Raw genomic sequence first — 143,424 nt, forward strand, 5'->3', positions numbered from 1 at the left:
GGAGTGTCAGCCTAGCTTTATGTGCTCAAGTCCCTGGAGTGGGATTTGAACCCACAACCTTCTGACTCAGAGGCGAGTGTGCTCCCAGCTGACACGGTACACAAGACAGTAAATGATATGAAAATGGTAAATCAAGGAAGATTAAAATTAGCCGGTGCTCTTGCTCCCGGTGACTACTGGAAGGTTTATGTGTGCGTCAGTGTCGGGTGAGGACAGGATCAAACTTGAATGCGAAGCACCCCGTAGTCAAATAGCCGACCAACACTTGCTGCCCAAACTGATGTAGGAGGAGTGGCCATTTGGGCAAGGGTCACCAGTGCAGATACAGACATACGTACCCCAGGGAGAAACAGGAGAGGAGGGGAGGACACAAAAAGTATTCATCAAGTGGCATTACTGGCGGTACAAGTGGCAATTTAAAAATAAGAATTTTGAAAGAAAAGAAACACATCTGAATTGTTTAAAACATGTACGAGATTGAGCTGATCACACTGTGACAGTGTCAGTCTCTTGACTATGGCCTGTCAGCAGGCTGGTAAAAGAACCTGCATTTATCTACAAATAAAGGAAACACCATATAGTAGTCCAAAGGCATGTCTATCTCCAACCCTTCCCCATCTAGACCCGAGTACGTCGCTGACTGTCTTGTGTGCTCTATTCTGCACGCCCTGTTCTGCAGGTTTTGAGTTGATCATTCTTACCTAGTTTTTTAGTCACTCACATGTTGATACTCACACATGCAGTCAGTGCATTCCACAGAACCTTGTAGTGAGTCACGTATTGATAAACATGCAATCAGTGCATTCCACAGAACCTTGCAGTCAGTCACGTGTTGATACTCACACCTCCATTTAAGCAAACTTTCAAATGGTTGGGCGATGTAGCAGAGAAAAGCATCCCAAGGTATTTCACACAGGCACACTCAAAAAAGTGGATGCGGAACTGAACCAAAGGAGGAGATTTTAGAAGGGGGCAACCAAAAGCCTGGTCAAAGAGGTGGGTTTCAAGGAGGATCTCAAAAGGAGGAGAGTGAGGTGGAGGGATTTGGGGTGGAAAGTCCATAGTGTGGGACCTAGATGGCTGAAGGCATGGCTGCCAAAGGTGGGGTGAAGAGAGGGGTGGCAGGGGGGGATGGAATTGCATAATTGGCCAGAGTCAGAGGAATGGGGAGTTTGCGTGGGCATGTAGAGCTGGTGGTGGGCTACAGAGAGGGGGAGAGACAAAGCCATGAAGGGATTTAAACACAAGGATGCGAACTTTAAATTTGAGGCATTTGGTGGACTGGGAGCCAACATAGACCCAGGGGGTGATGAAATCAAAACTAATCTGCAACCAAAGAGAGCCCATGAGTTGAAATCACACGGTGTGATCTCGCTAACAAGTTAATGCATGGCTGTGAAATCCATTTGTCTGCCATTTCAGAGAACACATCCACGCAGTTAAAATAGGCAGGTTTTTTTCGTAAAAATGGCGTATGACGGAGTTTTCATGCAGATGCAGCATTGTGTCCATTACGACTGCCACACACCAAGCTTTCAGCCCCACCCCGTAGCTTCCTGGAAGTTGCTGCCAGCTCTGAAATGGAGGCAGGAGAAGTCGGGCGGTAGAAGAAAGCAGGTGACTGAAAGATTGTACGGTTGGAAAATTTAGATTGCGCTGAATAAAATAGGTATCAAAAAAATGAAAACCCAGAGAAATAAAAACTGTACAGACAGAGAATGGGAAGGGAGAGGGAATGAGAGGCAAGTGGGTCAGGGCTGAAAATGTTTTATTAATTTACAGGTTTGTTTTAGCGAGTTGGGGTTCATCTTATAGCAAGAAAGCCACTTCTGATATTTGAGGAGCTCGGGAAAGGAAGGAAGACAATCGGACATAAAAATAAAATTATTGTCTCAAACTACTTAAAAGTTTCTCTTTTTTTAAAAACTTTTTTTTGCTGATCCCTAAACATTGAGACATTTATAGGGAAAGATTTTCCTGTTGCTGGGACAATGGGATCACTTGAAAGCAGTGAAAACCGGATAATTGGGCTGGGAGGAGTGCACACACCCATAACTGAGCCAGCCTGATTTATTTGTTAATTTAAATGAATGAATGTAAAAATAGGGTGAGATTTTTTTTTGGAGGGGGGCGTGTGTGTGGGACTGATTTTCCTGTACTCGTTGCATCCAGGTGCTAAAACAAGTTATCTTCCCCTCTGAGATTTTGTCTTTTGTTAATTTGTCAAACAGCCAATAACTAGAAATGCGCAACCCATTTTTGAATGTAGAGAATCGAAATATTAACCTGCAGGCATTACCAGTGATAATACTGCCCCAATGCACAGAACACCTGTGTCTGTGTGTGTGTGTCTGTATATATGTGTCTGTTAGCATTAAAATGGACAGCGAATATAGATTCTGCCTCTGTATTACATAGATACAACACCAATAACATAGGAAAACATCGCAGGGCACTTACAGAGGGAACATAAAAACAATGCTTGGCAAGGGTATTAAGGGTTACGGAACCAAGGCGGGTAACTGGATTTGAGATACAGATCAACCATGATCTAATTGAATGGTGGAACATGCTCGAGGGGCTGAATGGCCTACTCACGCTCCTATGTAGACAGTTTTAAGGTGGGCTTTTAAAGGCAGGGAGAGAAGTAGAGAGGTGGAGGGGGTTTAAGGAGGAATATCCAGAGTAGAATTATACAGCACAGAGGGAGGCCATTCGGCCCATCATGCCTGTGCTTTGAAAGCACTATCCAATTAGTTCTGCTACCCTGCTTTTTCCCCATAGCCCTGCAAATGTTTCCTTTTCAAGTATATATCCAATTCCCTTTTGAAAGTCGAGCTAAAGCAGTTGAAGGCTCTGGTTGCGGTGGTGGGTGAAGGGAGGACGATGGCCGGGGGCGGGGGGGAAATGCACAGATGCCACAATTCAAGGACTGAAGGGTTGTAATGACAACTAAGGTTGATGGAAGGTATAACGTTAGGGTGCAGCAGTCTGTGGAAGGATTTGAAGATGAGGATAATTAATTGAACTCCAATACATTGAGGTACAGGGAGCCAATGTAGACCAGTGTGGACATGGGGCAATGGTTGATTGAGACATAAGGGGTATAGTGCGGGATACGATACGAGCAACTGAGTTTTAAACGAGGGAGGGGGTTAGGAGGCTAACAAAGAGGGATTTGAAGGATTCAAGTCCAGAGGAAGAAGAGAGAGATGTACGACATCCCAAAGTGTTTCACAACCAATGGAGTACTTTTGAAGTGTAGTCACTGTTGTAATGTAGCGAAACGCGGCAGCCAATTTGCACACAGCAAGCTCCCACAAACAGCAATGAGATAATGCCCAGATCATACATTTTAGTGATGTTGGTTGAGGGATAAATATTGGTCCAGGACACCGTGGAGATCTCCACTGCTCTCCTTCGAAATGGTGCCATGGGATCTTTCATATCCACCTGAGAGAGTAGACGGGGCCTCGGTTTAAGATGTCATCTGAAAGACGACACCTCTGACAGTGCAGCGCTCCCTCAGTACTGGCACTGGGAATGTCAGCCTAGATTTTGTGCTCAAGTCTCAGGAGTCATAGACTCATAACGGCACAGAAGGAGGCCATTCGGCCCATCGAGTCCGTGTCGGCTTTCTGTAGAGCAATCCAGTCAGTCCCATTCCCCCGCTCTATCCCCATAGCCCTGCAAGTTTATTTCCCTCAAGTGCCTATCCAGTCTCCCCTTGAAAACATTGAGTGTCTCCGCTTCCACCACTTCCGTCGGCAGCGAGTTCCAGGTCCTCGCCACTCGCTGCATAAAAATGTTTTTCCTCACGTCCCCCCTGTATCTCTTGCCCAAAACCTTAAATTTGTGTCCCCTAGTCCTTGTACCATCAACTAGTGGGAACAGCCTTTCCCCATCTAGCCTATCCAAACCCGTCATAATCTTGTACACCTCTATCAAATCATCCCTCAACATCCTTTGCTCTAATGAAAACAAATCCAGCTTCTCCAACCTGTACTTGTAGCTAAGATCCCCCATCCCCAGAACCATTCTGGTAAATCTCCTCTGCACCCTCTCAAGGGCCTTCACATCCTTCCTAAAGTGTGGTGACCAGAACTAGATGCAATACTCCAGTTGTGGCCTAACCAGCGCTTTACAAAGGTTCAGCATAACTTCTCTACTTCTGTACTCAATACCTCTATTTATGAAGCCCAAGATCCCATATGCTTTGTTAACCACTCTCTCAATATGTCCCGCCACCTTCAGGGACCTATGCACATTAACTCCCAGGTCCCTCTGTCGCTGCACACTCTTTAAAACTGTGCCATTAACTGTATATTGCCTCTCCCTGTTCCTTCTGCCAAAATACATCACCTCACACTTCTCTGTATTAAATTCCATCTGCCACTTGTCTGCCCATTCTGCTAGCCTTTCTATGTCCTGTTGCAGTCGATTGGTATTATCCTCACTGTTTGCCACACCCCCAAGTTTGGTGTCATCGGCAAATTTAGAAATTCTACTTTGTATTCCAATATCCAGGTCATTTATATATATCAGTGGCCCCAGCACTGACCCTTGGGAAACACCACTGTCTACCATCCTCCAGTCTGAAAAACACCCATTTACCACAACTCGCTGTTTTCTGTCCTTAAGCCAATTCCTTATCCAAGCTGCCACTGACCCCCTATTCCGTGAGCCTCAATTTTGTTAACCAGCCTTCTATGTGGTACTTTGTCAAATGTCTTCCTAAAATTCATGTAGACAACATCCATTGCATTTCCTGCATCAATCCTCTGTTACTTCATCAAAAAATTTCAATTAGTCAAACATGATCTGCCTTTTACAAATCCATGTAGGCTCTCCTTAATTAGCTTAAACCTCTCCAAATGCCCGTTAATTTTTTCCTTGATTATTGTTTCTAAAACTTTACCCACCACTGATGATAAACTGACTGGCCTGTAGTTACTAGGGTTGTCCTTACACACTTTCTTGAGCAATGGTGAACCTGTGACTCAGAGGCGAGAGTGCTACCAACTGGGCAACGGCTGACACCAAAAGCACGAATAAGAGTTATGGCGGCGGTGGGGCTGAGTTAGTGTGGAGGCAGGCGAGGTTGCAGAAGTGGAAGTAGTCATGGTGATGGACAGACTGCGGGATCTGAAAATCAGTTCTGGGTTGAACAGGACACTAAAGGTTTCACAAATTCTAACTCAGCCTGAGTAAGTGACTGGGAGGAGGGGGATGGAAAGGATGGCGATTATGGTCAAGGGTCACTGGGCTTTGGACTTCCTGTTCCTCAGTTACAGTAAATTCTCACTCATCCATGACGTGATTTCAGTCAGATAGATGACTGAACAGATAAAGACTTACATTTCTCTAGCGGCTTTCACGACCTCAGGCTGTCCCAAAGCACTTTACAGCCAAATGAAGTACTTTTTTGAAGTGCAGTCACTGTTGTGATGCAGGAAACACCACAGCTAATTTGGGCACAGCAAGATCCCACAAACAGCAACGTGCTCGCTGACCTACATTGGCTCCCGGTTAAGCAGCGCCTCGATTTCAAAATTCTCATTCTTGTTTTCAAATCCCTCCATGGCCTCGACCCTTCCTACCTCTGTAATCTCCTTCAGCCCCACAACCCCCCCCCCCGCCCCACGGAGATATCTGCACTCATCTAATTCTGCCCTCTTGAGTATCCCTGACTATAATCGCTCAACCTTTGGTGGCTGTGCCTTCTGTTGCCAAGGCCCTAAGCTCTGGAATTCCCTGCCTAAACCTGTCCGCCTCGCTACCTCTCTTTCCTCCTTTAAGACGCTCCTTAAAACCTACCTCTTTGACCAAGCCTTTGGTCATCTACCCTAATTTATCCTTATGTGGATCGGTGTCAAATTTTTTGTCTTAGAATACTCCTGTGCAGCGCCTTGAGATGTTTTACTACAGTAAAGGCGCTATATAAATACAAGTTGTTGTTGTAATTATGACCAGATAATGTGTTATTAGTGATGTTGGTTGAGGGATAAATATTGGCCAGGACACCGGGGATAACTCCCCTGCTCTTTTCCGAAGTAGTGCCATGGGATCTTTTACGTCCAGCTGAGAGAGCAGATGGGGCCTCGGTTTAATGTCTCATCCGAAAGACGGCACCTCCGACAGTGCAGCACTCCCTCAGTACTGCACTGGAGTGTCAGCCTGGAGGGCAGGAGAAACCTCTTCGCACAGAGTAGCGAGGCTGTTGATCTGATGCCTCTTGCTCATCCCCGATTTCAATCGCTCCACCATTGGCAGCCGTGCCTTCAGCCGTCGAGGCCCTAAGCTCTGGAATTCCCTTCCTATACTTCTCCGCCTCTCTACCTCTCTTTCCTCCCTTAAGGTGCTCCTTAAAACCTACCTCTTTGACCAAGCTTTTAGTCAGCTGTCTGAATATCTCATGTGGCTCGGTGTCAAATTTTGTTTGATAGTCGCTCCTGTGAAACCCCGTGGGACGTTTTACGATGGTAAAGGCCGCTGTATAAATACAAGTTGTTGTTGGGATAGGTGGATGAAGTAAAAGGGGTTGAAGGGAAATGGGAACAGGGTGGGTAAATGTGATGAGAACTATTTGATCACTGTAGTGTATGTACCTTTGAGAGAAAACTACTTTTACAGCTCCTGTATACTGTAGTACCGGCAGTGACCACACCTGTATATAAGCCTTGAGCATGCCTCTGTACCCCAGTCTTGAGATTACCCTACTCCAGTAAATACCTGTTGATTGTTAAGTTACAGCATCCGTGTGGTTATTGAAAAACATCATACTCTCAGAATCACGGATCTAACAGTGGCGACGAGTGTCGATTCGAATCTACCTGCAACTCTGCATTTCCCTTCGAGGATTCGCTCCGGGAGGGCGGTGGAAGAAAGTCGAGGCCAGAAACACGGGCGTCGACCACGAGCAACCACCCAGTCGTCCGGCAGAGAGTGAACATCGCAAGGGAGGCTGTGGAGAGCCGGGCTTGGTTCCCCAGCCACGACGATCAGCAATAGACTGACGACAGGTACAGCGCAGACCCTTCCCGGACAGCGGCGGCTGGAGCCGACCGACGGCAGAGAGAAAGCCGAGCAGCGTCGACAGGGTAAGACAGAGGGTGAAGCGCACAGGGCGCAGCCGAGGGTTGAAATCTGAGCGGCGTCGAGGAAAAACACGACGGAGAGAGAGAGGGTAAAGCAACAGCCGAGTTCAGGACCGAGCGGCGGAAACGGGAAAGGTGCACAAAAAAAAGAACGCGCAGAGCACAGCCAGGGCTCAAGGGCTGAACAGTGTCCGCGGGGAGAAGAAGGGAGAGCGCAGGAGATGCCATAGAGCCGCGGAGAAGGAAGAGCGCAGGAGACGCCATTTTTAGAATCCGCAGCGGAGAAGGGCGAGCGCGGGAAGGAAGGAAAGCACGGGAGACGCCATTTTGTGCCAGCGGAGAAGAAGGGGAAGCGCGGGAGACGCCATTTTTGACAGTTAAATCACACCCAGGGATGCCGAAGAGTGGCAGTATCTCTACGTTCGACAATGAAGTCGAAGATTGGGCGACATATGTGGAACGTATTGAGGTGTACTGCAGGGCGAATGAAGTGCCAGATGCTAGGAAAGCACTGGTTTTGTTAAATTCCATGGGTGCAAAAACTTATGGGTTACTGCGAAACCTAATAACCCCAGAGAAGCCTGTGAACAAGAATTTCGAAAGCATAGTAGAAATCCTACAGGACCACTTAAACCCCACACCGCTGCTGATAGCAGAATGATTTAAGTTCCATAAAAGGAACCAACACAAAGACGAAAGCAATGCTGAGTACCTAATGGAACTGCGCAAGCTATCGAAACACTGCCAGTTTGGAGCGGGACTAGCAGATACGTTAAGGGACAAGTTTGTGTGTGGGCTGCAAAGTGAAGGAACCCAGAAACGACTTCTATCAGAAAAGGATCTTACGCTGGACAAGGCTTTCAGTATGGCAGTATCACACGAAGCAGCCGCAAGGGGCGCTGCAGAGATACAACGGAGACCGCAAGAATATGGCACCAATGAAATGTCCTATGGAACAGGGAAGTGCTATTGCTGCGGCAGAACAACACATGACCAGAAGGATTGTTGGTTCAAGGACCAAGTGTGCAGACAGTGTGGAAAAGCAGGACACATAGCAAGAGTCTGCAGGTCTGGGAAGAAAACCAACAGCAAGAAATCTCCACAGGAGAAGTACAAAAAGGTACACCAGGTGATGGACAGTAGTTCAGACGAACAGAAAAGTGACACAGACTCCGGAAGCAAGGAGCTGGGTTGTCTAAACTACATAAGGTAACCAAAATGGAGGGTCACCAGACTATCTGGGTTACACTCAAGATAGACGGAGTCCAAGTGAAAATGGAATTGGACACAGGATCAGCCCTAACAGTCATAAACCAAAGGGACTACAAGCGGCTATTTTCACATATACCCTTGAAAGCTACAGAGATTGTCTTGAAGACGTACACGGGGCAAAAAGTCTACCCCAAAGGAAAAATAAGGGTGAAAGTGATATATAAAGGCCAGGAAATACCTAAAATGGATATATATGTATTGCCAGATGGATGACCACCACTGCTAGGACGTGAATGGATCCGGAAGATACAATTAGATTGGCATTCCATACAGGCACTGAAGGTTGAGGTCAAAAAGGATGACGACGTCACACCTGGACGACTGTCAAAAATGCTGACGCAAAAGAAGTGTTCCAGGAGGGACTCGGAACACTAAAAGGCATAACAGCAATGATTAAAATAGAGGAAAATGCAAGCCCAAAGTTTCTTAAGGCCAGACCAGTGCCTTATGCGATCAGACCAGCTGTCGTAGCAGAGCTGGAAGGATTGGAACGTTCAGGAGTACTGTCCAAAGTAGACTGGAGCGAGTGGGCTACACCCATCATTCCTGTAATGAAGAGGTCGTTGAGTAATACGCCTGGGGAACCAAAGAAGGTCCGCATCTGTGGGGATTTTAAGGTGACAGTGAACCCAGTCCTTCACACGGTACAATATCCGCTTCCACGAATTGAGGATATTTTCGCCTCGCTATCTGGAGGTAAACGCTTCACCAAAATTGATCTAGCCCAGGCGTACTTGCAAATGGAGGTAGAAGAAGCCTCGAAACAATACCTTACGATTAACACTCATAAAGGTCTTTATCAATACAACCGGCTGGTGTTCGGGGTAGCATCGGCTCCGGCTATTTAGCAAAGGGCGATGGATCAAGTCCTGCAAGGGATTCCAGGGACCCAGTGTTATTTGGACGACATCCTGGTCACGGGCGAAAATGACAGTGATCACCTCGCCAACTTGGAGAAGGTGCTCACCAGATTAAAGGAATATGGGCTACGAGCTAATCGCCACAAGTGCGAGTTTTTCCAGAAGCAGATCTTGTATTGTGGCCACGTCATCGATGAAGAGGGGTTACATAAGTCCCCTGAAAAGATTGAGGCAGTAGTCAAGGCTCCAGCACCGGAAAATGTGTCACAACTGAGGTCGTTCCTCGGGCTGGTAAACTACTACCATAAGTTCTTACCAAATTTGTCCATGGTATTACACCCACTGAACACCCCACTGCAAACAGGGGTACCATGGAAGTGGAATGACTAACGTAGACGAGCTTTCCAGAAGTGTAAAGAATTGATCACATCAAAAGAGGTGTTGGCCCATTTCAACCCAGCACTACCAATTCGTTTGGCATGTGATGCATCACCCTATGGTATTGGAGCGGTGCTGTCGCACAAATTCCCAGATGGGTTGGAGAGGCCAGTAGCCTTTGCGTCTCGGTCACTAACCTCAGCCGAGCGCAACTACGCCCAGATTGACAGGGAGGCCCTCAGCCTAGTATGGGGAGTAAAAAAATTCAACCACTATCTGCATGGGCAGAAGTTCACCTTGCTGACTGACCACCAACCACTTGTCTCCATCTTTAATCCTAAGAAGGGCGTTCCAGTGATGACGGCATAACGGTTACAAAAATGGTCCCTGTTTCTAGGGGCGAATCAGTATGAAATAGAATATAAAGGCACGAAACAGCATGGAAACGCTGATGGGTTTTCGCGCCTGCCACTGCCTACTGTGGAGGAAGCACCAGCAGTGGACCCTATCGAGATATTTTATTCGTCAATAATTGAACGATTGCCAATAACGAACGCGGATATAGAGAAGGAGACCTGCAATGATCCGACGCTGTCTCGGGTATATGATTTGACGGTGAGGGGATGGCCAACACATGGCGACTCACTGTTGCCAGCATTCTCATCCAGAAGAGAACAGCTGTCAGTATGCCAGGGGACAGTGATGTGTGGATCCAGAGTGGTGTTTCCACCCAAGTTAAGGGAGAGAGTGCTAAATGAGCTACATGAAGGTCATCTGGGGGGAGTGAAAATGAAAAGCCTTGCTAGGGCTTATGTGTGGTGGCCAGGAATCGATCAACAAATCGAAGACCTAACCAAGAGCTGCTCAGGATGCCAGAAGGTCCAAAATGCACCACCACATGCCCCTCTACACCCATGGGAGTGGCCCTCCTCTCCATGGCAACAGGTGCATATTGATTTTGCTGGTCCATTCATGGACTCAATGTTCTTAATAGCAGCGGATGCTCATTCGAAGTGGCCTGAGGTGATAAAAATGTCCTCAACCACTACAGAGAAAACGATTGCAGTCCTTCGGACCATATTTGCCAGAAACGGCTTGCCAGAGCAGATTTGCTCTGATAATGGACCACAGTTTGTGTCCGAAGAGTTTCGAAAATTTATGAGAAGGAATGGGGTAAGGCATTACACATCCGCCCCGTATCATCCAGCCACAAATGGATTGGCTGAGAGGTTCGTACAAACCTTTAAGAAGGCGATAAAGGCCATGTGCGACGATGAAATTCCACTACAGCATAAGGTGGACAATTTCTTATTAGCCTACCGAAACGCGACACATGCAGTTACCAACCAGACCCCGGCCATGATGTTCTTTAACCGAAGGTTGCGATCTCGTCTGGACTTGCTTAGACCAAATGTGCGAAGAAATGTTGAGGATAAACAATTCCAGCACATCAATGAGAAGCCGACAAGGAACTTCAATGTAGGACAACCAGTCTTGGCCCGTGACTACCGAACAGAGAAATGGCAACCCGGAACGATATGCACACGGCAGGAGCCATTAATGTACACAGTGGATGTCGGGGTGAACATTGTGAGACGCCACGTTGATCAGATCTTAGCATCACAGGAACGAGTCAACCCCATGTCTTGCGTACCTGGGGATGAACCCGACATACTGGTAGCATCTACCTCAGAACCAGTAGCAGTGGAACCCGATGAACTAACCGATGAAAAGGGTCCAGAATCGCCTCCGCACCAAGAACAAGAACCTCAGGAAAGGCGCTATCCCGAAAGGACCAGGAAGCCGCTCCAAGACTGAATCTATAAATGGACCATTGTTGTTTAATGTACATGTTAAAGTGTTAATTGTTATTTGAATATTATGGGTACTACTAATCTAAAAGGGGAGGAATTGTAGTGTATGTTCCTTTAAGAGAGAACTACTTTTACAGCTCCTGTATACTGTAGTACCGGCAGTGACCACACCTGTATATAAGCCTTGAGCATGCCTCTGTACCCGAGTCTTGAGATTACCCTACTCCAGTAAATACCTGTTGATTGTTAAGTTACAGCATCCGTGTGATTATTGAAAAACATCATACTCTCAGAATCACGGATCTAACAATCACAAAGGGTAAACGCCCACATGAACCCGGTTGGGCCGAAGGGCTTGTTTCCGAGTTGGAATTTCAATGTATTTCGACCAGCCCCATCTCCAGTTTCTGCTCCTTGCCCGGCCGCTGTGGACCGTTATACAAGTTACGAAATATCCAAATTCTCAGCACAGAAAAACGGCGAGTTTCCGGAAACTTGTAAAATAAAACCCTCACTTGCTGGAATGTTTAACTTGCGTTGAATTATTGGCAAGGAAACAGGAGTCCGTCCTACCGGTTGTGACTTCTGATATAAGGTGGTTTTTGGACCATTTGACGAGGACTTTGGAGGTCCGGATCCAGCTATAAGGGCCGGGGGCTGGTGTACAGAGGCTGCTTCGCAAACACTCCTGGCTGGGCTGCAATGTAGCGGCGAGTGATTTCCTCGGGTTTAGCGCACTGTTGCATTGTTGCTCGCATGCTGCAAGGGCTAAAAGTTGGGAAAGAGGAAGGTGCAGCCTTCACACCATGGCCAGTCCGGTGCCTTCCTCCTCGGCTGCCGCGGCGGTGGTGAGATGTCGCCGGCACTTGCTGAGCGCCAGCAAGCCTCCAGCAGTGGGCGGCCAGCCGAGCTCCAGGAGACACCCAAGTTCACCAAGGTCCTACTTCAGGGCATGGCCCCTGTCCTGGGGCTGGAGCAAGAGGAGGGCAGAGCCAGAGCTGGGCAGGAGAAGAAGCAGGGCAGCTTTTGGTGGCCGCTCGAGTGGGCAGTCGCCAAATCTGGGAGGCAGCGAGGGGAAGATGAAGAGCGAGAACTTCCAACAACGTGGACTCAAGTCAACTGCTCGCTGCTGCACCGGCCAGTATAGCCGGCGGGGAGATGCCGCAACGATAACCGAGGCTGGACCCAAACTCTGGCTTGCCGAACGACCTTCCTCCCCGGTCAAGAAACACATCCCCTGCGTTGAAAGGGGTCTTCAAGAAAGATCTGCCGTCCTCCGACCGGGGCGGGGGGTCATAATCAGATGGAGAATGGGACAGAGCTTGCAAAATGTTAGCAACCTTACAATTGGACCTGCTGCTGGTTTTTCTCTTGCAGTAGGTGCAAGCCCAAGGATTGCCAACTTGGACATCCTACTTACAGTGGGGCGACTGAGATCCGCAGGGAGCGGGGTCGGTCTTTGCCCAGTGCCTGTTTGAAGCGGAGCCCATGGGGCTCTCCCACGGTCAAACGGGCCCTGGGTCTCCTCCCTGCTGCCTGGTCCCAAATGCCCCTTGCTCAGGCTGCCTGGTTCCAGCCTTGGCACCGCCGGTCTCAGCCCCTCAACCCCTGGCATCGAGTGCTGCCAGCTGGGAAACGAGACACAACAAGTTTTGAAGAAGGAAGAGGCAAGGGAACAACTGGAAGAGGCTGTAAGTGATGCCAGGGAATAGCAAGCCATTGATATTTAAATTCTCATCCTGGTTTTCAAATCCCGCCATAGCTGCACCCTTCCTTATCTCTGTAATCTGCTCCAGCCCTACAACCCTCCGCGATATCTGCTCCTCCAATTCTGGGCTTTTGAGCATCCCCGATTTTAATTGCTCCATCATTGATGGCTATGCCTTCAGCTGCCAAGGCCCTAAGGTCTGGAAATCCCTCCCTAAAGAGAAAAGGATAGACCGAGTAATAACAGGCCAGTCAGTCTAACCTCAGTGGTGGGAAAGCTATTGGAAAAAATTCTGAGGGACAGGATAAATCTTCATTTAGAAAGACCTGGATTAATCAGGGACAGTCAGCATGGATTTGTTAAGGGAAGGTCGTGTCCAACTAACTTGATTGCATTTTTTGCGGTAACAAGGAGGGTCGATGAGGGTAGTGCATTTGATGTAGTCTATATGGATTTTAACAAGGCTTTTGATAAGGTCCCGCATGGCAGACTGGTCACGAAAGTAAAAGCCCATGGGATCCAAAACAAAGTGGCAAGTTGGATCCAAAATTGGCTCAGAGGCAGGAAACAAAGGGTAATGGTCGAAGGGTGTTTTTGTGACTGGAAGGCCGTTTCCAGTGGGGTTCCGCAGGGGTCAGTACTGGGCTCCCTGCTTTTTGTGGTACATATCAATGATTTGGACTTGAACATAGGAAGTATGATTAAGAAGTTTGCAGATGATACAAAAATTGGCCGTGTGGTTGATAATGAAGAAGAAAGCTGTAGACTGCAGGAAGATGTCAATGGACTGGTCAGGTGGGCAGAACAGTGGCAAATGGAATTCAATCTGGAGAAGTGTGAGGTAATGCATTTGGGGAGGGCCAACAAGGCAGGGAATACACATTAAATGGTAGGACACTGAGAAGTGCAGAAGATCAGAGGGACTTTGGAGTGTATGCCCACAGATCCCTGAAGGTAGCAGGACAGGTAGATAAGGCGGTTAAGAAGGCATTCGGCATACTTGCCTTTATTAGCTGAGGCATAGAATATAAGAGCAGGGAGGTTATGCTTGAACTGTATAAAACACTAGTTAGGCCACAGCTAGAATACTGCATGCAGTTCTGGTCATCTGACCTATCTCATATGGATCATCACTCCTGTGAAGCACCTTGGGACGTTTAACTACATTAAAGGCGCTATATAAATACAGTTGTTGTTGCGTATGTCGTAGAGGAATAACGGATTTCAATAGCGGACACTTTATATGTTATAAACGTTTATATTGTGTCAGCTGTGGCTCAGTGGGTAGCACACCCGCCTGAGTCAGAAGGTTGTGGATTCAGGTCCCACTCCAGGAACTTGAGCACATAAATCTAGGCTGACACTCCAGTGCAGTGCTGAGGGAGCGCTGCACTGTCAGAAGTGCCGTCTTTCGGATGAGATGTTAAACTCTGCTCGCTCAGGTGGACGTAAAAGATCCCAAGGCACAATTCTGAAGAGCAGGGGGAGCTATCCCTGGTGTCCTCGGCCAATATTGATGCCTCAATCAACATAACAAAAACAGTTTATCTGGTCATTAAACATTGCTGTTTCTGGGAGCTTGCTGGGTGCAAATTGGCTGCCGCGTTTCCTACATTACAACAGTGACTACACTCCAAAAGTACTTCATTGGCTGTAAAGCACTGAGACGTCTGGTGGTCGTGAAAGGCGCTGTAGAAATGCAAGTCTTTTTCTTTATTGCAGACACATAAGAACATAAGAAATAGGAGCAGGAGTAGGCCAATCGGCCCCTCGAGCCTGCTCCGCCATTCAATAAGATCATGGCTGATCTCATCCTAACCGCCAATCGACTATCACAGAACCATCTCCTGAATCTAACAGAATTAGACACACGAAATAGGAGCAGGATCAGGCTACACGGCCCCTGAGCCCACTCCGCTACCCACAGGGCCATGACCGATCCGAACCTAGACTCATGTCCAAATTCCTGCCCGCTCCCCGTAACCCTTTACTTCTAGGAAGTACTGTTGCCTCACAGCGCCAGGGACCCGGGTTTGAATCCGGCCTCGGGTGACTGTCTGTGTGGAGTTTGCACATTCTCCCCGTGTTTGCGTGGGTTTCCTCCGGGTGCTCCGGTTTCCTCCCACAGTCCAAAGATGTGCGGGTTAGGTTGATTGGCTATGATAAATTGACCCTTAGTGTTAGGGGGATTAAATACGTGGGGTTACGGGGATAGGGTGGGATATGTGTTGGTGTAGGGGTTACGGGGTTCGGGTGGGATATGTGTCGGTGCAGGCTCGATGGGCCGAAATGGCCTCTATCTGCACTGTGGGGTTTCTGTGATTCTGTGTGAAACTGTCTATTTCTGTTTTAAATTTATGTAATGTAGCTTCTACAGCTTTTTGGGGCAGCATATTCCATGGACCTACCACCCTCTGAGTGAAGTAGTTCCGCCTCATCTCAGTTTTGAAAGAGCAGCCCCTTATTCTAAGACTATGCCCCCTAGTTCTAGTTTCACCCATCATCGGGAACATCCTCCCCGCATCCACCCCCTTCACAATCTTATATGTTTCAATAAGATCGCCTCTCATTCTTCTGAACTCCAATGAGTAGAGTCCCAATCTACTCAACCTCTCCTCATATGTCCATCCCCTCATCCCCGGGATTAACCGAGTGAACCTTCTTTGTACTGACTCGAGAGCAAGTATGTCTTTTCTTAAGTATGGACACCAAAACTGTATGCAGTATTCCAGGTGCGGTCTCACCAATACCTTGTACAACTGAAGCAATACCTCCCTATTTTTATATTCTATCCCCCTAGCAATGAAAGCCAACATTCCATTGGCCTTCTTAATCACTTGCTGCACCTGCATACTAACCTTTTGAGTTTCGTGCACCAGGGCCCCCAGATCCCTTTGTACTTCAGTACTTTCCAGTTTCTTGCCATTAAGATAATAACTTGCTCTACGGTTTTTCCTGCCAAAGTGCATAACCTCACACTTTCCAGTATTGTATTCCATCTGCCAAATCTCTGCCCACTTACTTAGCCTGTCTATGTCCCCTTGCAGGTTTTTTATGTCCTCCTCACTCACTACTTTCCCTCCCATCTTAGTATCATCTGCAAACATGTTACACTCAGTCCCCTCCTCCAAATCATTAATATAGATTGTAAAGAGTTGGGGACCCAGCACTGACCCCTGTGGAACACCACTGGTTACTGATTGCCAGTCCGAGAATGAACCATTTATCCCAACTCTCTGCCTTCTGTTAGATAGCCAATCCTCTATCCATGCCAGAATATTACCCCCAATCCCGTGATTTTTTATCTTAAGCAATAATCTTTTGTGTGGCACCTTGTCAAATGCCTTTTGGAAGTCTAAATACACTACGTCCACTGGTTCCCCTTTATCCACCCTATATGTTACTTCCTCAAAGAACTCCAGCAAATTTGTCAAACATGACTTCCCCTTCATAAAACCATGCTGACTTTGTCCTATTAAATTATGATTATCCAAATGTCCTGTTACTGTCTCCTTAATAATGGACTCCAATATTTTACCTACCACAGATGTTAGGCTAACCGGTCTATAGTTTCCAGCCTTCTGTCTACTGCCCTTTTTAAATAAGGGCGTTACATTAGCAGTTTTCCAGTCTGCCGGGACCTTTGCTGAGTCCAGGGAGTTTTGGAAAATTATTACCAATGCATCCACAATCCCTACCGCCACTTCCCTCAAGACCCTAGGATGTAAGCCATCAGGTCCAGGTGATTTATCCGCCATGAGTCCCATTATTTTACCGAGTACCACTTCCTTAGTGATTTTGATCGTGTTTAGCTCCTCCCCCCCATAGCCCCCTGTTTGTCCAGTGTTGGGATATTCTTAGTGTCTTCTACTGTAAAGACTGATACAAAATATTCATTCAGTGTTTTTGCCATCTCCATATTTCCCACCATTAATTTCCCGGTCTCATCCTCTAAGGGACCAACATTTACTTTAGCCACCCTTTTTCTTTTTATATAACTATAAAAACTCTTACTATCTGTTTTTATATTTTTTGCTAATTTACTTTCATAATCTACCTTCCCTTTCTTAATCAATCTTTTTGTTATTTTTTGCTGTCTTTTAAAGTTTTCCCAATCCTCTATCCTCCCACTAGATTTGGCTACCTTATATGCCCTTGTTTTTAGTCGAATACTATCCTTAATTTCTTTACTTAGCCACGGATGGCTGTCTTTTCTTTCACACCCTTTTCTTCTCAGTGGAATATTTTTTTTTTTGGAAGTTGTAAAATAACTCCTTAAATGTACACCACTGATCATGTATCGTCTTACCCTTTAATCTATTTTCCCAATCCACTCTACTCAATTCCGCTCTCATACCTTCATAGTCTCCTTTATTCAAGCTTAGCACGCTTGTTTGAGATCCAACCTTCTCACCCTCTAATTGAATATGGAATTCAACCATGTTATGGTCACTCATTCCAAGGGGATCCTTTACTAGGACATTTTAAATTAATCCTGTCTCGTTACACAGGACCAGCTCTAAGGTTGCTTGCCCCCTGGTCGGTTCAGTTACATACTGCTCAAGAAACCCATCCCTAATATACTCAATGAACTCATCCTCAAGGCAGCCCTGCCCAATTTGATTTGTCCAATTAATATGATAGTTAAAATCCCCCATAATTATAGATGTTCCCTTATTACAAGCCTCAACTATTTCCTGATTGATACTCCGTCCAACAGAGTTGCCACTGTTCGGAGGCCTATAGACTACGCCCACTAGTGTTTTTTTCCCCTTATTATTCCTTACCTCCACCCAAACTGTTTCATTATCCTGACCTTTTGACCCAATATCATTTCTCTGTATTACAGTGATTCCTTCCTTTATTAACATAGCCACCCCACCTCCCCTTCCTTCCTGCCTGTCCTTCCTGATCGTTAAATAACCTGGTATGTTTCATTCCCAGGCATTGTCACCCTGCAGCCATGTTTCTGTAATGGCCACAAGATCATACCCATATGTAGTTATTTGTGCCAGTAACTCGTCCATTTTGTTACGAATGCTACGTGCATTCAGATAGAGAACTTTCAAATATGTTTTGTGACACTTAGTTCCTGCTTTTCCCCTTTTTATTACTTTACCTTTTACTCCATACCTTCTGCTCCTTGCTGACACGCTCTGGTTTTTAATTTCCCCACTGCTACCTAAGTCTATGACCTTCTCTGTTGTCATTTTTATTATTTGCTCTCTAGGAACCTCCCCCGCACTAGTTAGTTTAAAGCCCTCTCTACAGCCCTAGTTATATGATCCGCCAGGACTCTAGTCCCAGCACTGGCCAAGTGAAGCCCGTCCCAACGGAACAGCTCCCTCCTGCCCCAGTACTGGTGCCAGTGTCCCAGGAAGCAAAACCCATTTCTCCCACACCAGTCTTTGAGCCACGCATTTAACTCTCTAATTTTATTTGTCCTAGCCAAATTCGCTCGTGACTCAGGTAATAATCCAGAGATTATTACCCTTGAGGTTCTGTTTTTTAATTTGACCCCTAGCTGCTCATACTCCTTTAACAGAACCGGCTTCCTAGTCCTATCTACGTCGTTTGTACCAACATGGACCACGACAACTGGATCCATCCCCTCCCACTGCAAGTTTCTTTCCAGCCCAGAGGAGATGTCCTTAACCCCGGCACCGGGTAGGCAACACAGCCTTGGGGACTCTCGCTCTTGGCTGCAGAGAACTCTATCTATCCCCCTAATAATACTATCCCCTACCACTACAACATTTCTATTTACTCCCCGCTCTTGAATGGCCCCCTGTTCCACGGTGCTGTGGCCAGGTTGCTCATCCTCCCTGCAGTCCCTGCTCCTGTCCCCACAGGGAGTAAGAACCTCGAACCTGTTGGACAAGAGCAAGGACTGCGGCTCCTCCAGCTCTACCTCCTGGATCCCCGTACCTGCCTCACTCGTAGTCACACCGTCCTGACCCTGACCATGGGCTACGTCTGAATTAATTAACTTCATAGGTGTGACCACCTCCTGATACACAGAGTCCAGGTACTTCTCCCCCTCCCTGATGCGTCGCAGTGTCTGAAGCTCAGACTCCAGCTCATCAACACGGAGCTGGAGTTCCTGTAGCAGCAGACACTTGTCACAGACGTAATCACCGTGAGCCTCAATGAGGTTCACCAGCTCCCACATCTCGCAACAGTAACACATCACCTGCTCCATTCTATGTAATTAATTACATTTTTTATTGTTAGTTATGGACACCCTCTGCCCGATTTTAGATGCTAGTATCCCCTTTAATTAATTGGATTTAAATTAAATCAATCCCTCTAGTTACACCAGTTAAATGGTTTACCAACAGTCACTCTGCACCAGAAAGGCCTTATTAACTACAACCCACAGAGTTAAAGTTTGAAAAGAGCACCTAACACCCCACTTACCCTATCTCACACTTACCCAAACTCACAGCACTCTTTGATGACTCGCACTCAGTGCTTGCTCGCACTAGGACGGTTGCCAACTCTGGTTGGACGTATTCCTGGAGGTCCCATCACATGACCTCCGGCTTCCAACCACCCCGCCCAGTCAAACAGCCTTCTCTCCCCCCCATTTCCAATATTTTTATAACTAATAAAAGGTGACTTCAAAGAAAATGAAGAAAAATTACAAATGTTTTTAATGCCCTTATTATGTTTTTCCTGGGTTGCTTGCAGCAGTGGCCAAGAGGTTAACGTTTACTTCCTGCAGGTTCCAGGACATTCCTGGAGTGTTGGCATCCCTAATTGCAGAGTCTGGCTGGCCACGTGTATAATATAGAGGAATAATGGACCCTGTGATTCTTATAAAGAGGAAGTATACCTTAAGTGGCAAAATATTGGACCAGCCACATAAATACTGTGGCAACAAGAGCAGGTCAGAGGCAGGGTATTCTGCAATGGGTGTCTCACCTCCCGACTCTCCAAAGCCTTTCCAACATCTACAAGGCACAAGTCAGGAGTGTGATGGAATACTCTCCACTTGCCTGGATGAGTGCAGCTCCAACAACACTCAAGAAGCTCGACACCATCCAGGACAAAGCAGCCCGTTTGATTGGCATCCCATCCACCACCTTAAACATTCACTCCCTCCACCACCGGCGTACCGTGGCTGCAGTGTGTACCATTTACAAGATGCACTGCAGCAACTTGCCAAGGCTTCTTCGGCAGCACCTCCCAAACCCGCGACCTCTACCACCTAGAAGGACAAGGGCAGCAGGCGCATGGGAACACCACCACCTCCAAGTTCCCCTCCAAGTCAAGCACCATCCTGACTTGGAAATATATCGCCAATCCTCCATCGTCGCTGGGTCAAAATCCTGGAACTCCCTCCCTAACAGCACTGTGGGAGTACCTTCACCACACGGACCGCATTGGGTCAAGGCGGCAGCTCACCACCACCTTCTCGGGGCAATTAGGGATGGGCAATAAATGCTGGCCTTGCCACATCCCACAAACAAATTTAAAAAATGGGCCCTGTGATTCTTATAAAGAGGAAGTACACCTTAAGTGCAAGATGTTAAATGGAAGAGATGACCATTGGGTCTTTGATGCGCAGAAACACAGGTCATTTAAGGTGGTAGTACAAGTATGTAGAATCACGGAATCTTACAGCACAGGAGGCGGCCATTCGGCCCATCATGCCTGTGCCGGCTCTTTGAAAGAGTTGTCCAATTAGTCCCACTCTCCCAGCACCCCACCCTTTCCCCATAGCCCTGCAAATTCCTCCTTTTCAAGTATTTATCCAATTCCCTTTTGAATGTTATTATTGAATCTGCTTCCACCGCCCTTTCAAACAGCACATTGCAGATCATAACAACTCCTGGCCTATAAAAAAAAAATTCTCAACTTTAAGGCATCTGGTGTCAGAATTAAGTACATCAGCTGAGGTATCGAGGTTATATACACAGCAAGGTCCCCTGTGCACTGCCCCAGAAATGTGTCTCAGCCCCAACCTCAGAAAAGTGAGACTTTTCCCACATCCACTTTCCAGTGGCCTCTCTGAGCGAGATTGACAAAGTGGTGCCAATCAGTGCTGATTAAGAGGGGTGGGCGGGGGGCAGTTTTGAGTTGTGGCTCCAAACGCACTGGGAGCAGGATCAAGACTGCCCCAAGCTCACGTCATGTTAGGGTGCTGTTTTTCCAATATGAGCCCGAGAAACCTCAGCATTTATTCCCACTTTCTACCTACATAAATCACCGCCCTCCAAAAGCAATTCACTGTGTGAAGTACTGCGTGCGACAATGTGATGAGGCTCTATACAATTGTGAGTCTTTTTTATTGGCTGCCGCACTGTTTGTAGTTTGCCTTCCTTTAAATGTGCTACAGAGCTGTTCGACTCTGACTTCTAACCTCGCCACAGAATTTTACATTCGGGCCATTGTTGTCGTGCCAGATCTCTGAAAGGACAATCCACTCAGTCCCCTTGCCTTGCCCCGTACCCCTATTTTTAATATATTAATGCAATTCCTTTTTGGAAAACCTGCACTGTAGAGCGAATTGTTGTAATTGGGTATAGCTTGGGCATGGTGAGCTCAAAATAGCAGAATTCTGATTGCTAACTTTCTCCAAAATATTCACAAGGGAAGACATGAGAAATATGTTTGATAGGGTAGACGTAGAGATGTTTCCTCTCGTTGGGGGTGGGGGTGGTGGGGGGGGCGGGAGACCAAAACTAGGGTCCATAAATATAAGAGAGTCACCAATAAATCCAATAGGGAATTCAGGAGTGTTGTGTATTTTGAATGTGTATTAGAATTGTCCCACATGGGATACCGTAGTGGTGATTTACAATGCACTGTGGGAAATGTAGTGCATTGAGTGAAGAAGCACATTGTAAATAAAATGGCCGTTAACTAAACTCTCCACCCCGGAGTCCTTCTTATAATTATTATATAGGGAAGGGTATAAAACCCCTTGAGACACAACAAAACTGGCGACGAGGACGACGGACTTGCGCATCACTTTGCACTGGAATCGGCCATGTTTAAAGTAAGAAGTTCCTGTCTTGTCTTAATGGTGCGCCCGCAGTTTAGTGCTGATGCAATCGCCTCGTAAAGGTGGCAGTTCGTGTGTTACACAAATAAGAAGGGGGAGAGTAACGATACAGTGAAACGAAGTGGAGGAAAAGGACTGTAAAAATAAAAAAAAGAGGAAAAGGACTGTAAAGATTAAAAAAAAAATAACAAGATGACTATGCTAACCGGAGCGTTTGGACCATTTGATGAAACGGCGGAGCAATGTGTTGTGTATGTAATGGGTATGTTACTTTAAACCTATGGCCAGGGCAGCACTACTTTGTAGGGCGTAGTGATACCATAGTACCACTCCTGGCCATAGGGGTATAAATAGTACTGTGGGTACTGATCTCCCCTCAGTTTCCCGCCTATTGGTATTAAGTAAAGACCTACGTTGAATCTTCCAAGCTGTCTCGTCATTATTGCATTAAGTATAGACACATACTTTATACTGGCGACGAGTAAGGTTCGAACTCACCAGTACACGGTGCAACAAAGGAACGGTAGCAGTACGGAGAGAGAAGGAGAGAGGCTTCTTACCAGCCAGCCTGCAGAGTCCAGCGTCGACCGAAGGAGGCCGCCCAGCACTCCGGGTTCAGGAGGAGCGGCAGCAACGGAGCAAGAGAGAGGTTTCCAGCGGAGGCTGCGGCAGCTGAGAGAAGAGGCTGAACGGGCGCTCCAGCCACGGGGCAAAAGTCCACCCAGGGCCAGGTAAACTGAAATCCTTCCCGGGGAACGGGAGCTGCAAGGGCCAAAAATAACGACGTGGAGAGAGGTCGTTGACAGCAGAGGGAGAAAAGGCGGGAAAAACGCCATCTAGTGGAGAAAGCGGGAAAAGTTTTTTTTTTCTCTTCAAACGTTTAAAATGGCTAAAGAAGGTTGTTTGTCAGCATTTGTTGAGGACACAGAAGAGTGGGATGCCTATATCGAAAGGCATGAACTTTATTGCATAGTAAACAAGGTGGAAGATGACCAAAAGGTAGCAACCTTATTAAATTTTATGGGGGCAAAAACATACAGTCTGCTGAGGAATCTTCTTACTCCAGAAAAGCCAGCAGACAAAACATACGCCCAAATTGTTGATACGTTAAGGGAACATTTAAACCCTAAGCCACCATTTATAGCGGAAAGGTACCGCTTCTACAGACGCGACCAAAGGAATGATGAGTCGCAGGCAGCCTATTTAGCTGAGCTCAGAAGGTTGTCCAAACATTGCCAGTTTGGAGCCATATTGGCGGACGCGATCAGCGACAGATTTGTCTGTGGCATGTTAAATGAGAATACACGTAAACGGTTGCTAGCCAAGAAACAGCTCAGCCTAGATCAGGCGATTGAAATAGCATCGAACCACGAAGCAGCAGCACAGGGTGCTGCTCAAATACGACAAAACACAACCGGCTATGACACCCATGAGGTAACATTTCACAAAGGTAAATGCTACCGTTGTGGCAAAACCACCCACGACCAAAGTAATTGTTGGTTTCGTGATAAAATATGCCGGCAGTGTGGGAAAAAGGGGCATATAGCGAAAGTTTGTCGGTTTGGTATGAAACCCAATCGTGGGGGCAATCCGAGCAGTACCAAGGCAAGGATAAAAATACATAAGATGTCTGACAGTAGCTCAGACGAGTCACAGGAAGGCACAAAAGCAGAGCCTAAAGGTCTGGGATGTCTCAAGTTATATGGTGTCGACAAAACGGAGGACCACAGCACAATGTGGGTTAAAATGAAGGTAGCAGGCGTCGAAGTTAATATGGAGCTGGACACGGGTTCAGCCCTATCAGTAATTAATGAACAAGATTATAACAGGCTGTTCAAACGCATTCCCTTAAAGGATACGGAAATTAAATTAAAAACATATACGGGACAAAAAGTTTACCTGAAGGGAAAAATGCAAGTAACAGTTAAATACAACGGCAGAAAAGTGCCAGGACTTTATTTATACGTCCTACCAAACGGTGGACCACCACTTTTGGGTAGGGAATGGATAAGAAAAATCCATTTCGACTGGAAGTCGATACACGAGTTAAAAGTAGAGACCACCACGGATGATACAACCATTACAAGCAGGCTGTCAAAACTATTGGCAAAAACGCCAGAGGTGTTCCAACAAGGGCTGGGGACCTTAAAGGACATTAGAGCAAAAATAACTATTGCTCAAGACGCAAACCCCAAGTTTTGTAAGGCCAGACCGGTGCCTTATGCCATTCGGCCAGCGGTGGAAGCAGAACTGGATGCCTTAGAGAGTGCAGGTGCCCTTACAAAGATTGAGTGGAGCGAGTGGGCCACGCCCATCGTCCCAGTTATAAAGAAATCTGCAAATAACACACCGGGGGAACCAAAGAAGGTTCGCATTTGCGGGGATTTTAAGATAACTATTAACCCAGTCCTGCACACGGTACAGTATCCGCTGCCGCGGATAGAGGACATATTCGCATCGTTAGCTGGGGGTAGACGCTTTACGAAGATTGACCTTTGTCAAGCTTATTTACAGATGGAGGTGGAGCAGGACTCGAAAAAGCTCCTAACGATTAACACACACAAGGGATTGTACCAGTACAATCGCCTGGTATTTGGTGTGGCGTCCGCCCCGGCAATATGGCAGAGGACCATGGAACAGGTCCTACAGGGCATTCCAGGAACGCAATGCTACCTGGATGACATCCTGGTGACAGGACAAACGGATAACGACCACCTCGCTAACCTGGAGCGAGTACTTCTGCGGTTACAACAATACGGACTCAGGGCGAACAAGCAGAAATGTGAGTTTTTCCAGGAACGTATCTCATACTGTGGTCACATTATAGATAAGGAAGGCCTGCATAAGTCCCCGGAAAAGATCGAGGCAGTAGTGAAGGCCCCGCCCACTGAGAATGTATCTCAGTTACGATCATTCTTAGGCCTTATAAACTATTACCATAAGTTCCTCCCGAACTTATCGTCCATTTTACATCCACTAAATTCATTGCTGCAAAAGGGAGTCTCCTGGAATTGGGACGAAGCGTGTGAGGCTGCTTTTAAAAAGGGTAAACAACTCATTACATCAAAGGAAGTGCTCGCACACTTTGACCCAAAAATGCCAATGAGGTTGGCATGTGACGCCTCCCCGTACGGTATAGGGGCAGTGTTGTCACACAAATTTCCCAACGGGATGGAGAGGCCAATAGCATTTGCCTCAAGGTCGTTGACTACAGCCGAAAGAAACTATGCGCAAATCGACAGGGAGGCAGGCCCTCAGTCTGGTGTGGGGTGTAAAAAAATTCCACCACTACCTGCATGGGCAACGTTTCACACTACTGACGGATCATCAACCGTTGGTGTCGATATTTAATCCAACAAAAGGGGTGCCCCTCCTGACGGCCCAAAGGCTACAGAGATGGTCACTGTTCTTAGGAGCACACCAGTACCTTATCGAATATAAGGGTACCAAACAGCATGGCAATGCGGATGGCCTGTCGCGGCTACCCTTGCCTGCCGAGATCGAAGAGATAGTACAGGACCCCGTGGAAATATATCATACGGCTGTTATGGAACACTTGCCCATCACCAGCCAATGTATCGAGCGGGAAACACGGAACGACCCGACATTGGCAAGGGTTTACGAATTAACCATGAAAGGCTGGCCGGCGCAGGGTGACGCATCATTGCCGGCGTTTTCGGCAAGGAAGGACCAGTTGTCCGTCTGCCGGGGCACATTGATGTGCGGAGCCAGGGTGGTGGTCCCTCAAAAATTACAACATAAAGTGTTGCAGGACTTACACGAAGGTCATCTGGGGGGTGTCAAAATGAAAAGCCTCGCCAGAGCCTACGTCTGGTGGCCCGGCATTGACAGGGACATTGAGGAAGTAGCAAAAGCGTGCCAAGGGTGCCAGATAGTACAGAACGTACCACCACAAGCCCCACTACATCCATGGGAGTGGCCCTCAACGCCGTGGCAAAGGATCCACGTGGACTTCGCTGGCCCCTTCCTGGATGCGATGTTCCTTATTGTAGTGGACGCCCATTCAAAATGGCCGGAGGTCATAAAGATGTCATCAACGACAGCCAAAAAGACGGTCGCAGTCTTAAGGACCATTTTTGCCCGAAACGGGGTGCCCGAGCAAGTCTGTTCGGACAATGGGCCACAATTTGTGGCAGAAGAATTCAAGCATTCCTAAAAAGGAATGGAGTGCGACATTATACGTCCGCACCATATCATCCGGCTACAAATGGGCTGGCAGAGCGATTTATACAGACTTTTAAAAAGGCCATCAAGGCGATGGGGGAGGAAAGGTTGCCACTACAACACAAGGTGGACAACTTCCTATTCGCATACCGTAATGCTGCACATACGGTGACCAACCAGGCCCCCACCGTCATGTTCTTTAATAGAAGGTTAAGGTCTCGCCTTGAATTGCTCAGACCAAACATTCGGAGAGATGTGGAAAACCGAGTATTTCGTAGGGCTCCTGACAGACACGGAGCTTCGAGGTGGGGCAGCAAGTGTTGGCCCGTGATTATAGGAATGAAAAGTGGCGGTCTGGTACGATAAAGGCCCGCCAGGGACCCTTGATGTACACAGTTGAGACAGGGGAAGGCATAATCAGACGACATGCTGATCAACTTGTGGAGTCCAGAAACCCAACTGATTCACTACCTCAAATGTCTCAGCACATTGTTACAGCGGAATCACGGCCCAGCTCGTCGTTACAGAGGTCTCAGGATTGCGAGGAGTTCAGCACTCCAGTGATCTCCACGGCACAGGATGTGCCAACAGACGCCGACGAGTCCAGCGATGAAGGGGTGACGGAAGTACCGCCGCCTTCACCGAGACCGACTAGAGAAAGACGTTATCCTAGTCGAGACAGGAGGCTTCCTCAGAGACTGAATCTATAACATGTTTCTGTTTATATATAAGTAGACAACTCTTGATGTAAATATGTTATGTATATTGTTACCAAATGTTATTAGCCCTAGTTATGGGGCATCTATTGACTTAATTGCACGGGTACATTTTAATTAAAAGGGGAGGAATGTTGTGTATGTAATAGGTGTGTTACTTTAAACCTATGGCCAGGGCAGCACTACTTTGTAGGGCGTAGTGATACCGTAGTACCACTCCTGGCCATAGGGGTATAAATAGTACTGTGGGTACTGATCTCCCCTCAGTTTCCCGCCTGTTGGTATTAAGTAAAGACCTACGTTGAATCTTCCAAGCTGTCTCGTCATTATTGCATTAAGTATAGACACATACTTTATACAATGGAGTGCTTATACAGAGCGTTTTGGATTTTTCGTGACTGCAAATCACCACTATGGTATCCCATGTGAGACAATTCTAATACACATTCAAAATACACAACAAATATCATGGCTGATCTTCTACCTCAACTCCACTTTCCCGCCCGATCCCCATATCCCTTAGTGTCCAAATACCTATCGATCTCAGCCTTGAATATACTCAATGACTGAACATCAACAGCCCTCTGGGGCAGAGAATTCCAAAGATTTGCAACCCGCTGAGTGAAGAAATTCCTCCTCATCTCAGTCCTAAATGTCCGACCTCTTAATCCAATACTATGGCCCCCTAGTTCTAGACTCTCCACAACTGTTTCTCTATCTTGGTCGCAGGAAGAATTCTTGGGAACTGTATACTTCAGCCAGGACATGGAGGAAGCTGAGAGTTTGGTTGAGGATGTGGTTGGTCTGTCAGAGAGGCCAGGCAAGGCAGATCATGGAGCATAAATTGGAAGAACTCAAATAAAGAGATAGCCGAGCAGAAAAATCTCTCCAGCACTGAGGGAAAGAAAGAAAATCCTATTCTGCAATGGATGCACTGCCATGGTTTCCTTATAATCCGCTGGATGGGATTGACCGCGCGCAGCTTTAAAGGCACATGTCGAGGCAGAGTTCAGTTCAAATCTGCTCCACTGAAACAAGCCTGATTCACATGCGAGACAGCATGAGGCAGTAGGCTATTCGTGCATCGGGGGGGGGGGGGGGGAGATATGGGGAGGTGATGACGACACACCGCAGCCCAGCCAGATTCTGTCCCTCACTCTACACCCACACTCACCCTTCCAGCCGGGTTCACCGGATAGAGCGGAAGCTCTGGCTTATCTTTAACTCAATGAAAGTTGCACAATTGGAATGAATCATTGGCCTTAAACTATTTTCCTTTGAAAACACTTCCTTTTGTAGAGAGAAAGGGATGTTGTTGCTAAGAAGCAGAGGGGCAGGGTTTTTGCCAGGTAGCCGATCGTAGCACCATTCTCACCGAGCCATAGGATGAGAGCACAGATCGGGGGCATGGGCCTGGGATTTGCTGGCGGGCGTGGCAGTGTGTTACATAGAAACATAGAAGATAGGAGCAGGAGTTGGCCATTCAGCCCCTCGAGCCTGCTCCGCCATTCAATGAGATCATGGCTGATCATCCAATTTCAGTACCCGGTCCCTGCCTTCTCTCCATATCCCTTGATCCCTTTAGCCTCAAGAAATATATCCAACTCCTTCTTGAATATATTTAATGAATTGGCCTCAACTGCCCTGTGTGGCAGAGAATTCCACAGGTTCACCACTCTCTGGGTGAAGAAATTCCTCATTTCTGTCCTAAATGGCTTACCCCTTATCCTTAGACTGTGACCCCTGGTTCTGGGCTCCCCCACTATCGGGAACATCCTTCCTGCATCTAGTCTGTCTAGTCCTGTTAGAATTTTATAAGTTTCAATGAGATCCCCTCTCATTCTTCTAAACTCCAGTGAGTATAAGCCCAATCGACCCAATCTCTCCTCATTCGTCATTCCTGCCATCCCAGGTATCAGTCTCGACGAGAATGGTGCTACGATTGGTTACCTTGCCAAAAACCCTGCCCCTCTGCTTCTTACCCACTGAGACTATGGGGGGGGGGGGGCGAGGGGGGAACTGTTCAACCTATTTTACAGCATGTTGCAATATGGTGGAGTCATTGGGAGAGAAAATAACCCGTCGTGCCAAAGTCCCAACGCAACAACAATTTGTATTTATATTGCGCCTTTAACATAGTAAAACGTCCCGAAGCAGCGTTCCCACTAAGCTGTGTGGCTGTGCAGCGGTCTGGTGGGCCCGCGCAGGCCGCTCATTGGCTTTTAGATGGGAGAAACTGCACAAGCGCAAAAATTTGAACGGGCCATGCAGCCACGTAAACGGACCACGCACCAAAAAAAACTAAGAAGGAACATTGGTTCCAAGGCGCTTCACAGGAGCAATTATCAAACAAAATTTGACACCGAGCCACATATAAGGAGATATTAGGGCAGATGACCAAAAGCTTAGTCAAAGAGGTAGGTTTTAAGGAGCGTCCTAAAGGAGGAAAGAGAGGTAGCGAGGCGGAGAGGGTTAGGGAGGGAATTCCAGAGCTTAGGGCCCAGGCAGCCGAAGGCACGGCCGCCAATGGTAGAGCGATTGAAATCGGGATGTTCAAGAGAGCAGAATTGGACCAGCGCAGATCTCTCGGGGGGTTGTAGGACTGGAGGAGGTTACAGAGATAGAGAGGGTGAGGCCATGGAGGGTTTTGAAAACAAGGATGAGAATTTTAAATCAAGGCGTTGCTTAACCAGTGTAGGTCAGCGAGCACAGGGGTGATGGGTGAACGGGACTAGGTGCGAGTTAGGACACGGGCAGCAGAATTTTGGATGACCTCAAGTTTACCCAGACACAACTCCGAATCCCAAACCCAGACTATTCACAAAATCAGTACGGATGAGAAACGGCATCTTACCTCATCCACCTAGAAAAACCTACATACCACCGCCCCCTTCACATAACCCAGCCACCTTTTTAAATGGCACCAAGACTTTTGTTTCCATTAAATGCTTTTTCTAAAAAAATGTATTCACGGGATGTGGGCGTCGCTGGCAAGGCCAGCATTTATTGCCCATCCCTAATTGCCCTTGAGAAGGTGGTGGTGAACCGCTGCAGTCCGTGTGGTGAAGGTACTCCCACAGTGCTGTTAGAGAGGGAGTTCCAGGATTTTGACCCAGCGACGATGAAGAATCAGCGACATACTTCTAAGTCAGGATGGTGTGTGACTTCAAAGGGAAATTGGAGGTGGCGGTGTTCCCATGCTGCTCTTGTCCTTCTAGGTGGTAGCGGTCGCAGGTTTGGGAGGTGCTGCCGAAGAAGCCTTGGTGAGTTGCTGCGGTGCATCTTGTAGATGGTACACACTGCAGACACGGTGCACCAGTGGTGGAAGGAGTGAATGTTTAAGGTGGTGGATGGGGTGCCAATCAAGTGGGCTGCTTTGTCCTGGATGGTGTTGACTTGTGCCTTGTAGGTGGTGGAAAGGCTTTGGGGAGTCAGGAGGTGAGACACTCGCTGCAGAATACCCAGCCTCTGACCTGTTCCTGTAGCCACAGTATTTATGTGGTTGCTGCCTGCAGGCCTCAGGCCTCGGCTTCTCCTCGCCAGCCACGCCCGAGCTAGGCACCGCCCGTCCCGCTGGGCCCGATTCCAAACCAGCGGCCCGCGATCGCCGCCATCTTGGTAAAGGCGGGCAGGACGGAGCAGACCACAGCCACCGTCGCCATCTTGGTAAAGGCGGACGGGACGGAGCCAACGGAGCCATTTTGGTAAAGGTTGGCGGGGCGGAACGGAGCCACCGCCGCCATCTTGGTAATGGCTGGCGGGGCGGAGCCGAGCGGAAGCTGGCGTCACCGGGGCGACGGATTCGGCCGGAAGGGATGTCACGCACACACGGGACAGGCACAGGGTGCGCGCGCAGCAGGCGACACACCCCGTCACCAAGAATGAGACCAGCCCAAGGCAGTGCCGCACAAGAGGGCGCCTGACCAAGCACACCAAGTTTGTCAGAGATCTGATCCGTGAGGTATGTGGTTTTGCCCCCTATGAAAGGCGTGCAATGGAATTGCTGAAGGTCTCTCATCAAAAAGCGAGTTGGTACCCACATCGGTGCCAAGAGGAAGAGAGAAGAACTCAGCAATGTGCTGGCAGCAATGAGAAAGACAGCTGCAAAGAAAGATTAATCTGTACAAATTTGCTACCATTAAAGTTATTTCAAAGATTTAAAAAAAAAAAAATTAGACACGGGAGAGTAACAGCTAATAATCCAGTGTGCTAAGCTCTTTTTTTTCTTTTGGTAAGTGCAAATAGGACTTTCCAGGTGGTGGGTGTGTAGGAGTTCAAGCCTGCAACTCGAGCCCCGAGCCCGTGAGCCCGGCCAGATCGCTCGCCGCTATCTTTGATCATGGCAGCAATTCAATGTGGGGAAACAACAGTGCCATGTTAGCACTGTTGCCTCACAGCGCCAGGGACCCGGGTTCGAATCCTGCCTCGGGTGACTGTCTGTGTGGAGTTTGCACATTCTCCCCGTGTTTGCGTGAGTTTTCTCCGGGTGCTCCGGTTTCCTCCCACAGTCCAAAGATGTGCGGGTTAGGTTGATTGGCTATGATAAATTGACCCTTAGTGTTAGGGGGATTAAATACGTGGGGTTACGGGGATAGGGTGGGATATGTGTTGGTGTAGGGGTTACGGGGATCGGGTGGGATATGTGTCAGTGCAGGCTCGATGGGCCGAAACGGCCTCTATCTGCACTGTGGGGTTTCTGTGATTCTGTGATCCTGGCGGCACGACAATTTCCTCGTGACACCATCTTTGATCATGGCGGCACTTCAATGTGGGCCCCAACAACGCCATCTCTCTCTCTCTCCTTCCCCCTCTCTCTCTCCTTCACAGACACATTTATATATATATAAAAATTATTTTGTCTTTTTTCATTACAGCATGCCCCCAAGAAAACATAGCAGAGTTGGCCGCAGCACTTCTGATGCATACCGAAAAAAGGCTCGCAGAGCCTCAAAGACTCCTGACCAGACTCGGGCACGTCAAGCTGCTGACCAGGCGAGACATAACCAAGCCAGAGCCTCAGAGACTCCTGACCACACTCAGGCACGTCAAGCTGCTGAGCAGGCGAGACATGCCCAAGCCAGAGCCTCAGAGACTACTGACCAAACTCAGGCACGTCAAGCTGCTGACCAGGCGAGACATACCCAAGCCAGAGCCTCAGAGACTACTGACCAAACTCAGGCACGTCAAGCTGCTGAGCAGGCGAGACATGCCCAAGCCAGAGCCTCAGAGACTCCTGGCCACACTCAGGGGCGTCAAGCTGCTGAGCAGGCGAGACATACCCAAGCCAGAGCCTCAGAGACTCCTGACCAGACTCAGCCACGTCGCCAGGCCGCCAATAGACGCAGGGGCATTGCCAGAGCTGACATTTGGAGTCATTGGCTCGGAGCAGCCTTCTCCTATAGACCCACCATCACATATGAAGCCGACCCCAGTCATCATTGGCAAGATGACCATCATTTGCCCTCACTGTGGCGCTCTGAAGTGGGAAGGGGAAATTGCTGGGATATGCTGCAATGGAGGAAAGGTTAAACTTCCAACACTAACAGCCCCACCTGAACCCCTACACTCACTTCTGTTTGGCCAAACTCCAGCTTCAACACATTTCCTCACTCACATCAGAAAGTACAACAACTGCTTTGCAATGACCTCTTTCGATGCAAACAGAGTGCGTGAATCAGGATTTTGCCCAACTTTTAAAGTTCATGGACAGGTGTACCATACAGCTGGCTCCCTACTTCCTCTATCAAACAAAAGACCTCAGTTTCTTCAAATCTACTTCTTGGGCGATGACGAGCAGCAAGCCAATCGCCGCAGGGAAGCTGCCGTTCTCCCCGCACAACACCACCAAATCAAGATTCAAACTTTGCTTGGGTTACAGGAGATGCTTCATCAGCAAAACCCATATGTAAAGAGTTTGAAAACAACCATCGAAAAAACTACAAATGAAGACCTCAAAGTTGTCATCAAAGCTGACAAGACTCCTGCAGGTGAACATGAGCGACGTTTCAATGCTCCGACCACCAATGAAGTTGCCATTGTCATTGTGGGCCAAGAATTTGAACAACGGGACATTGTCTTGCATCTGAGAGGTGGTCCACTCAAAAGAATTTCTGAGCTTCACAGGTCATATGATCCTCTGCAATACCCGCTTTTGTTTTGCCATGGGGAAGATGGATACGATGCCTATAACAAGATCCCACATGTTGACCCCGAAACTGGTGTGCCACCTACAGCCCAAAGGCAAAAGATGGTTTCTGCCATGGAATTCTATGCATATAGGCTGATGGAACGACAAACTGCTTCAAACCACCTGCTTCAGTGTGGAGGACTTCTCCACCAGTTCCTCACTGACATGTATGCAAAAATGGAAGGAGAGCGGCTTAATTGGTTCCGGCATAACCAAAATCAGTTGAGAGTCACAGACTACATACACTTGCGAGATGCTGTGGCCAATGATGGCAACACTGAGGACATTGGTCAAATGGTCATCCTGCCATCCACCTTTGTTGGAGGTCCTAGGTACATGCATGAGCACACGCAAGATGCCATGACCTATGTCAGAAACTATGGAAGACCTGACCTCCATCACCATGACTTGCAATCCCCAATGGCAGGAGTTCCCACCCAAAGCTGGTACTGAAAGGCATGACCTCATAGCACGGGTCTTCAACCTCAAAGTTAAAAAACTGATCAAACTCCTGACTGTGGGCAGACTTTTTAGTGCACACCATTGCTACATGTACAGCATTGAGTGGCAGAGGAGAGAACTTCCTCATGTTCATCTTTTACTCTGGCTTCAGGCAAAGATTCACCCCAATCAAGTTGATTCCTTCATCTCTGCAGAGCTACCCGATAAGGACACAGATCCAATCCTCTTTGATGTTGTTGTAAAGAATATGATTCATGGTCCTTGTGGGCGACACAACCCTTCTTCTCCCTGCATGAAAAAGAATGCCTGTACAAAAGGGTACCCAAAGCCACTCTGCGAAGAAACTCAGCATGGGGATGATGGCTATCCTTTGTACAGGAGAAGTGGCAAAGAGAGTGGAGGTTTCTGCACTGAAATACGAATGCGGAATCAGCAATCTAGCGACTCTGGTCAACCTGGTCAGTCAAATCAGACAAGACAGCAAAGACAGACATTGGAAGTTGACAACTGTTGGATTGTTCCTTATTGTCCACTCCTATCCAGGCTCTTCAAATGTCACATCAATGTGGAGTACTGCCACTCAGTTAAGTCTATCAAATATGTGTGCAAGTACATCCATAAGGGCAGTGACCAAGCTGTCTTTGATCTTCAACAGGCTGGAGAGCAGAATAAAAATGATGAGATCACCACACATCTGATGGGCCGTTACATCTGCAGCAATGAGGCAGCCTGGTGAACTTTTGGATTTGACATCCACAAGCATTACCCCACTGTCACTAAATTGGATGTTCACTTGAAAAATGGAGAAAGGGTTTTATTCCGACCAGGACATGCCAGCCAATGTGCCGAGGAACCTCCAAGGACAAAACTTACAGCATTCTTTGAGTTGTGCCAAACGAATGACTTTGCCAAGACACTTCTGTATCATCAGGTGCCCAAGTACTACACCTGGCAGCCAAACAAGACATGGCGGGCTCGGCGCCCTGGACCCGGTCAGAAGGAAGTTCCTGGTCATACAGGGGTGTACTCATCAGATGCACTTGGCAGAGTCTACACGGTCCATCCAAACAACACACAGTGCTTTCACCTTCGTCTACTCCTCCATGACTTTGCTGGCCCTACATCTTTTTAATGACCTCAAGACTGAAACTGGCCATCTCTGTGACTCCTTTCAAGAAGCTTGCCGCAGGAGAGGACTCATTGAGGATGACATTCATTGGCATGCAACGATGACAGAAGCAGCTCTGTCTTACTCCACCAATAGGCTACGAAATCTCTTTGCCATTATAATTGCGCTCTGCAGCCCTTCCAACCCGATGCAGTTGTGGGAAGATCACAAAGACAGCCTCACAGAAGGCATCTTACACCAACTCAGGACAGCCAACCCCACCATGGAGCTGAACTTCACTGATGCAATGTTCAGTCAGGTATTGATCCTTTTGGAGGACAAGACTTTGGCATTGGCTGGCAAGTCTGTGACTCAGTTGAACCTTCCATCTCCCAATAGGATTGATTCTCCAGGTCTCAGCAGAGGGGTCCTCAGGGAAACCACCTACAATGTTGAGGAACTGACCACCTTTGCCACCGTCACTGAACCAAAATTGGTTCCAGACCAGAAAGAGACATACAGGTTGGTTGTGGATATGGTGGAAAACAATGCAGGTGGCATTATCTTCCTCGATGCACCTGGTGGAACAGGAAAGACATTCCTGATCAATCTTTTACTGGCCATGGTTCGCTCTAAGGGATACATTGCACTGGCTGTTGCCTCATCAGGAATCGCTACAACTCTTCTGCAAGGAGGTCGCACTGCCCACTCAACCTTTGTTCTCCCTCTGGATCTGACAACACAAGAACAACCAGTGTGTAACATTAGCAAAGGAACTGCTGCTGCTGAGTTGCTTCAAAAGTGTAGACTCATTGTGTGGGATGAGTGTACAATGGCCCACAAGAGGGCACTTGAAGCACTCAACAGAACTCTTCAAGATCTGAGAGGCAACGATATCCTGATGGGTGGCATCACCCTGTTGCTGGCAGGTGAATTCCGCCAAATCCTGCCAGTTGTCCCCAGAGGAACTCCAGCAGATGAACTCAAGGCATGTCTCAAGGCATCCCATCTGTGGCCACATGTGCAAACAGTCCATTTGACCACAAACATGCGTGTTCTTATGCATGGTGACGAGATGTCAGAATCCTTTGCGCAACTTTTGCTACAATTGGGAGAAGGGAAGTTGCCCATTGACAGCAGTGGACAAATCACAATTCCTCCAGGCTTTGGCAGTCAAGTAAAAACAGTTGATGACTTGATCTCAAACGTGTATCCAAACCTCCTGAATCACTTCAAAGATCTCAAGTGGCTGTGTGAACGGTCAATACTTGCACCCAGGAATGATACTGTCAAAAACATAAACATGCTACTTCTTCAAAAACTCCCTGGCCAAGAGCAAATTTATAAAAGCGTTGATACTGTTTGTGACAGTGCTGATGCGGTACATTACCCCACTGAGTTCCTCAACTCATTGCAGCCTTCAGGAACGCCTCCTCACAAACTGGTACTGAAGGAAGGCACCCCCATCATGCTCCTAAGAAACATATCTCCACCAAAGTTGTGCAATGGAACCAGACTGACAGTCAAAAAGCTCATGCCAAATCTCATTGAGGCTACCATCATCTCAGGCTGCGCCAGAGGGGAGGATGTTCTCATTCCTCGAATTCCAATGATACCAACTGACTTGTCATTTCAATTCAAAAGGCAACAGTTTCCTGTGACAATTTCTTTTGCAATGTCAATCAACAAGGCACAGGGGCAGACTTTGAAGGTTGCTGGCATCAACTTACTCACGCCCTGTTTTTCACATGGCCAGTTGTATGTGGCATGTTCAAGAGTTGGTGCGTCAAGAAATCTGTTTATTTTAACACTCAGGAAAAACAGAAAATGTTGTCTATCAACGGGCTCTCCAATAACGCAGAGTGCTTTCACCTTCGTCTACTCCTCTGAGGTTGCTGGCCCAACATCATTTAATCACCTCAAAACTCTCACTGGCCATCTCTGTACCTCCTTTATAAAAGCTTGCCGCAGGAGAGGACTCATTCAGGATGACATTCATTGGCATGCAATGATGACAGAAGCTGCTCTGTTTTACTCCCCCAAAAGGCTACGAAATCTCTTTGTGGCCATCCTTCGCTCTAAGAGATTCATTGCACTGGCTGTTGCCTCATCAGGAATCGCTGCAACTCTTCTCCAAGGAGGTTGCACTGCCCACTCAACCTTTGCTCTCCCTCTGGATCTGACAAGACAACAACACCCAGTGTGTCACATTACCAAAGGAACTGCTGCTGCTGAGCTGCTTCAAAAGTCTAAACTCATTGTGTGGGATGAGTGTACAAAGGCCCACAAGAGGGCACTTGAAGCACTCAACAGCACTCTCCAAGATCTGAGAGGCTGCATACCTACTACAAGATTACACATATAACAGTGTAATGTTGAATACATTTATTGATTACAAAATCACTCTGTACAATACCAACCCTATTGGGTTTGCAAACCTTTACCAGAGGGAGTATTCACTCAGTCTTTGGTTGTAACTCCAGCATATTGTCAAATGTTCTATTGTTCTACATTATTGGAATATAAATGTTCACTGTTGATTTCTAAACTGACCTCTAAATGCCTCAGATAGAATCTTTTATTTCCCTATTCAACTCATACACTGAAACTTTGTGAATAATGTAATATCACTCCTGGGTGCTTAGGAAGAGTTCTTCAATCCCAACAGTTTAAAAAACAGTTTTATAAACATGCCACAGGGTTCTTGAGTTCCCTCGGCACCGCCGGGCACTCCAGCTAGTTATTCTATAAACCACCTGAACCCCTCGATCAGCTTGCAGCCTGTAACTCAACCCAAGGTATCCATTATTCTATATATAAGCTATCTGAACCCTTCGATTAGATTCCAGCCTGTAACTCACTCCCAGGTATCCATTATTTTATACGTAAACCATCTGAACCATCGATTAGATACCAGTCTGCAACTCACTCCCAGGTATCCATTATTCTATATATAAACCATCTGAACCTCTCAATTAGATTCCAGCCTGTAACTCACTCCTGGGTATACATTATTATTCTATATATAAACCATCTGAACCACTCGATCAGGTTGCAGCCTGTAACTCACTCCCAGGTATCCATTATTCTATATATAAACCATCTGAACCCCTTGATTAGATTCCAGCCTGTAACTCACTCCCAGGTTTCCATTATTCTATATAATATAAACCATCTGAACCCATCGATTAGATTCCAGCCTGTGACTCACTCCCAGGTATCCATTATTCTACATATAAACCATCTGAACCCCTCAATTAGATTCCAGCCTGTAACTCACTCCCGGGTATCCATTATTCTACAATATAAACCACCTGACCCCCTCGCTTAGATTCCAACCTGTAACTCAGTCCTGGGAATCCATTGCTGTATATAAAACACAATCTGACGCCCCCAATTAGATTCCAGCCGATAACTCATTCTCAGGTGTGTGATATATGCACACACACACTCGCCAATTTTCTGTAGCATTGCACAAATCAAGTGAGACAATATGGTCTGGTACCTGTCTCTGTATTGCTGTATTATTTCCTCCTCTTCCGTCTCTCAGTGGGGAGTAACATCGGGACGGAGATGTAAAACGAGCGTCCCGCGCCCGATCCCGTCAGCTTCCCTCTGGGTGGATTAGGTTACAATGAACCGCCTTAGTTGAATTCAGCCACGGCAGTGAGCAGTTAGGGGGCTCCAACTGGCCTTAGCAAGGCTGGGTCCGAAAAGGGAGCAAAAAAAAAAAAAAAAAAAAAAAAATCGGCCAGGACGCTCGCTCCTGACCCCTGCTGGGAAGTGCGCGGGTGGATGCGGGTTGAGGGAGCAGAATCACGGGTGGCTACGATTCCCTCCGCACTCGAGTAGCCAGCAGACACGCACGGTTTCAGTACGCACACGGAGAAGGGGCGGGCCTGTGGAAACTACACCTCGGCATCGCGTCAACCATTTCAGGAGAGGGTGGGCGGGGGAAGGAAACAGAAGACTGACAACGTACGCAGCTCCCGGTACCAAGGACTGATTTTTTTTTTTTAATTAGAATCATCATTGGAACACATTCTCTACTCAAATACACTGTACCAGGTGGGGGGGGGGGGGGGGGCTGGCGTTGTGGGATTGCAACAATCATAATATCCATGCAAACACAGTTCACCAAAGATAAAGGAAAGAGGAAAATAATTCTAAAAATTGTCTATATAACGGAATAGTGTCACTTGCTGTCAAGCGCAGCAAAACGCCTGGTATTTACATTCAGCCATTTCCACTGTCAATGCCGGTGAGTGTGCATCAATGTAAAATGGTGCTGTCCGCAGAGTCGGGACTTGAGGGGGGCGTCATCAATCGACGGGAATAAAAGCTTGACATGTCGTCCTCGGTCTATCTGCTCTGTTCAACTGGAACACGAGAGAGAGAGAGAATGAGAATTAAATACAGTTTGATATTCAACACACTTTGTGCACACACTGTATTTTCACCCCTCCCTTCTCTCCCCCAAACGCTACCTGAGCTGAGGTCGGCTAACACCATGGACCGGGTATCGAGCCTCAAACTTTCTGGTCTCAGTAAGAGAGCATAAGATGCTATGACCTGTTAGGCCTTCAGGCAAACTCACGAGGGTGTCTCCAAACATAAAAGGAGGAACGCCCATTTATACCGCGCCTTTCGCCAGCTCAGGACGTCCCAAAGCGCTTTACAGCCAATTATATCTCAATACCATATTCCTGCTCGCTCCCCATACTCCTTGATGCCTTTTTTGTTTAGAAATCTATCTATCTCCTTCTTAAATATATTCAGTGACTTGGCCTCCACAGCCTTCTGTGGTAGAGAATTCCACAGGTTCACCACCCTCTGAGTGGAGAAATTTCTCCTCATCTCAGTCCTAAATGTCCCACCCCGTATCCTGAGACTGTGACCCCTCGTTCTAGACACCACCCCCCCCAAAGCCAGGGGAAACATCCTCCCTGCATCCAGTCTGTCTAGCTCTGTCAGAATCTTATACGTTTCAATGAGATCCCCCCTCATTCTTCTAAACTCTAGTGAATACAGGCCTAGTCGACCCAATCTCTCCTCATAAGACAGTCCTGCCATCCCAGGAATCAGTCTGGTGAATCTTCGCTGCACTCCCTCTATGGCAAGTATATCCTTTCTTAGGTAAGGAGACCAAAACTGCACACAATACTCCAGGTGCGGTCTCACCAAGGCCTGGTGCAACTGTAGTAAGACATCCTTGCTCCTGTACTCAAATCCTCTTGCAATGAAGGCCAGCATACCATTTGCCCTCCTAACTGCTTGCTGCACCTGCATGTTTGCTTTCAGTGACTGGTGTACAAGGACACCCAGGTCCCTTTGTACATCAGCATTTCCCAATCTATCACCATTTAAATAATACTCTACCTTTCTGTTTTTCCTACCGAAGTGGATAACTTCACATTTATCCACGTTATACTGCATCTGCCATGTATTTGCCCACTCACTCAACTTGTCTAAATCGACTTGAAGCCTCTTTGCATCCTCCTCACAACCCCACCTAGTTTTGTGTCGTCAGCAAACTTGGAAATATTACATTTGGTTCCCTCATCCAAATCATTGATATACATTGTGAATAGCTGAGGCCCAAGCACTGATCTCTGCGGTACCCCGCTAGCCACCCCGAAAAAGACCCATTTATTCCTACTCTCTGTTTCCTGTCTGTTAACCAATTTTCAATCCATGCCAGTATATTACCCCCAATCCCATGTGCTTTAATTTTGCACACTAACCTCTTATGTGGGACTTTATCAAAAGCCTTCCGAAAATCCAAATACACCACATACATCCACTGGTTCTCCCTTATCTATTCTACCAGTTACATCCTCAAAAAACTCCAGTAGGTTTGTCAAACACGATTTCCCTTTCATAAATCCATGTTGACTTTGTCTAATCCCGTTGATATTTTCTAAGTGTCTTGTTATCACATCCTTTATAATAGACTAGTATTTTCCCTGCTACTGATGTTAGGCTAACCGGTCTGTAGTTCACTGTTTTCTCTCTCCCTCCTTTTTTAAATAGTGTGGTTACATTTGCCATCCTCCAATCTGCAGGAACTGTTCCATAATCTATAGAATTTTGGATGATGACAACCAATGCATCCACTATTTCCATGGCTACCTCTTTTAGTACTCTGGGATGTAGATTATCAGGCCCTGGGGATTTATCAGCTTTCAGTCCCATTAATTTCTCCAGCACTATTTTTTTACTAATACTAATTTCCTTTAATTCCTCCTTCTCACTAGATCCTTGGTTCCCTAGCATTTCTGGGAAGTTATTTGTGTCCTCTTCCGTGAAGACAGAACCAAAGTATTTGTTTAATTACTTTGCCATTTCCTTATTCCCCATTATAAATTCTCCCGTTTCTGACTGTAAGGGACCTACATTTGTCTTCACTAATCTTTTTCTTTTTACATACTTGTAGAAGCTTTTACAATCCGCTTTTATGTTCCTTGCAAGTTTACTCTCATATTCTATTTTTCCTCTCAATTAATCTCTTGGTCCTCTTTTGCTGAACTCTAAACTGATCCCAATCCTCAGGCTTGCTACTTTTTCTGGCAACTTTATATGACTCCTCTTTGGATCGAATACTATCCTTAATTTCTTTTGTTAGCCATGGTTGGGCCACTTTTACTTTTGTGTTTTTGCGCCAGAAAGGAATGTACAACTGTTGCAATTCAGGCATTTGTTCCTTAAATGTTAACCATTGCCTATCCACCGTCATGCCTTTTAATGAAGCTCCCCAATCTATCATAGCCAACTCACTCCTCATACCATCGTAGTTTCCTTTGTTTAGATTTAGGACCCTAGTTTCGGATTGGACTTCTTCACTTTCCATCTTAATGAAGAATTTTATCATGTTATGGTCGCTCTTCCCTAAAGGATCCCGCACAACAAGATTATTAATTAACCCCTTCTCATTGCACAATACACAATCTAGGATAGCCTGTTCATGAGTTGGCTCCTCAACGTACTGCTCTAAAAACCATCTCGTACACACTCCAGGAATTCATCCTCCACAGTATTATTGCTAATTTGGTTTGGCCAGTCTATATGTAGATTAAAGTCACCCATGATTACTGTAATACCCTTGTTACTTGCATCTCTGATTTCCTAAAATAACAACAGAAAAGGCTGGAAATACTCAGCAGGCCAGGCAGCATCCGTGGAGAGAGAAACAGAGTTAACGTTTCAGGTCTGGGACCCTTCATCAGAACTGGAAAAAGCTGGAAATGTAACAGATATTAAGCAGGTGCAGAGACGTGGGGGGGGGGGGGGCGTTAGGAGGGGAGGAAGGAATTGAAAGAACATACTGTGAAAATGTTGCAAATGGAAATGGCAAAATCATACAGCATGAAAAATGGGGGCAGGGATTATTATCTGAAATTGTTGAACTCGATATTGAGTCCGGAAGGCTGCAAAGTGCCTAATCGAAAGATGAGGTGTCGTTCCTCGAGCTTACGTTGAGCTTCATTGGAACAATGCAATAGCCCGAGGACAGAGAGATCAGAGTGGGAGTGAAGCAGAGAATTAAAGTGACAGGCGACCGGAAGCTCGGGGTCACCCTTACAGACTGAACGGAGGTGTTCCAGAAAGCGGTCGCCCAATCTGCGTTTGGTCTCCCCAATGTAGAGGAGACCACATCGTGAGCAGCGAATACAGTATATTAAATTCCAAGAAGTACAAGTAAATCGCTGTTTCACCTGGAAGGGGTGTTTGGGGCCCTGGACAGTGGGAAGGGAGGAGGTAAAAGGGCATGTGTTGCACCTCCTGCGCTTGCACGGGAAGGTGCCAGGTGAAGGAGCAGGGTTGTTGGGGGTGATTGAGGAGTGGACCAGGGAGCGGTCCCTTCGGAATGCTGAAAGGGGAAGTGAGGGGAAGATGTGTTTAGTGGTGGAATCACGTTGGAAGTGGCGGAAATGGCAGAGGATGATCCGTTGAATGTGGAGGCTGGTGGGGTGAAAGGTGAGGACAAGGGGAATACTATCGTGGTTCTGGGAGGGAGGGGAAGGGGTGAGAGCAGAAGTGCAGGAAATGGAACGGACACGGTCAAGGGCCGTGTCAACCACGGTAGAGGGGAATCCTCGGGTGAGGAAAAAGGAAGACATGTCGGAAGCACTGGTATGGAAGGTGGCATCGTCACAACATACGCGGCGGAGACGGAGCAACTGGGAGAATGGAATAGAGTCCTTACAGGAAGCGGGGTGGGAAGAAGTGTAGTCCAGGTAGCTGTGGGAGTCAGTGGGCTTGTAGTGGATGTTTGTCGAAAGCCGATCGCCAGAAATGAAGACGGAGAAGTCAAGGAAGGGAAGGGTCGGAGATGGACCATGTGAAGGTGAGGGAAGGGTGGAAATTGGAAATAAAGTGAATGAACTTATCTAGTTCAGGGCGAGAGCAGGAAACGGCACCAATACAGTCATCAATGTATCGGAAAAAGAGGTGAGGGATGGGACCTGAGTAGGACTGGAAAAAGAATGTTCCACATATCCCACGAAAAGGCAGGCATAGCTAGGGCCCATGCGGGTTCCCATAGCAACACCTTTAATTTGAAGGAAGTGAGTGGAGTCAGAGGAGAAGTTGTTCAAGGTGAGAACAAGTTCAGCCAGGCGGAGGAGGGTGGTGGTGGATGGGGACTGGTTGGGCCTCTGTTCAAGGAAGAAACGGAGTGCCCTCAGGCCATCCTGGTGGGGGATGGAGGTGTAGAGGGATTGGACGTCCACAGTGAAAAGGATATGGTTGGGGCCAGGAAACTGTTAAAGTAACGGAGGGCGTCAGAAGAGTAGCGAATGTAGGTGGGAAGAGACTGGACAAGGGGAGAAAAAATAGAGTCGAGACAGGAAGAGATAAGTTCCATGGGGCAAGAACAGGCTGAAACGATGGGTCTATCAGGGCAGTCCTGTTTGTGGATCTTGGGAAGGAGGTAGAAGTGGGCTGTGCGGGGTTGGGGGACTATGAGGTTGGCGGCCATGGAGGGAAGATCTCCAGAGGAGATGAGGTCAGTGACAGTCTTGGAAACAATGGCTTGATGTTTGCTAGTGGGGTCATCGTCCAGGCGGAGGTAGGAGGTGGTGTTGGAGAGTTGGCGTTCAGCTTCCGCACGGTAGAGGTCGGTTCGCCAAACAACAACAGCACCACCCTTATCAGCAGGTTTAATGATAATGTTGGGGTTGGATTGGAGAGAACGGAGTGCTGCAAGTTCTGATTTCCTGTTTGATGCCATCCCCTACATTACCACTACTGTTTGGAGGCCTATAGACAACCCCCACCAATGTTTTCTGCCCCTTGGTGCTTCTTAGCTCACCCAGACTGATTCTACATCTTGATTTTCTGAGCCAATATCCTTCCTCACTATTACTCTGATTTCATCCTTTACGAACAAGGCCACCCCACCTCCTTTTCCTTTTTGCCTGTCCTTCCTAAATATCGAATATCCTTGGATATTCAGCTCCCAGCCTTGGTCACCCTGCAGCCATGTCTCCGTAAACGCAATTATATCGTATCCATTTACATCTATTTGTGCTGTTAATTCGTCTACCTTATTACAAATGCTTCGTGCATTCAGATAGTGCCTTTAGATTTGTCTTTTTAACATTTTTAGACATCTTAAACTTTTTTTGTACTATGGCCCTATTTGCCTTATTACCATTTTTTTCTTTCCCAGACCCTATTTGTTAGTGCACCCTTTTGTTTGTACGCCCTGTCCCTTCCTGACACAACCTGGTTCTCCTTACCCCAATCACTTTCCTGCACTGCTTCCTGTCTTTTCTCTTTAGCATTCTAGATTTCTCTCCACCGGGACCCGCCACTGCTCTTCTTCGAAACAGTGGCATGGGATCTTTTACGTCCATCTGAGAGATCAGATGGGGCCTCGGTTTCACGTCTTATCCGAAAGCCGGCATCTCCGACAGGGCAGCACTCCCTCAGCACTTCACTGGGCGAGTCAGTCTGGATTTTGTGCTCAAGCCCCTGACTCAAAATAAAAAGAATTGTAAAAGCCACAGATCCACAAATCGGTTCCGCTACAATGGTCATGGACTGGCTATGGTGTTGGACTAGCAACTCGACATCGTGAGTTCAAATCCCATCAAGCTGCAAAATTGATTCTACAACTATGTGGAGAGACTAGAGAAGCTGCGATTGTTCTCCTTAGAGCTGAAAAGGTTAAGAGGAGAATGGAGGTGTTCAAAATTATGAAGGGTTTTGATAGAGTAAATAAGGAGAAACTGTTTCCATTGGCAGGTAAAGTAATTGGTCGGAGGTTTAGAGGGGATTTGAGGGGAAATTTCTTCACCCAGAGGGTGGTGGGGGTCTGGAACTCACTGCCTGAAAGGGTGGTAGAGGCAGAAACCCTCACCACATTTAAAAAGTGCTTGGATGTGCACTTGAAGTGCTGTAACCTACAAGGCTACGGATCAAGAGCTGGAAAGTGGGATTAGACTGGATAGCTCTTTGTCGGCCGGCACGGACAGGATGGGCCGAAATGGCCTCCCTTCCGTGCTGTAAATTTCTATGATAGGAGAGTCGGTAAGCAGAGGACACCGATTTAGAGTAAACATCTTTACCCAGAGTGAATAGATGGTGATCGCTACCCACATGGAGTAGTTGAGGTGAAGAGCATAGATCGATTTAAGGGGAAGCTTGATAAGCACGAGGGGAAAAAAAGGATATGTTGATGGGGTGAGATGAAAAGGGTGGGAGGAGGCTCGTGTGGAGCACAAACACTGGCACGGACCAGTTGGGCCGAATGGCCTGTTTCTGTGCTGTGATTCTGTGCAGCCAGAGGTTCGATGGCCATCAAACTGAGCCAACTGACATCCTATGGGGGCGATTTCGCCAGCCCTGGGGAGGCGGGTCTGCCGGGAAAATGGCAGAATTTGGGGGCGGGTGCCCAGCCCGCCTCCATGCCATCTTCCTAGGAGGCAGGTAGCCGTCCCGCGTCGGGTCCCATCTCCTTGGAGGCGGGAAGGGATTAAAGCCTATTAACTGCCTGTTAACAGGCAGAAAATAGGATTATCCCCTTTTTGCCCTCACAAGTGTGGGCTTCCCAAAGGCTCCGAAACCCGCCAGGTCAGCGAGGCGAGTACTGGGTCTGCGGGGGTTGGGAGGGTGCAAAAGTGTGGAGTGAAGGTAAGTTATGTGTGCAAGAGTGTAGCGGTGAGTATCTGAGGTAAGTGCATAGTGTTATTAAAAGTGTACTTACCTTTGTTTCTTCCTGCAGGCTTCAGTTGGTGGGTATGCGGAGAGTCTTGGACCTCCGCGTTGGGAATGACAGACGGCCGTTGCATTCACAGATGCAATGGCCATCTCATTTCTGTTAAAGAAAGAAGTTTGATGAGGTCTTGTATTCAAGACCTCATCAAACTGCAGAGAATGTCACTGTTTGACAGCTTCACAGAGCTGTCAAACGATGACAATTCATCTGTCAAAAAATTTTGACAGATGAAACGTCATACATTGACGTGCTCTGCAACCGGCTTTCCCTTAATTGGCCTGCTAATCCCACTGGGCGGGGCTTAACAAAGTCAATCAAGGGAAAATAGCGTGGGTTGGCCAGAAATTGTTGGAGGCGGGACTAAAACCCGACAAGTGGGGGTCCCGCCTCCAAAAGCTCCCCATTGGCAAAATCACCCCAAAGTATTTGCTCAACACCAAAGCCCGAACAATATGAAAAATTCTGCTGGAATAAACCCGTGTGTTGTTTTAATCCTTCTGACAGTTTGGAGGGGAGGGGAAGGGAATGTGCCATTAACAGAGGTGACAGGCGCCACTTACTGTATGAAGAAATGTCGATCTCGTCAGGCAGCTCACTGATGTTCACTTCAAACCGGTCCTGCACGTCGTTTAGGATCTTGGCGTCATTCTCATCCGACACAAACGTGATGGCCAGTCCCTTGGTGCCAAACCGGCCCGCTCTGGCCACCTGCGACGCAAAGAGCCAGTCGTTAGGACTATCCGGGGATGCGCGACCCGAGCAGCAGTCAGGAGTCAGGCCCTAGCCGGTTCTCCCCCCCACCCCTCGCCATCCCAGAGCTCTCGAGGCCTGCGGTTGCGCCCACAGCACTGCCTCAGCCGAGAGCGGCCAACTCTGGCACCATCCCCGGACCGGCCCTGGGGTCTCCGTGCCAGCACCGCTCGTCGCATTGACCTGCAGGTGGAAGCTGAAACCCACTGAAATCAGCCTGTGCGCATTCTAACACAATGAAGCGGCGAGGACTCCCGGTTTAAACCCTGGGTGAATTCCCCTTCAGGTATGGACATTAGGTTTACACTTGCGTTGGCAGTTTCCCTCGCGTCGGTGACATTCAGGCCAGCTGGGTGTCTGACACCATGCAAAAAAGCCCGTCACAAAAGTATCCAAGCGACCAGTGATGTCCACATGATCGGAGTTTCCGTTTTGACCGAGAGTGAATGCATACACTCTCCATTCGGACACACCTCATTCACCTAATCCCAGACAGCCTCGGTGTTGCTTGGCAAGAGCCAGGTTTTATCAATGCTAGATTGTTCAGAGGGCACTGCTGGATTTCAACTAGATTTTTAAAAACCTGCAATTTACCAGCAGGGAGCTTCCCATGTCTTGTATGGTTATCTAAGAAATCATGAATTGGAAGAAATAACTTGAGACAAAAAAGTCTCTTTAGACTGGTGTTAGAATAACTGGCTTGACGCTTAGAATTTGCTTATGTTCTTGGTTCCCTGCGGATGTTATAACATTCTGCACTGTCAGAGTTAAACAGCACAGAAAGAGGCTCTTCGGCCCATCGTGTCCGCGCCGGCCATCAAGCCCTGTCTATTCTAATCCCATTTTCCAGCACTTAGTGCGTAGCCTTGTATGCTATGGCGTTTCAAGTGCTCATCTAAATGCTTCTTGAATGTTGTGAGGGTTCCTGCCTCTACCACCCTTTCAGGCAGTGAGTTCCAGATTCCAACCACCCTCTGGGTGAAAAAGTTTTTCCTCAAATCCCCTCGAAACCTCCTGCCCCTTACCTTGAAACTATGCCCCCTGGTTATTGATCCCTCTACTAAGGGGAAAAGTTCCTTTCTATCTACCCTATCTATGCCCCTCATAATTTTGTACACCTCAATCAGGCCCCCCCCCTCAGCCTTCTCTGCTCTAAGGAAAACAACCCCAGCCTGTCCAGTCTCTCTTCATAGCTGAAGCGCTCCAGCCCAGGTAACATCCTGGTGAATCTCCTCTGAACCCTCTGCAATGCAATCACATCCCTCCTATAGTGTGGCGACCAGAACTGCACACAGTATTCCAGCTGTGGCCTAACTAGTGTTTTGTACAGCTCCATCATAACCTCCTTGCTCTTATATTCTATGCCTTGGCTAATGAAGGCAAGTATCCCATATGCCTTTTTAACCACCTTATCTACCTGTCCTGCTGCCTTCAGGGATCTATGTACATGCACACCAAAGTCCCTCTGATCCTCTGTCCTTCCTAGGGTCCTACCATTCATTGTGTATTCCCTTGCCTTGTTAGTCCTCCCAAAATGCATCACCTCACACTTTTCAGGGTTAAATTCCATTTGCCACTGTTCTGCCCATCTGACCAACCCGTCTATATCATCCTGTAGCCTGAGGCTACCCTCCTCGCTATTTACCACTCCACCAATTTTCGTGTCATCTGCAAACTTACTGATCATGCCTCCTACATTCATATCTAAATCATTAATGTACACTACAAACAGCAAGGAACCCAGCACCGATCCCTGCGGGTACACCACTGGACACAGGCTTCCAGTCACAAAAACAACCTTCAACCATCACCCTCTGCCTCCTGCCACTAAGCCAATTTTGGATCCAATATGCCAAATTGCCCTGGATCCCATGGGCTCTTACCTTCTTGACCAGTCTCCCATGTGGGACTTTGTCAAAAGCCTTATTGAAGTCCATGTAGACTACATCAACTGCACTACCCTCATCCACACATCTAGTCAACCCCTCGAAAAATTCAATCAAATTGGTCAGACATGATCTCCCCCTGACAAAGCCATGCTGACTATCCTTGATTAATCCTTGCCTCTCCAAGTGGCGACTAATTCTGTCCCTCAGAATTTTTTCCAATAATTTCCCTACCACTGATGTTAGGCTCACTGGCCTGTAATTCTCTGGTTTATCCCTATTACCCTTCTTGAATAATGGTACTACGTTAGCTGTCCTCCAGTCCTCTGGCACCTCCCCTGTGGCCAGAGACGTTCCGAAAATTTGTGTCAAGAGCCCCTGCAATCTCCTCCCTTGCCTCACACAGCAGCCTGGGATACATCTCGTCTGGGCCTGGGGATTTATCCACTTTTAAGCCCGTTAATACCGCCTCCCTCTCAATGCTAATTTGTTCAAGTATATCACAATCCCCCTGCCTGATTTCTATGCCTACATCGTCCTTCTCCATAGTGAACAAAGATGCAAAATATTAATTTAAAACATCATCTACATCTTCCGGCTCTACACACAGATTGCCACTTTGGTCCCTACTCTTTCCCTGGTTATGCTCTTGCCCTTAATATACTTATAAAACACCTTGGGATTTTCCTTTATTTTACCCGTGGCAGTGACCTTGTTTCCAGCTGTCTGCTGTTTGTGTGCTGGAAAGGTTGTTGACTGTATCTTTGATAATCTACCCTAGGCCCACCCCTAAAAAGAGTGTAAAAGAGATATCTAAAGAGCTTTTTAGCACAGACGGTGAAGGGAAGGGAAGAATTGTTCGCGCACTCCAGCCGTCTGTCCAATCGGGACCGATACCAGCTGCTTGTCACGGTCGTATGTCTACTATGTCTATCTTGATTGCGTGTTATACTTAACTTAAACTGCCGCTAAGAGCCTTACAACTCCTAAGACCCTTTGGGTAATGTGTGTGTGACCTGTGATCTAAATCTCAGTTAGGACCACTCTACCAGTTAGGGCCCCGCTTTGTAGAGGGTGAAGCATCCTAGTCCCCAGTGACTGGTCCAATCAGCGTACCAGGCTAGCTGGTCAATCAACAACAGGGCCGCAGAACACTGCAAACCTCCTAAGCTCAGGTAACGAGTCTTCCACGGGCGACTGAGTTACTTCCAATCTCCCATCGCCAGGCATGGCATCTTGGAGCTAACTTGGCTCCAGAGACCCAGCTTACCTCTCTCTCTCTCCCTCAAGTAGCATGGCGTGTCATAGACAACCGACAAGCTTGGGCTAGAAGGCCTGTGTACAGTCGGTGGGGATATTCAAGACTGAGATCGATAGATTTTTGGACTTATGGGGAATCAGGGGATATGGGGTATCAGTCCTGTCTTGAGTTTTGACCTGAAACGTCAACTCTATTTCTCTCTCCACGGATGTTGCCTGGCCTGCTGAGTTTTTCCAGCATTTTCTGTTGTTACAAGGGGTATGGGGATTGGGCGGGAAAGTGGGGCTGAGGTCGAAGATCAGCCATGATATTATTGAATGGCGGAGCAGGCTCAAGGGGCTGTATGGCTGACTCTTGCTCCTAATTCTTATGCTGGCACATCAGTGTGGACCCACACATATCCAGTAGAGAGGCAATGTGACTATTTACTCTGAACTGGGGAGGTGGGGGGAGAGAATGTGGTTCGTGACAGAGTTGAAGTAATAAATTTCTGCTGTCAGTCAGGGATAAAATCTGACCAAGTCCTGAATGCAGAGTAAGGCAGAGTCAGGTATAGGCTGGAACTGCTGTTTGCTTCATCTTAATACTCTGCTATCCAGCTTTTTGGTCAGACTGCGTCCCAATAGCGCTCAATCGGTGTACTGTTCCAGTGGGAGAGTAATGTGAAATCCAGGGGATCATCCATGGAAACAGTGTTAAGGATACTACCCACCACCTTCACGCTTGATGCCAACACTGGAGCCTAGAAATAACTGTTGATGATGATAGTGGTTTGACCACGCTCGATCAGCTCTGATGGATGGGCCACATCGACCGCATGCCCGATATGAGACTCCCAAAACAAGCGCTCTACTCGGAGCTCCAACACGGCAAGAGAGCCCCAGGTGGGCAGAGGAAACGCTTCAAGGACACCCTCAAAGCCTCCTTGAAAAAAGTGCAACATCCCCACCGACACCTGGGAATCCCTGGCCCAAGACCGCACAAAGTGGAGGAGAAGCATCCGGGAAGGCGCCAAACACCTCGAGTTTCTTCGCCGGGAGCAAGCGGAAGCCAAGCGCAAGCAGCGCACATCAACCCAAGCACCCCACCCACCCTCCCCTTCAACCACCGTCTGCCCCGCCTGTGACAGAGTGTAGGTCCCGCATTGGACTCATCAGTCACCTGAGAACTCATTTTTAGTGTGGAAGCAAGTCATCCTCAGCTCTAAGGGACTGCCTAAGACGAAGAGTGCATTCATACGACAAGACTTAATGTTTGCTATTTTAATGGAGATGTTAAGTTAATTTGATTATCTTTTTACTTAAATTTTGTGCTCAAAGTGAGGGACGCTAGTGTTGGGGACTGGAACTCTTCCCATTTAAGGCACCCAGTATCAGCATCAAGGACTCGCTGGTCAGAGAAAGCACAGCCCAGTGAAGAAAGAAGCCCCTTAACTCTGCCCCAACCACATGCTCCAGCCCCAATCGCAGAAGAGCATGCCCCCGCACCCCACCCGATTACTTTTTCTACCATTTCCCACGCAGCCACCTTGTGGCCTTTCTGAGCGAGATTGCCAACTCGAGCTGGACAAGGTTGAGTTTGGGACCGTCGGGCCCTGTACAATCAGAGCTGGGTTGAGGTAGCCCAAAGCTTCTTTCATACAGGAGCCCCTTACAGCCAGCAGAGGGAAGCTTGCATTCCATCAGTCCAGCAATGGATTTAAACCCATGTCTCAGAGGTGAAAGACCAGTGGCATTAATTTGCTTGTTTGATATCACTACAACAACTTACATTCACACCGCCCCTTTAGCATAGGAAAACGTCCCAAGACGCTTCACAGGAGCGATTATTAAACAAAGTTTGACACCGAGCCATGTAAGGAGATATTAGCACAGGTGATCAAAAAGCTTGGTCAAAGAGGTCGGTTTTAAGGAGCGTCTTAAAGGAGGAGAGAGAGTTGGAGAGGCAGAGAGGCTTAGGGAGGGAATTCCAGAGCTTAGGTGCAAGGCAGCTGAAGGCACGGCCACCAACGGTGGAGGGATGAAAATCGGAGATGTGCAAGAGGCCAGAATTGGAGAATAAATCTCGAGGCTCGAGTGTCTGAAAGTGAAAGATGTTAAGTCACTGAGTTGCAACACGACGAGCACAAAGTTCACAACAGTAAAGGAAACACATCAAAGGGCACTGTACCCTGTGTAAGTAGGTGTCGGAGTCCTCGGGCATGTCGTAGTTAAATACAATGTTGACTCGCTCGATGTCCATCCCGCGACCGAACAAATTGGTGGCGACCAGAATCCGCCGCTGGAAATCCTTGAACTGCTGGTACCGGGATAATCTGGGGAAATAAAACGCTCGACAAATTCACTGAGTTTTTTAAATTTGGTCTTGGGAGGGGGGGGGGCGGGGGCGGGGTCGGGGAAGTGAATTTTAAAAAAAAGCACGGTGATTCATGCAACAAGTCCCTTAAGTTAGCTGATCACAGCTCAGGTGGAAGTAGGCACGTTACAATTGGGTTCAGTGCATCTAAGTTAGGGAGGGGGAACAAGAGTCAGTCAAGGGCTCCTACTTCTGGTCATTAATAGGTAAACTCTTTGCTGGAAAGTGTGCATGTGCGGGACATCACGTGAGGTCAGGATCGGGCGTGGCTGTGAAGCCCTCAGCAGTTGGATGGCCCGCCAATGCTCAGCGTCCACATTCACATTATAATGGCTGCTGGACGAAGTTGGGGAAGACGATGGAACCCAGGAGAACTTAGCCCATTGAGGTAGTAAATCGCTTTAGAAGAGGAAGGAGTGGGAGAAAATTGGAGAGGAGGGTGGTTATATGCAAATGCTCAGAGTCACGGAGCAGGGTCTGAGCTCCTGATCTCGTGGCGCTCCACCAAGGCCTGTTGCAGCATGGAGTGAGGGGCGGGGGGTGAAGCCCGAAGAGGGAGGTCCCTGTAATCTTCCAGCAACTATTTTCAGGAAGAGGCCTAGGCTGAAGATTGCAGAGGCCTTTCTCGCACTCTTCCCACTGCTCTGTATGGCTGAGTAGAGAAGCTGGGGTTGGTCTCTCAGAGCAGTGAAGGTTAAGGGGAGATTTGATAGAGCTGTTCAAAATTATGAAGGGTTTTGATAAGAAAAGACTTGCATTTCTATAGCGCCTTTCACGACCACCGGATGTCTCAAAGTGCTTTACAGTCAATTAAGTACTTTTGAAGTGTAGTCACTGTTGTAATGTGGGAAACGCAGCAGCCAATTTGCACCCAGCAAGGCCCCACAAACAGCAATGTAATAATGACCGGATACTGTTTTTGTTATGTTGGTTGAGGGATAAATATTGGCCAGGACACTGGGGAGAACTCCTCTGCTCTTCTTCGAAATAGTGCCATGGGATCTTTTATGTCCACCTGAGAGAGCAGACGGGGCCTCAGTTTAACGTCTCATCCAAAAGACGGCACCTCTGACAGTGCAGCGCTCCCTCAGCACTGCCCTGGGAGTGTCAGCCTAGCTTTATGTGCTCAAGTCCCTGGAGTGGGACTTGAACCCACGACCTCCTGACTCAGAGGCGAGTGTGCTACCCACTGAGCCACAGCTGACACAGGAGTAAATAAGGAGAAACTGTTTCCAGTGGCAGGAGGGTCAGTAACCAGAGGACACAGATTGAAGATAATTGGCAAAAGAACCAGAGGCGGAGATGAGGAAAAAGATTTTTTACGCAGCGAGTTGTTGTGATCGGGAATGCGCTGCCTGAAAGGTCGGTGGAATCAGATTCACTAGTAACTTTCAAAAGGAAATCGGATAAATACTTGAAAAGAAAACTTTTGCAGGGCTATGGGGAGAGAGCAGGGGATTGGGACTAACAGGACAGCTCTTTGAAAGAGCCAGCACAGGCACGATGGGTCGAATGGCCTGCTGCTGCACTGTGTGGTTCTAGGAGTTCCAAACTCCGTTCTCTTACTAACTGAGCCATGGTGTAAGACCACTCTCCTCTGACCATCTAAGTCACTGAACGTGGCTGCACTGACCTCTCCTCCTGCGGCATGCCTCGGTGAATGGCTATAGCGGGGAAGTTCTGCTCCACCAAGAGCTGTGCCAAAGCGATGCATCTCTGCACCGACTTTACGAAGATCACCACCTGCAGGGAAACAGAATGCGGTGACGGTAGAACATCGCAACACTGCTCACCATCTACACGAGTTCCGGCCAAATATTCCTACCGACAAGGACTTCACTAATCCGTACAAATGCATCCCCGCAGAAATGCGGCAAGCTATTTTCCAACCTTGGGACATAAACTTTCAATACACATGTCGCCCAGTGTTGTCTGAGTGTACTAATGGCTCTACTGCTGTTTTATAAAAGGAGAGTTAGATTTTGCCATACACAATATATTTTGAGCTGTGGCGAACCTAACGTCTCAATTTAAGGCCAAGCTACTACTCGTGAGGAAGCGGTCCTAAAAAAAATCAATTAGCGGTTAAGAACATAAGAAATAGGAGCAGGAGTGGGCCACACAGCCCCTTGAGCCTGCTCCGCCATTCAATAAGATCATGGCTGATCATCGACTTCAACTCCACTTTCCCGCCCGATCTCCATATCTTTTGATTCCCCTGGAGTCTAAAAATCTATCGATCTCAGCCTTGAATATACTCAAAGACTCAGCATTCACAGCCCTCTGAGGCAGAGAATTCCAGAGATTCACAACCCTCTGAGTGAAGAAATTCCTCCTCATCTCAGTCTTAAATGGCCCACCCCTTATCCTGAGACTATGCCCCCTAGTTCTAGACACTCCAGCCAGGGGAAACAACCTCTCAGCATCTACCCTGTCAATCCCCTTCAGAATCTTGTATGTTTCAATGAGATCACCTCTCATTCTTCTAAACTCCAGAGAGTAAAAGCCCATTCTGCACAATCTCTCATCATAGGACAGCCATCTCATCCCACAAATCAGTCTAGTGAACCTTTGTTGCACCGCCTCCAAGGCAAGTATATGCTTCCTTAGATGAGGAGACCAGAACTGTGCACAGTACTCCAGGTGCGGTCTCACTAAGGCCCTGTACAATTGTAGCAAGGCTTCCTTACTCTTATACTCCAACCCTCTTGCCATTTGCCTTCCTTATTGCTTGTTGTACCTGCATGCTAGATTTCTGTGTTTCTTGCACGAGGACACCCAAATCTCTCTGAACACCAACATTTAAAAGTTTCTCACCATTTAAAAATATTCTGTTTTTCTATTCTTCCTACCAAAGTGAATAACCTCACATTTCCCTACATTATACTCCATCGCTTCCTTACTGCCCACTCACTTAGTCTATCCATGTCCCTTTGCAAATTCTTTGGGGGAAAAATTCAGTTGCTTTGCGCCGAAGTGAAGCAACTAGCGCCCAGGCGCGTCGCTGCAAACGCCTCCCACGAAATTCAGCGGGAGGTTAGCGGCGCCGGTAACGGTTAGTGCCATGCGTAGCGCCCCTGGCTGCGATCTTCGGTAGTGCCCCCTGACTTACCGCCGGACGCTATTTCCGACGGGGTCAGGGGGACCTACCTGCGGCCGGGGCGGCGCTATTTAAAGGCGAGGTGCCGGGCAGCCATTTTTGTTACTGGCTGCCTGCCAGCACCAGCCTCCGCTGCCATCCCCGGCCTCCTGAACCGCCCCCCCCCCCCCACCCCCGCGAAGTGCCGACTGCGCTCCATGAGCCCGGCACTTCTCTTGAGCGCCGGGCTCTTTTGCCGGCACTCCGATCCCCAGTGGCCCAGCTGGGCCCCGGATCGCGCTGCGCAAGGCTCCTCCCTTTAAGAATATTCCCTTGCAGCGCCCCAAGAGGGAGGCGGGGTGCTTCCAGTAGCGCCCCGCTTCCCTCTTGGGGCGCTATCACTCAATATCGGCCGCGGGGGCACAAATTTTTCTGGGGCGCTAAAAGTAGCACCCCGGCCCCAAAGGGGACGCGACTCAATTTTTTTCCCCTTTGTGTTCTCCTCACACATTAATAATTTCTCTAGAATGGCCGCTGCTCGACTCCTTGTGTTACCTCTGCACCTCTCCAGTTTATCCCAAGGTCACAAAAGAAAACAAGTTACTGGATTTAATTTCTCCTGCAGTTTAAAAAAAAATGCTCAGCAAAAATTTATTGTTGCTTTATACAAAGTTGCAACATCTAGAGCATAATGGGCGCTCAAAATCTTATACAAGATATCGATAGGTGCCAATAGCTATAGAGAGAGAAAAATAAATCACACTCGAGTCATTACACTGTCGTGTTGTGCAATGCTCTGAGTTCATCAGGTCAGACTACATCCATCATTAGTGACAGGCCTGTAACCATCAGGTCACCCGAGTGATTTACACCTCAAAGTGCTCTCCCCAGACGCAGCCCAACTTTGGGCGGACAGAATCGATAATTGTAGTGCTGGATGGTTTTCCACAGCTCAAGTGGACGGTGTATGAGAATTTCAGGTGCTCACCCATTACACTTCAACAACAACAACTCGCATTTATATAGCGCCTTTAACGTAGTGAAACGTCCCCAAGGCGATTCACTGGAGCGACTATCAAACAAAATTTGACATCAAGCCACCGTGAGGAGGTATTAGGACAGGCGACCAAAAGCTAGGTTTTAAGGAGCATCTTAAAGGAGGCGAGATAGGCAGAGAGGTTTAGTAGGAAGGGAAATCCAGAGGCAGCTGAAGACGTGGCCACCAATGGTGGAGCGATGAAAATCAGGGACGCGAGGTTTAGTAGGAAGGGAAATCCAGAGGCAGCTGAAGACGTGGCCACCAATGGTGGAGCGATGAAAATCAGGGACGCGCAAGAGGCCAGAATTGGAGGAGTGCAGAGATCTCGGAGGGTTTCCGTCAAATCCCAGCAACAGCGCTGAATTGCATTTTAATGCAGATCTCCAGGCCCTCTAAATGTGGGAGCACCTTCACACCGACTGTAGCAGTTCAAGAAGGTGGCCCACCACCACCTTCTCAAAGGCAACTACAGATAGGGCAATAAATGGCAGTCTTGCCAGTGACGCCCAGATCCCCAGATTGAGTATTTAAAAATATATATAATTTATATATGATTCAACTTTTTCATTTTCTTCATAATTTTAGTTTCCTACTCCTTCAGATGTTAATGCATCCATTGAATAAGTGAAAACACTCTACCAGTTTGCTCCATTCCTCTCCTTCTGCTGGGCTATGGTTCCACAAGCACTGGCAAGCCCTCTGCTACCTCAACGTGAGCGGACGTCCTTCACCCGCGAGTCTGGACAGTGGGCATCAGCAAGTTCTTCACCCGTAGGGGCAGCATAGTCAAGCTCTAACCTCGCCAGATGTGCATACACTTGCACTTCCTCCTGGGGTCATTGGCTAGGTTCTGGCATAGAAAACCCTCACCAACTTGCCTTGATGCCAACTGTAGCGCCCCAGCGAAGACCAGGGACCCAATTTGATATCCCCTTGGTCTGTACCCACTAGCCTACCAGGGGAAGATTTTGATATCGTTTATCAATACTTTCAATAAACCCCAATTTTAAAAATGCACTTGCAACCGAGGGGGTCAGTTTGAACCTAACCCTCCCGTCGGGATACTGATGGGATCGGGACCAACACTAGTTTTAACTCCCTGTCCCGATTTTACTCCCCGTTATAAAGTCAATATTGGGCGGGGGAGGGGTGTAAAACCAGCGTGCCACCCGATCCTGTGGGACTCCCGCCCAGCGAGTTAGATTAAAATTGCCCCCCACAAAATGTTTCGCAAGTCGATCATCTTTTCAATTCAAATAAAAGCAAAGAAAATGCTGGTTATACATCTGATAAAAGGGGACATGCCCAAAAGGCCATAATCAGTATTCTCGCTTATTGAGATGTTGGGGTTGATCCGCCGTGTATTTCCGGCAGTATTTTAAAAAATTCATTCATGGGATGTGGGCGTCACTGGCAAGGCCAGCATTTATTGCCCATCCTTAATTGCCCTTGAGAAGATGCTGGTGACAGCTGGAGTGGCTTGCTAGGCCATTTCAGAAGGCAGTTATGAGTCATTGCTGTGGCTCTGGAGTCCCATATAGGCCAGACCGAGTAAGGGCAGCAGATTTCCTTCCCTAAAAGGACATTAGTGAACCAGATGGGTTTTTACGATAATCTAGTAGTTTCATGGCCACCATTACTGATACTAGCCTTTTTTTTTAAATTCCAGATTAATTTAATAAATTGAATTTAAATTCCCCAGCTGCTGCGGTGGGATTTGGACTCACATCATTAATCCAGGCCTCCGGATTACTAGCCCAGTCACATAACCACAATGCCACCGTACCCTTATTGCTGTTTCTAGTTCCCCCTCCCCGCCACCCCCCGAGAGTTTGGGACGTGGGCGGGAGGTGTGGCTACCTGGTTGAATTCCAGAACATCCAGCAGATCAAAGAGTTTGCGGTTCTTCTCATTGTCTTTCAGTTTCACATAGTACTGCTGCAGGCCGTGCAGGGTGAGCTTCGTCTCGTCGTCCACAAAGATCTCCATCGGCTGCGAAGCAAATTACCCGATCGTTAAATCCGCACCCCCCTCCAAGCAGCCTCCAAGGCCCCAGCCCGAGAAAATCCCCCCCCACCCCCCACATCATTGCAAAACGCAGCAAGGACGGCAGTCTTGCACTAATGTTATGCTGAGCGGTGCCAACAGGAAGGTCACCAACCCTTTGAGAAATGAACGCCTGCAGTTTAATGTCAAGTCTGAGGTTACATCAGTCCTTAATCCTCTCCCGCATCCCAACAAAAAGAGACTTTTCACTCCAAATGCGCTGACTAGGCTTGTGTACCCTTGAGTATAGAAGATTAAGGAGCGATCTAATCGAAGTGTTTAAGGTGATCAAAGGACTCGATAGGGTTGAGAGAAACTAGTTCCTCTGGTTTGGGGGGGGGGGGGGGGGGGGGGAGTTAGAAGTCTCTTCTGTCCCCTTTTCTCAGTCTCTTAGTAGCAATTAGAAATTAAATGACCTCTGGTCATAGAACTAGGGGAGCATTACCTTAAAATTAGAGCTAGGGCGATCAGGGGTGAAACACACAAAAAGGGTAGTGTAAAACTGGACCGCTCTCCCCCCAAAAAGCTGTTGAGGCTGGGGGTCAATTGAAAATTTCAAGACTGAGATTGATAGGTTTTTGTTAGGCAAGGGTATTAAGGGTTACGGAATGAAGGCGGGTAGGCGGAGTTAAGATACAGATCAGCCGTGATCTAACGGAATGGCGGCACAGGCTCAAGGGGCTGAATGGCCTCCTCCTGTTCCTGGGTTCCAAATATCCCAGAATTTGACTTATTCAGTCACCATAAATCAATGGCCCTGGTGATGACCTGTGAGCAAGACTGAAGTCATTAACATGTAGCACCTTTCCAGGTACGACATGTGGTATAAATGCTGCACAAGGGGACTGTAAATTCATTTCGCAAGCACCTATGGACAAAAAATTCAACTCAAACGCTGTAATCATGACCTCCGCCTTCTCTGCTCTTAAAACTCCCTACGTACAAAGCTGGACTCTTTTGACCTGACAGCGTACAATCCTCAAAGGTCAATGACCACAGTGGCTGCCTTACGGTGGAACGGACCACTCTGCACTTGGCCAAATTGGATGTAAAAACAAAAAGGAAACGAAGACCTTGGGTCACCACGTTGCCAGGGTAACCTTTCAAATGGGTACTTTCTCATCAAGTTCATCCCAGTGTGCAGTTGGGTCATGCAAAGCAAAGACATTTGTTTCTGGTCTGTGGCGAGTTGTTTGATCTCACCGGAGACAGATGTGGTGGGCAGGGCTACAATTAACTTCAGTGCCACAGAGTTAGAACAGAGGCATAGAATATAAGAGCAGGGAGGTTATGATGGAGCTGTACAAAACACTAGTTAGGCCACAGCTGGAATACTGTGTGTAGTTCTGGTCGCCACACTATAGGAAGGATGTGATTGCATTGGAGAGGGTGCAGAGGAGATTCACCAGGATGTTACCTGGGCTGGAGCACTTCAGCTATGAGGAGAGACTGGACAGGCTGGGGTTGTTTTCCTTAGAGCAGAGAAGGCTGAGGGGGGACCTGATTGAGGTGTACAAAATTATGAGGGGCATAGATAGGGTAGATAGAAAGGAACTTTTCCCCTTAGTAGAGGGGTCAATAACCAGGGGGCATAGATTCAAGGTAAGGGGCAGGAGGTTTAGAGGGGATTTGAGGAAAAACTTTTTCACCCAGAGGGTGGTTGGAATCTGGAACTCACTGCCTGAAAGGGTGGTAGAGGCAGGAACCCTCACAACATTCAAGAAGCATTTGGATGAGCACTTGAAACGCCATAGCATACAAGGCTACGGACCAAGTGCTGGAAAATGGGATTAGAATAGACAGGGCTTGATGGCCGGCACGGACACGATGGGCCGAAGGGGCTCTTTCTGTGCTGTATAACTATGAACTCTAGAATAAATGGGAGCAGGAGTAGGCCATAAGGCCCCTGAAGCCTGCTCCACCATTCAATGAAGATCATGGCAGATCTTCTACCTCAACTCCACTTTCCTGCCCCATCCCCATAGACCTTGATTCACTTAGTGTCCAAAAATCTACCGATCTCAGTCTTGAACGACTGAGCCTCCACAGCCCTCTGGGGTAGAGAATTCCAAAGATTCACCGCCCTCTGAGGGAAGAAATTCCTCCTCATCTCAGTTCTAAATGGCCGACCCCTTATCCTGAGACTATGACCCCTAGTTCTAGACTCCTTCTGCGCTCTATCATTCTATGATTCTATGAAATACCCAGGAAGGTCACAACCTGGACAGAGGTGGCACCAATAACCATTTTGAGACTGGGGTCTGGTCCAATGTCCGAAAATCGCCCCAGACAGTTAAGGAGATTAAAGAACTCAGAAAATGATGGTTTCAGCCCCACTATTTAAATAGGGGGATAAACCAGAAACAAAACTAAACATACTTAGTTCAGAAATAGCAATTTACAAAATAATAAATTCTTTTAAAAGGAAAGGTATTCTTTAAAGGGGCTGGGCCACTGGCAGGTTCAACAACTTTACACCGAATTTACAGCACAGAAACAGGCCATTCGGCCCAACTGGTCCGTGCCGGTGTTTATGCTCCACATGAGCCTCCTCCCACCCCCTCTTCATCTCACCCCATCAACATATCATTTTATTCCTTTTTCCCCTCGTGTGTTACATCTCTTCTTGGTTCAATGAACATCTCTCGAATGTGGAAAACAATGGTGGAAAAGGGGAGGAAATGGGGAGCATAAACCCGGGAGGAAGGGGGCTGTCAAAAGCAAGGTCAAAGAGGAGGGTCTTTGGGTGGCTTTGGAAAGCAGGGCAAAAAAGTTGCAACAGCGGGATTTAGGGAGGCACTTTAGGGTGCTGTGGCTGAAGGAATCACCATTGGTGGTGGGAATGAGGGGTGACCAAGGAGCTGGGGGGGGGGGGGTTTCATGCTAGCGAGCCAGAATTTCCCATTTAAACCAACACACGGAGCAAACCAGCGACCGCACTGTGAGCGTCGCTAAAGTGGCCTGTCTGTGTTACGCCTCTCGCAATTTAAAATTTTTAAATGCAAGCAGAAAATGCTGCGAGCAGATTTAGGAGGGTGCGCAAGGCCGCAATGTCGGCCTCACGTGTGCGTCGCTGCAAGGGTAAACTTAGGTCAAGACCAACGCACCTCTCCCTGCAACATGACGCAGCCCCTTTAAAGTGCTGCACTGAGTAAATGCTCGCACTGGTACCTACTTAATGATCAAAGTCAAACAAATCCATTTAAGGGGAAGCTAGACAAGCACATGAGGGAGAAAGGAATAGAAGGATATGCTGATAATGAAGTAGGGTGGGAGGAGGCTCGTGTGGAGCATAAACACCAGCACAGGCCAGTTGGGCTGAATGGCCTGTCTCTGTGCTGTACACTCGATGTAAAACGCAGCATTAAAAAAAAAATCTATAGCAAGTCCCCGTCTCCAGAAACATTAGTACAAGACTGTCAGATCTATAGAGGAGCCTAAAGGATCAGACACTGATGGGAGGGGCTGGAACGCCTCCTCGCGCATCGCAAACAGGAAATGGGATTTGAAAAAGTATTGACGGGATGAATTTCATCCCCACGCAGGGCGCAAGGAAAAGAATACAATTTTCACTGGGGAAAACCAAACAGTCTGTCGTGGCTGCTACAAAGAAAACAAATCCGAGAAACGCTGGAAATACGCAGCGGCTAATGGTTTCTTATTTAAAAAAGCCATTAAATTCAGTGGGGCAGATAACCCTGTTCCTGGGCGGTCGGATTACCTGGACGCAATGAATATCGGAGCATCACACTGAACGCACCGGATTTCCCTTCCATTAAGTGGATAGAAAATCAGGTGGGTCCACCGACAGTCGTACCTTCACTCCCTCCCAATCTTCCTGTCTGTGCTGTGTCCGGGCAATCCAGGAGCCCAGGAATGGGAAACCCTGCCCCGTAACTATCTGTGGCAAAAGTCAACATGCCATGACTCTCTCACTTCTACCCCTTGCACTCCCTCCACCCCACACACCCATTTAGTTCAGTCCAATTAAAAAGGTTTCACTTATCTTGCAGCTTTCAGTTCGGATGAAAAAGAAACAACCCTTCTTTTCCTTTTACAGGCCTATTGCATATTTCCAGCATTTCTTTTTGTTTTGTTTTTAATCCATCTATCGTAGCTGCTGCAATCTAAAGACTCAATTTCAAATGGAACATGAGAATATTTAAATTTTTAAAAATATATAAATATTATTGAGGCAAAATAATGGGGATGGATCATACAACTTTAAAGAAAGGGCCGTTAGCGCTTATAACCAACATGGAAGGCCTGGGGGGGGTTTTAATGTGCATTTCATATTGGTATTTGTTATTCCCATATAAATTCAGATGGAAAATTTGACAGATCCGGGACACTTATTTTGAGAGTTTTAAACCTCCCGACAGTCTCAGTGTATTTATATAGAGTCTTGAATGGAGTAAAACCTCCAAGGCGCTTCACAGGAGCGATTACCAAACAAAATTTGACACCAAGTCACATAAGGAGATATTAGGACAGGCTTGGTAAAAGAGGTAGGTTTTAAGGAGCATTTTAAAAGGAGGAGAGAGAGGTAGAGGGGCGGAGGGGCGTAGGGAGAGAATTCCAGAGCCTAGGGCCCAGGCAGAAGGCACGGCTGCCAATGGGGTCAGCGATTAAAATCTGGGATGCGCAAGAGATCAGAATTGGAGGAGCAGAGATCTCGGAGCATTGTAAGGCTGGAGCTGGTTAGAGGAGGTTACAGAGATAGGGAGGGGGCGAGGCCATGGAGGGATTTGAAAACAAGGATGAGAATTTTAAATTCGAGGTGTTGCCAGACAACGTAGGTCAGCGAGCACAGGGGGTGATGGGTGAACAGGACTTGGTGCGAGTTAGGATACAGGTGGCCGAGTTTTGGATGAGCTCAAGTTTCTGTAGGGTGGAAGATGGGAAGTTGGCCAGGAGAGCATTGGAATAGTCAAGTCTAGAGGTAACAAAGGCATGGATGAGGGTTTCAGCAGCAGAAATAGTGGAAAAGGAACTATCTCCATCTGGTTTCGGAGAGAGCAGTCTGCTTTCTTTTATGATTGGGCTGCCCAGAGTGTTAAAATGGAAACCACTTGCCAAAATTTTGGATTTTACAACAGATGCCAAATTCAACACCCCACTTCTGCATCTTATAATGAGGCGGGCTGGGGGGTTGTGGGTGGGTGGATTTGTCAGGCCCGAAGGACACTGGCAGCGTAGCGCTATACCTGATCTGGGGGAGTGCTTGGTGCTTGAAATGGAAAGCATTTCAGTCCCCAGCCCCACACCCTGATGAGAAGAATAGTCACGACGATAAAAAGCACTTGCAGACTGGGTAAAAGAAAAGCCAGTATCTGTAAAGCAGAGTGTGTGGAAACAGCTCTCCAGGTCCATACTCTGTAGTTCCTATCATCGTCAACATAAAACATCTTGGTAGGGCTAAAAAAAAAAAGCCAGCCAAGTCGTGAACAATACACGGACTCATTCTGCTCCCACCGCCCCCTCCACTCCACTCCACCCCTACCCTACCCACCTCCCAAGAAAATAATCCTTGCTAAAATAAACTGAACATCTTGTTTAGTGCAGAGGAAACAGCCACGACAGATCGGTTAGGTAATTCCGTTTTGGTTTAAATTTACACGGCCTGCTTTGGAATCCTTGGAGCTGAACTATGAACTGGGCCTTAGAACCAGCTCAAATTGTTAAAACGAACCCTTCTTAACCACAAACCAATTCGCTTCAAGACACAGTAATTTCGTACCGCGGTCAAATGGTTAAAAGTACATGCAGAGATCCATAGTCTAAACAGCAACAGTCTATCTCCTTTCCCTTCATCACTCCCTCTCCATATTTTCAACACCCGAATGCATCTAAACACCATACAATCCCATGTTGGCACAGCATCAGGGCTGGGAATGGGACCACAGCCAACAAAAGGGACACTGTTTTCCCCCTCATCCTTGCTGGGTGGACCAGTTTCCTCTCTTTCTGCTTTCCCTCTGCCCCCCCCTCACCCCAGTGAACATTTCCCACCTCTTACCCGTTTCTTAACAACAAATGCTTACGGTTGGCCACCAATGTTCTCTTTTTTTTTCTAGGTGCACGGCCTGCGCAGCCCATTCACAGTTTCGCGCAAAACATTACATTGAAAAAGCCGATCCCGGGCTGCGCGGGAACATTATTGGCCACCAAGTTTCCCAACTTATGACGAAAGGTCACCAACATGTGAAATGTTAACTCTGTTTCTCTCTCTCTCTCCACAGATTCTGCCTGACCTGCTGAGTATATTCCATTCCAGCATTTTTGGTTTATATTCCCAATTTATAGCTTGTCTGTAGGTGTTTTACAACCACTGCTCGTCAGTGTTGCAGGGAAAAGCAATCGTCAGCACCATCCGCCATCTGGTAAGGCTGGCTACTGCCCGGGTCTGAACCTGTTGCAAGGGGAACCCTGCCAAAAGGAGATTGTATGGTGTGTGCAAGCTTGAAATTTCATGCCCTATGCTGCCCGCTATTCTTATACACAATGCCACGGTAATGCAAAGTGAAGACTAAAAAAGAGACAGCATCTTTATTGTCTGTCGGCCGAGGATTCCCATTGAAAATTTGACAGATATACGGTTTTAATTCGAGCTTCCTGCAATGTGGGCAAATTGATGTCGGCTTGGCTCAACTAGTAGCACGCTTGCCTGAAGTGGTAGCAGCTTGCTTGGTTGTGGGTTCGAGCCCTACACAAGGGTTTCGAGCACAATACCTAGGCTGCCTCTCTAGTGTAAGACAAAGGGAGTGCTGCATTGTCAGAGGCACTGTCCTTTAGATTTGACTGGGGCCCCTACTCCAGTGGACCTTAAAAGGTCACAGGTCGTTACTGTGTGCAGCTCCAGTCACCAAGACACAATTGCCATCTTGCGAGGGCACATAGGGAGAACAAACATGATTCGGTGTACCTGGAATTTAATTTAGGAGGAAAGGTTAAGGAAATCGGCTTGCTTTCATCGGGAAAGAGAAATGAAAGTCTTGCCTTTATATAGCACCTTTTACGACCTCAGGACGTTCCAAAGCGCTTTACAGCAAATTAAGTACTTTTTGAAGTGTAGTCACTGTTGTAATGTAGGAAACGCGGCAGCCAATTTGTGCACAGCAAGCTCCCACAAACAGCAATGTGATAGTGGCCAGGTCATCTGGTTAGAGATCTTTTACGTCCACCTGAGAAGGCAGACAGGGCCTCGGTTTAAGGTCTCATCCGAAAGACGGCACCTCAGGCAGTGCAGCGTTCCCTCAGCACTGCACTGGAGTGTCAGCTTAGAATTTGAGGAATTCATTCAAGCTTTCAAGATCATGAAGGGGAAACTGGTCGCTCTGGTAAAGGGCTCAAATACCAGGGAAGACAAGTGAAAAATGAGGAATGAAAAGAGTAGTCGGACATTACCTTGTCGCCAAAAGGGATAAGGTCGGAAGAAAAAATATTGGGGCAGGACAGTGGCGGCCAGTACAAATAGGCTTGAGATTTGGATGGGTTTCTAGAGGGTTCGAGTTACATGGTGGGTTTCATCTGCAAAAATGGGACAGGTTTGTTGGGCTTAAATGGCCCTTATTCCCGTTTCTTAAAATTCTGACGTATTCCTGCACATTACTCTCCAGCTTTCATTACCTTAATCCTCAGCTAAATGATTTCTGAATCCAGAAGGTAGGCCAACAGGGATGCTGTCTCTTCAAAGTCTTGTCGTTCACTTCGAGATGACAAAGCTTTCAGCCTGCTCTTGCCTACACTGGACTCTTGCCCTCCAAAATACCGCTTTTAACTGCACAAAACACGCATTCTGGCAGCGTCGAGAGGTTATCGCCTTGCACTACCCTTAAGGCTGGTTTAACCCTTGAAGCTTCACCCCTCTAAAGACCAACGTGACAGAAACAATTTTTAAAAAAGGATAGAGAGTGCGTCCCCCCCGGCTGGCCGATTGGCATCGTCTTCCTCCTCAGCTCGAGGGCCTGTTGGGCTGCGGACGCGATCCTCACCAGAGCTTCTCGCGTGCGGTCTGCACCCGGCCATCCACATCACTCGCGTCTGGCCCACTGGCCGAGATGTTCTGCTGCACTGGGAGAAGAGATCGGGAGTCGGGGGGGGGGGGGGGGGGAATGGAGGGAAGCTTGGTGCGGTGCGTTTCGAAAGGTCTTCTGAGGGCAGTGACAGACTCGGCAAACTGTGGTCTGCCCCCAACAAATATTAACTGCTGGGTGTGTGTGTGTGTGTGGTGGATAGGCGGTGGTGGGAGGGAGTTAAGACACCAATTTTCTCCCCCCCTCATCCCTTGCCCCCAGCAGCGAGCGACCAGCTTGTTTTTTTATTCGCTTTTTTAAAAAAGCAATACAAAACTGCCCATTTCAGTGTGCAAAAAGTGCAGTTTTTCTCCTGTTCTTTTAAGCAGGCATTATAAACGTCTAAAGCCAGGCTTAGAATACGAGCACCTCATATTCCTTCAGGCTTGCTACAGGGAAACACCGGGCTTTGTTGCTCGTAATGGGGAGGAGGAGATGACGGGTGGAGTCGATGAAGATGGACAGAGCCAGCTACGTCCGTGCATTATGTTATATGCCGTTTCTCCAGTGTTTGGCCAGTTGTGCTTCAAGTACTACAGCTACCTGGTGGCGGGCGGGGAGAGAAACCGCTTCTGTCTACACCGCGTGGGTGGCCCGCATGTTCAACTGAGATAGGCTTCCCGCAAGGTCTTCCGCATCTCTCTCTTTCTTGCTGAGCGAGTTGGCGCAAGGGGATGGGGAAGGGGGGGGGGGGGGGAAGAAAAAGAAAGGACTCGTCTCCTTTAACCTGACTCAAACTAGCCGTGTTAAAGGGCGACTGCGTTCTTCTTCTGAATTTACATTCATCGGGCCGCGGCGGAGGGGGCTAAACTTAGGTTGTGCTGCCACAGAGGTAGCCGTCAGCTTTACGTGGTGGTGGGGGAAGGGGGGGGGGGGGGGAAATGAAGGCCAAAAAAGAAGCTAGAAGGATAATTACGTCTTGCATGAATTTGCGGCAGACAGGGCGGATCTCCTTGCTTAGCGTGGCACTGAACATCATGACCTGCTTTTCATGAGGGGTCATGCGAAAGATCTCCTGGACATCTCGACGCATGTCTGAAAGAAAGCAGGCAGGGGGGAGGGGGGGATATAGAAAAAAACAATGAGCCGTTTTTTGTAAATTCAAATATTCACGATCTTCAGCCCACACTGTACCAGTGCCTCTATCTTTTTTTTTATAATATGGAGACCAGAAATGTTCGCAGTACTCCTTGTGTGGTCTAACCAAGGCTCTATATAAGTTCAACATAACTTCTCTGCTTTTCGATTCTATCCCTGTAGAAATTAACCCCAGTGCTTGGTTTGCTTTTTTAATGGCCTTATTAGTAGCCGTCGCTACTTTCTGTGTATCTGTGCACCCAGATCGCTCTGTTCCTCTACCCCATTTAGACACTTATTTTCCATGGAATATGCGGCCTCCTTATTCTTCCTACCAAAATGTATCACCTCACACTCATCTATATGACGTTCATTTGCCAATTACATGCCTATTTGGGATAGCTGTGCGCTCTTGCCCCTGACGACCTGGGTTGAAACTGCCCCCAAAGCCCATTTGACGTGAGACCCACAATCGCCAGTGGAGAGGGGTGGCACACTCGGAGCTGGATTCGAATATGATGGTGGAAGGACTGTGTCGAAGGCAGTGCGTCGCCCAATCCCCAGGGGATAGAATGGTGTCGGTCTTACTGCACCACCCAGTCCAAAGCAGTGTGAAAATATTGAATACCTGCCATTGCGTCTGTGTCTGTCTCTCTCTCGCTGCCTCTCTCTCCGCCTCTCTCTCGCTGCCTCTCTCTCTCTCTCTCGCTGCCTCTCTCTCTCTCTCTCGCTGCCTCTCTCTCTCTCTCTCGCTGCCTCTCTCTCTCTCTCTCGCTGCCTCTCTCTCTCGCTGCCTCTCTCTCTCTCTCTCGCTGCCTCTCTCTCTCTCTCGCTGCCTCTCTCTCTCTCTCTCTCGCTGCCTCTCTCTCTCTCGCTGCCTCTCTCTCTCTCGCTGCCTCTCTCTCTCGCTGCCTCTCTCTCTCGCTGCCTCTCTCTCTCTCGCTCGCTGCCTCTCTCTCTCGCTCGCTGCCTCTCTCTCTCTCTCTCTCGCTGCCTCTCTCTCTCGCTCGCTGCCTCTCTCTCTCTCTCTCGCTGCCTCTCTCTCTCTCTCTCGCTGCCTCTCTCTCTCGCTGCCTCTCTCTCTCTCTCGCTGCCTCTCTCTCTCTCGCTGCCTCTCTCTCTCTCTCTCGCTGCCTCTCTCTCTCTCTCGCTGCCTCTCTCTCTCTCTCTCGCTGCCTCTCTCTCTCTCTCTCGCTGCCTCTCTCTCTCTCTCTGCCTCTCTCGCTCTCTCTCGCTGCCTCTCTCTCTCTCGCTGCCTCTCTCTCTCGCTGCCTCTCTCTCGCTGCCTCTCTCTCTCTCTCGCTGCCTCTCTCTCTGCCTCTCTCTCTCGCTGCCTGACCCCCCCTCTCTCTCTCGCTGCCTGCCCCTCTCTCTCTCTCTCGCTGCCTGCCCCTCTCTCTCGCTGCCTGCCCCTCTCTCTCTCTCTCGCTGCCTGCCCCTCTCTCTCTCTCTCGCTGCCTGCCCCTCTCTCTCTCTCGCTGCCTGCCCCTCTCTCTCTCTCGCTGCCTGCCCCTCTCTCTCTCTCGCGCTGCCTGCCCGTCTCTCTCTCTCGCGCTGCCTGCCCGTCCGTCTCTCGCGCTGCCTGCCCGTCTCTCTCTCGCGCTGCCTGCCCGTCTCTCTCTCGCGCTGCCTGCCCGTCTCTCTCTCGCGCTGCCAGCCCGTCTCTCTCGCGCGCTGCCAGCCCGTCTCTCTCGCGCGCTGCCTGCCCGTCTCTCTCTCTCTCTCTCTGCCTGCCCGTCTCTCTCTCTCTGCCCATCCGTCTCTCTCTCTCTCTCTCTCTCTGCCTGCCCGCCCGTCTCTCTCTCTCTCTCTGCCTGCCCGTCTCTCTCTCTGCCTGCCCGTCTCTCTCTCTGCCTGCCCGTCTCTCTCTCTGCCTGCCCGTCTCTCTCTCTGCCTGCCCGTCTCTCTCTCTGCCTGCCCGTCTCTCTCTCTGCCTGCCCGTCTCTCTCTCACTCTCTGCCTGCCCGTCTCTCTCTCTGCCTGCCCGTCTCTCTCTCACTCTCTGCCTGCCCGTCTCTCTCTCTCTCTCTGCCTGCCCGTCTCTCTCTCTCTCTGCCTGCCCGTCTCTCTCTCTCTCTGCCTGCCCGTCTCTCTCTCTCTCTGCCTGCCCGTCTCTCTCTCTCTCTGCCTGCCCGTCTCTCTCTCTCTGCCTGCCCGTCTCTCTCTCTCTCTGCCTGCCCGTCTCTCTCTCTGCCCGTCTCTCTCTCTCTCTCTCTCTCTGCCTGCCCGTCTCTCTCTCTCTCTCTGCCTGCCCGTCTCTCTGTCTCACGCACAAAATGAAACACATTTTCAAGTTAAGGCTTGCTTAGAGAGAAGCCCAATATTATTCCTGCAACGCTGAAATTTAGGTATTTACTACCCAACCTGCTGGGACCAGGGGGGGGGGAGCTGACCTGCTGGGACCTTGGGGGCTGACCTGCTGGGAATGTACCCTTGTAAAGCTGAACGCTCACCGAGTTGCTCGAGCATCTTGTCGCACTCGTCCAGGATGAAGTGCTTGATATGTTTGAGGTTCAGAGACTTGTTGCGAGCCAGTGCCAGGATCCTGCCAGGAGTGCCCACCACGATGTGCGGGCAGTTCTTCTTCAACAACTCCTCGTCCTTCTTAATGGAGAGCCCACCGAAAAATACAGCGACCTGCGGCAGCCAAAGAGGTACACATGAGCTGTACACTCCGGCAAGGGCCGCAGCGCCCACCTCACTTTCGAGTGAACCAAGTTAAAGGGGACAGTCAAATCATTCGCGCCCTGCTGGCTCTGTGGGTAAAGATGCACCAAGTGGTCTCAAATTGAGCCAGTTTATCCAGCTTAAATGTCCAGTGAGTTCAGGGCCATCCCAGCTGTGATTGTACGTGCATCAAACATCGCGGTGGGACAACTGATCGAGATCACCATGAACAATTGCCATCCAGTGACCCCCCCCAACTTACTGGAAAGTGCTCCAGTGAGTGGATATATTTTTTAATTCATTCTTGTGATGTGGGCAATGCCAGCATTTATTGCCCATCCCTAATTGCCCTTGAGAAGGTGGTGGTGAGCTGCCTTCTTGAACCGCTGCAGTCCGTGTGGTGAAGGTACTCCCACAGAGCTGTTAGGGAGGGAGTTCCAGGATTCTGACCCAGCCACGATGAAGGATCGGCCGATATATTTCCAAGTCAGGATGGTGTGAGAGACTTGGAGGGGAACTTGGAGGTGGAGGTTTCCCCGTGTACCTACAGCCCTCGTCCTTCTAGGTGGTGGAGGTCGTGGGTTTGGGAGGTGCTGTCGAAGAAGCCTTGGTTAGTTACTTTGAAATCAGGCAAGGACAGGTCAGGCCAGGTATAGCTATGACATCCTCTATGGAGGAATATCCTGCCAACATTCACTGGCTGGATTCAAACATGCAGAACGACCATTTGGCCAAGCATATACCCCACCATCAACATGCTGGGGGTCACCACTGGCCAGAAACTTAACTGGACCAGCCACATAAATACTGTGGCAACAAGAGCAGGCCAGAGGCTGGGTATTTTGCAGCGAATGTCTCACCTCCTGACTCCCCAAAGCCTTTCCACCATCTACAAGGCACAAGTAAGGAGTGTGATGGAATACTCTCCACTTGCCTGGATGAGTGCAGCTCCAACAACACTCAAGAAGCTCGACACCATCCAGGACAAAGCAGCCCGCTTGATTGGCACCCCATCCACCACCTTAAACATTCACTCCCTCCACCACTGGTGTACCGTGGCTGCAGTGTGTACCATCTACAAGATGCACTGCAGCAACTCGCCAAGGCTTCTTCGGCAGCACCTCCCAAACCCGCGACCTCTTCCACCTAGAAGGACAAGGGCAGCAGGCGCATGGGAACACCACCACCTCCAATCACCCCTCCAAGTCACACACCATCCTGGCTTGGAAATATATCGCTGATCTTTCATCGTCGCTGGGTCAAAATCCTGGAACTCCCTCCCTAACAGCACTGTGGGAGTGCCTTCACCACACGGACTGCAGCGGTTCAAGAAGGCGGCTCACCACCACCTTCTCGAGGGGCAATTAGGGATGGGCAATAAATGCTGGCCTTGCCAGCAATGCCCACATCCAGTGAATGAATAAATAAAAATTTTAAAAATCCATGCAACCATATCCCAAGCAAGAGTCAACTCCTTCATGGCAAGAAGTGAGGGGAGGAGGACGAGATGGTTTGGGGGAAAATATTAAATGAAAAGAGAAAAGCAAGCCACACACTCGGCTGTCTCCTCTTACCTTCACGCTTGGCATGTACTTTGAGAACCGTTCGTATTCCTTGCTGATTTGGAACGCCAGTTCTCGAGTGTGGCACATCACCAGTACGGAAATCTAGAAGAAAGATTGCATTTATATACAGGAAACTTGGAGCTATCCAAAGGTTGTATATCCGGAAACTTCGTGCTAACGGCAGAAATCAGCAGCCGTTTTTGTTAGTTTTTTTTTCTTCCCCTAGCATTTTTTTTTTTTTTTATAAAAACAGCCAGGCTCTGGAAAGCGTCTCTGTAGCTTAGCAACAGCTTTAGAGACGCTTCCAAGGTACGGGCCGAGTGTTTACAAGCTGTTGCTAAGCAACAGTGTTTGTTGTCAGATACGGAGATGTAAACCTCCGTATCTGATAACATTAGCGCTGGTCTAGCCGGAAGTTTGGAAAAGACGGCAGCTGCTCGGTCCCGTCGGTGCCGGATAGCACAAAGTTTCCTGTAGCACCTTTCACGACCATCGGACATCTCAAAGTGCTTTACAGCCAATGAAGTACTTTTGGAGTGGAGTCACTGTTTAATGTGGGAAATGCAGCAGCCAATTTGCGCACAGCAAGCTCCCACAAACAGCAATGTGATAATGACCATAGAGTCATAGAGTTTTACAGCACAGAAAGAGGCCCTTCGGCCCATCGTGTCTGCGCCGCCCATCCATCCCTGTCCAGTCTAATCCCATTTTCCAGCATTTGGTCCATAGCCTTGTATGCAATGGCATTTCAAGTGCTCATCCAAATGCTTCTTGAATGTTGTGAGGGTTCCTGCTTCTACCACCCTTTCAGGCAGTGAGTTCCAGATTCCAACCACCCTCTGGGTGAAAAAGTTCCTCCTCAAATCCCCTCTAAATCTCCTGCCCCTTACCCTGAATCTATGCCCCCTTGTTATTGACCCCCCTACTAAGGGGAAAAGTTCCTCTTTGTCTACCCTATCTATGCCCCTCATCATTTTGTACACCTCAATCAGGTCCCCCCTCAGCCTTCTTTGCTCCAAGGAAAACAACCCCAGCCTGTTTAGTCTTTCTTCATAGCTGAGGCGCTCCATCCCAGGTAACATCCTGGTGAATCTTCTCTGCACCCTCTCCAAAGCAATCACATCCTTCCTATAGTGAGGCGACCAGAACTGCACACAGTACTCCAGCTGTGGCCTCACCAGCGTTTTGTACAGCTCCATCATAACCTCCCTGCTCTTATATTCTATGCCTCGGCTAATGAAGGCAAGTATCCCATATGCCTTTTTAACCACCTTATCTACTTGTTCCGCTGCCTTCAGAGATCTATGTACATGTACACCGAGGTCCCTCTGACCCTCTGTACTTCCTAGGGTCCTACCACTCATTGTGTATTCCCTTGCCTTATTTGTCCGTCCAAAATGCATCACAGAATCACAGAAACCCCACAGTGCAGATAGAGGCCATTTCGGCCCATCGAGCCTGCACCGACACATATCCCACCCAATCCCCGTAACCCCTACACCAACACATATCCCACCCTATCCCCGTAACCCCACGTATTTAATCCCCCTAACACTAAGGGTCAATTTATCATAGTCAATCAACCTAATCACCTCGCACTTTTCAGGGTTAAATTCCATTTGCCACTTTTCCGCCCATCTGACCAACCCGTCTATATCGTCCTGTAGCCTGAGGCTTTCCTCCTTGCAATTTACCACCCCACCAATTTTCGTGTCATCTGCAAACTTACTGATCATCCCTTTTACATTCTCATCCAAATCATTTATGTAGATCACAAACAACAAGGGACCCAGCACCGATCCCTGAGGTACCCCACTGGACACAGGCTTCCAGTCACAAAAGCAACCTTCGACCATCACCCTCTGCCTCCTGCCACTCAGCCAGTTTAGGATCCAACGCGCCAAGGCACCCTGGATCCCATGGGCTCTTACCTTCTTGACCAGTCTCCTATGCGGGACTTTGTCAAAAGCTTTACTGAAGTCCATGTAAACCACATCCACAGCATTTCCCTCATCCACCTCCCTAGTCACCCCCTCGAAAAATTCAATCAGATTTGTCAGACATGATTTACCCTTGACAAAGCCATGCTGACTATCCCCGATTAATCCTTGCCTCTCCAAGTGGAGACTAATTTTGTCCCTCAGAATTTTTTCCAATAATTTCCCTACCACAGATGTTAGGCTCACTGGCCTGTAATTCCCTGGTTTATCCCTGCTACCCTTCTTGTATAATGGTACTACATTAGCTGTTCTCCAGTCCTCTGGTACATCCCCTGTGGCCAGAGAGGTTCTGAAAATTTGTGTCAGAGCCCCTGCAATCTCCTCCTTTGCCTCCCACAGCAGCCTGGGATACATCTCGTCCGGGCCTGGGGATTTATCCACTTTTTGGCCTGCTAAAACCGCTAGCACCTCCTCCCTCTCGATGCTAATATGTTCAAGTATGTCACAATCCCCTTGCCCGATTTCTATGTCTGCATCGTCTTTCTCCATAGTGAACACAGATGCAAAAAATTCATTTAAAACCCCGCCTACATCATCTGGTTCTACACACAGATTGCCACTTTGGTCCCTAATGGGCCCTACCCTTTCCCTGGTTATCCTCTTGCCCTTAATATACTTATAAAACATCTTAGGATTTTCCTTTATTTTGCTCGCCAGTGTTATTTCATGGCCCCTCCTCGCCCTCCTAATTTCTTTTTTAAGTATGCCCCTGCACTTTTTATACTCCTCTAGGGCTTCTTCCGTCTTTAGTCTTTTGTAACTGCCAAAAGCCCCCCTTTTATTTCTAATGCATTTTTGTATATCCCTTGTCATCCAAGGTTCCCTTTGCTTGTTGGTCCCACCCTTGACCTTTACAGGAACATGTTGGCGCTGTACTCTCTCTATTTCCCTTCTGAAAGTCTCCCACTGTTTTGATGTGGATTTTCCTATAAGTAGCTGCTCCCAGTCCACTTTGGCCAGATCCTGCCTTATCATATTAAAATCGGCCTTCCCCCAATTTAGAACCCTTATTTCCGGGCCGTCTTTGTCTTTTTCCATGACCACCTTAAATTTCACCGAATTATGGTCACTGTCGCCAAAATGCTCTCCTACTGATACTTCCACCACTTGCCCGGCTACATTCCCCAGAATTAGGTCCAGTACCGCCCCCTCTCTTGTAGGACTTTCTACATGTTGGCTCAAAAAGCTCTCCTGGATGCACTTTAAGAATTCTGCACCCTCTAAGCCTTTCACACTCTGACTCTGACCAGATCATCTTTTTTTTTGTTATGTTGGTTGAGGGATAAATATTGACCCAGGACACCGGGATAACTCCCCCCTGCTCCTCTTCGAAATAGTGCCATGGGATCTTTTACGTCCACCTGAGAGAGCAGACGGGGCCTCGGTTTAACGTCTCATCCGAAAGACAGCACCTCCGATAGTGCAGCGCTGCCACTGGAGTGTCAGCTTAGCTTTATGTGCTCAAGTCCCTGGAGTGGGATTTGAACCCACAACCTTCTGACTCAGAGGCGAGGGTGCTACCAACTGAGCCACAGCTGACACTCTAGCAACAAACAAACAATTAACATTGTTGGCACACAACCATCAGACTTCGTACAAACTGGGCACTTAACGTGGTGGGTGCTACACTATATTACAGTGGAGACATCCCCGTATCGGAGAGGGGTCAACCATCCACAACTACATTTATACCTCTGACTAGGCAGCTGCGCGAACGAGATAGGGCTACGGGAAACACAGCATATTTATACTGGAGGAAAGGTTATGGGGAGATGTCACTAAGGTAGTGGAGATTCCAAAGGGTTGCCTGAACCATAAAAAATAGGTTTGACGTGATCGCAAGCCCTACAAAGCGAGCGCAGTCGCCAACTCAGATGGGACTGTAGTACAAGGGACCGGTACCGCTGTCCAATCAGGAACCATAGTACAAGGGACCGGTACCGCTCTCCGATCAGGAACCATCGTACAAGGGACCCATACCACTCTCCGATCAGGAACCATAGTACAAGGGACCGGTACCGCTCTCCAATCAGGAATCATAGTACAAGGGACCGGTACCGCTCTCCGATCAGGAACCATAGTACAAGGGACCGGTACCGCTCTCCGATCAGGAACCATCGTACAAGGGACCCATACCACTCTCCGATCAGGAACCATAGTACAAGGGACCGGTACCACTCTCCGATCAGGAACCATCGTACAAGGGACCGGTACCGCTCTCAGATTACGAACTGCTAGATAACTCCAGCCTTAGTTTCAGCTTGTTGACTTGCGACAAAATGGCACACATTTGGTGACAATACTGAACTCACTTGTCCGGTGACAGGTTCAAGTTGTTGAAGAGTAGCCAAGACAAACACCGCTGTTTTTCCCATGCCAGACTTGGCCTGGCACAGGACATCCATGCCGAGAATTGCTTGGGGTATGCACTCGTGTTGCACTGCAGGGAACAGAACCAACAATTAATAGAAATAAACGGACGCAAGTTACAACCAGAGAGTAGGAAGAGCGAAGGGCGCTGGAAATCTGAAGTAAAAGCAGAAAATGATGGCGACGCACAGCGAGCCAGTCAGCAGGCCTGAAAACGAAAGGCTGGCTAATGTTTTGGGCGAGATGCTTCAGCAGAACCCAAAACCGTTTGACAAGAAGGATCGCGCCAGAAACAATAATGTCCCTCTCATTGGATATCCCAAGAACTTGCTGGCTAACTTTCAGGATTTTCTATTTTTAGTTCAGAGAAGCAGATGCACGGGGATAATTAAATTGAGCCAGCAGATCAAAACGATATATGTCGAGGCTTGCAACACGTTCAAGCTGTTGGTCATAAGAGCACATTCCAAGCTGTTGCAGTGTGTGCACTGTCCTCGTTGTAGAAGGCGTCGCACACAGACAAGACAGTACATGGATAGGCGGGTGCTACAAGAAAGTGAGAAATTCAAACAATATCACAACTTATACAGCAGCTTCGCAGAGGTGAAAATAACGAAGACACCCGAGAGTAGTGGTGGGAGTCGGATTATGGGATGTTGGTTGAAGGCAAGAGCGAAGCGGTGGATCTTAAGCATGCTCTTGAAGGACGGGAGAGAGGGTGCAAGGCGGAGGCCTTTAGCGGAGTGAATTCCAGGCTATCGGACCAAGACAAGCCTGCCAATTACATTTTTTAAAATTCATTCACAGGATGTGAGCATCGCTGGCAAGGCCAGCATTTATTGCCCATCCCTAATTGCCCTTGAGAAGGTGGTGGTGAACCGCCTTCTTGAACCGCTGCGGTCCGTGTGGTGAAGGTGTTCCCACAGTGCTGTTAGGGAGAGTGTTCCAGGATTTTGACCCAGCGATGATGAAGGAATGGCCGATATATTTACAAGTCAGGATGGTGTGTGACTTGGAGGGGAACTTGGAGGTGGGGGTGTTCCCAAGCGCTTGCTGCCCTTGTCCTTCTAGGTGGTAAAGGTCGCTGTAGACCAAAAGCAGGGGGGGGATGCAAAGGAGGCCAAAGTTGTAGTAGTGGAGGGCATACACAGGAACTCATTTGATTCCTGGGATGAGAGGGCTGTCCTATGAGGAGAGACTGAGTAGAATAGGCCTATATTCTCTGGAGTTTAGAAGAATGAGAGGTGATCTCATTGAAACGTATAAAATTCTGAGAGGGCTTGACAGAGTAGGTGCTGGAAGGCTGTTTCTGCTGGTTGGAGAGTCGAGAACTAGGGGTCATAGTCTCAGGATCGATAGATTCTTGGGCACTAAGGGAATCAAGGAATATGGGGATAGGGTGGGAAAGCGGAGTTGAGGTAGAAGATCAGCCATGATCATATTGAATGGCGGAGCAGGCTCGAAGGGCCGACTCCTGCTCTTATTTCTTACATGCTCAAGTCTCGGTCAGAAATAAGGAGCCTAAAGCAGCTAATCTACATGGTCTTGTTCTTTGACACACAAACAATCCATGGGCGCCTCACATTTGGTGTTGCGAGTAAAGATGGGATGCTGGAGGAGACAGTACGTCATCTAGGAAAGGATCTTGGGGTTGTCCTTCCCTTCCAAGATAATCCTGGATTATTGGGAGGATTTGGATGGGGAGCAAGAGGCGCGGCATTGCTTTAGAAGTCCAAGCCAAGTCCAGCGATCAACAACCAGGCCAATTGTGCTCAAAGTATGCTGCAGCCAGTAACCCTCAGCTATGAAGATGAGAATTATATTACAGATTATTGTGCTTTTGAAAGCTGTGATTCTCAGTTACGTACATATCATAGAATCGTACAGCACAGAAAGACGCCATTCGGCCCAGTGAGCCTGCGCCAGCTCTTTCGAAGAGCAATCCAGTTAGTCCCACTCCCCCTGCTCTTTCCCCCTATCCCTGCAATTTTTTCTCCTTCAAGTGTTTATCCAATTCCCTTTTGACAGCTACTATTGAATCTGTATCCACCGCCCTATCAGGCAGTGCCTTCCAAATCCTAACCACTCGTTGTGTGAAAAGTATTTCCTCACGTCGCCTCTGCTTCTTTTGTCAATCAGCTTAAATCTGCGCCCTCTGGCTACCGACCTTTCAGCCATTGGAAACAGTTTCACTTTATTTACTCTAACCTAAAACCTTCATGATTTTAAACGCCTCGATCAAATCTCGTCTTCGCCTTCCCTGCTCGAAGGAGAACCACCCCTAAGGAGAGCTCAGCTAGTGTGTGTGCACTGACCAGTGCGTTCCCCTAAACAGCTCAGCTAGTGTGTGTGCACTGACCAGTGCGTTCCCCTAAACAGCTCAACTAGAGTGTGTGCACTGACCAGTGCATTCCCCTAAACAGCTCAGCTAGTGTGTGTGCACTGACCAGTGCGTTCCCCTAAACAGCTCAACTAGAGTGTGTGCACGGACCAGTGTGTTCCCTTAAACAGCTCAGCTCGTGTGTGTGCACTGACCAGTGCATTCCCCTAAACAGCTCAGCTAGAGTGTGTGCACTGACCAGTGCATTCCCCTAAACAGCTCAGCTAGTGTGTGTGCACTGACCAGTGCATTCCCCTAAACAACTCAGCTCGTGTGTGTGCACTGACCAGTGCGCTCCCCTCAACAGCTCAGCTAGTGTGTGTGCACTGACCAGTGCGTTCCCCTAAACAGCTCAGCTAGTGTGTGTGCACTGACCAGTGCGTTCCCCTAAACAGCTCAGCTAGTGTGTGTGCACTGACCAGTGCGTTCCCCTAAACAGCTCAGCTAGTGTGTGTGCACTGACCAGTGCGTTCCCTTAAACAGCTCAGCTAGTGTGTGTGCACTGACCAGTGCATTCCCCTAACCAGCTCAGCTAGTGTGTGTGTGCACTGACCAGTGCATTCCCCTAAACAGCTCAGCTAGTGTGTGTGCACTGACCAGTGCATTCCCCTAAACAGCTCAGCTAGTGTGTGAGCACTGACCAGTGCATGCCCCTAAACAGCTCAGCTAGTGTGTGTGCACTGACCAATGCGTTCCCCTAAACAGCTCAGCTAGTGTGTGTGCACTGACTGGTGCGTTCCCCTCAACAGCTCAGCTAGTGTGTGTGCACTGACCAGTGCATTCCCCTAAACAGCTCAGCTAGTGTGTGTGCACTGACCGGTGCATTCCCCTAAACAGCTCAGCTAGTGTGTGTGCACTGACCAGTGCATTCCCCTAAACAGCTCAGCTAGTGTGTGTGCACTGACCAGTGCGTTCCCCTAAACAGCTCAGCTAGTGTGTGTGCACTGACCAGTGCGTTCCCCTCAACAGCTCAGCTAGTGTGTGTGCACTGACCAGTGCGTTCCCCTCAACAGCTCAGCTAGTGTGTGTGCACTGACCAGTGCGTTCCCCTAAACAGCTCAGCTAGTGTGTGTGCACTGACCAGTGCGTTCCCCTCAACAGCTCAGCTAGTGTGTGTGCACTGACCAGTGCGTTCCCCTAAACAGCTCAGCTAGTGTGTGTGCACTGACCAGTGCGTTCCCCTCAACAGCTCAGCTAGTGTGTGTGCACTGACCAGTGCGTTCCCCTAAACAGCTCAGCTAGTGTGTTTGCACTGACCGGTGCATTCCCCTAAACAGCTCAGCTAGTGTGTTTGCACTGACCGGTGCATTCCCCTAACAGCTCAGCTAGTGTGTGTGCACTGACCAGTGCGTCCCCCTAAACAACTCAGCTCGTGTGTGTGCACTGGCCAGTGCGTTCCCCTAAACAGCTCAGCTAGTGTGTGTGCACTGACCAGTGCATTCCCCTAAACAGCTCAGCTAGTGTGTGTGCACTGACCAGTGCATTCCCCTAAACAGCTCAGCTAGTGTGTGTGCACTGACCAGTGCATTCCCCTAAACAGCTCAGCTAGTGTGTGTGCACTGACCGGTGCATTCCCCTAAGGAGAGCTCAGCTAGTGTGCATGCACTGACCAGTGCATTCCCCTAAACAGTTCAGCTAGTGTGTGTGCACTGACCAGTGCGGTCCCCTAAAGAGCTCAGCTAGTGTGTGTGCACTGACCAGTGCGTTCCCCTAAACAGCTCAGCTAGTGTGTGTGCACTGACCAGTGCGTTCCCCTAAACAGTTCAGCTAGTGTGTGTGCACTGACCAGTGCATTCCCCTAAGGAGAGCTCAGATAGTGTGTGTGCACTGACCCGTGCATTCCCCTAAACAGCTCAGCTAGTGTGTGTGCACTGACCAGTGCGTTCCCCTAAACAGCTCAGCTAGTGTGTGCACTGACCAGTGCGCTCCCCTAAACAGCTCAGCTAGTGTGTGTGCACTGACCAGTGCGTTCCCCTAAGGAGAGCTCAGCTAGTGTGTGTGCACTGACCAGTGCGTTCCCCTAAACAGTTCAGCTAGTGTGCGTGCACTGACCAGTGCGGTCCCCTAAAGAGCTCAGCTAGTGTGCGTGCACTGACCAGTGCGTTCCCCTAAACAGTTCAGCTTGTGTGTGTGCACTGACCAGTGCGTTCCCCTAAACAGTTCAGCTAGTGTGTGTGCACTGACCCGTGCATTCCCCTAAACAGCTCAGCTAGTGTGTGTGCACTGACCAGTGCATTCCCCTAAACAGCTCAGCTAGTGTGTGTGCACTGACCAGTGCATTCCCCTAAACAGCTCAGCTAGTGTGTGTGCACTGACCAGTGCGTTCCCCTAAACAGCTCAGCTAGTGTGTGTGCACTGACCAGTGCGTTCCCCTAAACAGCTCAGCTAGTGTGTGTGCACTGACCAGTGCGTTCCCCTCAACAGCTCAGCTAGTGTGTGTGCACTGACCAGTGCGTTCCCCTAAACAGCTCAGCTAGTGTGTGTGCACTGACCAGTGCGTTCCCCTAAGGAGAGCTCAGCTAGTGTGTGTGCACTGACCAGTGCATTCCCCTAAGGAGAGCTCAGCTCGTGTGTGTGCACTGACCAGTGCGGTCCCCTAAACAGCTCAGCTAGTGTGTGTGCACTGACCAGTGCGTTCCCCTAAACAGTTCAGCTAGTGTGTGTGCACTGACCAGTGCGTTCCCCTAAACAGCTCAGCTAGTGTGTGTGCACTGACCAGTGCATTCCCCTAAACAGCTCAGCTAGTGTGTGTGCACTGACCAGTGCGTTCCCCTAAGGAGAGCTCAGCTAGTGTGTGTGCACTGACCAGTGCGTTCCCCTAAACAGCTCAGCTAGTGTGTGTGCACTGACCAGTGCATTCCCCTAAACAGCTCAGCTAGTGTGTGTGCACTGACCAGTGCGTTCCCCGAAACAGCTCAGCTAGTGTGTGTGCACTGACCAGTGCATTCCCCTAAACAGCTCAGCTAGTGTGTGTGCACTGACCAGTGCATTCCCCTAAACAGCTCAGCTAGTGTGTGTGCACTGACCAGTGCATTCCCCTAAGGAGAGCTCAGCTCGTGTGTGTGCACTGACCAGTGCGTTCCCCTAAACAGCTCAGCTAGTGTGTGTGCACTGACCAGTGCGGTCCCCTAAAGAGCTCAGCTAGTGTGTGTGCACTGACCAGTGCGTTCCCCTAAACAGCTCAGCTAGTGTGTGTGCACTGACCAGTGCGCTCCCCTAAACAGCTCAGCTAGTGTGTGTGCACTGACCAGTGCGCTCCCCTAAACAGCTCAGCTAGTGTGTGTGCACTGACCAGTGCGTTCCCCTAAGGAGAGCTCAGCTAGTGTGTGTGCACTGACCAGTGCGTTCCCCTAAGGAGAGCTCAGCTAGTGTGTGTGCACTGACCAGGGAGAGGCTGAACCATGCGGACCCTGGAGGGCCCCAAGTTAAGATTCCTGCCAGTGCAGAGGTAACTGATCGCAGGTGGGTGTTACAATTGGGTTTAATTTAGTTGATAAAGTTAAGGAGAGACCTAATGGAGGCTGGGTCATTGAATATATTTAAGGTGGAGATAGACAGATTTTTGAACGATAAGGAAGTCAAGGGTTATGGGGAGCGGGCAGGGAAGTGGAGTTGAGGCCAAGATCAGATTCGCCATGATCTCATTGAATGGCGGAGCTGGCTCGAGGGGCCAAATGACCAACTCCTGCTCCTACGTCTTATTTTCTTATTCAAAATTATGAGGAATTTTGATAGAGCAAGTAGGGAGAAACTATTTCCTCTGGCAAGTGGGTCGGTAACCAGCGGTCACAGATTTAAAATAATTGGCAAAAGAACTAGAGGGGAAATTTCTTCACACAGAGGGCTGTTAAGATCTGGAATGCACTACCTGAAAGGGTGGTGGAATCAGATTCAGCAGGAACTTTTAAAAGGCAATTGGACCTGTACTTGAAGAGGATTAATTTGCAGGGTTATAGGGAATGAGCAGGGGGGGAGTGGGACTACATTGGACAGCCCTTTCAAAGAGCCGGCACAGGCACGACAGGCCGAAAGGCCTCCTTGTGTGCTGTAAGAGTTTATGACTCCAGTGCCCCCAAGATAGGGAACAGGGGGCTCCTGATCTCAATCCAGAGATTTCTGCTGAAAACTGCACAGGCGAGAACAGAGTCAGGGTCGGCTGTGCGCTCCCCCCCGTCCCCACTCCTCCCGGCCACAGTCAAATGTCCCGCCAAGGTCTTACTGGGCTCGTATCGTAATGCATGAAGAATGACCACTTGGGCAAGGTGCTGAAGGAGAGATTGGGTTGATTGGGCTTATACTCGCTGGAGTTTAGAAGAATGAGAGGGAATCTCATTGAAACTTATAAAATTCTAACAGGACTAGACAGACTAGATGCAGGAAGGATGTTCCCGATGGCAGGGGAGTCCAGAACCAGGGGTCACAGTCTAAAGATAAGGGGTAAGCCATTTAGGACAGAGATGAGGAAGAATTTCTTCACCCAGAGAGTGGTGAACCTGTGGAATTCTCTACCACACAAGGCAGTTGAGCCCAACTTATTAAATATATATTCAAGGAGTTAGATATATTTCTTAAGGCTAAAGGGATCAAGGGATATGGGGAGAAGGCAGGGACAGTGCACTGAATTTGGATGATCAGCCATGATCTCATTGAATGGCGGAGCAGGCTCGAGGGCCGAATGGCCTACTCCTGCTCCTATCTTCTATGTTTCTATGGTGGGCAGCACCCATGAAAAGCCTTGGGGCATTTTGCCACAGTGAAGGCGCTCTATCAATGCAAGTTCTTGTTGTTGTTACGGGAACAGAGCAGCCCAGGAGAGGAAGAAAGCAGAGACAATAGAAGAGAGGAAAACAAAGCAGAGATTGGAACTTCCTGCACCATCTGTGCGGGTTGGGGGGGGGGGGGCGGGGTGGTGGGGGAGGTTGGGGAAATGTGTTACAAGAACATCTCAGGATTTGGATGGCACTGATAAAGCTACCCGAGCTTTTTTTGTTTGTTTTTTGCTCACATCACTGTCTCGTAGCTCACTCTGGGCCCCATTACGGTTCCCGATGCAACAACAAAAACCTGCCCAAGGGCCCGGGTACCTTCAGAGGGGTGCTCAAAGCCGCAGTCGACAATCGCACGCAGTAACTCCGGTTTCAGCAGGAAGTCTCGGAACCCAGAGCTGTGGATGGACACGTACGAGCCCTTCACGTCCTTCTTGAGGGGCACCTCCGAGGCGTCGCCCGCCACCTGGTTCTCCACCTCATCGTCCTCGTAGTCCAAGAGCTCATTGTCTACGTCATTTTCAGCCATTCTGTGCCGCTAAATGTTGCCGAGTTTTGCTAAAAAAGAGAGAAGACAACAGCCTTAATTTTGTTTTAAACTCCTGTAAGCTAGTAACTCCTGTGCAAAAGCCTTCGATACGAGGCCCGATACAAAGATGAAGTTTATCAAAGCTAACATTAACTAAGCAGTAACTTTATTAAAGGTAGCAGAAACAATATTAATGATAAGACTAAGCAATTAGAATGAACGAGAAAATTTCATTCACTTAGCTTCCAATTTCCACCCTTCCCTCACCTTCACATGATCCATCTCCGACTCTTCCCCTCCCTTCCTTGACTTCTCCGTCTCCATTTCTGGGGATAGGTTATTGACAAACATCTACTATAAGCCCACTGACTCCCACAGCTACCTGGACTACACTTCCTCCCAGTCTGCCTCCTGTAAGGACTCTATTCCATTCTCCCAGTTTCTCCGTCGCATCTGCTCTGATGATGCCACCTTCCATGCTAGCGCTTCCGACATGTCTTCCTTTTTCCTCAACCGAGGATTCCCCTCTACCGTAGTTGACTTGGCCCTCGACCCTGTCCGTTCTATTTCCCGCACTTCTGCTCTCACTCCTTCCAGAACCACGATAGGGTTCCCCTTGTCCTCACCTTTCACCCCACCAGCCTCCACATTCAACAGATCCGGCGTGATCCCACCACCAAACACATCTTCCCCGCCCCAGCATTCCGAAGGGACCACTCCCTCTGCGACACCCTGGTTCACTCCTCAATCACCCCCAACACCCCTTCCCCTTCCCGTGCAAGCGCAGGAGATGCAACACCTGCCCTTTTACTTCCTCCCTTCCCACTGTCCAGGGCCCCAAACACCCCTTCCAGGTGAAACAGCGATTTACTTGTACTTCTCGCAATCTAGTATACTGTATTCGCTGCTCACGATGCGGTCTCCTCTACATTGGGGAGACCAAACGCAGATTGGGTGACCACTTTGCGGAACACCTCCGTTCAGTCCGTAAGCATGGCCCCGAGCTTCCGGTCGCCTGTCACTTTAATTCTCTGCTCCACTCCCACTCTGATCTCTCCGTCCTCGGCCTCTTACATTGTTCCAGTGAAGCTCAACGTAAGCTCGAGGAACAGCACCTCATCTTTCGATTGGGCACTTTACAGCCTTCTGGACTCAACATCGAGTTCAATAATTTCAGATCATAACCTCGGCCCCTATTTTTTCTCTCACATGACAGCTGTTGATGATTCTGCCATTCCCATTTACACCTCATCTAGAGTCATCTTTTGTTTAACTTGTCCCATTACCATCTCCTTTTGCCTTGCACCATCATCCCTTTTGTCTTTTAATCTCTCCTGCCTTCCATCCTATCACAGACCTTCCCTTTTGTTCTTTCCTCCCCTACCCCCTTTCCCTGCCTCGGCACTTGCTTAAAAACCTGTTACATCTCCAACTTTTTCCAGTTCTGACGAAGGGTCATCGACCTGAAACGTTAACTCTGGTTCTCTCTCCACAGATGCTGCCTGACCTGCTGAGTGTTTCCAGCGTTTTCTGTTTTTATTTTAGATTATATAGGCAATTAGACAACCTGGCTACCCTGCATCAGACCCTGATTTCTAGCAGTAAGGCTGGTGATCCGGACACTCCGAACATAAGAAATAGGAGCAGGAGCAGGCCATTCGGCCCCTTGAGCCTGCTCCGCCATTCAATGAGATCATGGCTGATCATCCAAACTCAGTACCCTGTCCCTGCCTTCTCCCCATATCCCTTGATCCCTTTAGCCTTAAGAAATATATCCAACTCCTTCTTGAATATATTTAATGAATTGGCCTCCACTGCCTTCTGTGGTAGAGAATTCCACAGGTTCACCACTCTCTGGGTGAAGAAATTCCTCCTCATCTCTGTCCTAAATGGCCTACCCCTTATCCTTAGACTGTGACCCCTGGTTCTGAACTCCCCGACCATCGGGAACATCCTTCCTGCATCTAGTCTGTCTAGTCCTGTTAGAATTTTATAAGTTTCAATGCGATCCCCTCTCATTCTTCTCAACTCCAGCGAGTATAAGCCCAATCGACCCAATCTCTCCTCATACGTCATTCCTGCCATCCCAGGTATCAGTCTGGTGAATCTTCGCTGCACTCCCTCCATGGCAAGAACATTCTTCCTCAGATAAGGCGACCAAAACAGCACACAATACTCAAGGTGTGGTCTCACCAAGGCCCTGTAAGTTTTAAATGGGCGACCCCTTATTCTGAAGCCATGCCCCCTAGATCTAGATTCTCCCACGAGGGGAAACCGAGAGCTCTATGCTTATGCCCTATATGCCAGATTCTAGTCTCGTACACTCTGACAGTATCCGGTTGTTCCCAATCTGTTATCTGCAAGTGTCTGGATTTTGCAGTGGCTATTCCCAGACAAAAACCTGCCATGCTGCTCAGCTAGAACATCAAGACAAAGGACGCTGCAACTTGCCGCAACTTGACCAGTAAAGGCATCAAGGGATATGGCGATAGGGCCGGTGAATGGAGTTGAGGCAGAAGATCAGCCACGATCTCATTGAATGGCGGAGCAGGCTCGAAGTTCCGAATGGCCTACTCCTGCTCCTATTTCTTATGTGCTTATGTAAACAGGCAGGGCCTGATGGGGAAATGGCCAACTAGAAATGGTCAGATTTAATAGTAACATTCAAAAGAGAACCGGATAAATACTTGAAGGTCCTTGCGCACCAGTCGCTGAAGGTAAGCATGCAGGTGCAGCAGGCGGTTAAGACGGCAAATGGTATGTTGGCCTTCATAGCGAGAGGATTCGAGTACAGGAGCAAGGATGTCTTGCTGCAGTTGTACAGGGCCTTGGTGAGACCACACCTTGAGTATTGTGTGCAGTTTTGGTCGCCTTACCTGAGGAAGGATGCTATTACCATGGAGAGAGAGCAGCGAAGATTCACCAGACTGATACCTGTGATGGCAGGAATGACGTATGAGGAGAGATTGGGTCGATTGGGCTTATACTCGCTGGAGTTTAGAAGAATGAGAGGAGATCTCATTGAAACTTATAAAATTCTAACATGAATAGACAGACTAGATGCAGGAAGGATGTTCCCGATGGCGGGGGAGTCCAGACCCAGGGGTCACAGTCTAAGGATAAGGATAAGGGGTAAGCCATTTAGGACAGAGATGAGGAGGAATTTCTTCACCCAGAGAGCGGTGAACCTGTGGAATTCTCTACCACAGAAGGCAGTTGAGGCCAATTTATTATATATATTCAAGAAGGAGTTGGATATATTTCTTAAGGCTAAAGGGATCAAGGGATATGCAGAGAAAGCAGGGACAGGGTACTGAATTTGGATGATCAGCCATGATCTCATTGAATGGCGGAGCAGGCTCGAGGGGCCGAATGGCCGACACCTGCTCCTACCTTCTATCTTTCTATGAAAACATTTACTGGGCTATGGGGAAAGAGGAGTGGGATTAATTGCATAGTTCTACCAAAGAGCCGGCACAGGTACGATGGCCGAATGGCCTCCTTCTGTGCTGTATCATTCTAACTAACAACTTCATCCTCCTTTCTCTGGCAATTTTCATCCCTTCCCTCCCCGCAAAGCCTTTGTCTCTTGCTGGGATAAGGATGTGCAGTCACCCACCCACAACCTCAACCAAATGCTAGCTTAGAGAGAGTGTTGGCAGGCTGTTTGACAATGGAAGACCTCAGTGCCGATTCCCATCCTGTCCTCACCAAACATTGACATACATACAGTTTCTGCAAGTTAACTTGCAGGTACAGCAAGCAATTAGGAAAGCAAATGGTATGTTGGCCTTTATTACAAAAGGATTGGAATATAAGAGTAAAGAAGTCTTACTGCAATTATATCGGGCCTTGGTGAAATCACAGCTGGAGTATTGTGTACAGTTTTGGTCTCGTTACCTAAGGAAGGATATACTTGCCATAGAGGGAGTGCAACAAAGGATCACCAGACTGGTTCCTGGGATGGGGGGATTGTCCTTTGAGGAGAGATTGAGTAGACTAGGCCTATATTCTCTAGAGTTTAGAAGAATGAGAGGTGATCTCATTGAAACATACACAATTCTTACAGGGCTTGACAGGGTAGATGCAGGGAGGATGTTTCCCCTGGCTGGGGAGTCTAGAACCAGGGGGTCACAGTCTCAGAATAAGGGGTCGGCCATTTAGGACTGAGATGAGGAAAAATTTCTTCACTGAGGGTGGTGAATCTTTGGAATTCTCTACCCCAGAGGGCTGTGGAGGCTCAGTCACTGAGTATATTCAAGACAGAGATCGATAGATTTTTGAATATTAAGAGAATCGGGGGATATGGGGACAGTGCAGGAAAGTGGAGATGAGGTAGTAGATCAGCCATCATCTTATTGAATGGTGGAGCAGGCGCGAAGGGCCAAATGGCCGACTCCTGCTCAAATTTCTTATGTTCTTATGTTTTCCAACTTCATTTTGAGCTATTTCTGTGAACAAAGAAAACTATTTGCAGGGTTCGTCCCAAAGAAAATGTTGGTGTACCCACCTCTTTACAATGCATCTAACCTGGCCCGGAAATGCAAAGAAAGTGGAAAATGTTGTATTTCTTAGTATGATCATCGCTCACCTGTCATAAAAGTATATTTAACATCGTATAAATCATTTAAATGCAACAGATACAAAGTTTTAACAAATAAAATTATAAATACAAAAAGCAGGAATACAGCTGGTCCACTGCAAGATACACTAGTGAATTATAAAGGCTTAAAACTACACGTGTGTCAGCTGTGGGTCAGTGGGTAGCACATTCGCCTGAGTCAGAAGATTATGGGTTCAAATCCCACTCCAGAAACCTGAGCACAAAAATCTAGGCTGACACTCCCAGTGCAGTACTGAGGGATCTCCGCTGCACTGTCGGAGGTGCCGTCTTTCAAAGAGACCTCCTCTCCTTGCCCACCCTCCCTGCCCACCTCTCCCTCCCCCACGCTCCTTGCCCACCTCTCCCTCCCCCACTCTCCCTGCCCACCCACCCACCTTCCTCTGCCCCTCTCCCTCCCCACCCACCCTCCTCTGCCCTTCTCCCTCCCCACCCACCCTCCTCTGCCCCACTCCCTCCCCACCCACCCTCCTCTGCCCCACTCCCTCCCCACCCACCCTCCTCTGCCCCTCTCCCTCCCCACCCACCCTCCTCTACTGCACTGTCGGAGTTGCCGTCTTTCGAAAAGACCTCCTCTCCTTGCCCACCCTCCCCCACTCTCCTTGCCCACCTCTCCCTCCCCCACTCTCCTTGCCCACCTCTCCCTCCCCCACTCTCCCTGCCTGCCTGCCCACCCACCTGCCTCTGCCCTACTCTCCCTCCCCTGCCCCACTCTCCCTCCCCTGCCCCTCCCCACCCACCTTCCTCTGCCCCTCTCCACCCACCTTCCTCTGCCCCTCCCCACCCACCCACCTTCCTCTGCCCCTCTCCACCCACCCACCTTCCTCTGCCCCTCTCCACCCACCCACCTTCCTCTGCCCCGCCCCACCCACCCACCTTCCTCTGCCCATCTCCCTACCCACCCACCTTCCTCCCCACCCACCCACCTTCCTCCCCACCCACCCACCTTCCTCTGCCCATCTCCCTCCCCACCCACCCTCCTCTGCCCCTCTCCCTCCCTCCCCACACACCCTCCTCTGCCCCTCTCCCTCCCCACACCCTCCTCTGCCCCTCTCCCTCCCCACACCCTCCTCCTCTGCCCCTCTCCCTCCCCACACCCTCCTCCTCTGCCCCTCTCCCTCCCCACACCCTCCTCCTCTGCCCCTCTCCCTCCCCACACCCTCCTCCTCTGCCCCTCTCCCTCCCCACACCCTCCTCTGCCCCTCTCCCTCCCCACACACCCTCCTCTGCCCCTCACCCTCCTCTGCCCCACTCTCCAGTCCCCCAGCCCCCACTCTCCCTGCTCCCAGCAGCCCCTTCCCTGCCTTCTCCTCCCCCTCCCACTAGCCCCTCTCTCCCCTTCCACTAGCCATCTCAGTCTACCCTCCCCCACCCGCTCTCTCCCTACCACTCTCTTCCCTACCACTCCGCTTCCACTCTCACTCTCCAAAAATAACCTGCTGCAAACGCCGGCAGCAACCAGCCAATTTCCCGTTACATCGCATCAAACTCACATACCCGACAGCAACAGCTTTAAGAATATTTCCCCGTCAGCCGACCTGCAGCGCCACTATCCTCTCTCTCTGTGATTGGAGCACTCTCTCTTGCTCTGTGATTGGAGCACTCTCGCTCTCTCTGTGATTGGAGCACTCTCTCTCTCCCGCTCTGTGATTGGAGCACTCGCTCTCACTGTGATTGAAGCACTCTCTCTCTCTGTGATTGGAGCACTCTCTCTCTGTGTGATTGGAGCTCTCTCTCTCACTGTGATTGGAGCACTCTCTCGCTCGCGCTGTGATTGGAGCACTTTGCCTCGCTCTGTGATTGGAGCACTCGCTCTCTCTGTGATTGGAGCTCTCTCTCTCACTGTGATTGGAGCGCTCTCTCTCACTGTGATTGGAGCACTCCAATTCCAATTCCAATTCAAATGCTTTATTGGCATGAAAGTTTACAGAGAACCATATTGCCAAAGCTTACATAGCAAAAAGGTACAGTTTTCCAACATTCTGTAGGTGTCAATCGATTTGACATTTGTTGGGTACATACAATATTACTTTTAACAATATTAATTTTAAACAGTCTTACTTTTAAACAGTCCTCAGGTTGTGACATGTTGTTACATATTTGGCCCCAAGGTATGGTCTGTCTCCTTCTCCCAGGACTAATCTCAATTTTGACAGGTCATCCAATTCCTTGAAATCTGGGGTTGTTTGGCTTAGCTTGTTGAATAATATGTTTCTTGATGTGTTGAATTTTTCGCATTTTAGGAGGAAATGCATTTCTGTTTCAACCTCGCCGGCCAGACATTGATCGCATATTCTATTCTCTCTAGGCTGCCAGGATTTCTTGTATCTGCCTTTTTCAATTTCCAGTTGGTGGTCGCTTAGTCTGTACCTGGTGAGGGTCTGTCTCTGTTTTGTGTCTCTGATGGTCGTGAGGTAGTCTGCCAGTTTATATTCTCTTTTTAGGGCCCGGTAACATTCTAATCTGCTTTGGCTTTCGGTTATTTTGTTCCAATGTTCCAGGTAGGTTTCTTTGCATTTTTTAATGATTTGGTTCACTCGGATTGGTGTTTGGACGGCTGTGTTGGTCTGGGGCTGGTCAGGGTCCGGCTGAGTACTTAGTTTCAGTAGCAGCTGACTCAGGGGACTCTTTTCTGGGTTTAGCTCTTGGGTCTGAAAGGCTTTGAAATGAAGGGTGTCTGGGGAGCTAGATTTGAGGTGATTTAGGAAGTTTAGTGCTCGTTTCTGGATGTTTATTATCAGTGGGTATCTGCCTAGTTCGGCTCTGCATGCATTTGTTGGCGTTTTTCTTTGGGTGCGAAGGATGCTTCGGCAGAATTCTGCATGTAGGGCTTCTATTGTGTGTTTTTCCCATTTAGTGTAGCTTTGGTGATTTAGCGGGCCCCATACTTCACTACCGTACAGTGCAATGGGCAGGATTATGCTGTCAAATATTTTGAGCCAGATTTTGATTGGGATTTGGATGTTGTAGAATTTTCTTTTTATTGCATATAGGGCTCTTCGGTCTTTTTCTTTTAGTGCATTCACTGCTATGCTGAAGCTCCCTGATGCTCTCTCTCTCTCTCTCTCTGTGATTGGAGCTCTCTCTCTCTCCCTCTGTGATTGGAGCACTCTCTCTCTGTGTGATTGGAGCACTCTCTCTCTCTCTGTGATTGGAGCACACTCTCCCTCTCTCTGTGATTGGAGCACTCTCTCTCTCTCTCTCTCTCTCTGTGATTGGAGCACTCCCTCTCTCTCTGTGATTGGAGCACTCTCTTTCTCTCTCTCTCTGTGATTGGAGCACACTCTCTCTTTCTCTCTGTGATTGGAGCACTCTGCCTCTCTGTGATTGGAGCACTCTCTCTATCTCTCTCTCTCTCTGTGATTGGGGCACTCTCGATTGGAGCACTCTCTCCCTCTCTCCCTCTGTGATTGGAGCACTCTCGCTCTCTCTCTCTGTGATTGGAGCACTTTCTCTCTCTCTCTCTGTGATTGGAGCACTCTCACTCTTTGATTGGAGCACTCTCTATCTGTGATTGGAGCACTCTCTCTCTGTGAATGGAGCACTCTCTATCTGTGATTGGAGCACTCTCTCTCTCTGTGAATGGAGCACTCTCTCTGTGAATGGAGCACTCTCTCTGTGAATGGAGCACTCTCTGTGTGATTGGAGCACTCTCTATCTGTGATTGGAGCACTCTCTCTCTCTGTGAATGGAGCACTCTCTCTCTCTGTGAATGGAGCACTCTCTCTCTCTGTGAATGGAGCACTCTCTGTGTGATTGGAGCACTCTCTCTCTCTCTCTCGCTCTGTGATTGGAGCAGTCTCTCTCTCTGTGATTGCAGCACTCTCTCTCTGTGATTGGAGCACTCTCTCTATCTCTCTCTCTGTGATTGGAGCACTCTCGATTGGAGCACTCTCTCCCTCTGTGATTGGAGCACTTTCTCTCCCTGTGATTGGAGCACTCTCTCTCTCTCTCTCTCTCTCTATGATTGGAGCACTCTCGATTGGAGCACCCTCTCGCTCTCTGTGATTGGAGCACTCTCTCTCTCTGTGATTGGAGCACTCGCTCTCTCTCTCTCTCTCTGTGATTGGAGCACTCTCTCTCTTTCTGTGATTGGAGCTCTCTCTCTCTCTGTGATTGGAGCACTCTCGCTCTCTCTGTGATTGGAGCACTCTCACTCTGTGATTGGAGCACTCTCTATCTGTGATTGGAGCACTCTCTCTCTCTGTAAATGGAGCACTCTCTCTCTCTGTGATTGGAGCACTTTCTCTCTGTGTGATTGGCGCACTCTCTCTCTCTCGCTCTGTGATTGGAGCAGTCTCTCTCTCTGTTATTGGAGCACTCTCTCTCTCTCTGTGATTGGAGCACTCACTCTCTCTCTCTGTGTGATTGGAGCACTGTCTCGCTCTGTGATTGGAGCACTCTCTCTCTGTGATTGGAGCACTCTCTCTGTGATTGGAGCACTCTCTCTCATAGAAACATAGAAGATAGGAGCAGGAGTAGGCCATTCGGCCCCTCGAGCCTGCTCCGCCATTCAATGCGATCATGGCTGATCATCCAAATTCAGTACCCGGTCCCTGCTTTCTCCCCATACCCCTTGATCCCTTTAACCTTAAGAAATATATCCAACTCCTTCTTGAATATATTTAATGTATTGGTCTCTACTGCCTTCTGTGGTAGAAAATTCCACAGGTTCACCACTCTCTGGGTGAAGAAATTCCTCCTCATTTCTGTCCTAAATGGCCTACCCTTATCCTTAAGTCTGTGACCCCTGGTTCTGAACTCCACGACCATCGGGAACATCCTTCCTGCATCTAGTCTGTCCAGTCCTGTCAGAATTTTATAAATTTCAATGAGATCCCCTCTCATTCTTCTAAACTCCAGCGAGTACAAGCCCAATCGACCCAATCTCTCCTCATACGTCATTCCTGCCATCCCAGGTATCAGCCTGGCGAATCTTCGCTGAACTCCTTCCATGACAAGAACATCCTTCCTCAGATAAGGTGACCAAAACTGCACACAATACTCAAGATGTGGTCTCACCAAGGCCTGTATAACTGCAGCAAGACATCTTTGTTCCTGTACTCAAACCCTCTCGCTACAAAGGCCAACATGCCATTTGCCTTCTTAACCGCCTGCTGCACCTGCATGCTTACATTCAGCAACTGGTGCACAAGGACACCCAGGTCTCGTTGCACTTCCCCTTCTCCCAATCTATTGCCATTCAGATAATAATCTGCCTTCCTGTTTTGCCACCAAAGTGGATAACCTCGCATTTATCCACGTTACATTGCATCTGCCATGCTTTTGCCAAATCACCCAACCTGTCCAAATCATCCTGGAGTTTCTCGGCATCCTCACAGCACACACGCCCACCCAGCTTTGTGTCGTCTGCAAATTTGGAGATATTACATCTAGTTCCCTTGTCTAGATCATTAATATATATTGTGAATAGCTGGGGCCCAAGGACCGATCTCTGCGGTACCCCTCTAGTCACTGCCTGCCACTTGGAAAAAGACACGTTTATTCCAACTCTTTGCTTTCTGTCTGCCAACCAGTTCTCTATCCAAGTCAATACCTTGCCCCCAATCCCATGTGCCTTAACTTTACATGCTAATCTCTTATGCGGGACCCTACCGAAAGCCTTCTGAAAGTCCAAATACACCACATTCACTGGTTCTCCCTTATCTATTTTACCAGTTACATCCTCCAAAAATTCCAGTAGATTAGTCAAGCACGATTTACCTTTTGTAAATCCGTGTTGACTTTGTCCGATCCTGTCACTGTTTTCCAAGAGCTCTGCTATTACATCTTTTATAATGGACTCTAGCATTTTCCCCACTACCGATGTCAGGCTTACCGGTCTATAATTCCCCATTTTCTCTCTACCACCTTTTTTGAATAGTGCGGTAACATTAGCTACACTCCAATTCATGGGTACTGTTCCAGATTCCATCGAATGTTGGAAGATGATCAGCAATGCATCTACTATTTCTAGGGCCACTTCCTTAAGTACGCTAGGATGTAGATTATCAGGTTCTGGGGATTTATCGGCCTTCAATCCCATCAACTTCCTAACACCATTTCCCTACAAATACTGATTTCTATCAGTTCCTCACTTTCATTAGACCCTATGTTCCCCGACATCTCTGGGAGGTTATTTGTGTCCTCCTTTGTGAAGACAGAACCAAAATATGTATTTAATTGGTCTGCCATTTCTTTGTTTCCCATTATAAATTCCCCTGATTCTGACTGCAAGGGTCCTACGCTTGACTTCACCAATCTTTTTCTCTTCACATAGCTATAAAAGCTTTTACAGTCAGTTTTTATGTTCCGTGCAAGCTTACTCTCATATTCTATTTTCCCTTTCTTAATTAATCCCTTTGTCCTCCTTTGTTGAAACCTAAACTGCTGCCAATCCTCAGGTTTACTGCTTTTTCTGGCCAATTTACATTTCCTCTCCTTGGATCTTACGCTATCCCTAATTTCCCTTGTTAGCCACAGTTGAGTCACCTTTTTTGTTTTATTTTTATGCCAAACTCTGTGATTGGAGCACTCTCTCTCTCTCCCTGTGATTGGAGCACTCTCTCTCTCTCTGTGATTGGAGCACTCTCTCTCTCTGTGTGATTGGAGCACTCTCTCTCTCTCTCTGTGATTTGAGAACTCTCTCTCTCTCTGTGTGATTGGAGCACTCTATCTCTGTGATTGGAGCACTCTCTCTCTCTCTGTGTGCTTGGAGCACTCTCTCTCTCTCCCTATGATTGGAGCACTCTCTCTCGCTCTGTGATTGGAACACTCTGTCTCTCTCTCTCTCTCTGTGATTGGAGCACTCTCTCTCTCTCTGTGATTGGAGCACTCTCTCTCGCTCTGTGATTGGAACACTCTGTCTCTCTCTCTCTCTCTCTGTGATTGGAGCACTCTCTCTCTCTCTGTGATTGGAGCACTCTCTCTCTCTCTCTGTGATTGGAGCACTCTCTCTCTGTGTGATTGGAGCACTCTCTCTCTCTCTGTGATTGGAGCACTCTCTCGCTCTGTGATTGGAGCACTCTCACTCTCTGTTTGATTGGAGCACTCTCACTCTCTCTGTGATTGGAGCACTCTCTCTCTCTCTCTCTGTGATGATTGGAGCACTCTCTCTCTGTGTGATTGGAGCACTCTATCTCTCGCTCTGTGATTGGAGCACTCTCTCTCTCTGTGTGATTGGAGCACTCTCTCTCTCTCTCTGTGATTTGAGAACTCTCTCTCTCTCTGTGTGATTGGAGCACTCTCTCTCTGTGTGATTGGAGCACTCTATCTCTCTCTCTGTGATTGGAGCACTCTCTCTCTCTGTGTGATTGGAGCACTCTCTCTCTCTCTCTGTGATTTGAGAACTCTCTCTCTCTCTGTGTGATTGGAGCACTCTATCTCTGTGATTGGAGCACTCTCTCTCTCTGTGATTGGAGCACTCTCTCTGTGATTGGAGCACTCTCTCGCTCAGTGATTGGAGCACTCTCACTCTCTCTCTGTGATTGGAGCTCTCTCTCTCTCTCTCTGTGGTTGGTGCACTCTCTCTCTCTCTCTCTGTGGTTGGAGCACTCTCTCTCTCTCTCTGTGATTGGAGCACTCTCGCACTCTCTCTCTCTGTGATTGGAGCACTCTCACTCTCTCTCTGTGATTGTAGCACTCTCTCTCTCTGTGATTGGAGCACTCTCTCTCTGTGATTGGAGCACTCTCTCTCGCTCTCTCTCTCTCTGTGATTGGAGCACTCTCTCGCTCTGTGATTGGAGCACTCTCCCGCTCTGTGATTGGAGCACTCTCACTCTCTCTCTGTGATTGGAGCACTCTCTCTCTCTCTCTGTGATTGGAGCACTCTCTTTCTCTCTCTGTGATTGGAGCACTATCTCTCTCTGTGTGTGATTGGAGCACTCTCTCTCTCTCTCTCTCTCTGTGATTGGAGCACTCTCTCTCTCTCTCTGTGATTGGAGCACTCTCTCTCTCTCTGTGATTGGAGCACTCTCTCTCTCTCTGTGATTGGAGCACTCTCTCGCTCTCTGTTATTGGAGCACTCTCGCTCTCTGTGTGTGATTGGAGCACTCTCTCTCTCTCTGTGTGATTGGAGCACTCTCTCTCTCTCTCTGTGATTGGAGCACTCTCTCTCCCTGTGTGATTGGAGCACTCTCTCTCTCTCTCTCTCTGTGTGATTGGAGCACTCTCTCTCTCTCTCTCACTCTGATTGGAGCTCTCTCTCTCTCTCTCTGTGATTGGAGCACTCTCTCGCTCTCTCTCTCTGTGATTGGAGCACTCTCTCTCTCTCTCTCACTCTGATTGGAGCACTCACTCTCTCTCTATGGTTGGAGCACTCGCTCGCTCTCTCTCTGTGATTGGAGCACTCTCTCTCTCTCTGTGATTGGAGCACTCTCTCTCCCTGTGTGATTGGAGCACTCTCTCTCTCTCTCTCTCTGTGATTGGAGCACTCTCTCTCTCTCTCACTCTGATTGGAGCTCTCTCTCTGTGATTGGAGCACTCTCTCTCTCTCTCTCACTCTGATTGGAGCACTCTCTCTCCCTGTGTGATTGGAGCACTCTCTCTCTCTCTCTCTCTGTGATTGGAGCACTCTCTCTCTCTCTCGCTCTGTGTGATTGGAGCACTCTCTCACTCTCTGTGATTGGAGCACTCTCTCTCTCTCTGTGATTGGAGCACTCTCTCTCTCTCCCTGTGTGATTGGAGCACTCTCTCTCTCTGTGATTGGAGCACTCTCGCTCTCTCTGTGATTGGAGCACTCTCTCTCTCGCTCTGTGTGATTGGAGCACTCTCTCCCTCTCTCTCTGTGATTGGAACACTCCCTCTCTCCCTGTGTGATTGGAGCACTCTCTCTCTCTCTCTCTCTCTGTGTGATTGGAGCACTCTCTCTCTCTCTCTCACTCTGATTGGAGCTCTCTCTCTCTCTCTCTGTGATTGGAGCACTCTCTCGCTCTCTCTCTGTGATTGGAGCACTCTCTCTCTCTCTCTCACTCTGATTGGAGCACTCACTCTCTCTCTGTGATTGGAGCACTCTCTCTCCCTGTGTGATTGGAGCATTCTCTCTCTCTCTCTGTGTGATTGGAGCACTCTCTCTCTCTCTCACTCTGATTGGAGCTCTCTCTCTTTCTGTGATTGGAGCACTCTCTCTCTCTCTCTCTGTGATTGGAGCACTCTCTCTCTCTCTCTCTCTCACTCTGATTGGAGCACTCTCTCTCCCTGTGTGATTGGAGCACTCTCTCTCTCTCTCTGTGTGATTGGAGCACTCTCTCTCTCTCTGTGTGATTGGAGCTCTCTCTCTCTCTCACTCTGAGTGATTGGAGCACTCTCTCTGTCTCTCTGTGTGATTGGAGCACTCTCTCTCTCTCTCTCTGTGATTGGAGCACGCTCTCTCTCTCTCGCTCTGTGTGATTGGAGCACTCTCTCACTCTCTCTCTGTGATTGGAGCACTCCCTCTCTCCCTGTGTGATTGGAGCACTCTCTCTCTCTATGATTGGAGCACTCTCTCTCTCTCTCTCTGTGATTGGAGCACTCTCTCTCGCTCTCTCTGTGATTGGAGCACTCTCTCTCTCTCTCTGTGTGATTGGAGCACTCTCTCTCTGTGATTGGAGCACTCTCTCTGTGTGATTGGAGCACTCTCTCTGTGATTGGCGCTCTCTCTCTGTGATTGGAGCACTCTCTCTGTGATTGGAGCGCTCTCTCTCTCTCTCTCTGTGATTGGAGCACTCTCTCTGTCTGTGATTGGAGCACTCTCTCTCTGTGATTGGAGCACTCTCTCTGTGATTGGAGCGCTCTCTCTCTCTCTCTGTGATTGGAGCACTCTCTGTGATTGTAGCACTCTCTCTCTCTCACTGTGATTGGAGCTCTCTCTCTGTGATTGGAGCGCTCTCTCTCTCTCTCTGTGATTGGAGCACTCTCTCTCGCTCTCTCTGTGATTGGAGCACTCTCTCTCTCTCTGTGATTGGAGCACTCTCTCTCTGTGATTGGAGCACTCTCTCTGTGATTGGAGCTCTCTCTCTCTCTCTGATTGGAGCACTCTCTCTCTGTGATTGGAGCACTCTCTCTGTGATTGGAGCTCTCTCTCTCTCTGTGTGATTGTAGCACTCTCTCTCTCACTGTGATTGGAGCACTCTCTCTCTCTCTCTCTGTGATTGGAGCTCTCTCTCTCTCTCTGTGATTGGAGCTCTCTCTCTCTCTCTCTGTGTGATTGGAGCACTCTCTCTCTCTCTCTCTCTGTGATTGGAGCACTCTCTCAGTCTCTCTGTGTGATTGGAGCACTCTCTCTCTCTCTCTCTCTGTGATTGGAGCTCTCTCTCTCACTCTCTCTGTGATTGGAGCACTCTCTCTCTCTCTCTCTCTGTGATTGGAGCACTCACTCTCTCTCGCTCTGTGTGATTGGAGCACTCTCTCTCTCTCTCTCTGTGATTCGAGCACTCTCTCTCTCTCTCTCTCTCTGTGATTGGAGCACTCTCTCCCTGTGTGATTGGAGCACTCTCTCTCTCTCTCTCTCTCTGTGATTGGAGCACTCTCTCTCTCTCTGTGATTGGAGCACTCTCTCTCTCTGTGATTGGAGCACTCTCTCTCTCTGTGATTGGAGCACTCTCTCTCTCTGTGATTGGAGCACTCTCTCTTTCTCTGTGATTGGAGCACTCTCTCTCTCTCTGTGATTGGAGCACTCTCTCTCTCTGTGATTGGAGCACTCTCGCTCTCTCTGTGATTGGAGCACTCTCTCTCTCTCTGTGATTGGAGCACTCTCTCTCTCTGTGATTGGAGCACTCTCTCTCTCTCTCTGTGATTGGAGCACTCTCTCTCTCTTTCTCTGTGATTGGAGCACTCTCTCTCTCTGTGATTGGAGCACTCTCTCTCTCTGTGATTGGAGCACTCTCTCTCTCTCCCTGTGTGATTGGAGCACTCTCTCTCTCTGTGATTGGAGCACTCTCGCTCTCTCTGTGATTGGAGCACTCTCTCTCTCGCTCTGTGTGATTGGAGCACTCTCTCCCTCTCTCTCTGTGATTGGAACACTCCCTCTCTCCCTGTGTGATTGGAGCACTCTCTCTCTCTCTCTCTCTCTGTGTGATTGGAGCACTCTCTCTCTCTCTCTCACTCTGATTGGAGCTCTCTCTCTCTCTCTCTGTGATTGGAGCACTCTCTCGCTCTCTCTCTGTGATTGGAGCACTCTCTCTCTCTCTCTCACTCTGATTGGAGCACTCACTCTCTCTCTGTGGTTGGAGCACTCTCTCGCTCTCTCTCTGTGATTGGAGCACTCTCTCTCCCTGTGTGATTGGAGCATTCTCTCTCTCTCTCTGTGTGATTGGAGCACTCTCTCTCTCTCTCACTCTGATTGGAGCTCTCTCTCTCTCTTTCTGTGATTGGAGCACTCTCTCTGTCTCTCTCTGTGATTGGAGCACTCTCTCTCTCTCTCTCTCTCTCACTCTGATTGGAGCACTCTCTCTCCCTGTGTGATTGGAGCACTCTCCCTCTCTCTGTGTGATTGGAGCACTCTCTCTCTCTCTCTGTGTGATTGGAGCTCTCTCTCTCTCTCACTCTGAGTGATTGGAGCACTCTCTCTGTCTCTCTGTGTGATTGGAGCACTCTCTCTCTCTCTCTCTGTGATTGGAGCACGCGCTCTCTCTCTCGCTCTGTGTGATTGGAGCACTCTCTCACTCTCTCTCTGTGATTGGAGCACTCCCTCTCTCCCTGTGTGATTGGAGCACTCTCTCTCTCTATGATTGGAGCACTCTCTCTCTCTCTCTCTGTGATTGGAGCACTCAGTTCAGTTCAGTTCAAATGCTTTATTGGCATGAAAGTTTACAGAGAACCATATTGCCAAAGCTTACATAGCAAAAAGGTACTCTCTCTCTCTCTCTCACTCTGTGTGATTGGAGCACTCCCTCTCTCCCTGTGTGATTGGAGCACTCTCTCTCTCTCTATGATTGGAGCACTCTCTCTCTCTCTCTCTGTGATTGGAGCACTCTCTCTCGCTCTCTCTGTGATTGGAGCACTCTCTCTCTCTGTGTGATTGGAGCACTCTCTCTCTGTGATTGGAGCACTCTCTCTGTGTGATTGGAGCACTCTCTCTGTGATTGGAGCACTCTCTCTGTGATTGGAGCGCTCTCTCAGTTCAGTTCAGTTCAGTTCAGTTCAAATGCTTTATTGGCATGAAAGTTTACAGAGAACCATATTGCCAAAGCTTACATAGCAAAAAGGTACAGTTTTCCAACATTCTGTAGGTGTCAATCGATTTGACATTTGTTGGGTACATACAATATTACTTTTAAACAATATTAATTTTAAACAGTCTTTCTACTTCATTTGGTACGTTCAATATTAATTTTAAACAGTCTTACTTTTAAACAGTCCTCAGGTTGTGACATGTTGTTACATATTTGGCCCCAAGGTATGGTCTGTCTCCTTCTCCTAGGACTAATCTCTATTTTGACAGATCATCCAATTCCTTGAAATCTGGGGTTGTTTGGCTTAGCTTGTTGAATAATATGTTTCTTGATGTGTTGAATTTTTCGCATTTTAGGAGGAAATGCATTTCTGTTTCAACCTCGCCAGCCAGACATTGATCGCATATTCTATTCTCTCTAGGCTGCCAGGATTTCTTGTATCTGCCTTTTTCAATTTCCAGTTGGTGGTCGCTTAGTCTGTACCTGGTGAGGGTCTGTCTCTGTTTTGTGTCTCTGATGGTCGTGAGGTAGTCTGCCAGTTTATATTCTCTTTTTAGGGCCCGGTAACATTCTAATCTGCTTTGGCTTTCGGTTATTTTGTTCCAATGTTCCAGGTAGGTTTCTTTGCATTTTTTAATGATTTGGTTCACTCGGATTGGTGTTTGGACGGCTGTGTTGGTCTGGGGCTGGTCAGGGTCCGGCTGAGTACTTAGTTTCAGTAGCAGCTGACTCAGGGGACTCTTTTCTGGGTTTAGCTCTTGGGTCTGAAAGGCTTTGAAATGAAGGGTGTCTGGGGAGCTAGATTTGAGGTGATTTAGGAAGTTTAGTGCTCGTTTTTGGATGTTTATTATCAGTGGGTATCTGCCTAGTTCGGCTCTGCATGCATTTGTTGGCGTTTTTCTTTGGGTGCGAAGGATGCTTCGGCAGAATTCTGCATGTAGGGCTTCTATTGTGTGTTTTTCCCATTTAGTGTAGCTTTGGTGATTTAGCGGGCCCCATACTTCACTACCGTACAGTGCAATGGGCAGGATTATGCTGTCAAATATTTTGAGCCAGATTTTGATTGGGATTTGGATGTTGTAGAATTTTCTTTTTATTGCATATAGGGCTCTTCGGGCTTTTTCTTTTAGTGCATTCACTGCTATGCTGAAGCTCCCTGATGCTGTAATAGTTAGACCAAGGTAGGTGTAGCTCATAGTGTGTCCTATAGTGGTATCACTGAGGGTAAACTGGTATTTGTTTTCCTGACATCTGGGTCTTTTCTGAAAAATCATGATGTTGGTTTTCTTTAGATTTACTGTTAGAGCCCAATTTTGGCAGTATTTGTCGAGTAGGTCTAGTTGTTGCTGTAATCCCTGTTCTGTGGGAGACAGCAGAACCAGGTCGTCCGCATAGAACAGGGACTTCACTTCTCCATCCAATCTCTCTGTGATTGGAGCACTCTCTCTGTCTGTGATTGGAGCACTCTCTCTCTCTGTGATTGGAGCACTCTCTCTGTGATTGGAGCGCTCTCTCTCTCTCTCTGTGATTGGAGCACTCTCTGTGATTGTAGCACTCTCTCTCTCTCTCTGTGATTGGAGCACTCTCTCTCTCTCTCTCTGTGATTGGAGCACTCTCTCTCGCTCTCTCTGTGATTGGAGCACTCTCTCTCTCTCTGTGATTGGAGCACTCTCTCTCTGTGATTGGAGCACTCTCTCTGTGATTGGAGCTCTCTCTCTCTCTCTGATTGGAGCACTCTCTCTCTGTGATTGGAGCACTCTCTCTGTGATTGGAGCTCTCTCTCTCTCTCTCTGTGTGATTGTAGCACTCTCTCTCTCACTGTGATTGGAGCACTCTCTCTCTCTCTCTCTGTGATTGGAGCACACTCTCTGTCTCTCCGTGTGATTGTAGCACTCTCTCGCTTTGTGATTGGAGCACTTTGCCTCGCTCTGTGATTGGAGCACTCTCTCTCTCTGTGATTGGAGCACTCACTCTCTCTCTCTCTCTGTGATTGGTGCACTCTCTCTCTCTCTCTCTGTGATTGGAGCTCTCTCTCTCTCTGTGATTGGAGCACTCTCTCTCTCTCTCTCTCTGTGATTGCAGCACTCTCTCTCTCTCTCTCTCTCTGTGATTGGAGCACTCTCTCAGTCTCTCTGTGTGATTGGAGCACTCTCTCTCTCTCTCTCTCTGTGATTGGAGCTCTCTCTCTCTCTGTGATTGGAGCACTCTCTCTCTCTCTCTCTCTGTGATTGGAGCACTCACTCTCTCTCGCTCTGTGTGATTGGAGCACTCTCTCTCTCTCTCTGTGATTCGAGCACTCTCTCTCTCTCTCTCTCTCTGTGATTGGAGCACTCTCTCCCTGTGTGATTGGAGCACTCTCTCTCTCTCTCTCTCTCTGTGATTGGAGCACTCTCTCTCTCTCTGTGATTGGAGCACTCTCTCTCTCTCTGTGATTGGAGCACTCTCTCTCTCTGTGATTGGAGCACTCTCTCTCTCTGTGATTGGAGCACTCTCTCTCTCTGTGATTGGAGCACTCTCTCTCTCTCTCTGTGATTGGAGCACTCTCTCTTTCTCTGTGATTGGAGCACTCTCTCTCTCTCTGTGATTGGAGCACTCTCTCTCTCTGTGATTGGAGCACTCTCTCTCTCTCTGTGATTGGAGCACTCTCGCTCTCTCTGTGATTGGAGCACTCTCTCTCTCTCTGTGATTGGAGCACTCTCTCTCTCTGTGATTGGAGCACTCTCTCTCTCTCTCTCTCTGTGATTGGAGCACTCTCTCTCTCTTTCTCTGTGATTGGAGCACTCTCTCTCTCTGTGATTGGAGCACTCTCTCTCTCTCTCTCTCTGTGATTGGAGCACTCTCTCTTTCTCTGATTGGAGCACTCTCTCTCTCTCTCTCTCTGTGATTGGAGCACTCTCTCTCTCTCTCTGTGATTGGAGCACTCTCTCTTTCTCTGATTGGAGCACTCTCGCTCTCTCTCTCTCTCTCTCTCTGTGATTGGAGCACTCTCTCTCTCTGTGATTGGAGCACTCTCTCTCTCTCTCTCTGTGTGTGATTGGAGCACTCTCTCTCTCTCTGTGCGTGATTGGAGCACTCTCTCTCTCTCTGTGATTGGAGCACTCTCTCTCTCTCTGATTGGAGCACTCTCTCTCCCTGTGATTGGAGCACTCTCTCTCTCTGTGATTGGAGCACTCTCTCTCTCTCTCTGTGATTGGAGCACTCTCTCTCTCTCTCTCTCTCTCTGTGTGATTGGAGCACTCCCTCTCTCTGTGATTGGAGCACTCTCGCTCTCTCTCTCTGTGATTGGAGCACTCTCTCTCTCTCTCTCTGTGATTGGAGCACTCACTCTCTCTGTCTCTCTCTGTGATTGGAGCACTCTCTCTCTCTCTCTCTGATTGGAGCACTCTCTCTCTCTGTGATTGGCGCACTCTCTCTCTCTCTGTGTGATTAGAGAACTCTCTCTCTCTCTCTGATTGGAGCACTCTCTCTCCCTCTCTCTCTGTGATTGGAGCACTCTCTCTCTCTCTCTGTGATTGGAGCACTCTCTCTGTGATTGGAGCACTCTCTCTCGCTCTCTCTCTGTGATTGGAGCAGTCTCGCTCTCTCTCTGTGATTGGAGCACTCTCGCTCTCTCTCTCTCTGTGATTGGAGCACGCTCGCTCTCTCTCTCTCTGTGATTGGAGCACTCTCGCTCTCTCTCTCTGTGTGATTGGAGCACTCTCTCTCTCTCTATGATTGGAGCACTCTCTCTCTCTCTCTCTCTGTGATTGGAGCACTCTCTCTCGCTCTCTCTCTGTGATTGGAGCAGTCTCGCTCTCTCTCTCTGTGTGATTGGAGCACTCTCAATTCAATTCAATTCAATTCAAATGCTTTATTGGCATGAAAGTTTACATTGAACCATATTGCCAAAGCTTACATAACAAAAAGTACAGTTTTCCAACATTCTGTAGGTGTCAAACAATTCTGACCTTCGTTGGGTACATACAATATTACTTTAAACAATATTAATTTAAACAGTCTTTGTACATTAGTGGGTACATTCAGTTTTAATTTTAAACAGTCCTCAGGTTGTGACATGTTGTTATATATTTGGCACCAAGGTATGGTCTGTCTCCTTCTCCCAGGACTAATCTTAATTTTGACAGGTCCTCCAATTCCTTGAAATCTGGGGTTGTTTGGCTGAGCTTGTCAAATAATATGTTTCTTGATGTGTTGAATTTTTCGCATTTTAGGAGGAAATGCATCTCTGTCTCAACCTCGCCGGCCAGACATTGGTCACATATTCTATTCTCTCTAGGCTGCCAGGATTTCTTGTATCTTCCTTTTTCAATTGCCAGTTGGTGGTCGCTTAGTCTGTACCTGGTGAGGGTCTGTCTCTGTTTTGTGTCTAAGATGGTCGAGAGATAGTCTGCCAGTTTATATTCTCTTTTTAGGGCCCGGTAACATTCTAATCTGCTTTGGCTTTTGGTTATTTTGTTCCAATGTTCCAGGTAGGTTTGGAGCACTCTCTCTCGCTCTCTCTGTGATTGGAGCACTCTCTCTCTCTGTGATTGGAGCACTCTCTCTCTCTCTCTCTCACTCTGTGTGATTGGAGCACTCTCTCTCTCTCTATGATTGGAGCACTCTCTCTCTCTCTATGATTGGAGCACTCTCTCTCTCTCTGTGATTGGAGCACTCTCTCTCTCTCTCTCTGTGATTGGAGCACTCTCTCTCGCTCTCTCTGTGATTGGAGCACTCTCTCTCTCCCTGTGTGATTGGAGCACTCTCTCTCTCTGTGATTGGAGCACTCTCTCCCTCTCTCTCTGTGATTGGAGCACTCCCTCTCTCCCTGTGTGATTGGAGCACTCTCTCTCTCTCTATGATTGGAGCACTCTCTCTCTCTCTGATTGGAGCACTCTCTCTCCCTGTGATTGGAGCACTCTCTCTCTCTGTGATTGGAGCACTCTCTCTCTCTCTCTGTGATTGGAGCACTCTCCCTCTCTCTCTCTCTCTCTGTGTGATTGGAGCACTCCCTCTCTCTGTGATTGGAGCACTCTCGCTCTCTCTCTCTGTGATTGGAGCACTCTCTCTCTCTCTCTCTGTGATTGGAGCACTCACTCTCTCTGTCTCTCTCTGTGATTGGAGCACTCTCTCTCTCTCTCTCTGATTGGAGCACTCTCTCTCTCTGTGATTGGCGCACTCTCTCTCTCTCTGTGTGATTAGAGAACTCTCTCTCTCTCTCTGATTGGAGCACTCTCTCTCTCTCTCTCTCTGTGATTGGAGCACTCTCTCTCTCTCTCTGTGATTGGAGCACTCTCTCTGTGATTGGAGCACTCTCTCTCTCTCTGTGATTGGAGCACTCTCTCTCTCTCTCTCTGTGATTGGAGCACTCTCTCTCGCTCTCTCTGTGATTGGAGCACTCTCTCTCTCCCTGTGTGATTGGAGCACTCTCTCTCTCTGTGATTGGAGCACTCTCTCCCTCTCTCTCTGTGATTGGAGCACTCCCTCTCTCCCTGTGTGATTGGAGCACTCTCTCTCTCTCTATGATTGGAGCACTCTCTCTCTCTCTCTGTGATTGGAGCACTCTCTCTCTCTCTCTCTGTGATTGGAGCACTCTCTCTCTGTGATTGGAGTACTCTCTCTGTGATTGGAGCTCTCTCTCTGTGTGATTGGAGCACTCTCTCTGTGATTGGCGCTCTCTCTCTGTGATTGGAGCACTCGCTCTGTGATTGGAGCACTCTCTCTTGCTCTCTCTGTGATTGGAGCACTCTCTCTCTCTCTCTGTGTGATTGGAGCACTCTCTCTCTGGGATTGGAGCACTCTCTCTGTGATTGGAGCGCTCTCTCTCTCTCTCTCCCTGATTGGAGCACTCTCTCTGTCTGTGATTGGAGCACTCTCTCTCGCTCTCTCTGTGATTGGAGCACTCTCTCCCTCTCTCTCTGTGATTGGAGCACTCTCTCTGTGATTGGAGCGCTCTCTCTCTCTCTCTGTGATTGGAGCTCTCTCTCTCTCTCTCTGTGATTGGAGCACTCTCTCTCGCTCTCTCTGTGATTGGAGCACTCTCTCTGTCTCTGTGATTGGAGCACTCGCTCTCTGTGATTGGAGCACTCTCTCTGTGATTGGAGCTCTCTCTCTCTCTCTGATTGGAGCACTCTCTCTCTGTGATTGGAGCACTCTCTCTGTGATTGGAGCTCTCTCTCTCTCTCTCGGTGTGATTGTAGCTCTCTCTCTCTCTCTGTGATTGGAGCACTCTCTCTCTCTCTCTCTGTGTGATTGTAGCTCTCTCTCTCTCTCTGTGATTGGAGCACTCTCTCTCTCTCTCTCTGTGATTGGAGCACTCTCTCTCTCTCTCTGTGATTGGAGCACTCTCTCTCTCCCTGTGTGATTGGAGCACTCTCTCTCTCTGTGATTGGAGCACTCTCTCCCTGTGTGATTGGAGCACTCTCTCTCTCTCTCTCTGTGATTGGAGCACTTTCTCTCGCTCTCTCTGTGATTGGAGCTCGCTCTCTCTCTCTCTCTCTCTCTATCTGTGATTGGAGCACTCACTCTCGGTGATTGGAGCTCTCTCTCTCTCTCTGTGATTGGAGCACTCTCTCTCTCTCTCTCTCTGTGATTGGAGCACTCCCTCTCTACCTGTGTGACTGGAGCACTCTCTCTCTCTCTGTGATTGGAGCACTCTCTCTCTGTGATTGGAGCACGCTCTCTCTCTCTCTCTCTCTGTGGTTGGAGCACTCTCTCCCTCTCTCTGTTTGGAGCACTCTCTCTCTCTCTCTGTGATTGGAGCACTCTCTCTCTCTCTCTGTGATTGGAGCACTCTCGCTCTCTCTCTCTCTCTGTGATTGGAGCACTCTCGCTCTCTCTCTCTGTGATTGGAGCACTCTCGCTCTCTCTCTCTCTGTGTGATTGGAGCACTCTCTCTATCTCTCTATGATTGGAGCACTCTCTCTCTCTCTCTCTGTGATTGGAGCACTCTCTCTCTCTCTCTCTGTGATTGGAGCACTCTCTCTCTCTGTGATTGGAGCACTCTCTCTCTCTCTCTCTGTGATTGGAGCACTCTCTCTCTCTGTGATTGGAGCACTCTCTCTCTCTCTCTGTGATTGGAGCACTCTCTCTCTCTCTCTATGATTGGAGCACTCTCTCTCTCTCTCTCTGTGATTGGAGCACTCTCTCTCTCTCTCTCTGTGATTGGAGCACTCTCTCTCTCTCTCAGTGATTGTAGCACTCTCTCTCTCTCTCTCTGTGATTGGAGCACTCTCTCTCTGTGATTGGAGCACTCTCTCTCTGATTGGAGCACTCTCTCTCTCTGTGATTGGAGCACTCTCTCTCTCTGTGATTGGAGCTCTCTCTCTCCGATTGGAGCACTCTCTCTCTCTCTGATTGGAGCACTCTCTCTCTCTCTCTGTGATTGGAGCACTCTCTCTCTCTGTGATTGGAGCACTCTCTCTCTCTCTGTGATTGGAGCACTCTCTCTCTTTGTGATTGGAGCACTCTCTCTTTCTGTGATTGGAGCACTCTCTCTCTCTCTCTGTGATTGGAGCACTCTCTCTCTCTCTCCTCTGTGATTGGAGCACTCTCTCTCTCTTTGTGATTGGAGCACTCTCTGTGATTGGAGCACTCTCTCTCTCTGTGTGATTGGAGCACTCTCTCTCTCTCTCTGTGATTGGAGCACTCTCTCTCTGTGATTGGAGCACTCTCTCTCTCTCTCTCTGTGATTGGAGCACTCTCTCTCTCTCTCTCTGTGATTGGAGCACTCTCTCTCTCTCTCTGATTGGAGCACTCTCTCTCTCTCTGATTGGAGCACGCTCTCTCTCTGTGATTGGAGCACTCTCCCTCTCTGTGATTGGAGCACTCTCTCTCTGTCTCTCTCTGTGATTGGAGCACTCTCTCTCTCTCTCTCCTCTGTGCTTGGAGCACTCTCTCTCTCTCTCTGATTGGAGCATTCTCTCTCTGTGATTGGAGCACTCTCTCTCTCTCTCTCTGTGATTGGAGCACTCTCTCTCTCTGTGATTGGAGCACTCTCTCTCGCTCTCTCTCTCTCTGTGATTGGAGCACTCTCGCTCTCTCTCTCTGTGATTGGAGCACTCTCTCTCTCTCTCTATGATTGGAGCACTCTCTCTCTCTCTCTGTGATTGGAGCACTCTCTCTCTCTGTGATTGGAGCACTCTCTCTCTCTCTCTGATTGGAGCACTCTCTCTCTCTCTGTGATTGGAGCACTCTCTCTCTCTCTCTCTGATTGGAGCACTCTCTCTCTCTCTCTCTCTGTGTGATTGGAGCACTCTCTCTCTCTCTCTCTCTCTCTGTGTGATTGGAGCACTCTCTCTCTCTCTCTCTCTGTGTGATTGGAGCACTCTCTCTCTCTCTCTCTCTCTCTGTGTGATTGGAGCACTCTCTCTCTCTCTCTCTCTCTCTGTGTGATTGGAGCACTCTCTCTCTCTCTCTGATTGGAGCACTCTCTCTCTCTGTGATTGGAGCATTCTCTCTCTCTGTGATTGGAGCACTCTCTCTCTCTCTCTATGATTGGAGCACTCTCTGTGATTGGAGCACTCACTCTCTCTGTCTCTCTCTGTGATTGGAGCACTCTCTCTCTCTCTCCTCTGTGGTTGGAGCACTCTCTCTCTCTCTCTCTCTGATTGGAGCACTCTCTCTCTCTCTCTCTGTGTGATTAGAGGACTCTCTCTCTCTCACTGTGATTGGAGCTCTCACTCTCTGTGATTGGAGCACTCTCTCCCTCTCTCTGTGTGATTGGAGCACTCTCTCTCTCTCTGATTGGAGCACTCTCTCTCTCTCTCTCTCTCTCTGTGATTGGTGCACTCTCTCTCTCTCTCTCTGTGTGATTAGAGGACTCTCTCTCTCTCTGATTGGAGCACTCTCTCTCTCTGTGTGATTGGAGCACTCTCTCTGTGATTGGAGCACTCTCTCTCTCTCTCTGTGATTGGAGCAGTCTCTCTCTCTCTCTCTCTGTGATTGGAGCACTCTCTCTCTCTCTCTCTGTGATTGGAGCACTCTCTCTCTCTCTCTCTCTCTCTCTCTGATTGGAGCACTCCAATTCCAATTCCAATTAAAATGCTTTATTGGCATGAAAGTTTACAGAGAACCATATTGCCAAAGCTTACATAGCAAAAAGGTACAGTTTTCCAACATTCTGTAGGTGTCAATCGATTTGACATTTGTTGGGTACATACAATATTACTTTTAAACAATATTAATTTTAAACAGTCTTTGTACTTCATTTGGTACGTTCAATATTAATTTTAAACAGTCTTAATTTTAAACAGTCCTCAGGTTGTGACATGTTGTTACATATTTGGCCCCAAGGTATGGTCTGTCTCCTTCTCCTAGGACTAATCTCAATTTTGACAGATCATCCAATTCCTTGAAATCTGGGGTTGTTTGGCTTAGCTTGTTGAATAATATGTTTCTTGATGTGTTGAATTTTTCGCATTTTAGGAGGAAATGCATTTCTGTTTCAACCTCGCCAGCCAGACATTGATCGCATATTCTATTCTCTCTAGGCTGCCAGGATTTCTTGTATCTGCCTTTTTCAATTTCCAGTTGGTGGTCGCTTAGTCTGTACCTGGTGAGGGTCTGTCTCTGTTTTGTGTCTCTGATGGTCGTGAGGTAGTCTGCCAGTTTATATTCTCTTTTTAGGGCCCGGTAACATTCTAATCTGCTTTGGCTTTCGGTTATTTTGTTCCAATGTTCCAGGTAGGTTTCTTTGCATTTTTTAATGATTTGGTTCACTCGGATTGGTGTTTGGACGGCTGTGTTGGTCTGGGGCTGGTCAGGGTCCGGCTGAGTACTTAGTTTCCGTAGCAGCTGACTCAGGGGACTCTTTTCTGGGTTTAGCTCTTGGGTCTGAAAGGCTTTGAAATGAAGGGTGTCTGGGGAGCTAGATTTGAGGTGATTTAGGAAGTTTAGTGCTCGTTTTTGGATGTTTATTATCAGTGGGTATCTGCCTAGTTCGGCTCTGCATGCATTTGTTGGCGTTTTTCTTTGGGTGCGAAGGATGCTTCGGCAGAATTCTGCATGTAGGGCTTCTATTGTATGTTTTTCCCATTTAGTGTAGCTTTGGTGATTTAGCGGGCCCCATACTTCACTACCGTACAGTGCAATGGGCAGGATTATGCTGTCAAATATTTTGAGCCAGATTTTGATTGGGATTTGGATGTTGTAGAATTTTCTTTTTATTGCATATAGGGCTCTTCGGGCTTTTTCTTTTAGTGCATTCACTGCTATGCTGAAGCTCCCTGATGCTGTAATAGTTAGACCAAGGTAGGTGTAGCTCATAGTGTGTCCTATAGTGATATCACTGAGGGTAAACTGGTATTTGTTTTCCTGACATCTGGGCCTTTTTTGAAAAATCATGATGTTGGTTTTCTTTAGATTTACTGTTAGAGCCCAATTTTGGCAGTATTTGTCGAGTAGGTCTAGTTGTTGCTGTAATCCCTGTTCTGTGGGAGACAGCAGAACCAGGTCGTCCGCATAGAACAGGGATTTCACTTCTCCATCCAGGAGACGGAGACCTGGTGACTCGCTTTGCTCCAGCATGTCTGCTAATTCATTTATGTATATGTTGAACAGGGTCGGGCTCAAATTGCAGCCCTGCCGGACGCCTCTTCTCTGGGTGAAGAAATCGGTGCGTTTGTCTCCAATTTTGACCCCGCATTTGTTTTTCAGATACATTGATTTAATAAGGTCATAGACTTTGCCCCCTATTCCACATTGAAGAAGTTTATAATAGAGCCCTTCGTGCCATATAGAGTCAAAGGCTTTCTTGAAGTCGATGAAACAGGCGAATATTTTCCCATTTTTTGTTTGGTGTATATGTTTTTCAATGAGGGTGTGAAGGGTATAGATATGGTCGGCGGTGCGGTGTTTTGGAAGAAAGCCTATTTGGTTTTTTCTGAGGATATTATGTTTGTTAAGAAAATCAAGTAATCTACTATTTAGAATACTGCAGAATAACTTCCCTAGACAACTGTTGACACAGATGCCGCGGTAGTTATTTGGGTCTGATTTGTTTCCGCTTTTATATATGGGGGAGATTAGTCCTTGGCACCAGATATCGGGAAAACAGCCTGAACGTAATATGATGTTGAATAATTTGAGTACCGCACCCTGCATCTCCATATTGCTGAACTTGAGCATTTCATTTTTGATGTTGTCTGGGCCACAGGCTTTCTTTAGGTGGAGAGATTTTGTTTTTGTGGCCATTTCTTTCCATGTGATTGGGGAGTCTAGAGGGTTTTGGTTGTCTTTGATTGTTGCTTCTAATGTGTGGAGTTTTTCTGTGACCTGATGTTGACTTGGGTTTGTTTCGTTTATTGGGATGTCTTTGTAGAGGTTTTCAAAATGTGTTCTCCAGATGTCGCCATCTTGGATTGGTAATGCTTGCAATTGTGTTGTACTCAGGTTATTCCACATTTCCCAGAATTGTTTTGGGTTGGTGGAGTTTTCAATTTCTTCTAGTATTTTGTGGGTATAGTTTTGTGTTTTGTTCCTAATGGTGTGTTTATATCTTTTGAGGGTTTCATTGTATCTAGTACGTAGGTCCGGATTGTTTGGTTGGCGATGCTTTTGGTTTGATATTTTTCTCAGGTCTTTTCTGGCATTTTTGCATTCGTGGTCAAACCATTTCTTATTTTTATTTTGTCTTTTGTGACTCTTCCTCTTCTGTTTCACGAGGTCGGCTTTTACAGCTGCCTCATGAAAGATCATATTTATATCCTCTATGGCCATGTTTACCCCATCTCTGGTGATCTCATATAGATTTTCTTTAAATTTTGAAATTTTACTTGTGAGATCAGGTGAATTTAGTGCTGTGATGAATTTATCTCCACTGTCTGGGGCCCATCTGTATGTCTGGTTTATTTTATGTAGCTTACTGGGTTCCTTTTTTGTGTCTGTAGTTTGGGCAGAAAGTTTAAGGTACACATTTATTTGGTTATGGTCTGAGAGGGGGGATTGCTGCCTGACAGTGAATGCGTTGATATCGCAGGGGTCCAGGTCAGTGATTGTATAATCCACCACACTAGACCCAAGAGTTGAGGAATATGTGAGTCTCCCTAAGGAGTCCCCTCTGAACCTACCGTTAACTATGTACAGGCCTAAGGCTCGGCAGAGTTGCACTACCTCCCTACCGCTTTTATTTATTTCACAATCGAGGTTGTTTCGGTTTGCGATGGCTGGTGTGACATATAGAGGGGTCTGGCCAAACACATGGTTGTTGCCCTGTGGGTCTATGAAGTCAGGTTCACATCCTGTCCTTGCATTTAGGTCCCCACATAGTAGCACCTTTCCTTGGGCCTGGAAATGGCTGATTTCCATGTGGAGAGTGTCAAATATCTCCTCTTCAAAATATGGCGATTCTATTGGAGGTATGTAGATCGCACATAAGTAAACATCGTTTTTTGCTATTCCTATATTTTTATCTAATTTTAGCCATACGTGTGATTTTCCCTGTTTTATCGGTGAGATGTGTTTGTTCAGTTCTCCTTTATACCACACCAGGATTCCCCCGGAGGTTCTGCCCTTGCGTGTCTTAATGTTCTTTACTGAAGGCACAATAATTTCATGGTACTCTCTCTCTCTCTCTCTGATTGGAGCACTCTCTCTCTCTCTCTGTGTGATTAGAGGACTCTCTCTCTCTCTCTGATTGGAGCACGCTCTCTCTGTCTCTCTCTGTGATTGGAGCACTCTCTCTGTGATTGGAGCACTCTCTCTCGCTCTCTCTCTGTGATTGGAGCACTCTCGCTCTCTCTCTCTCTGTGATTGGAGCACTCTCTCTCTCTCACTCTGATTGGTGCACTCTCTCTCTCTCTCTGTGATTGGAGCACTCTCTCTCTCTCTCTCTGCGATTGGAGCACTCTCTCTCTCTCTCTGTGATTGGAGCACTCTCTCTGTGATTGAAGCACTCTCGCTCTCTCTCTCTGTGATTGGAGCACTCTCTCTCTTGTATGATTCGCGAAATTTTCATTAAATAATCACGTAGGAAAGTAGGGTTAATAAAACAGCTTTATTGACCAAACGAAGCTTATACAGAGAAACCTTTGATAAAAGGGCACACAAAATGGCCGCCAGACCTCGTGACCAGCTTCTGGGACCATTTGAATTTCTGTTACTGCAAGCCAGACAGGCTTGTGGATTGAGGGCATTAAAAGCCCGCGAAAACCAGTTTCGGGAAGCCGAAACTCATGGAACTGAGCATACATATTGATTAGATTATAAGTACAGGACAGATTTGGGTGGCAGGATGAGACCCATCACGAAATGGGCGGACAATTGAACGAACGCTTAAACCCATTACACTGTACAAAGAGAAGCCGTTTAACAGCCATCCAGGGCAATCTCCAGACCGATCAATATACAAACCAAGTTACTGTAACAAAGCAAAGACATTATCGGCCCAGGAAGGCCAGTTAAGCTATCACTGACTCCCGGTATGAAGACAAAACACCCCTGCAGAGAGTTCTGCCCGCCAAAAATATTACAAAGACAGGTCTATGATTTGGCGGGAGATAAGAATGTTCCAAAAAGTATAACTGTGGATTGAGTAAAGTCCATCGAGACCTTCAGAAGCACTTCGGTTCGGACCTTCGGAGCAATTTCGGTTCGGAACGTGTTCGGTGTTCGGCCAGGCAAGGCCCGGCCACGACGAGAAGACGACGAGAAGAATTCGGCTTGGAAGCCAGCTCGGCCAGGCAAGGCCCGGCCACGACGGAAAAACGACGAGGGAGGCTCGGGTACTTTTTGTCGGGAGATCATCGACGACCCAGGCCGGAGAAGAAGACACTCAGGGCCCAGGTACTCCAGTTCTGCTCCACCGTTGGAGAAATCAGAAGGACAATCCTGACTGTATAAAGAGTCATTTCGGAACCAGCGTCCCGCCCCGGGGAAGACCATCGGGAGATCATCGACGACCCAGGCCGGAGAAGAAGACACTCAGGGCCCGGTACCCCAGTTCTTCAACATCACATCGGCGAGCGCTCATCGCAGGAGAACCAAGAGGAAAACAAGCTGCGCCAGAAGCTTCCAAACCCACGTGACGACGGAAAGCTGTGTCGAAAGGCTGCAAAGCCTTTTTCGCAATTCTTAAAGTGGTGAGCATGATCCCGAGTCCCTCAAATCGAAACTTAGTTAGGTTTAGGGGAGGGGGTTAAGGGTAATTGTAATGTGTTACCCCTTTCACGATGTGCCGTGTGTTCCCCATTTCTATAGAGTTAAGTTTATAGATGTGTGCATGCTTGTAGTTGCTTTAATCTGTGCATATGACATGTATTTTATGATGCTGCAAACTGTTCAATAAAGGCATCCATTTTGTGCTATTCGACCTGGTCTATTGAGTTTTTCTGCACTACAGCTCCCTGCACCTAAGTCCAAGGTCGAGGACCGTAGGGGCGAGTGGGTCGAACCACTCACGAGTAATTATTGCAAGAAGCCTGGCAGGAGACCAGAGCAAGCAAGAGAAACCCCCTACACTCTCTCTCTCTGTGATTGGAGCACTCTCTCTCTCTCTCTCTCTCTGTCTGTGATTGGAGCACTCTCTCTCTCTGTGATTGGAGCACTCGCTCTCTCTGTGATTGGAGCACTCTCTCTCTCTGTGTGATTGGAGCACTCGCTCTCTCTCTGTGATTGGAGCACTCTCTCTCTCCCTCTCTCTGTGATTGGAGCACTCTCTCTCTCTGTGTGATTGGAGCACTCTCTCTCTCTCTCTCTCTCTCTCTCTGTGATTGGAGCTCTCACTCTCTGTGATTGGAGCACTCTCTCTCTCTCTGTGTGATTGGAGCACTCTCTCTGTGTGATTGGAGCACTCTCTCTCTCTCTGTGATTGGAGCACTCTCTCTCTCCCTCTCTCTGTGATTGGAGCACTCTCTCTCTGTGTGATTGGAGCACTCTCTCTCTCTGTGTGATTGGAGCACTCTCTCTCTCTCTCTCTCTCTGTGTGATTGGAGCTCTCACTCTCTGTGATTGGAGCACTCTCTCTCTCTGTGTGATTGGAGCACTCTCTCTCTCTCTGTGTGATTGGAGCACTCTCTCTGTGTGATTGGAGCACTCTCTCTCTGTGATTGGAGCACTCTCTCACTCCCTCTCTCTGTGATTGGAGCACTCTCTCTCTCTCTGTGTGATTGGAGCACTCTCTCTCTGTGTGATTGGAGCACTCTCTCTCTCTGTGTGTGATTGGAGCACTCTCTCTCTCTCTGTGATTGGAGCACGCTCTCTCTCTCTCTCTCTCTCTGTGTGATTGGAGCTCTCACTCTCTGTGATTGGAGCACTCTCTCTCTCTGTGTGTGATTGGAGCACTCTCTCTCTCTCTCTCTCCCTCTCTCTGTGATTGGAGCACTCTCTCTCTGTGTGATTGGAGCACTCTCTCTCTCTGTGTGATTGGAGCACTCTCTCTCTCTGTGATTGAAGCACTCTCTCTCTCTCTCTGTGATTGGAGCACTCTCTCTCTCTCTGGTTGGAGCACTCTCTCTCTCTGTGATTGGAGCACTCTCTCTCTCTCTCTGTGTGTGATTGGAGCACTCTCTCTCTCTGATTGGATCACTCTCTCTCTCTCTCTCTCTCTGTGTGATTGGAGCACTCTCTCTCTCTGTGTGATTGGAGCACTCTCTCTGTGATTGGAGCACGCTCTCTCTCTCTCTCTGTGATTGGAGCACTCTCTCTCTCTGTGATTTGAGCACGCTCTCTCTCTCTGTGATTGGAGCACTCTCTCTCTCTCTGATTGGAGCACTCTCTCTCTCTCTGTGATTGGAGCACTCTCTCTCTCTCTCTCTGTGATTGGAGCACTCTCTCTCTCTCTCTCTCTCTGTGACTGGAGCACTCTCTCTCTCTCTCTCTCTCTGTGATTGGAGCACTCTCTCTCTGTGATTGGAGCACTCTCTCTCTCTCTGATTGGAGCACTCTCTCTCTCTCTGTGATTGGAGCACTCTCTCTCTCTCTGTGATTGGAGCACTCTCTCTCTCTCTCTCTCTCTGTGACTGGAGCACTCTCTCTCTCTCTCTCTCTGTGATTGGAGCACTCTCTCTCTCTCTCTCTCTGTGATTGGAGCACTCTCTCTCTCTCACTGTGATTGGAGCTCTCCCTCTCTCTCTCTGTGATTGGAGCACTCTCTCTCTCTCTCTGTGTGATTGGAGCACTCTCTCTCTCTCTCTGTGATTGGTGCACTCTCTCTCTCTCTGTGATTGGAGCACTCTCTCTCTCTCTCTGATTGGAGCACTCTCTCTCTCTGTGATTGGAGCACTCTCTCTCTCTCTCTGATTGGAGCACTCTCTCTCTCTCTGTGATTGGAGCACTCTCTCTCTCTCTGTGTGATTGGAGCACTCTCTCTGTGATTGGAGCACTCTCTCTCGCTCTCTCTCTGTGATTGGAGCACTCTCGCTCTCTCTCTCTCTGTGATTGGAGCACTCTCTCTCTCTCTCTCTCACTCTGATTGGTGCACTCTCTCTCTCTCTCTGTGATTGGAGCACTCTCTCTCTCTCTCTCTGTGATTGGAGCACTCTCTCTCTCTCTCTGTGATTGGAGCACTCTCTCTGTGATTGAAGCACTCTCGCTCTCTCTCTCTGTGATTGGAGCACTCTCTCTCTTGTAAGATTCGCGAAATTTTCATTAAATAATCACGTAGGAAAGTAGGGTTAATAAAACAGCTTTATTGACCAAACGAAGCTTATACAGAGAAACCTTTGATAAAAGGGCACACAAAATGGCCGCCAGACCTCGTGACCAGCTTCTGGGACCATTTGAATTTCTGTTACTGCAAGCCAGACAGGCTTGTGGATTGAGGGCATTAAAAGCCCGCGAAAACCAGTTTCGGGAAGCCGAAACTCATGGAACTGAGCATACATATTGATTAGATTATAAGTACAGGACAGATTTGGGTGACAGGATGAGACCCATCACGAAATGGGCGGACAATTGAACGAACGCTTAAACCCATTACACTGTACAAAGAGAAGCCGTTTAACAGCCATCCAGGGCAATCTCCAGACCGATCAATATACAAACCAAGTTACTGTAACAAAGCAAAGACATTATCGGCCCAGGAAGGCCAGTTAAGCTATCACTGACTCCCGGTATGAAGACAAAACACCCCTGCAGAGAGTTCTGCCCGCCAAAAATATTACAAAGACAGGACTATGATTTGGCGGGAGATAAGAATGTTCCAAAAAGTATAACTGTGGATTGAGTAAAGTCCATCGAGACCTTCAGAAGCACTTCGGTTCGGACCTTCGGAGCAATTTCGGTTCGGAACGTGTTCGGTGTTCGGCCAGGCAAGGCCCGGCCACGACGAGAAGAATTCGGCTTGGAAGCCAGCTCGGCCAGGCAAGGCCCGGCCACGACGGGAAGACGACAAGGGAGGCTCGGGTACATTTTGTCGGGAGATCATCGACGACCCAGGCCGGAGAAGAAGACACTCAGGGCCCAGGTACTCCAGTTCTGCTCCACCGTTGGAGAAATCAGAAGGACAATCCTGACTGTATAAAGAGTCATTTCGGAACCAGCGTCCCGCCCCGGGGAAGACCATCGGGAGATCATCGACGACCCAGGCCGGAGAAGAAGACACTCAGGGCCCGGTACCCCAGTTCTTCAACATCACATCGGCAAGCGCTCATCGCAGGAGAACCAAGAGGAAAACAAGCTGCGCCAGAAGCTTCCAAACCCACGTGACGACGGAAAGCTGTGTCGAAAGGCTGCAAAGCCTTTTTCGCAATTCTTAAAGTGGTGAGCATGATCCCGAGTCCCTCAAATCGAAACTTAGTTAGGTTTAGGGGAGGGGGTTAAGGGTAATTGTAATGTGTTACCCCTTTCACGATGTGCCGTGTGTTCCCCATTTCTATAGAGTTAAGTTTATAGATGTGTGCATGCTTGTAGTTGCTTTAATCTGTGCATATGACATGTATTTTATGATGCTGCAAACTGTTCAATAAAGGCATCCATTTTGTGCTATTCGACCTGGTCTATTGAGTTTTTCTGCACTACAGCTCCCTGCACCTAAGTCCAAGGTCTAGAACCGTAGGGGCGAGTGGGTCGAACCACTCAAGGGTAATTATTGCAAGAAGCCTGGCAGCGGACCAGAGCAAGCAAGAGAAACCCCCTACACTCTCTCTCTCTGTGATTGGAGCACTCTCTCTCTCTCTCTCTCTGTGATTGGAGCACTCTCTCTCTCTGTGATTGGAGCACTCTCTCTCTCTGTGATTGGAGCACTCGCTCTCTCTGTGATTGGAGCACTCTCTCTCTCTGTGTGATTGGAGCACTCGCTCTCTCTCTGTGATTGGAGCACTCTCTCTCTCCCTCTCTCTGTGATTGGAGCACGCTCTCTCTCTGTGTGATTGGAGCACTCTCTCTCTCTCTCTCTCTCTCTGTGATTGGAGCTCTCACTCTCTGTGATTGGAGCACTCTCTCTCTCTCTGTGTGATTGGAGCACTCTCTGTGTGATTGGAGCACTCTCTCTCTCTCTGTGATTGGAGCATTCTCTTTCTCCCTCTCTCTGTGATTGGAGCACTCTCTCTCTCTCTGTGTGATTGGAGCACTCTCTCTCTCTGTGTGATTGGAGCACTCTCTCTCTCTCTCTCTCTCTGTGTGATTGGAGCTCTCACTCTCTGTGATTGGAGCACTCTCTCTCTCTGTGTGATTGGAGCACTCTCTGTCTCTCTCTCTCTCTCTGTGTGATTGGAGCTCTCACTCTCTGTGATTAGAGCACTCTCTCTCTCTCCGTGTGATTGGAGCACTCTCACTCTCTCTGTGATTGGAGCACTCTCTCTCTCCCTCTCTCTGTGATTGGAGCACTCTCTCTCTCTCTGTGTGATTGGAGCACTCTCTCTGTGTGATTGGAGCACTCTCTCTCTCTCTCTGTGATTGAAGCACTCTCTCTCTGTGATTGGAGCACTCTCTCTCTCTCTGGTTGGAGCACTCTCTCTCTCTCTGTGATTGGAGCACTCTCTCTCTCTCTCTCTGTGTGATTGGAGCACTCTCTCTCTCTGATTGGATCACTCTCTCTCTCTCTCTCTCTGTGTGATTGGAGCACTCTCTCTCTGTGTGATTGGAGCACTCTCTCTCTGTGTGATTGGAGCACGCTCTCTCTCTCTCTCTGTGATTGGAGCACTCTCTCTCTCTGTGATTTGAGCACGCTCTCTATCTCTGTGATTGGAGCACTCTCTCTCTCTCTGATTGGAGCACTCTCTCTCTCTGTGATTGGAGCACTCTCTCTCTCTCTCTGTGATTGGAGCACTCTCTCTCTCTCTCTCTCTCTCTGTGACTGGAGCACTCTCTCTCTCTCTCTCTCTCTGTGATTGGAGCTCTCTCTCTCTCTGTGATTGGAGCACTCTCTCTCTCTCTGATTGGAGCACTCTCTCTCTGTGATTGGAGCACTCTCTCTCTCTGTGATTGGAGCACTCTCTCTCTCTCTCTCTGTGATTGGACCACTCTCTCTCTCTCTCTCTGTGACTGGAGCACTCTCTCTCTCTCTCTGTGATTGGAGCACTCTCTCTCTCTCTCTGTGATTGGTGCACTCTCTCTCTCTCTGTGATTGGAGCACTCTCTCTCTCTGATTGGAGCACTCTCTCTCTCTCTGTGATTGGAGCACTCTCTCTCTCTCTCTGATTGGAGCACTCTCTCTCTCTCTGTGATTGGAGCACTCTCTCTCTGTGTGATTGGAGCACGCTCTCTCTCTCTGTGATTGGAGCACTCTCTCTCTCTCTGTGATTGGAGCACTCTCGCTCTCTCTCTCTCTCTCTCTGTGATTGGAGCACTCTCGCTCTCTCTCTCTGATTGGAGCACTCTCTCTCTCTCTCTGTATGATTGGAGCACTCTCTCTCTCTCTGTGATTGGAGCACTCTCTCTCTGTGATTGGAGCACTCTCTCTCTCTCTCGCTGTGATTGGAGCACTCTCTCTCTCTCTCTCTCTGTGATTGGAGCACTCTCTCTCTGTGATTGGAGCACTCTCTCTCTCGCTCTCTCTGTGATTGGAGCACTCTCTCTGTGTGATTGGAGCACGCTCTCTCTGTGTGATTAGAGGACTCTCTCTCTCTCTCTCTGATTGGAGCACTCTCTCTCTCTGTGTGATTGGAGCACTCTCTCTCTCTGTGATTGGAGCACTCTCTCTCGCTCTCTCTCTGTGATTGGAGCACTCTCGCTCTCTCTCTCTCTCTGATTGGAGCACTCTCGCTCTCTCTCTCTCTCTGATTGGTGCACTCTCTCTCTGTGATTGGAGCACTCTCTCTCTCTCTCTCTGTGATTGGACCACTCTCTCTCTCTCTGTGTGATTGGAGCACTCTCTCTCTCTCTCTGTGATTGGAGCACTCTCTCTCTCTCTCTGTGATTGGAGCACTCTCTCTCTCTCTCTCTCTCTGTGATTGGAGCACTCTCTCTCTCTCTCTCTCTCTGTGATTGGAGCACTCTCCCTCTCTGTGTGATTGGAGCACTCTCTCTCTCTCTCTGTGATTGGAGCACTCTCTCTCTCTCTGTGTGATTGGAGCACTCTCTCTCTCTGTGATTGGAGCACTCTCTCTCTCTGTGTGATTGGAGCACTCTCTCTCTCTGTGATTGGAGCACTCTCTCTCTCTCTGTGTGATTGGAGCACTCTCTCTCTCTCTCTGTGATTGGAGCACTCTCTCTCTCTCTCTGTGATTGGAGCACTCTCTCGCTCTGTGATTGGAGCACTCTCTCTCGCTCTCTCTCTGTGATTGGAGCACTCTCTCTCTCTCTCTCTGTGATTGGAGCACTCTCTCTCTCTCTCTCTCTCTGTGATTGGAGCACTCTCTCTCTTTCTCTGTGATTGGAGCACTCAATTCAATTCAATTCAATTCAAATCGCTTTATTGGCATGATAAGGTACATCTTATGTTGCCAAAGCATCAAAATACATTTATGGTTGAACACATAAACGCAGATCTATTCATACAGTGTATAAACAGATATATCCCTGAGTGTATAAATATACATTCGCATAATTTATATATACTCTTTTCTTAGTTTTACTGGTTGTCCCTCTGTTTATGGCAAGCTGTAACATAGTGTGCCGCTAGTGTTACACAGTTTCTCTCTTCCCCTAGTAGGTATGGGAGTTTTTGGTCGTCATTCAAATTTCTGAATTCAGGGCATATTTGTGAGAATTTTTGGTAGAAATTCTCCCTGATGCCCTGATATTTTCCACAGGCTGTGAGGAAGTGCATCTCTGTCTCCACCACTCCCTGACTGCAGTGAGAGCATATCCTGTCCTCTCTTGGCAGCCTGGTCTGCCTGTGTCTGCCTTTTTCGATCGCCAGGCTATGTTCACTAAGTCTGTACCTTGTCAAGGTTTTTCTCAGTTTGTTATCCTTTACCATGGTCAGGTACTCAGCCATGTTGTATTGTCTGTTTAGGGCCAAGTAGCAATTGAGTTTGCTTTGGGTTTTTGTTGTTTCTGCCCAATATGACAGGTATTTTTCTTTTTGTTTAGTGACAATTGTGTTGGGTCGAATTCTCTGTGCTACGATGTCACTGTCCTGGGGCTGGTTATTGTTAGTAGTGTTAGTGGTTGCTTCACTGAGTCCCAGGACTAGTTGACTGAGGGTGTTCTTCTTTATGGTCCTCTCTTGGCATTTCAAGGCTTCGTAATGATAGCAGTGGGGGTTGCTCATTTTTAGGTGTTTCCAAAATTTGGTGGCTCTTTTTTGGATAGTAATTATTAGTGGAAATTGGCCTAGTTCTGCCCTGCATGCATTGTTTACGGTTTTCCTTTGAGTCCAGAGGATACTTTTACAGAATTCTGCATGTAGGATCTCAATTGGGTGTTTGTCCCATTTTGCAAATTCTTGTTGTGTTAGCGGTCCCCACACTTCACTGCCATAGAGTGCAATTGGTTCAATTACTGATTTGAAAATTTTGAGCCAAATGCTAATTGGGATTTCTATTTGGATTGATCTTTTGATGGCATAGAAAGCCCTTCTAGCTTTCTCTTTCAGTTCATTCACAGCCAGTTTGAAATTTCCCGTAGAGCTGATTTTTATGCCCAAATATGTGTAGTTAGTGGTTTGTTCGATTTTAGTTGTTCCTAGTGTGAGATTTATTTTGGGTCCCTGATGTCTGGATCTTTGCTGGAACACGAGGACTTTGGTTTTTTGGAGGTTTATTGTCAGGGCCCAGGTCTGACAGACCGACTCCAGCAGATCCAGATTCTGCTGTAGCCCCTCCTTAGTTGGTGACAGAAGAAGCAGGTCGTCTGCATAGAGGAGGAATTTAACCTTGGATTCATATAGGGTGAGGCCGGGTGCTGTAGATTGTTCAAGTAGTTTTGCCAATTCATTTATGTAAATATTAAAGAGTGTCGGTGAGATTGGCGTGCCCTGCGTCACCCCCCGCCCCTGTGGGAAGTATTTTGTTTGTTTGTCTCCAATTTTAACTGCACATTTGTTGTTTGTATACATTGATTTAATTACATCATATGTTTTTCCCCCTACTCCGCTTTCGATAAGTTTCAGGAATAGACTGTCGTGCCAGATGGAATCGAAAGCCTTCTGGAAAGCTATAAAGCATGCGTAGATTTTGCTTTTGTTTTGATGAATGTGTTTGTCAATTAGGGTCTGTAGGGTGAAGATATGATCTGATGTTCTATAGTTTGGCAGGAATCCAATTTGGCTTTTACTCAAGACATTGTGCTCCTCAAGGAAGTTTATAAGTCTTTTGTTTATGATACTACAGAAAACCTTCCCCAGGTTACTGTTTACACAGATGCCTCGATAGTTATTTGGGTCACCTTTATCCCCACTTTTGTATATGGGCGTTATGAGTCCTTTGTTCCAGATATCATGGAAGTAACTCTCTCTCTCTCTCTCTGTGATTCGAGCACTCTCTCTCTCTCTGTGATTGGAGCACTCTCTCTCTCTGTGATTGGAGCACTCTCTCTCTCTCTGTGATTGGAGCACTCTCTCTCTCTCTGTGATTGGAGCACTCTCTCTCTCTGTGATTGGAGCACTCTCTCTCTCTCTCTCTGTGATTGGAGCACTCTCGCTCTCACTCTCTGTGATTGGAGCACTCTCTCTCTCTCTGTGATTGGAGCACTCTCTCTCTCTCTCTCTCTGATTGGAGCACTCTCTCTCTCTGTGATTGGTGCACTCTCTCTCTCTCTCTCTCTCTGTGACTGGGGGACTCTCTCTCTCTCTGATTGGAGCACTCTCTCTCTCTCTGTGATTGGAGCACTCTCTCTCTCTGTGATTGGAGCACTCTCTCTCTCTCTCTGTGATTGGAGCACTCTCTCTGTGATTGGAGCACTCTCTCTCTCTCTCTGTGATTGGAGCACTCTCTCTCTCTCTCTCTGTGGTTGGAGCACTCTCTCTCTCTGTGATTGGAGCACTCACTCTCTCTCTCTGTGATTGGTGCACTCTCTCTCTCTCTCTCTGTGATTGGAGCACTCTCGCTCTCTCACTCTCTCTGTGATTGGAGCACTCGCGTTCTCTCTCTCTCTCTCTGTGATTGGAGCACTTTCTCTCTCTCTCTATGATTGGAGCACTCTCTCTCTCTCTCTCTGTGATTGGAGCACTCTCTCTCTCTCTCTCTGTGATTGGAGCATGCTCTCTCTCTCTCTCTCTGATTGGAGCACTCTCTCTCTCTCTGTGATTGGAGCACTCTCTCTCTCGCTCTGTGATTGGAGCACTCTCTCTCTCTTTCTCTGTGATTGGAGCACTCTCTCTCTCTCTCTGTCTGTGTGTGATTGGAGCACTCTCTCTCTCTCTCTCTCTCTCTCTTTGATTGGAGCACTCTCTCTCTCTCTCTCTGTGATTGGAGCACTCTCTCTCTCTCTCTCTCTCTGTGATTGGAGCACTCTCTCTCTCTCTGATTGGTGCTCTCTCTCTCTCTCTCTCTGTGATTGGAGCACTCTCTCTCTCTCTCTCTGTGATTGGAGCACTCTCGCTCTCTCACTCTCTCTGTGATTGGAGCACTCTCTCTCTCTCTCTCTGTGATTGGAGCACTCTCGCTCTCTCACTCTCTCTGTGATTGGAGCACTCGCGCTCTCTCTCTCTCTGTGATTGGAGCACTTTCTCTCTCTCTCTGTGATTGGAGCACTCTCTCTCTCTCTCTCTGTGATTGGAGCACTCTCTCTCTCTCTCTGTGATTGGAGCACTCTCTCTGTGATTGAAGCACTCTCGCTCTCTCTCTCTGTGATTGGAGCACTCTCTCTCTTGTAAGATTCGCGAAATTTTCATTAAATAATCACGTAGGAAAGTAGGGTTAATAAAACAGCTTTATTGACCAAACGAAGCTTATACAGAGAAACCTTTGATAAAAGGGCACACAAAATGGCCGCCAGACCTCGTGACCAGCTTCTGGGACCATTTGAATTTCTGTTACTGCAAGCCAGACAGGCTTGTGGATTGAGGGCATTAAAAGCCCGCGAAAACCAGTTTCGGGAAGCCGAAACTCATGGAACTGAGCATACATATTGATTAGATTATAAGTACAGGACAGATTTGGGTGACAGGATGAGACCCATCACGAAATGGGCGGACAATTGAACGAACGCTTAAACCCATTACACTGTACAAAGAGAAGCCGTTTAACAGCCATCCAGGGCAATCTCCAGACCGATCAATATACAAACCAAGTTACTGTAACAAAGCAAAGACATTATCGGCCCAGGAAGGCCAGTTAAGCTATCACTGACTCCCGGTATGAAGACAAAACACCCCTGCAGAGAGTTCTGCCCGCCAAAAATATTACAAAGACAGGACTATGATTTGGCGGGAGATAAGAATGTTCCAAAAAGTATAACTGTGGATTGAGTAAAGTCCATCGAGACCTTCAGAAGCACTTCGGTTCGGACCTTCGGAGCAATTTCGGTTCGGAACGTGTTCGGTGTTCGGCCAGGCAAGGCCCGGCCACGACGAGAAGACGACGAGAAGAATTCGGCTTGGAAGCCAGCTCGGCCAGGCAAGGCCCGGCCACGACGGGAAGACGACAAGGGAGGCTCGGGTACATTTTGTCGGGAGATCATCGACGACCCAGGCCGGAGAAGAAGACACTCAGGGCCCAGGTACTCCAGTTCTGCTCCACCGTTGGAGAAATCAGAAGGACAATCCTGACTGTATAAAGAGTCATTTCGGAACCAGCGTCCCGCCCCGGGGAAGACCATCGGGAGATCATCGACGACCCAGGCCGGAGAAGAAGACACTCAGGGCCCGGTACCCCAGTTCTTCAACATCACATCGGCGAGCGCTCATCGCAGGAGAACCAAGAGGAAAACAAGCTGCGCCAGAAGCTTCCAAACCCACGTGACGACGGAAAGCTGTGTCGAAAGGCTGCAAAGCCTTTTTCGCAATTCTTAAAGTGGTGAGCATGATCCCGAGTCCCTCAAATCGAAACTTAGTTAGGTTTAGGGGAGGGGGTTAAGGGTAATTGTAATGTGTTACCCCTTTCACGATGTGCCGTGTGTTCCCCATTTCTATAGAGTTAAGTTTATAGATGTGTGCATGCTTGTAGTTGCTTTAATCTGTGCATATGACATGTATTTTATGATGCTGCAAACTGTTCAATAAAGGCATCCATTTTGTGCTATTCGACCTGGTCTATTGAGTTTTTCTGCACTACAGCTCCCTGCACCTAAGTCCAAGGTCTAGAACCGTAGGGGCGAGTGGGTCGAACCACTCAAGGGTAATTATTGCAAGAAGCCTGGCAGCGGACCAGAGCAAGCAAGAGAAACCCCCTACACTCTCTCTCTCTGTGATTGGAGCACTCTCTCTCTCTCTCTCTCTGTGATTGGAGCACTCTCTCTCTCTGTGATTGGAGCACTCTCTCTCTCTGTGATTGGAGCACTCGCTCTCTCTGTGATTGGAGCACTCTCTCTCTCTGTGTGATTGGAGCACTCGCTCTCTCTCTGTGATTGGAGCACTCTCTCTCTCCCTCTCTCTGTGATTGGAGCACGCTCTCTCTCTGTGTGATTGGAGCACTCTCTCTCTCTCTCTCTCTCTCTGTGATTGGAGCTCTCACTCTCTGTGATTGGAGCACTCTCTCTCTCTCTGTGTGATTGGAGCACTCTCTCTGTGTGATTGGAGCACTCTCTCTCTCTCTGTGATTGGAGCACTCTCTTTCTCCCTCTCTCTGTGATTGGAGCACTCTCTCTCTCTCTGTGTGATTAGCACTCTCTCTCTCTGTGTGATTGGAGCACTCTCTCTCTCTCTCTCTCTCTGTGTGATTGGAGCTCTCACTCTCTGTGATTGGAGCACTCTCTCTCTCTGTGTGATTGGAGCACTCTCTGTCTCTCTCTCTCTCTCTGTGTGATTGGAGCTCTCACTCTCTGTGATTAGAGCACTCTCTCTCTCTCCGTGTGATTGGAGCACTCTCACTCTCTCTGTGATTGGAGCACTCTCTCTCTCCCTCTCTCTGTGATTGGAGCACTCTCTCTCTCTCTCTGTGTGATTGGAGCACTCTCTCTGTGTGATTGGAGCACTCTCTCTCTCTCTCTGTGATTGAAGCACTCTCTCTCTCTCTGTGATTGGAGCACTCTCTCTCTCTCTGGTTGGAGCACTCTCTCTCTCTCTGTGATTGGAGCACTCTCTCTCTCTCTCTCTCTGTGTGATTGGAGCACTCTCTCTCTCTGATTGGATCACTCTCTCTCTCTCTCTCTCTGTGTGATTGGAGCACTCTCTCTCTGTGTGATTGGAGCACTCTCTCTCTGTGTGATTGGAGCACGCTCTCTCTCTCTCTCTGTGATTGGAGCACTCTCTCTCTCTGTGATTTGAGCACGCTCTCTCTCTCTGTGATTGGAGCACTCTCTCTCTCTCTGATTGGAGCACTCTCTCTCTCTGTGATTGGAGCACTCTCTCTCTCTCTCTGTGATTGGAGCACTCTCTCTCTCTCTCTCTCTCTGTGACTGGAGCACTCTCTCTCTCTCTCTCTCTCTGTGATTGGAGCTCTCTCTCTCTCTGTGATTGGAGCACTCTCTCTCTCTCTGATTGGAGCACTCTCTCTCTCTCTGTGATTGGAGCACTCTCTCTCTCTGTGATTGGAGCACTCTCTCTCTCTCTCTCTCTCTGTGATTGGACCACTCTCTCTCTCTCTCTCTGTGACTGGAGCACTCTCTCTCTCTCTCTGTGATTGGAGCACTCTCTCTCTCTCTCTGTGATTGGTGCACTCTCTCTCTCTCTGTGATTGGAGCACTCTCTCTCTCTGATTGGAGCACTCTCTCTCTCTCTGTGATTGGAGCACTCTCTCTCTCTCTCTGATTGGAGCACTCTCTCTCTCTCTGTGATTGGAGCACTCTCTCTCTGTGTGATTGGAGCACGCTCTCTCTCTCTGTGATTGGAGCACTCTCTCTCTCTCTGTGATTGGAGCACTCTCGCTCTCTCTCTCTCTCTCTCTGTGATTGGAGCACTCTCGCTCTCTCTCTCTCTGTGATTGGAGCACTCTCTCTCTGTGATTGGAGCACTCTCTCTCTCGCTCTCTCTGTGATTGGAGCACTCTCTCTGTGTGATTGGAGCACGCTCTCTCTGTGTGATTAGAGGACTCTCTCTCTCTCTCTCTGATTGGAGCACTCTCTCTCTCTGTGTGATTGGAGCACTCTCTCTCTCTGTGATTGGAGCACTCTCTCTCGCTCTCTCTCTGTGATTGGAGCACTCTCTCTGTGATTGGAGCACTCTCTCTCGCTCTCTCTCTGTGATTGGAGCACTCTCGCTCTCTCTCTCTCTCTGATTGGTGCACTCTCTCTCTGTGATTGGAGCACTCTCTCTCGCTCTCTCTCTGTGATTGGAGCACTCTCGCTCTCTCTCTCTCTCTGATTGGTGCACTCTCTCTCTGTGATTGGAGCACTCTCTCTCTCTCTCTCTGTGATTGGACCACTCTCTCTCTCTCTCTGTGATTGGAGCACTCTCTCTCTCTCTCTGTGATTGGAGCACTCTCTCTCTCTCTCTGTGATTGGAGCACTCTCTCTCTCTCTCTCTCTCTGTGATTGGAGCACTCTCTCTCTCTCTCTCTCTCTGTGATTGGAGCACTCTCCCTCTCTGTGTGATTGGAGCACTCTCTCTCTCTCTCTGTGATTGGAGCACTCTCTCTCTCTCTGTGTGATTGGAGCACTCTCTCTCTCTGTGATTGGAGCACTCTCTCTCTCTGTGTGATTGGAGCACTCTCTCTCTCTGTGATTGGAGCACTCTCTCTCTCTCTGTGTGATTGGAGCACTCTCTCTCTCTCTCTGTGATTGGAGCACTCTCTCTCTCTCTCTGTGATTGGAGCACTCTCTCGCTCTGTGATTGGAGCACTCTCTCTCGCTCTCTCTCTGTGATTGGAGCACTCTCTCTCTCTCTCTCTGTGATTGGAGCACTCTCTCTCTCTCTCTCTCTCTGTGATTGGAGCACTCTCTCTCTTTCTCTGTGATTGGAGCACTCAATTCAATTCAATTCAATTCAAATCGCTTTATTGGCATGATAAGGTACATCTTATGTTGCCAAAGCATCAAAATACATTTATGGTTGAACACATAAACGCAGATCTATTCATACAGTGTATAAACAGATATATCCCTGAGTGTATAAATATACATTCGCATAATTTATATATACTCTTTTCTTAGTTTTACTGGTTGTCCCTCTGTTTATGGCAAGCTGTAACATAGTGTGCCGCTAGTGTTACACAGTTTCTCTCTTCCCCTAGTAGGTATGGGAGTTTTTGGTCGTCATTCAAATTTCTGAATTCAGGGCATATTTGTGAGAATTTTTGGTAGAAATTCTCCCTGATGCCCTGATATTTTCCACAGGCTGTGAGGAAGTGCATCTCTGTCTCCACCACTCCCTGACTGCAGTGAGAGCATATCCTGTCCTCTCTTGGCAGCCTGGTCTGCCTGTGTCTGCCTTTTTCGATCGCCAGGCTATGTTCACTAAGTCTGTACCTTGTCAAGGTTTTTCTCAGTTTGTTATCCTTTACCATGGTCAGGTACTCAGCCATGTTGTATTGTCTGTTTAGGGCCAAGTAGCAATTGAGTTTGCTTTGGGTTTTTGTTGTTTCTGCCCAATATGACAGGTATTTTTCTTTTTGTTTAGTGACAATTGTGTTGGGTCGAATTCTCTGTGCTACGATGTCACTGTCCTGGGGCTGGTTATTGTTAGTAGTGTTAGTGGTTGCTTCACTGAGTCCCAGGACTAGTTGACTGAGGGTGTTCTTCTTTATGGTCCTCTCTTGGCATTTCAAGGCTTCGTAATGATAGCAGTGGGGGTTGCTCATTTTTAGGTGTTTCCAAAATTTGGTGGCTCTTTTTTGGATAGTAATTATTAGTGGAAATTGGCCTAGTTCTGCCCTGCATGCATTGTTTACGGTTTTCCTTTGAGTCCAGAGGATACTTTTACAGAATTCTGCATGTAGGATCTCAATTGGGTGTTTGTCCCATTTTGCAAATTCTTGTTGTGTTAGCGGTCCCCACACTTCACTGCCATAGAGTGCAATTGGTTCAATTACTGATTTGAAAATTTTGAGCCAAATGCTAATTGGGATTTCTATTTGGATTGATCTTTTGATGGCATAGAAAGCCCTTCTAGCTTTCTCTTTCAGTTCATTCACAGCCAGTTTGAAATTTCCCGTAGAGCTGATTTTTATGCCCAAATATGTGTAGTTAGTGGTTTGTTCGATTTTAGTTGTTCCTAGTGTGAGATTTATTTTGGGTCCCTGATGTCTGGATCTTTGCTGGAACACGAGGACTTTGGTTTTTTGGAGGTTTATTGTCAGGGCCCAGGTCTGACAGACCGACTCCAGCAGATCCAGATTCTGCTGTAGCCCCTCCTTAGTTGGTGACAGAAGAAGCAGGTCGTCTGCATAGAGGAGGAATTTAACCTTGGATTCATATAGGGTGAGGCCGGGTGCTGTAGATTGTTCAAGTAGTTTTGCCAATTCATTTATGTAAATATTAAAGAGTGTCGGTGAGATTGGCGTGCCCTGCGTCACCCCCCGCCCCTGTGGGAAGTATTTTGTTTGTTTGTCTCCAATTTTAACTGCACATTTGTTGTTTGTATACATTGATTTAATTACATCATATGTTTTTCCCCCTACTCCGCTTTCGATAAGTTTCAGGAATAGACTGTCGTGCCAGATGGAATCGAAAGCCTTCTGGAAAGCTATAAAGCATGCGTAGATTTTGCTTTTGTTTTGATGAATGTGTTTGTCAATTAGGGTCTGTAGGGTGAAGATATGATCTGATGTTCTATAGTTTGGCAGGAATCCAATTTGGCTTTTACTCAAGACATTGTGCTCCTCAAGGAAGTTTATAAGTCTTTTGTTTATGATACTACAGAAAACCTTCCCCAGGTTACTGTTTACACAGATGCCTCGATAGTTATTTGGGTCACCTTTATCCCCACTTTTGTATATGGGCGTTGATATACCTATCAATTCCTCCAATAAAAGGCGAAGAGTTACGAAGGTGACTAAAGGTTTTTATTGACTAAATAACAGCCCACTCTCGTGGGTGATCCGATCCAAGCAGGAGGAATACCAGCCAGTCGCTCACCTTTATACCTGGCCTGGTGGGTGGAGCCAAGGCGGAGTCGGCAGTGGTCATCCCAGGTATAGCAGTGTGGCAAGAGGCGACCTCGTACCGTGATACAATAGTGGTCAGTGATACAGTTATAACGAACAGTGGTGAACAGTGCTAACGATAGTGAACGTGGTTTACCACATTCACCCCTTGTTTAGAATTAAGTCCGGCGGGGTGAAGTGTACTACCAATTCTGGTAGGTCAGTCTGTCCGGAGGCTTCGTAAGCCTCTCCGATCGCCGCAGCGGTGGTGTTGCCTTATCCGGTGCTGGTGCCTTATCCGGTGTTGATGCTGGTGTTTGCGTGGTCGGCGAGGGCTCGTGGGGTTCCGGCATGCCGTCTACCTGGACTGAGGTTGGGGGGGGTGGTGGCGGTGTTTCCGGATCGGCTGAGGGTGCGAGGTCTCGTAGGGAGACAGTGTCCTCCCGCCCGTCTGGGTACGCCACGTAGGCGTACTGGGGGTTGGCGTGCAGGAGGTTCACCCTCTCGACCAGGGGGTCCGTTTTATGGGTCCTCACGTGTTTCCGCAGCCAGACCGGCCCCGGGGCGGTCAGCCAGGTTGGTAGAGTGGTTCCCGTAGTCGACTTCCTGGGGAAAACGAACATTCGTTCATGGGGGGTGGTGTTAGTGGCCGTGCAAAGTAATGACCGGATGGAGTGCAGCGCTGTCGGGAGGACTTCTTGCCAGCGGGAGGTTGGGAGGCCCTTAGACTTTAAGGCTAAGAGGACGGCCTTCCATACCGTCGCGTTCTCTCTTTCCACCTGACCGTTACCTCTGGGGTTGTAGCTGGTGGTCCTGCTTGCTGCAATACCTCTCTCTAGGAGGAATTGCCGGAGTTCCTCGCTCATGAAGGAGGAGCCCCGGTCGCTGTGTATATAGTTCGGGAACCCGAACAAGGCGAAGAGGGCATTCAGGCACTTAATGACCGTGCTACTGGTCATGTCGGGGCAGGGGAAGGCAAAGGGGAAACGGGAGTACTCATCAACGATGTTGAGGAAGTACACATTACGGTCAGAGGACGGGAGGGGCCCCTTAAAGTCGATGCTCAGGCGCTCGAAGGGGCGGGTGGCCTTGATCAGGCTTGCTCGGTCCGGCCTATAGAAGTGCGGTTTGCACTCCGCACAGGTCTGGCAGTTCCTGGTCATGGTCCTGACCTCCTCGATGGAGTAGGTCAGGTTGCGGGCCTTAATGAAATGGTAGAGTCTGGTGACTCCGGGGTGGCAGAGCTGGTCGTGGAGGGTCTGAAGCCTATCGATATGCGCGCTGGCGCATGTCATTCGTGAAAGGGCATCAGGGGATTCGTTCAGCTTGCCTGGCCGGTACAAGATCTCATAATCGTAGGTGGAGAGCTCGATTCTCCATCTCAAAATCTTGTCATTCTTGATTTTGCCCTTCAGCTTGTTATTAAACATGAAAGCCACCGAACGCTGGTCGGTGAGGAGGGTAAATCGTTTGCCTGCCAGGTAGTGCCTCCAGCGCCGTACTGCCTCCACGATCGCCTGGGCCTCTTTCTCGACCGACGAATGTCGGATCTCGGGGCCCTGTAGGGTCCTTGAGAAGAAGGCCACTGGCCTCCCCTCCTGGTTTAGGGTGGCGGCTAAGGCGAAGTCGGAGGCGTCGCTCTCCACCTGAAAGGGGATGGACTCGTCCACTGCGTGCATCGTGGCCTTGGCTATGTCTCCCTTAATGAGGGAGAAGGCCGCGCACGCCTCCTCCGTGAGGGGGAAGGAAGTGGCTTTCAGGAGGGGTCTGGCTTTGTCCGCGTAATTGGGTACCCATTGGGCATAGTAGGCGAAAAGCCCCAGGGTTCTCCTAAGTGCTTTAGGGCAGTGGGGGAGGGGTAGCTCCATGAGGGGGCGCATTCTTTCTGGGTCGGGGCCGATGATTCCGTTCTCCACTACGCAGCCGAGGATGGCAAGGCGCGTGGTGTTAAACACGCATTTCTCCTTATTGTAGGTGAGGTTCAGCCGTTGGGCCGTACGGAGGAATTTCTCCAGATTCGCGTCATGTTCCTGCTGGTCGCGGCCGCAGATAGTGACGTTATCTAGGTAGGGGAATGTAGCCTGCAGTTCGTTCTGGTCAACCATCTGGTCCATCTCCCTTTGGAAGACCGAGACCCCATTAGTGACACCGAAGGGGACCCTAAGGAAGTGGTATAGGCGCCCATTCGCCTCGAAGGCGGTATACTGGCGGTCCTCAGGGTGGATAGGGAGTTGGTGGTAGGCCGACTTCAGGTCGATGGTCGAGAATACTTTATACTGTGCAATCTGATTGACCATGTCAGATATGCGGGGGAGGGGGTATGCGTCCAGCTGGGTATATCTGTTTATGGTCTGGCTGTAGTCGATGACCAGGCGGTTTTTATCGCCGGTCTTTACGACTACGACCTGGGCACGCCAGGGGCTGCTGCTCCCCTCGATAATGCCCTCTTTCAGGAGGCGCCGCACCTCAGAGCTAATGAAGGCTCTGTCCCCGGCGCTATACCGCCTGCTTTTGGTAGCGACGGGTTTGCAGTCAGGGGTAAGGTTAGCAAACAGAGAGGGTGGCGGGACCTTGAGGGTGGAGAGGCTGCAGGTGTTACGCGGTGGGCGGTTTAACGTTTGCTGGTTGTTGACTGTGAGTGGGGGGAGGGGTCCACCGTATGCTAGGGTTACGCTTTGGAGGTGGGATTGGAAGTCCAGCCCTAGTAGGACGGCAGCGCAGAGATGGGGGAGGACGAGGAGTTTAAAGTTTTTATACTCCGTGCCCTTAACCGACAGGGTCACGACACAGTAGCCGCTGATGTCCGTGGCGTGGGACCTCGATGCCATCGAGATTCGGCTGCGCGTTGGTAGGACAGAGAGGGAGTAGTGGCTCACCGTGTCTGGGTGGATGAAGCTCTCCGTGCTTCCGCTGTCGAACAGGCAGGTCGTGGCGTGGCCGTTCACTTTGATGTCCATCATTGACTTGGACAGATGGTGCGGGCGGGCTTGGTCCAGGGTGACGGAAGCTAGTGTGTAGCTGAGCGAGTCGTTGTCATCTGCGGGCGAGGCGGTCGGGCGTGGTGAGTAAAATGGCGTCTCCCACGAGGTAGGGCCCCATGAGGCACTATTGGGGTCGGTTGCCTTAATCAAAGATGGCCGCCCCCATGACTCATGTGTGGGGATGCTGGCCTCAGTTGCCCTAAACAAAGATGGCCGCCCCATGACTCATGTGTGGGGATGCTGGCCTCAGTTGCCCTAAACGAAGATGGCCGCCCCCATAGTTCGCATGCGGCACTGCTGGCCTCTGAGGATCCGCTCCTGCAGGCCTTGGAGAAGTGGCCTTTCTTCAGGCAGGTTCTACATATGGAGTTCTTGGCTGGGCAGCGCGACCTCGGGTGCTTCTCCTGGCCACAAAAAAAACAGCCGGCGGCCCGATCGCGGATGCCCGATGTCGGGGCCGGTGCCGGGGGTGGCGGGGCCGGTCGGGTCCGGGACGCCGACGCAGAGGTAGGTCCCGGGGGCGGCGCTGGGAAGGGTGCTGTGGTAGGGGTCGGGCCCGAGTCCCAGGGTCGCGAGCAGTACCTGGTGAATGCTTCCTGATCTTGGTGGGCCACTTCCAGGGAGATAGCGAGGGCTTCAGCTTTTTCCATGCTGAGGTCTTTAGCTTCCAGCAGTCTTTGCCGTGAGTACTCGGACCGTAGGCCTTTCAGGAATGCGTCGCGGATATTATCTTCAGTATTTTCGGCTGCCGACACCGATTTAAAGTCACAGTTCCTGGCGAGTGCATATAGCGCCTGTGAGAATTCGGCTACTGATTCTCCTGGCTGTTGCGGCCGTGATCTTAGGAGGTGCCTAGCGTACATGTAGTTTACCGGGGTCCGGTACTTCTGTTTCAGCAGGTTGATGGCGGTCTCGTAGGTAGTCATGTCCTCGATGAGAGTGTATACTCTCGGGCTCAGTTGTGCCTGCAGGACACTTAGTTTGGATGCCTGAGGGACGCTGGATTCTCTCAGGTATGATTCGAAGCAGACCAGCCAGTGTTTAAAGTCTGCGGCTGAGTTTGCTGCTCGTGGGTTCAGGTCCAGGTACGGCGGTCTGAGGGCTCGCAGCCAAGCTGGCTGGTGTGGCTGTGCTCCTGGGAGCTGCGCTGGTGGCTCCTCCGCCGGTTGTGACTCGTTGTCGGACATCATTAAATTTAGTCAATAAAATTGATATACCTATCAATTCCTCCAATAAAAGGCGAAGAGTTACGAAGGTGACTAAAGGTTTTTATTGACTAAATAACAGCCCACTCTCGTGGGTGATCCGATCCAAGCAGGAGGAATACCAGCCAGTCGCTCACCTTTATACCTGGCCTGGTGGGTGGAGCCAAGGCGGAGTCGGCAGTGGTCATCCCAGGTATAGCAGTGTGGCAAGAGGCGACCTCGTACCGTGATACAATAGTGGTCAGTGATACAGTTATAACGAACAGTGGTGAACAGTGCTAACGATAGTGAACGTGGTTTACCACAGGCGTTATGAGTCCTTTGTTCCAGATATCATGGAAGTAACTCTCTCTCTCTCTCTCTGTGATTCGAGCACTCTCTCTCTCTCTGTGATTGGAGCACTCTCTCTCTCTGTGATTGGAGCACTCTCTCTCTCTCTGTGATTGGAGCACTCTCTCTCTCTCTGTGATTGGAGCACTCTCTCTCTCTGTGATTGGAGCACTCTCTCTCTCTCTCTCTGTGATTGGAGCACTCTCGCTCTCACTCTCTGTGATTGGAGCACTCTCTCTCTCTCTGTGATTGGAGCACTCTCTCTCTCTCTCTCTCTCTGATTGGAGCACTCTCTCTCTCTGTGATTGGTGCACTCTCTCTCTCTCTCTCTCTGTGACTGGGGGACTCTCTCTCTCTCTGATTGGAGCACTCTCTCTCTCTCTGTGATTGGAGCACTCTCTCTCTCTGTGATTGGAGCACTCTCTCTCTCTCTCTGTGATTGGAGCACTCTCTCTGTGATTGGAGCACTCTCTCTCTCTCTCTGTGATTGGAGCACTCTCTCTCTCTCTCTGTGTGGTTGGAGCACTCTCTCTCTCTGTGATTGGAGCACTCACTCTCTCTCTCTGTGATTGGTGCACTCTCTCTCTCTCTCTCTGTGATTGGAGCACTCTCGCTCTCTCACTCTCTCTGTGATTGGAGCACTCGCGCTCTCTCTCTCTCTCTCTGTGATTGGAGCACTTTCTCTCTCTCTCTATGATTGGAGCACTCTCTCTCTCTCTCTCTGTGATTGGAGCACTCTCTCTCTCTCTCTCTGTGATTGGAGCATGCTCTCTCTCTCTCTCTCTGATTGGAGCACTCTCTCTCTCTGTGATTGGAGCACTCTCTCTCTCTCTCTGTGATTGGAGCACTCTCTCTCTCTTTCTCTGTGATTGGAGCACTCTCTCTCTCTCTCTGTCTGTGTGTGATTGGAGCACTCTCTCTCTCTCTCTCTCTCTCTCTTTGATTGGAGCACTCTCTCTCTCTCTCTCTGTGATTGGAGCACTCTCTCTCTCTCTCTCTCTCTGTGATTGGAGCACTCTCTCTCTCTCTGATTGGTGCTCTCTCTCTCTCTCTCTCTGTGATTGGAGCACTCTCTCTCTCTCTCTCTGTGATTGGAGCACTCTCGCTCTCTCACTCTCTCTGTGATTGGAGCACTCTCTCTCTCTCTCTCTGTGATTGGAGCACTCTCGCTCTCTCACTCTCTCTGTGATTGGAGCACTCGCGCTCTCTCTCTCTCTGTGATTGGAGCACTTTCTCTCTCTCTCTGTGATTGGAGCACTCTCTCTCTCTCTCTCTGTGATTGGAGCACTCTCTCTCTCTCTCTGTGATTGGAGCACTCTCTCTGTGATTGAAGCACTCTCGCTCTCTCTCTCTGTGATTGGAGCACTCTCTCTCTTGTAAGATTCGCGAAATTTTCATTAAATAATCACGTAGGAAAGTAGGGTTAATAAAACAGCTTTATTGACCAAACGAAGCTTATACAGAGAAACCTTTGATAAAAGGGCACACAAAATGGCCGCCAGACCTCGTGACCAGCTTCTGGGACCATTTGAATTTCTGTTACTGCAAGCCAGACAGGCTTGTGGATTGAGGGCATTAAAAGCCCGCGAAAACCAGTTTCGGGAAGCCGAAACTCATGGAACTGAGCATACATATTGATTAGATTATAAGTACAGGACAGATTTGGGTGACAGGATGAGACCCATCACGAAATGGGCGGACAATTGAACGAACGCTTAAACCCATTACACTGTACAAAGAGAAGCCGTTTAACAGCCATCCAGGGCAATCTCCAGACCGATCAATATACAAACCAAGTTACTGTAACAAAGCAAAGACATTATCGGCCCAGGAAGGCCAGTTAAGCTATCACTGACTCCCGGTATGAAGACAAAACACCCCTGCAGAGAGTTCTGCCCGCCAAAAATATTACAAAGACAGGACTATGATTTGGCGGGAGATAAGAATGTTCCAAAAAGTATAACTGTGGATTGAGTAAAGTCCATCGAGACCTTCAGAAGCACTTCGGTTCGGACCTTCGGAGCAATTTCGGTTCGGAACGTGTTCGGTGTTCGGCCAGGCAAGGCCCGGCCACGACGAGAAGACAACGAGAAGAATTCGGCTTGGAAGCCAGCTCGGCCAGGCAAGGCCCGGCCACGACGGGAAGACGACAAGGGAGGCTCGGGTACATTTTGTCGGGAGATCATCGACGACCCAGGCCGGAGAAGAAGACACTCAGGGCCCAGGTACTCCAGTTCTGCTCCACCGTTGGAGAAATCAGAAGGACAATCCTGACTGTATAAAGAGTCATTTCGGAACCAGCGTCCCGCCCCGGGGAAGACCATCGGGAGATCATCGACGACCCAGGCCGGAGAAGAAGACACTCAGGGCCCGGTACCCCAGTTCTTCAACATCACATCGGCGAGCGCTCATCGCAGGAGAACCAAGAGGAAAACAAGCTGCGCCAGAAGCTTCCAAACCCACGTGACGACGGAAAGCTGTGTCGAAAGGCTGCAAAGCCTTTTTCGCAATTCTTAAAGTGGTGAGCATGATCCCGAGTCCCTCAAATCGAAACTTAGTTAGGTTTAGGGGAGGGGGTTAAGGGTAATTGTAATGTGTTACCCCTTTCACGATGTGCCGTGTGTTCCCCATTTCTATAGAGTTAAGTTTATAGATGTGTGCATGCTTGTAGTTGCTTTAATCTGTGCATATGACATGTATTTTATGATGCTGCAAACTGTTCAATAAAGGCATCCATTTTGTGCTATTCGACCTGGTCTATTGAGTTTTTCTGCACTACAGCTCCCTGCACCTAAGTCCAAGGTCTAGAACCGTAGGGGCGAGTGGGTCGAACCACTCAAGGGTAATTATTGCAAGAAGCCTGGCAGCGGACCAGAGCAAGCAAGAGAAACCCCCTACACTCTCTCTCTCTGTGATTGGAGCACTCTCTCTCTCTCTCTCTCTGTGATTGGAGCACTCTCTCTCTCTGTGATTGGAGCACTCTCTCTCTCTGTGATTGGAGCACTCGCTCTCTCTGTGATTGGAGCACTCTCTCTCTCTGTGTGATTGGAGCACTCGCTCTCTCTCTGTGATTGGAGCACTCTCTCTCTCCCTCTCTCTGTGATTGGAGCACGCTCTCTCTCTGTGTGATTGGAGCACTCTCTCTCTCTCTCTCTCTCTCTCTGTGATTGGAGCTCTCACTCTCTGTGATTGGAGCACTCTCTCTCTCTCTGTGTGATTGGAGCACTCTCTCTGTGTGATTGGAGCACTCTCTCTCTCTCTGTGATTAGAGCACTCTCTTTCTCCCTCTCTCTGTGATTGGAGCACTCTCTCTCTCTCTGTGTGATTGGAGCACTCTCTCTCTCTGTGTGATTGGAGCACTCTCTCTCTCTCTCTCTCTCTGTGTGATTGGAGCTCTCACTCTCTGTGATTGGAGCACTCTCTCTCTCTGTGTGATTGGAGCACTCTCTGTCTCTCTCTCTCTCTCTGTGTGATTGGAGCTCTCACTCTCTGTGATTAGAGCACTCTCTCTCTCTCCGTGTGATTGGAGCACTCTCACTCTCTCTGTGATTGGAGCACTCTCTCTCTCCCTCTCTCTGTGATTGGAGCACTCTCTCTCTCTCTCTGTGTGATTGGAGCACTCTCTCTGTGTGATTGGAGCACTCTCTCTCTCTGTGATTGAAGCACTCTCTCTCTCTCTGTGATTGGAGCACTCTCTCTCTCTCTGGTTGGAGCACTCTCTCTCTCTCTGTGATTGGAGCACTCTCTCTCTCTCTCTCTCTGTGTGATTGGAGCACTCTCTCTCTCTGATTGGATCACTCTCTCTCTCTCTCTCTCTGTGTGATTGGAGCACTCTCTCTCTGTGTGATTGGAGCACTCTCTCTCTGTGTGATTGGAGCACGCTCTCTCTCTCTCTCTGTGATTGGAGCACTCTCTCTGTGATTTGAGCACGCTCTCTCTCTCTGTGATTGGAGCACTCTCTCTCTCTCTGATTGGAGCACTCTCTCTCTCTGTGATTGGAGCACTCTCTCTCTCTCTCTGTGATTGGAGCACTCTCTCTCTCTCTCTCTCTCTGTGACTGGAGCACTCTCTCTCTCTCTCTCTCTCTGTGATTGGAGCTCTCTCTCTCTCTGTGATTGGAGCACTCTCTCTCTCTCTGATTGGAGCACTCTCTCTCTCTCTGTGATTGGAGCACTCTCTCTCTCTGTGATTGGAGCACTCTCTCTCTCTCTCTCTCTCTGTGATTGGACCACTCTCTCTCTCTCTCTCTGTGACTGGAGCACTCTCTCTCTCTCTCTGTGATTGGAGCACTCTCTCTCTCTCTCTGTGATTGGTGCACTCTCTCTCTCTCTGTGATTGGAGCACTCTCTCTCTCTGATTGGAGCACTCTCTCTCTCTCTGTGATTGGAGCACTCTCTCTCTCTCTCTGATTGGAGCACTCTCTCTCTCTCTGTGATTGGAGCACTCTCTCTCTGTGTGATTGGAGCACGCTCTCTCTCTCTGTGATTGGAGCACTCTCTCTCTCTCTGTGATTGGAGCACTCTCGCTCTCTCTCTCTCTCTCTCTGTGATTGGAGCACTCTCGCTCTCTCTCTCTGATTGGAGCACTCTCTCTCTCTCTCTCTATGATTGGAGCACTCTCTCTCTCTCTGTGATTGGAGCACTCTCTCTCTGTGATTGGAGCACTCTCTCTCTCTCTCTCGCTGTGATTGGAGCACTCTCTCTCTCTCTCTCTCTGTGATTGGAGCACTCTCTCTCTCTGTGTGATTGGAGCACTCTCTCTCTCTCTCTCTCTGTGTGATTGGAGCTCTCACTCTCTGTGATTGGAGCACTCTCTCTCTCTGTGTGATTGGAGCACTCTCTGTCTCTCTCTCTCTCTCTGTGTGATTGGAGCTCTCACTCTCTGTGATTAGAGCACTCTCTCTCTCTCCGTGTGATTGGAGCACTCTCACTCTCTCTGTGATTGGAGCACTCTCTCTCTCCCTCTCTCTGTGATTGGAGCACTCTCTCTCTCTCTCTGTGTGATTGGAGCACTCTCTCTGTGTGATTGGAGCACTCTCTCTCTCTCTGTGTGATTGAAGCACTCTCTCTCTCTCTGTGATTGGAGCACTCTCTCTCTCTCTGGTTGGAGCACTCTCTCTCTCTCTGTGATTGGAGCACTCTCTCTCTCTCTGTGTGATTGGAGCACTCTCTCTCTCTGATTGGATCACTCTCTCTCTCTCTCTCTCTCTGTGTGATTGGAGCACTCTCTCTCTGTGTGATTGGAGCACTCTCTCTCTGTGTGATTGGAGCACGCTCTCTCTCTCTCTCTGTGATTGGAGCACTCTCTCTCTCTGTGATTTGAGCACGCTCTCTCTCTCTGTGATTGGAGCACTCTCTCTCTCTCTGATTGGAGCACTCTCTCTCTCTGTGATTGGAGCACTCTCTCTCTCTCTCTGTGATTGGAGCACTCTCTCTCTCTCTCTCTCTCTGTGACTGGAGCACTCTCTCTCTCTCTCTCTCTCTGTGATTGGAGCTCTCTCTCTCTCTGTGATTGGAGCACTCTCTCTCTCTCTGATTGGAGCACTCTCTCTCTCTCTGTGATTGGAGCACTCTCTCTCTCTGTGATTGGAGCACTCTCTCTCTCTCTCTCTCTCTGTGATTGGACCACTCTCTCTCTCTCTCTCTGTGACTGGAGCACTCTCTCTCTCTCTCTGTGATTGGAGCACTCTCTCTCTCTCTCTGTGATTGGTGCACTCTCTCTCTCTCTGTGATTGGAGCACTCTCTCTCTCTGATTGGAGCACTCTCTCTCTCTCTGTGATTGGAGCACTCTCTCTCTCTCTCTGATTGGAGCACTCTCTCTCTCTCTGTGATTGGAGCACTCTCTCTCTGTGTGATTGGAGCACGCTCTCTCTCTCTGTGATTGGAGCACTCTCTCTCTCTCTGTGATTGGAGCACTCTCGCTCTCTCTCTCTCTCTCTCTGTGATTGGAGCACTCTCGCTCTCTCTCTCTGATTGGAGCACTCTCTCTCTCTCTCTCTATGATTGGAGCACTCTCTCTCTCTCTGTGATTGGAGCACTCTCTCTCTGTGATTGGAGCACTCTCTCTCTCTCTCTCGCTGTGATTGGAGCACTCTCTCTCTCTCTCTCTCTGTGATTGGAGCACTCTCTCTCTCTGTGTGATTGGAGCACTCTCTCTCTCGCTCTCTCTGTGATTGGAGCACTCTCTCTGTGTGATTGGAGCACGCTCTCTCTGTGTGATTAGAGGACTCTCTCTCTCTCTCTCTGATTGGAGCACTCTCTCTCTCTGTGTGATTGGAGCACTCTCTCTCTCTGTGATTGGAGCACTCTCTCTCGCTCTCTCTCTGTGATTGGAGCACTCTCTCTGTGATTGGAGCACTCTCTCTCGCTCTCTCTCTGTGATTGGAGCACTCTCGCTCTCTCTCTCTCTCTGATTGGTGCACTCTCTCTCTGTGATTGGAGCACTCTCTCTCGCTCTCTCTCTGTGATTGGAGCACTCTCGCTCTCTCTCTCTCTCTGATTGGTGCACTCTCTCTCTGTGATTGGAGCACTCTCTCTCTCTCTCTCTGTGATTGGACCACTCTCTCTCTCTCTCTGTGATTGGAGCACTCTCTCTCTCTCTCTGTGATTGGAGCACTCTCTCTCTCTCTCTGTGATTGGAGCACTCTCTCTCTCTCTCTCTCTCTGTGATTGGAGCACTCTCTCTCTCTCTCTCTCTCTGTGATTGGAGCACTCTCCCTCTCTGTGTGATTGGAGCACTCTCTCTCTCTCTCTGTGATTGGAGCACTCTCTCTCTCTCTGTGTGATTGGAGCACTCTCTCTCTCTGTGATTGGAGCACTCTCTCTCTCTGTGTGATTGGAGCACTCTCTCTCTCTGTGATTGGAGCACTCTCTCTCTCTCTGTGTGATTGGAGCACTCTCTCTCTCTCTCTGTGATTGGAGCACTCTCTCTCTCTCTCTGTGATTGGAGCACTCTCTCGCTCTGTGATTGGAGCACTCTCTCTCGCTCTCTCTCTGTGATTGGAGCACTCTCTCTCTCTCTCTCTGTGATTGGAGCACTCTCTCTCTCTCTCTCTCTCTGTGATTGGAGCACTCTCTCTCTTTCTCTGTGATTGGAGCACTCAATTCAATTCAATTCAATTCAAATCGCTTTATTGGCATGATAAGGTACATCTTATGTTGCCAAAGCATCAAAATACATTTATGGTTGAACACATAAACGCAGATCTATTCATACAGTGTATAAACAGATATATCCCTGAGTGTATAAATATACATTCGCATAATTTATATATACTCTTTTCTTAGTTTTACTGGTTGTCCCTCTGTTTATGGCAAGCTGTAACATAGTGTGCCGCTAGTGTTACACAGTTTCTCTCTTCCCCTAGTAGGTATGGGAGTTTTTGGTCGTCATTCAAATTTCTGAATTCAGGGCATATTTGTGAGAATTTTTGGTAGAAATTCTCCCTGATGCCCTGATATTTTCCACAGGCTGTGAGGAAGTGCATCTCTGTCTCCACCACTCCCTGACTGCAGTGAGAGCATATCCTGTCCTCTCTTGGCAGCCTGGTCTGCCTGTGTCTGCCTTTTTCGATCGCCAGGCTATGTTCACTAAGTCTGTACCTTGTCAAGGTTTTTCTCAGTTTGTTATCCTTTACCATGGTCAGGTACTCAGCCATGTTGTATTGTCTGTTTAGGGCCAAGTAGCAATTGAGTTTGCTTTGGGTTTTTGTTGTTTCTGCCCAATATGACAGGTATTTTTCTTTTTGTTTAGTGACAATTGTGTTGGGTCGAATTCTCTGTGCTACGATGTCACTGTCCTGGGGCTGGTTATTGTTAGTAGTGTTAGTGGTTGCTTCACTGAGTCCCAG

The 143,424-nt window shown here is 48.6% G+C and overlaps 1 protein-coding gene across 3 annotated transcripts; it reads right to left on the bottom strand.

Annotated features, from left to right (window-relative positions):
• Positions 1-37,170: 37,170 nt before the first annotated feature.
• ddx39b (DEAD (Asp-Glu-Ala-Asp) box polypeptide 39B) lies at positions 37,171-90,091 on the bottom strand. 3 transcript variants are annotated; one of them, XM_085974954.1, is made up of 11 exons: positions 89,988-90,091; positions 83,659-83,898; positions 76,137-76,264; positions 71,834-71,926; positions 70,046-70,229; positions 67,432-67,550; positions 58,255-58,386; positions 53,910-54,019; positions 52,091-52,235; positions 46,585-46,732; positions 37,171-39,179 (listed from the first exon to the last, which is right to left on the bottom strand). In XM_085974954.1, the coding sequence occupies exons 2-11, from the start codon at positions 83,867-83,869 to the stop codon at positions 39,163-39,165; spliced, it is 1,287 nt and encodes a 428-aa protein (XP_085831080.1). In that variant the 5' UTR covers positions 83,870-83,898; positions 89,988-90,091; the 3' UTR covers positions 37,171-39,162. The 3 variants fall into 3 exon arrangements, with proteins under 3 accessions (XP_085831080.1, XP_085831081.1, XP_085831082.1); XM_085974955.1 differs by lacking the exon at positions 89,988-90,091 and adding an exon at positions 88,380-88,397; XM_085974956.1 differs by lacking the exon at positions 89,988-90,091 and having other exon boundaries at positions 83,757-83,775.
• Between the last annotated feature and the right edge of the window lie 53,333 nt (positions 90,092-143,424).

Source organism: Somniosus microcephalus, unplaced genomic scaffold (genome assembly GCF_052327205.1).
Source record: "Somniosus microcephalus isolate GS21.2 unplaced genomic scaffold, FLI_Smic_1.0 unresolved_chr1, whole genome shotgun sequence".
Lineage (NCBI taxonomy): Eukaryota > Metazoa > Chordata > Chondrichthyes > Squaliformes > Somniosidae > Somniosus > Somniosus microcephalus.

What these genes read in the sequence shown, in the direction of transcription:
- ddx39b (XM_085974954.1), bottom strand. Translation starts at nt 83,869, where the DNA reads ATGGCTGAAAATGACGTAGACAATGAGCTCTTGGACTACGAGGACGAT. An exon ending in AGTACATGCCAAGCGTGAAG is followed by an intron (nt 70,230 to 71,833) that starts GTAAGAGGAGAC and finishes TGGCTGCCGCAG; the next exon opens with GTCGCTGTATTTTTCGGTGG. An exon ending in ATGTTCTGGAATTCAACCAG is followed by an intron (nt 54,020 to 58,254) that starts GTAGCCACACCT and finishes GTTTCCCTGCAG; the next exon opens with GTGGTGATCTTCGTAAAGTC.